This window comes from Lontra canadensis, unplaced genomic scaffold, assembly GCF_010015895.1.
Source record: "Lontra canadensis isolate GAN:19392208 unplaced genomic scaffold, GSC_riverotter_1.0 scaffold160, whole genome shotgun sequence".
In the NCBI taxonomy this organism is placed as follows: Eukaryota; Metazoa; Chordata; class Mammalia; order Carnivora; family Mustelidae; genus Lontra; species Lontra canadensis.
Window position 1 is genome coordinate 1,093,314 of NW_022631154.1, and position 121,896 is coordinate 1,215,209.

General features: G+C 62.1%; 13 protein-coding genes across 24 annotated transcripts in view; 8 read left to right on the forward strand and 5 right to left on the reverse strand.

Moving 5' to 3' along the window:
- Positions 1–205, forward strand: part of DCST1 (DC-STAMP domain containing 1) — a 12,625-nt gene extending 12,420 nt beyond the window's left edge. The window contains 1 exon segment of the mRNA XM_032845203.1: positions 1–205. This exon segment is cut by the window's left edge and continues 140 nt beyond it. Within this exon segment, the coding sequence (XP_032701094.1) occupies positions 1–112 (112 nt within the window). The 3' untranslated portion in view covers positions 113–205.
- Positions 206–483: 278 nt separating this feature from the next.
- ADAM15 (ADAM metallopeptidase domain 15) lies at positions 484–10,363 on the forward strand. Its single transcript, XM_032845197.1, has 23 exons — positions 484–660; positions 1,797–1,894; positions 2,527–2,603; positions 2,972–3,050; positions 3,185–3,261; positions 3,350–3,548; positions 4,593–4,658; positions 4,743–4,811; positions 4,888–5,057; positions 5,169–5,253; positions 5,521–5,669; positions 5,760–5,934; positions 6,101–6,193; positions 6,326–6,630; positions 6,707–6,908; positions 7,152–7,229; positions 7,609–7,681; positions 7,846–7,984; positions 8,334–8,403; positions 9,025–9,096; positions 9,514–9,585; positions 9,833–9,951; positions 10,046–10,363. The coding sequence occupies exons 1-23, from the start codon at positions 582–584 to the stop codon at positions 10,086–10,088; spliced, it is 2,589 nt and encodes an 862-aa protein (XP_032701088.1). The 5' UTR covers positions 484–581; the 3' UTR covers positions 10,089–10,363.
- Positions 10,364–10,838: 475 nt separating this feature from the next.
- On the forward strand, positions 10,839–15,273 carry EFNA4 (ephrin A4). Its single transcript, XM_032845202.1, has 4 exons — positions 10,839–11,618; positions 13,553–13,848; positions 14,218–14,286; positions 14,600–15,273. Exons 1-4 carry the CDS (start codon positions 11,506–11,508, stop codon positions 14,734–14,736), a joined length of 615 nt encoding a protein of 204 aa, XP_032701093.1. The 5' UTR covers positions 10,839–11,505; the 3' UTR covers positions 14,737–15,273.
- A 10,074-nt stretch (positions 15,274–25,347) lies between these two features.
- On the forward strand, positions 25,348–34,126 carry EFNA3 (ephrin A3). 2 transcript variants are annotated; one of them, XM_032845199.1, is made up of 5 exons: positions 25,355–25,545; positions 31,357–31,670; positions 32,543–32,608; positions 32,789–32,866; positions 33,072–34,126. In XM_032845199.1, the coding sequence occupies exons 1-5, from the start codon at positions 25,418–25,420 to the stop codon at positions 33,200–33,202; spliced, it is 717 nt and encodes a 238-aa protein (XP_032701090.1). In that variant the 5' UTR covers positions 25,355–25,417; the 3' UTR covers positions 33,203–34,126. The 2 variants fall into 2 exon arrangements, with proteins under 2 accessions (XP_032701091.1, XP_032701090.1); XM_032845200.1 differs by lacking the exon at positions 32,789–32,866 and having other exon boundaries at positions 25,348–25,545.
- Positions 34,127–62,685: 28,559 nt separating this feature from the next.
- On the forward strand, positions 62,686–68,343 carry EFNA1 (ephrin A1). Its single transcript, XM_032845113.1, has 5 exons — positions 62,686–62,888; positions 65,971–66,266; positions 67,120–67,185; positions 67,322–67,372; positions 67,526–68,343. The coding sequence occupies exons 1-5, from the start codon at positions 62,797–62,799 to the stop codon at positions 67,636–67,638; spliced, it is 618 nt and encodes a 205-aa protein (XP_032701004.1). The 5' UTR covers positions 62,686–62,796; the 3' UTR covers positions 67,639–68,343.
- An 869-nt stretch (positions 68,344–69,212) lies between these two features.
- Positions 69,213–71,243, forward strand: SLC50A1 (solute carrier family 50 member 1). 2 transcript variants are annotated; one of them, XM_032845095.1, is made up of 6 exons: positions 69,213–69,345; positions 69,641–69,718; positions 69,836–69,959; positions 70,471–70,632; positions 70,889–71,008; positions 71,093–71,243. In XM_032845095.1, the coding sequence occupies exons 1-6, from the start codon at positions 69,266–69,268 to the stop codon at positions 71,192–71,194; spliced, it is 666 nt and encodes a 221-aa protein (XP_032700986.1). In that variant the 5' UTR covers positions 69,213–69,265; the 3' UTR covers positions 71,195–71,243. The 2 variants fall into 2 exon arrangements, with proteins under 2 accessions (XP_032700986.1, XP_032700987.1); XM_032845096.1 differs by having other exon boundaries at positions 69,336–69,411.
- Positions 71,244–71,894: 651 nt separating this feature from the next.
- DPM3 (dolichyl-phosphate mannosyltransferase subunit 3, regulatory) lies at positions 71,895–72,481 on the reverse strand. The gene is made up of 2 exons (XM_032845098.1): positions 72,416–72,481; positions 71,895–72,243 (listed from the first exon to the last, which is right to left on the reverse strand). Exon 2 carries the CDS (start codon positions 72,236–72,238, stop codon positions 71,960–71,962), a length of 279 nt encoding a protein of 92 aa, XP_032700989.1. The 5' UTR covers positions 72,239–72,243; positions 72,416–72,481; the 3' UTR covers positions 71,895–71,959.
- A 10,429-nt stretch (positions 72,482–82,910) lies between these two features.
- On the reverse strand, positions 82,911–85,935 carry KRTCAP2 (keratinocyte associated protein 2). 2 transcript variants are annotated; one of them, XM_032845032.1, is made up of 5 exons: positions 85,896–85,935; positions 85,137–85,291; positions 84,992–85,055; positions 83,203–83,269; positions 82,911–83,071 (listed from the first exon to the last, which is right to left on the reverse strand). In XM_032845032.1, the coding sequence occupies exons 1-5, from the start codon at positions 85,918–85,920 to the stop codon at positions 82,951–82,953; spliced, it is 432 nt and encodes a 143-aa protein (XP_032700923.1). In that variant the 5' UTR covers positions 85,921–85,935; the 3' UTR covers positions 82,911–82,950. The 2 variants fall into 2 exon arrangements, with proteins under 2 accessions (XP_032700923.1, XP_032700924.1); XM_032845033.1 differs by lacking the exon at positions 85,896–85,935 and adding an exon at positions 85,550–85,678.
- A 225-nt stretch (positions 85,936–86,160) lies between these two features.
- On the forward strand, positions 86,161–95,312 carry TRIM46 (tripartite motif containing 46). 7 transcript variants are annotated; one of them, XM_032845024.1, is made up of 10 exons: positions 86,161–86,360; positions 87,755–88,016; positions 88,199–88,542; positions 89,172–89,315; positions 89,435–89,530; positions 90,192–90,445; positions 90,702–90,823; positions 91,817–92,119; positions 93,007–93,304; positions 94,160–95,312. In XM_032845024.1, the coding sequence occupies exons 1-10, from the start codon at positions 86,178–86,180 to the stop codon at positions 94,551–94,553; spliced, it is 2,400 nt and encodes a 799-aa protein (XP_032700915.1). In that variant the 5' UTR covers positions 86,161–86,177; the 3' UTR covers positions 94,554–95,312. The 7 variants fall into 7 exon arrangements, with proteins under 7 accessions (XP_032700915.1, XP_032700916.1, XP_032700921.1 ...); XM_032845025.1 differs by having other exon boundaries at positions 86,162–86,360; positions 87,682–88,016; XM_032845030.1 differs by having other exon boundaries at positions 86,348–86,370.
- A 1,068-nt stretch (positions 95,313–96,380) lies between these two features.
- Positions 96,381–99,945, reverse strand: MUC1 (mucin 1, cell surface associated). The gene is made up of 7 exons (XM_032845034.1): positions 99,245–99,945; positions 98,168–98,769; positions 98,005–98,060; positions 97,759–97,892; positions 97,492–97,613; positions 97,260–97,406; positions 96,381–96,455 (listed from the first exon to the last, which is right to left on the reverse strand). The coding sequence occupies exons 1-7, from the start codon at positions 99,303–99,305 to the stop codon at positions 96,381–96,383; spliced, it is 1,197 nt and encodes a 398-aa protein (XP_032700925.1). The 5' UTR covers positions 99,306–99,945.
- Positions 99,946–101,545: 1,600 nt separating this feature from the next.
- Positions 101,546–111,844, reverse strand: THBS3 (thrombospondin 3). Of its 2 annotated transcripts, XM_032845061.1 has the most exons (23): positions 111,268–111,844; positions 110,023–110,229; positions 109,221–109,477; positions 109,005–109,107; positions 108,225–108,251; positions 107,924–108,006; positions 107,788–107,839; positions 107,515–107,663; positions 107,135–107,275; positions 106,886–106,963; positions 106,353–106,505; positions 106,042–106,152; positions 105,670–105,777; positions 105,250–105,409; positions 104,899–105,017; positions 104,725–104,777; positions 104,274–104,467; positions 103,947–104,125; positions 103,789–103,837; positions 103,423–103,619; positions 103,021–103,193; positions 101,953–102,092; positions 101,546–101,864 (listed from the first exon to the last, which is right to left on the reverse strand). In XM_032845061.1, the coding sequence occupies exons 1-23, from the start codon at positions 111,344–111,346 to the stop codon at positions 101,806–101,808; spliced, it is 2,871 nt and encodes a 956-aa protein (XP_032700952.1). In that variant the 5' UTR covers positions 111,347–111,844; the 3' UTR covers positions 101,546–101,805. The 2 variants fall into 2 exon arrangements, with proteins under 2 accessions (XP_032700952.1, XP_032700953.1); XM_032845062.1 differs by lacking the exons at positions 107,924–108,006; positions 108,225–108,251; positions 109,005–109,107; ... (1 more) ...; positions 110,023–110,229; positions 111,268–111,844 and having other exon boundaries at positions 107,795–107,837.
- A 731-nt stretch (positions 111,845–112,575) lies between these two features.
- MTX1 (metaxin 1) lies at positions 112,576–117,095 on the forward strand. Its single transcript, XM_032845094.1, has 8 exons — positions 112,576–112,709; positions 113,700–113,769; positions 113,888–113,967; positions 115,427–115,519; positions 115,693–115,875; positions 116,005–116,081; positions 116,513–116,667; positions 116,754–117,095. Exons 1-8 carry the CDS (start codon positions 112,629–112,631, stop codon positions 116,966–116,968), a joined length of 954 nt encoding a protein of 317 aa, XP_032700985.1. The 5' UTR covers positions 112,576–112,628; the 3' UTR covers positions 116,969–117,095.
- A 343-nt stretch (positions 117,096–117,438) lies between these two features.
- GBA (glucosylceramidase beta) lies at positions 117,439–121,544 on the reverse strand. Of its 2 annotated transcripts, none has more exons than XM_032845106.1 (11): positions 121,464–121,544; positions 120,962–121,049; positions 120,544–120,735; positions 120,293–120,439; positions 119,888–120,021; positions 119,500–119,672; positions 119,026–119,263; positions 118,497–118,721; positions 117,961–118,124; positions 117,677–117,793; positions 117,439–117,585 (listed from the first exon to the last, which is right to left on the reverse strand). In XM_032845106.1, exons 1-11 carry the CDS (start codon positions 121,488–121,490, stop codon positions 117,480–117,482), a joined length of 1,611 nt encoding a protein of 536 aa, XP_032700997.1. In that variant the 5' UTR covers positions 121,491–121,544; the 3' UTR covers positions 117,439–117,479. The 2 variants fall into 2 exon arrangements, with proteins under 2 accessions (XP_032700997.1, XP_032700996.1); XM_032845105.1 differs by having other exon boundaries at positions 120,544–120,768.
- Positions 121,545–121,896: the final 352 nt, after the last annotated feature.

The following is a 121,896-nucleotide window of genomic DNA, read 5'->3' on the forward strand; positions in this document are numbered from 1 at the left end:
CCGGCCGTGCTGGGACGACGTGCGGCGCCGGTGCCCGGCCTGCACCCCGCGCGAGGAGCTCTCGTCCTCCGCCTACAGCGACAGCAACGACGACGCCACCTACGCCGAGTGAAGGCGCGTCCTGTCCACCCGCCCCTGCGCGATGAATAAAGGCCCGCACGCCCCCGACGCCCGCGCTTCCCAGGGCTCTGACCCGCAGTCCGGAGACCCGGGCCGCCGACGTGACGCGGGAGGGCGGCGGGGCCGCGAGGACCGGTCCGGCCCCGGGAGACACGCGGCGCGAGCGGGTCGGACCCGGCCTCGGCTGCCTCGGTGCGCCGCAGCCGGGAGGCGGCGGGGGCGAGCGACGCGGGCTGTCCGCGGGCGGGGCCGGGCCCTCCGGGGGCGGGGCCGAGGCCTCCCTGGGGGCGGGGCCTGGCCCGGAGCCCCGGGGCGGGGGCGGGGGCGGGGGCGGGGCGGGGCGGGGCGGGGCCTGGTGGCGGCGCGGCGCGGTGGGGTGCGCCAGGCAGACCCGGCGGCCGCGGCTCCTCGGCGCGCGGCCCAGCACCTGCTGCCCTCGGCCGGCCCGGGGCGCCGCTGCCATGCGGCTGGCGCTGCTCTGGGCCCTGGGGCTCCTGGGCGCTGGCAGCCCTCTGTCCTCCCGGCCGCTCCCCGATGTCGGTGAGTGCCCGGCCCGCCCTGGGCGGGGGCGACGGAATGGGAGGAGGTGCAGGGAGGTCGGGAGGCTCTGGGGTCCGCTGGAGACGTGGGGGAGACCCCGGAGCGGAGCGCAGCCCGCCCTCTTCGCTGTCCGGGCCTGAGCGCCCTGCGACTGGGCGACTGGGCGGGGGAGTGGAGAGAGGAGGAGGGGGATGCCGGGGCCCCTGCTGCGCGGCCATCCTCTGCTCAGTCCCCGCGGACACTTCCAGGCTCCGGTGCCGGGCTCCGAAGGCTCTGGCCCAGCGCCCCCTCAGGATGGTGGGACAGGGTCGCGGCTCCCCAGGACTGACGCCTTCGCTCCTCTGGGGCCTAGCGGGCCATTGCACCCGGTGCCAGAGCGCCGAGTGGGGAGAGGATTCTTCCTGGGCCCCCATCCCTGGGCCTGAGCAGCCAACGCACCCCTCACTCGGATGCTGATGCCACCAGAAACCCGGCGGAGCGAGCGGGCGGGAGCGCGGGAGGAGCCAGGGGAGGGGAGACTTGGCCGGGAAAGAGGCTGACACCAACTCCTCCTCGGGACTTTCACTTCCCGCCGCTGTCTCGGGCCAGGGGCTGGGAGGGCAGGGGCTGGGAGGGCAGGCGCGGTGGGCTGGCCGGAGGAGAGAGAGGGCCATTGTGGGGACGGGGGTGCTGGGGAGGAGGCTGGGCTGTGGTGAGCGGGTGTGCCTGACCGTGTGGGGGGGTGTTTGGGGAGGGGTGTTTGCACTGCGCACCCAGAAATGGGCGTTCCCGACAGCTCCGCTGTGAGGACAGGGGAGGGCAAGTGGGCACCGGGCCACAAGGCTTTGCCCAGGCCTGAGTGGGGGCGCTCCTGGGGGGGATTGCGAGGGACTAGGAATGGGGGCTCCCCCGAGAACCTGAGATTGCTCTGGGGGGGCCAGGGAGGGGCCACAGGCAGGCCGTGCAAGGTGGGGTGCTGGGATGAAAGTTGGGAGCCTAAGTGAAGACCCTTCCCTTCAGAATTCTTTAAGTCCCAGCATGCACCGCAGGCGTCCTCCAAGCAGAGAAGGGCCTGGATGCCCAGGGGGCACCAGCTGTGCCCAGCAGTGGGGTGGCCTCTCTCAGCGTCCCCTCGGGGTTTTCTGGGGGCCCTGCAGGTGACATTGAGAAGGAGCGGGCAAGGTCAGAGAAAGCCCTGGGTGGACCCTTGGAGCCCCAGATCCCTCTGGATACCCCCAAACTCAGCCTTGCAGAGGTGAGCCTCCCTCTCCCCTCAAATGAAGATGTACACCCCCGTCACCCACAGAGCAAAGTGCGGCTGAGGACAGGTGAGAGGATGCCCTGGGCAGCGGGGCCATCCTGGGCCGGGCCGCCCCTCCTGCCGCACGCCAGCACCTGGCTTCACCCATGCCCTCCACATCTGCCCCCACATCTGCCAGCCTCTGCCCCCACCCAGCCACCCGTCTCCGTGGGGACGTCCTGAGGCCAGGCTTGCCTTCTTGATCTCATTCTGTCCTTTTTCTCCCCGGGGGAGTCGGGGGGGGGGGTGCTTGGACAAGGTCAGGGCCTCACCAAATACCCCCCTTCCCCAATTCCAGAGCTGAGTCAGAGGAAGGGCTGGGGCCCATGCCGGGTCTTCCATGATGCTTCCTCTCTGGGCAGGAAGCCGAGAAGGGGCGGCTCAGATACCTTCCTTGACCTCCCCACACAACCCCCCAGAACAATGCCCCAAGCCGGGCAGGGCTTCCTGGCCCCTCCCTCGGGACTCCCCCACCCCCACCCATGATCTAATAGTTGGTGCTCTCCGAAGGACCTGAAGGCTTCTGGGTAGAGAGGATAGGAGTTTGGGACAGGGCCGGGAGGTGACTGGCCCTGTATGGCCCACAGACCCAGCTGCCTGAGGCCTTGCAGATCCCGCTGGAACTGGATGGGGAGAAGCACGTTCTGGAGCTCCTACGGGACAGGTAAACATGCTGGTGCGACGTTACGGATGCGGGTAGCATAGCCGCTGGCCGTAGAGCACCAGCATGCACTTGAACTCATCCCACGCTCGCGACAGCCCACGGGGCAGGCACCGTTCAGTACTGTCCTCGCGTTATATATGCAGACACCAAGGCCCAGAGAGGCTAAGTAGTTTGCCCAAGGTCACACGGCTCAGATGAGGTCAAAACCAGATTAGAACCCAATAGCCGGGCAGTTTGGGACCCAACCACAACAGTCTGCTGCCTCTGGGGGAACCTGGCTCCCCTCCACCACTCTACCACGTCCAGGCCTCAGGCCGTTACCATGCCCACAGGAAGGCAACAGTCACCTCCCTGCTTTCTCTTCCCAGAGAGCTAGTCCCAGGCCGCCCGAGCCTGACATGGTACCAGCCTGACGGCACCCGTGTGGTCAGTGTGGGCCACAGTCTGGTGAGTCCTGTGCCCTGTTTGTGGCCTGCAGGAGGAAGGCAGGGGCCACCCGAGGGTGCCATCCCTAGAGGACAGCCTGTCGTCACCAACAGGCCAGCCTCCTGGCCTTCAGCACTGCTGTCTCTCTGCTGTAGGGAAACTGCTGCTACCAGGGGGCCGTGAGGGGCCACAAGGGCTCCTGGGTCTCTGTCTGCACCTGCTCTGGGCTCAGGTACTGAGGGCACGTCCTGTGGGGGTGGGGACAGTGAGGGCACGAGGCTGGCAGTTGGGAGGCCGTCTGACTTGCTGGATCTTCCCAGGGGTTTGGTGATCCTGTCCCCGGAGAGAAGCTACACCCTAGACCTGGGGCCTGGGGACCTTCGGGTGTCCCTGAATACGTCCCGGATCCAAGACCTCTTCCTGCCAGGCCGCACTTGTCCCCTGAGCCGGCGAGCGCCCGCGCCCACGCAGGTTCCCCCGGAGCGGCTCTGGGGACAAAGCCACAGCCACACTCACCGGGTGAGGATAATCTGCTGGGCTTTTGCTGTCCCCGGGGACCAGGCCCCAGACCCTCAGCCCTGTGTTTCCAGGACCTTCTAGGCAGCCACCATCCACACCCCTAATCCTTTCCTCTTCCCGGCAATGCTGGGAGGTATGGGCTATACCCGCGGCTCTGTGGAGGTAGAAAGCAAGCCTGGAGAGGTCAGTAACTTGCCCAGGGTCATCCGACTACGAGTGATAGCGCCGCCACTCACGTGCCGGTCCTTGCCCCAAACTCACTCCCCCAGTCTTGAGATCCCCAAGGCAGGGGCTCTCACTCGGCCACACACGATACAGTTACCAGTCATTGAGCAACACGAATCCAATCTCCTGACTTATAAAACGGGGACAACAGGGGCGCCCAGGGGGTTCAGTCAGGGAAGCATCCGCCTTCGGCTCAGGTCCTGATCTGAGGGTCCTGGGATCGAGCCCTGGCGGGGAGCCTGCTTCTCCCTCTCCCTCTGTCCCCTCCCCTGCTTGTGCTCTCTTGCTCTCTGTCTCTGTCTCAAATAAATAAAATCTTATAAAAAAAAAAAAAACCCACCACCACCCAGGGATAATAAAACGCCTTCCTCTCAGGGTTATGGTGACGATTAGCTGAATTAGCTGCCTCTGCGTACAGTGCTTGGAACCGGGCCTGGGGCCTGACACATGCATGATGGCGTTGCCCGTGATTTATTCTTTTATTTTTTAATAATCTCTACAGCCACTGTGGGGCTCGGACTCATGACCCCGAGACCAAGAGTCACAGGTTCCACTGACTAAGCTAGCCAGGCGCCCCTATTATTTTCTTTTTAATTTGGAAAAGGCATGTGGAACCAGAAGAGCAGGGCTCTGCTCCCAGCTGCGTGACCTACTTGTGGGTCCACCTTGGGCGCGTCCCCGGCCTTGCAGGCACCCCGTGGTGCATCTGTGCAATGGGCTCTTTGCTCTCCTCCGTTTGGCCGCCCAGGGTGGGAGCGGGCCCTGTGGGCTGCTGGCCGAGAGCCGCGGTGAGCCCGCTGCCCCCGTTCTTGCCCACAGCGGAGGCGGGATGTGGTGACAGAGACCAAGACCATCGAGCTGGTGATTGTGGCCGATCATTCGGAGGTGAGCGCGTGGCCCCGGCACGTCCTCCCCACCCCACCACCACCACCTGCTGCGGCTTTTCCTGCTCACGTCTCTGGCCCACAGGTCCAGAGGTACCCAGACCCCCAGCACCTGCTGGACCGCATGCTGAAAGTGACCCTCCTCCTGGACACCGTGAGTGCTGGGCGGGGCTGCACCCTGCCGGCCCTCTGGCCGTCGGAGCCCCTCTCCTGAGCCCCAGGTCTTTCAGTTCTTCCGGCCCCTGAACGTGCGGGTGGTGCTCGTGGGCCTGGAGGCCTGGACCCAGCGCGACCTGGTGGAGATAAGCCGGGACCCGGGGCTCACACTACACAGGTTCCTCAGGTGGCGCCGGAGAGACCTGCTCCCTCGACTGCCCCATGATAGCGCCCAGCTGGTGACGTAAGCCCCCGCGGGCCCTGCCCTGGCCAGTGTCACACCCACTCCCTGTCTGCGGCACTGAGGCTCTGGCCCCTGGCCTGGGGCCTGACCTCTGACCTCATGACCCCGCAGCGCTGCTTCGTTCTCCGGGCCCACGGTGGGCATGGCCGTTCAGAACTCCATCTGTTCTCCTGCCGCCTCTGGGGGGGTGAACTTGGTGAGCTCTCTCAGGTCTCCTCCCCACTTCCAAGTCAGGGCCACCCAGTTAGAGGGCCGCCGAGTCACTGAAGCCCCTATAGAGTGGCCAACCCCAGAGCTGGGGGGCATGGGGGCAGGGCTGGATGATGTGGCCACTGCTGTGGTGGCCCCTCCCATGGCCAGCAGGTGAGGAGGGCGCAGTGCTGAGGGCCCGGAGGTCAGATGAGGAGAGAACAGGAGCACTCAGGCTGCTTCTGGACCGGGGGTATCCCCTCCCCAATGCCAGGACCACTCCACCAGCGTCCTGGGGGTCGCCTCCTCTATAGCGCACGAGTTGGGCCACAGCCTGGGCCTGGACCACGACTTGCCGGGGAGCAGCTGCCCCTGCCCGGGGCCGGCCCCTGCCAAGAGCTGCATCATGGAGGCCTCCACGGAGTGAGTCCCTGCAGGAGTGGGGGCGGGGCGGGGGAGGGCCAGGGCCTGAGGCCACCCTGCAGCCCCAACCTTTCTGGCCACCCTCCCCAGCTTCCTGCCAGGCTTGAACTTCAGCAACTGCAGCCGGCAGGCCCTGGAGAAGGCCCTTCTGGAAGGGACGGGCAGCTGCCTCCTTGAACGGCTGCCCAGCCTGCCCTCTCTGGCCACCATCTGCGGGAACAAGCTCGTGGAGCCCGGCGAGCAGTGTGACTGTGGCTTCCCGGATGTGAGCGCCTCCCCCAAAGCCTGAGCCCTCACCTGGCTCGCTGCCCCTCTGTCCCGTCTCCACAGGGACAGCATTGTCAGCCTCCAGCAGCAGCCCGTGTGTGTCCTCAGAGGGCAGGGGTGGGCTCTCGCCCGGTCTGCTCTGACAGTGGTTCCGCCGCCCTCAGGACTGCAGCGACCCCTGCTGTGACCACTTCACCTGCCAGCTGAGGCCCGGGGCACAGTGCGCATCCGACGGGCTCTGCTGTCACAACTGCCGGGTAGGCGCAGATGGGACCCGCCCTCCACCCACAGCCCACCTGCCCCGGGGTCGGGATGGAAAGGGGGTCCCGGCTCCCGGGGACCTGGTGGGACCCACCGGCAGCCACACGCACACTCCCTCGCCCCTGCAGCTGCGCCCGGCTGGCTGGCAGTGCCGCCCTACCAGAGGGGACTGTGACTTACCGGAGTTCTGCGCGGGAGACAGTGCCCAGTGCCCTCCCGATGCCAGCCTGGGAGACGGCGAGCCATGTGCGGGGGGCGAGGCTGTGTGCGTGCAGGGCCGTTGTGCCTCCTATGCCCAGCAGTGCCAGGCTCTCTGGGGACCCAGAGCCCAGCCCGCCCCACTGCCTTGCCTCCTTGCTGCCAATACTCGGGGGGACGCCTTCGGGAGCTGTGGGCGCAGCGCTAATGGCAGCTACGTGTCCTGCGCCCCAAAGTAAGTGAGGCCCCTGGGTTCCCCTCTGGGGGCAGGGGAGCCTTGACCTGACCCGGTACCCTCTGCCCTACCTCAGAGACGCCGTCTGTGGGCAGCTCCAGTGCCAGGGGGGGCGGGCCCGGCCTCTGCTGGGCACCGCTCGGGATCTGCGCTGGGAGGTGCTGGAAGCCAGCGGGACCCAGCCGAGAGTGAACTGCTGCTGGGTCCACCTGGACCTGGGTGACGACGTGGCCCAGCCCCTTCTGAGTCTGCCCGGCACCGCCTGTGGGCCTGGCCTGGTGAGCGGTCCCGGTGGGCGTGACCAGCGGGGAGGGCCGTCTACACGAGCCGTGCCCAGGCCCCGGGGCCCACCGGTGTGCGAGGCTCGGGCTCTCGGGGGTCGGCCGCGCGCTGCTGACCGGGTGGCGGCCTGTCCTGCCCAAGCCGCGGTGTCTCAGTCTGTAAGAGTAGTTGTGGCCTCCCAGGGCTGGCAGCGCTCTGTGAGGCTCTGACCTTGGCTTTCCCCCTGCACCCCTGGGCAGGTGTGCATGGACAGCCGATGCCAACCCGTGGATGTCCTGCGAGCCCAGGAATGTCGAGGCAAATGCCACGGACACGGGGTGAGCGGGCACGGCGGGCACGGAAGGGGGCAGACGGTGCCAGGCTTGGCACACACACCCCTAATCCGTCCTGCTTCCTCCCAGCTGTGCAACCTGAGGCCCGTTATTAACCCCTCTGAGCTCAGTTCCCTCGGCCACCCAGTGGGGCGTCCTGGGGTCCGGTAGATGAGTGTGAGAGGGTCTAGCCCAGTGCCTGGTGAAGGCGCTGGCGGCTGGGTACGAGGTCATGTCCTCGGGCAAGGCCACAGGCTCCCTGTCTCCGCCCCGTCAGCCGGCATACCTTCCAACCTTGGACAGAGAAGAGATCCTGAAAGGCTAAGGACAGGGAAACACGGCCCCAGCAAGTAGGGTCCCTCATTGCTCAACCTCTAACCCCCAGGTCTGTGACAGCAGAGGACATTGCCACTGTGAGGAGGGCTGGGCTCCCCCTGACTGCGCCAACCACATCAGAGGTAGCGGGGGGCAGCAGACCGGGGCCACGCAGTGGGCAGCGTGGCTTACCCTTCTCTGACCCCTTCCGGTCCTCTGAGCGCCCTACCTTCGTCCCCCCCCCACCCCTTCCTGCGTGGGGGGGTTCTTCACCTGGCCCGCACTCACACCTGCCCTCGCCCCGCAGCAACCAGCTCCCTGACCGTGGGGCTGCCTCTCAGCCTCCTGCTGCTTGCGGTCCTGACGCTGCTGGGGGCCGGCTACTGGCACCGCGCCCGCCTGCGACAGCGGCTGTGTCAGCTCAAAGGGCCCAGCTGCCAGTACAGGTACCGGCCTCCTTGACCCCAGGCCCTCCGCAGCGCCTGGTGCCGGGCCTTGACCCCTGGCATGCACACCTCGCTCCCCTCTGTGGGCCCCGTTACACCTCACCTCGCACCCAGACCCGCGGAGAGCAGCGGGAGGCCGGGTCCACGTCTGCCCAGCAGCCCTGTGTCGAGTAGATGGGGCGCTCCCCCAGGCTCATGAGCTGCCCCCCAACTTCTGATTGGGCCTCAGCTACCCTCAAGCTGCTCTGCCCGGGCCTGCCAAGGGTCAGCCCCACTCAAGGGCCATGTGGGGAGGGAGAGCGTGGTCTGAGTCTGGGCCCTCTCCCTCCTTGCCTTTCTCCATGCTCAGGGCAGCCCAGTCTGGTCCCCCCGAATGCCCAGGGCCCCCGCAGAGGGTCCTGCTGATGCCAGGGGCCAAGGTAAGTATGGACGCCAGAGGAGAGCAGCCCCACCTCCCCAGGCACCCACCGTGGGCCCTGGGGTGGGGGTATGGAAGGCCCTAGACTCAGAGAAAGGCTCCCCTTGCCCGAGAGTCAGTCCACGGAGCCGGCCCTCCCCTGCACTCCCCAGGCTGCAGGCCCAGCAGCGTTCGGCCTGCCGTGGGGAGGAACAGTCACCTAGAGAAGGGGCTACTGAGCTTTTTGAGCTGTGGCCACGCTGGTGGCCATGAGAGGTGGGTTCCTGGCGCTCCCAGCAGGAGACCCTGGAGGACAACCGGGGTGGTGCCCAGAAATGGCCTCCAAGGGGCCACGACCTGATGAGGCCTCGGTCAGCACGTGTGGCAGGGCCGGCGAGTACCCCATGAGCCCCTGGAGCTGATGACAGGGGTGCAAGTGCAGGTGGCCCGCATGCTCCCTCCACCACTAGTCACCCCTTCTCTGTGCATGCAACTGAGTAACCGCTCACACGCACACCCCCGCCCCCCCACCCCCAGCCGGCTGCCCCTCCCGGCACTAACTGCTCTCTGCCCGCACCTGTCTCTGTGCTCCCCCCGCCCCCCACCCCGTCCCGCCTGTCTGCTCCTCCCGCTCTCTCCGCAGCCTAGTGCTCTTGGCTTCCCGGCACCCCCTTCCAGGCCGCTGCCTCCTGACCCTGTGCCCAAGAGACTCCAGGTAAATCCAGGCCAGGCCCCGCCCTGGCCCAGTGGAGGTGGGAGGCTTGGTGCCCCGCTGCAGTTCTCACCCCTGTTCCCTGCCAGTGGCGCTCTTCCGTCGGGGCCGGGGCGCCCCTCCGCCTTCTGACACTCTGAGCCCCGCCCTGCGGCAGCAAAGGGTGAGCCTCCTGCCTTGGTTTCTACCACCACCTGGTGGTCAGTGGCAGGACTGCAGCCGGCCAGGGACGCCACTGTGACCCCCGCCTTCCTGCGCTGGGGCTTCTGCGGGCAGTCTCCCGAGCCCTTTGCGCATGTCCCCATCTTCGCCTGCCCCCTTGCTGACTTTGCATGTTGAACTAAACCCCCCGGAGAAAACCAGTGCACGCCCCTGTGCCCCCGGCTGTGCTCCCACAGCGCTGCCCCTCTCTCTGTCCAGGCTGAGCTGGCTGACCGGCCCAATCCCCCTACCCGCCCTCTGCCCGCTGACCCGGCGGTGAGGCGCCCGAAGGTAACAGTGTGGGGCGAGAAGGGCGCAGCCTCTCCCCCACTCAGGGCTGTGCTGCTAATAGTGAGATGGTGAGATGCCCCCTCTGAGCCTGAGGGCCCCTACCCTGGTGTCCGTTAAAGGTGACAGGTTGGTTCGGAACAAAGGTGACCTCTGGGGCCAGCCCCACAGACTGGTGCTCCCCAGCAACAGGGGTGGGCAACATGACACCCCCTCCCAAGCCAGATCGCGTGTTCTCTCTCATTCTCAGGGGCCTGCCAAGCCCCCACCCCCGAGGAAGCCACTGCCTGCCAACCCCCAGGGCCGGCGCCCTTCCGGTGACCTGTCCGGCCCAGGAGCTGGAGTCCCGCCCCTAGTGCTACCGTCCAGGTAGGCGAGGAGGGGTGCGGGGGACGCCTGCTCAGCGCCGGTGGTCTGGGGAAAGGGGACCTCTGAACTTTTTCCTCGATTTCCCGCACCCCAGGCCGGCGCCGCCGCCCCCAGCAGCGTCCTCGCTCTACCTCTGACCTCTGCTGAGGTTGCCCGCCACCCGGACTTAGGACTTCGAGAGGCGAACTGGCCGCTGGAGTCCCCCGCGATGACGGAAGGAGCCAGAGGCTGGACACGGCGGAGCAGGCACCTGAAGACCCCGGGCACCCCCACGCGCCGCGGGGCAGTTCGCTCGGGACCCGCGCGCGCAGCTGGAGCTGGGGGCGGGGGAAGCGGGCGCCGGACGGAGCCGACGGAGGTGCGCACAGCCTGTCCCTGTTCGGGTGCAATAAACGCGACGTCTGGGGAGCGCGCTTGGACTTTGTCCGCTCCGGGCGGGCCGCGTCGCCCCGCTGCGGTTCCAGGTGTGGCCGCCAGGAGGCGCTGCCGCCTCGGACGAGGGTCCCAGGCCGCGTCCGCGCGTGTGTCCGCGGGATGCTCGCGGCCGGTTTCTGCCCCGTCCGGGACGACTGCGCGACCCAGTACCCCAGGGCGCTGTAAAGCCCCGGGCCACCCCCCGGTCGCCAAGTCCTCGCCCCCGTGTGCGCGGCCCCCAGAGGAGGCCCCCCGCAGCCGGCCCAGCTGCCGGACGCGCCGTCCCCACCCTCCGGCCGGTGGCTGGGAAAGTGGATCGGGCTGCTGTTCTCGGAGCCCCGGAGCCGGGGCGGAGCGGGGCGGCGGCTCCCACGATCCCAAGGCCGTGCACCTGCCTCCTCCTCCTCCTCCTCCCCTGCCCCACCTGAGGGCTTGGGAACAAAGGCGCTTTGTACCGGCCGCAACCACCTCATCACTTGGACTTGGGGAATGGGGCCGCGTGGGCTTCCAGCCGGGAGAGAAGGTGCGGGGCGGAAAGGGGCAGGCGCCGGCCCCCAGGTGGGCACGAGCTCACCACTGAGGCTCAGTAAGGGGTGGGGGGATCCCAGGAGGCGATCTGTCCCTTCCACTCGCGCTATCCCTGGGTGGGCAAAAGGGGCGATAAGCTACGGTGGCGCGGGACGGGCTCCGCGGACCCCCGCCGCGCCGCACCTCTTCCTCTTTCTGGCCGAAGGCCGTGAGCCCCGGTTTCAATCTTCCAGTCTAAAGCAATAAGGCTTCCTACCTGCCCGGTACTAGCGCAGACGCGAAAGACGCGACCTCCCCCGAGACGGACTCCCAGATAGTGGACTGCGCCGCCCGTGCCGCCCCCTCGCGACGCCGTGCAGCCCCGGGGGTAGCGTGGCGAGCCTGACGTGCGCCTCGGCGCACAGCGGGTTAACAGGAGTCGGCTCTGAGTGGGGAGGCGGGGGCGCGCCCCCATTGGTGGAAAGTTACCGGGGGCGTGGCCTGCGAGTCTCGGCGCCCCACCCCCAGTTCCGCACCCCCCCCACCCCCCCACCTCCACTTTGTACCTTTCTCGCCGCGGCAGCGAAGCGGGCCGGGACCGGCCGGACCAGACCAGAGCGGACCCCGGGGGCGATGCGGCTGCTGCCCCTGCTGCGGACTGTCCTCTGGGCCGCGCTCCTCAGCTCCCCGCTGCGAGGGGGCTCCGGCCTCCGCCACGCCGTCTACTGGAACTCCAGTAACCCCAGGTAGTCGGGCCGAACCCGGCGACTGCGGCCCGGGCCTGCGCGCTCCCGCGCCGGGCGCGCGCCCCACTCTCGCTCTCTGCGCGGCGCCGCCTGCGCCCGGCCGCGCGCCGGGGCTCCTTTGTTTGAGCCGGCGGGGGAGGGGGAGGGGAGGGGCGAGGCGCGCCCGGGGCTCCCCCCGCCCGCATGTGTTGGGGGACGGGCGGAAGACCCCAGCTCCGGAGGCAGGCGGTGGGATCTCGGAGCCGGGTGCAGGGGGGCCCCCAGGCCGGCGCTCCGAGCCCCGCCCCCTCGCTTCTCCCTTTCTGGCGGCTGTGCCCCCCCACCTCTGGCCCGAGCTGGGGCGGGCGTTCTGGAGAGCGAGGGAGGGGGCTTCGCTCCGGCGAAAGAGCGAGGTTTGCTCTCCTGCTCCCTTGGCCTCCTGCGCTCATTTACTATCTCTGCGTTCATCTCCGTCATTCTGGGCCCTTCTATTTCTGTCCAGTCTCAGCCCTGCCCTTCCAGCGGAATCACCTTCGGGCAAGTCGTTTGACTCCCTAACCTCAGTTATCTCATCTGTAAAATGGGCTAATAACACTTGGCACCCTGGGAAATCAGGCGGGCTAACCGAGGTCACGTGTGCGAAAGGAGTGCAGGCTGTGCAGATACAAATTATTATTTCTTTCTCCCCAGCCTTTGAACCTCAGTATTTTTTGACTGTTTTCATTTTCCTCCCCAGTTCTCCCTGTCTGCTTTCTCCATCTGTTTGCCTTTCTGATTTTCTACTTGAGACAATCTGTGACTCTGTTCATTTGTTCACTCCCCAACAGTTGTTACGCAGGACGTGTGCTAGGATTCTGGCTACAGACAGATAAGACCTCTGCTCCAGCCTCTGGGAGCCCAGAGACCCCCGGGGAGGGCGGGCATCAAGACAGGTCCTTGGGATGCCGGCACCACGTGATAAGAGCTATTGTCCTCCCAGTTCCGGAGCCCCCTCTCTGTTCCAGACCAGTGCCTCTGAATCACTCAGAGAACTTGTTAGAAATTCAGCTTCCTAGCCCCCAACCCTGAGGTTTCTGGCTCGGCCGTCCAGTCTGCAGGTATCTGTTGAGCCTGCAAGCAGGACACTTTCCCAGGCGTGGAAGATGCTGTGCAGCAAATCACAGTGAGGCCCAGCTTGGGTTCATTCGGTCTCAGCTGAGCCCAGGAATCAGCATTTCTGACCAGCCCCCAGACGCAGCTGGTCCTTAGACCACTCAATGAGGGATAGTTAGAGGCCTTTCATCCGATGTAGAGTGCTGTCCGGCCGCCTGCCCCCGGCCCTCTCTCCTGTCCCAGCCCCCACAGGCAGCTCCCAAGAGGTAGGGAAGGGAGTCCAGAGTGGGCCAAAGGTGAGCTGATATCTGGAGGGGCCTCCCCCCATCTACTCCCTACCCCTTCCTTCCTTCCTACCGTGGCCTTCTCCGTATCGCACTGAGATCCGGAAGGCAGTCTTCCTCTCTCGGCCTGTCTGACACGGATTCTGTTGCTGGCGGCCGTCTCTGCGGCCGAGACTGCGCTGCGGGCCCAGATATGTACCCTCACCTCTATGCCCCAGCGTCTTCCCAGCAGCCACACACCTGACATTCACCGAGTCCACGGGGCTGGGCCAGGCCCTGCGTCGGGCCGGGGCTGGAGCGAGGGCTGCAGCTCCAGCCTGCGCTTAGGCGCGGAGTGGCCGACGCAGACTTGAGCCGCGCGGTCGTGGGCCCTGGGGTCAGTTCAGCCCCCTTCCCTCTCCCACCCATTTCCTGACTCTGTCTCGCCTCTTCGGAGCTGTCAGGCCGAGAGACTCGGGCCTCGCCAAGCTGCTCCCTCCCCAGTGGCTGGGGAAGAGGCCAGCCCCGGCCCCTGGGACCCTCAGGGCCCTGGTGATCGGTACCACGTGCCTTCGGCCCACTCTGGCCTTCCGCCCGCAGGCTTCTTGGAGGAGACGCCGTGGTGGAGCTGGACCTCAACGATTACCTAGACATCTTCTGCCCGCACTACGAGGGGCCAGGGCCCCCTGACGGCCCCGAGACCTTCGCTTTATACATGGTGGACCGCCCAGGCTATGAGGCCTGCCAGGCCCAGGGCCCTGGCGCCTTCAAGCGCTGGGAGTGCGCCCTCCCCTTCGCTCCCTTTGGCCCCGTTCGGTTCTCTGAGAAGATTCAGCGCTTTACACCCTTCTCCCTTGGCTTCGAGTTCCTGCCCGGAGAAACCTACTATTACGTCTGTGAGTGAGGGGGGCTCCCCGGCTGTCTGGGGGGCGGCGGGGGAGGAGGGGGTGTCCTACCCCTGCCGCAGGTCCAGGCCAAGAGCCTGAAGTTGGGGGAAAGGAGGGGCCTGGGAGGGAAGGTGGGGGGACCCAAGTGTAATACTGAGTAGGGGGCCATCTGGGGGAGTGTGCAGAGAGGAGGAGATAGCAAGAGGAGCCAGGGGACATGATGTGGGGCACGGCCGAGGCCTGGCACCAGGGTGTGGCCCAAAAGGAAGGGGAGGCTTTCCAGGGAAGCAGAGAAGAGGAATTGGAGGGGTCCGGAGGGGTCTGCGGCGAGGGAACCAGCCGGTGCTGACTTCTTCCTCCCGACCCCCCACCACCCAGCGGTTCCGGCTCCAGACAGTTCTGGCAAGTGCTTGAGGCTCCAGGTGTCCGTCTGCTGCAGGGAGAGCAGTAAGTGGCTTGGGGTGCGGGGAGCAGCCCTTCGGGCGTGTGTGGGGCCCCTGGAGTGAGGGAGGCCGCGGGGAGAGACTGGGAGCATCAGACCCTGAGGGGTCCAAGAGGGGCCTTAAGCTATGGCCTCGGCTCCCCCTGTATCTGTTTGGGAGCTTCCACTCCAGCCCTGTATGCTGGGCCAAGGAAAGGGCATCTCCAGCGCAGTATCCTTCAAGGCTTCCGCCGAACCGGTCCGGGCGTGAAGAGTCCAGGGCAGGGCCCGAAGGGGCTGCTGAGGCGGGGGTCCCTCAGCGCTGCCCCTCCCTCACAGAGTCGGAGTCCGCCCACCCTGTCGGAAGCCCTGGAGAGAGCGGCACCTCAGGGTGGCAAGGAGGAGGCGCTCTCAGCCCCCTCTGTCTCTTGCTGCTGTTGCTGCTTCCGATTCTGCGTCTCCTGCGAGTTCTCTGAGCCAAGCAGACCCCTCCTGCTACACCCCTGCCGCTGGAGCATCACACCAGCCAGACCAATGGAAGAGTGATAGGGAGGTCGGAGGGTCTGTGGTGACCCTTCCAGGGGCTGGCCCCTTCCCAGAGGCTGAAGAGTTGCCGCAGGGGTGCTGCACACGGCCCCAGGTGCCCTGGAGCCCAGGCAGGACAAATGCGGGGTCTCTGTCAGCTGCTTTGACATTCTCATCCTGTCCCCCCAGAAAGACTGGGATTTGGTGGGGCTGAATCCTTGAGTCTTTTGGGGCCAAGACCGAAGACCTGGGGACAGGTGGATTGCCAGACCAGGGCAAGGAGGAGGTCCTGGCCATCCCGCCTGTCGTCTGTGCCCAGCACCCTGGGGGCCTCTTCCCTGGGGCAGCGTTCTCCCCTCCCCAGGTGGTCACTCACTTGTCTTCTATGAAGACGGACTTGCTATGAGGTTGAATATCATGCCAGTTTGTATTTTTATAAGTGTCTGGACCGAACCCTCAATAAACCACCCGACTTTCGGTTGCTGTCACCCCCCCCCACCCTCGGGCTCCTTCCTTGACACAAGGACTCCCTGCGGCCTCTGCTCTGGCTTCACTTGGCCGGCCTTCCGTGCCAGCTGCACGCAGGCCGTGGTCCACTCCAGGCCGCCGGGGGCGACCCTCTGGGCACTGTGACGTAGGTGCCAGTGGCAGCTGTGGCGCTTGGACCCTCTCCCACCTCCCTAGCCGGCTTCCTCTGCCGCCAGGGGGGCACAGGCTCCTGACAGCCCACCCACTTGGGGCACGGCCCAAGCCCCGTAGCACCAAGCAGGGCGCTGGGGCAAACGCTGGGGCTTCTAGAGAGAGGGCACGCGAGTTTCAGAATGCCCGGGTCCCTGAGCTGGGCATCCCTCTCCCTCCCCAAGGGCAGTCTGGGCCACGCCTGGCCTAGAACTGGGAAGGTGGGGTCAGATCAAAGCCTCCTTCCCCAGCGGCTTCTTTGTTCTCCGCTTTTATAAAGAGGAGGGGGGTGGGGCCGAGAAGGGAGGGCCCCCTCCGCTCTCAGCCCCACACTCTCTCCCACCTCTGGCAGGCGAGCCTCTGATCCCCCCCACCCCAAGCCCAACCAGGGCCCTCTTTCCGAACGGTGTCCTGGGTGGAGCCAGGGCGAGGGGGTGCCCCTTCCCCCGCAGCTGGGCTCCGCCCGCCCCAGTGCCCCGCACCCTCCCTTGGCTCCGAGCCGGCCCGCCTGGCACCGGGCCAGCGATCGATAGGTGGATGTTGTGATTAGCTCGGCCAGGCTGCGGCAGCGAGAGGCGGCGTGTGAACACGCGGGGGGCGGGCCGGGCGGGGGGCGCCGGGGGGGGCGGGGGCGGGAGACTGACAGACGCCGGAACTCCGGGCGTCGCGGGCCCCTCCCCCAGCCCTTCACACCCCGCTCCGACCCTGCTCGCGGGAGGGCTGGAGGGCGGCGCCGCGGGCGGGGCAGACGCCGGTCGCCCCCTCCCCCCATTCGAGGCAGCGTCCCGGGAACGCCACGTCTGGAGGGGCACGTGCCTGCGGCTGGGCTCGTCCGCGCCCTCGGCGTCGCCCAGACCCCCCACCGCCGCTGCTTAGCGCACGGGCGGGGGCGTCCGTGCTGGAGGAGGAGCTCCGGCCCGGCTTCAGGACCTGGGTTCGAGTCGCGTCTCTCCTGACATCCAGGAGGGGGCTCGGTCTGTCGCCGTGGAAACGGGGCCCCGCAGGCTTCTGCACCGTTCCCCTCCCCCAGCCGTCGGCGGGGCGCGCGGGGGCGACGGGCGACTAGCCCCTGCCCTCCACTGACGACGGTGCAGGTGTCACCCCGCGGCCAGCGGCCCCACACCCCCCTCGGCCCCCCAGCCGGTCGTCGCTGCCCAGTGTGCGGAGCAGGCGGGGACGGGCACTCGGAGGGGGCCCTCGCCGGCCGCCCGCTCCCGGCAGGTGTCTGCGCGGACGCCTGGGCGGCTGGACTTTGACGACCCGCCCGCCCGCCCTTTTCTCATGCCGGGCCCTGCGCGTTCAGCCCGGCCAATCCCGGGGCGCGCCCTGTAGAGGGCCAGGTCTGCTCCCCGGGACCGAGGCAGGCTGAAGGTGCCGGGCGGCCTTCCGCGACTGGGCCCGACCCATGAGAAGGCCTCCAGGCGCGTTCCGGGGCGCGGTTCCAGGAGGCTGGGCAGGTCTATGAGTTTTGGGGCGGCACCGATCTCCCCTAAACTCGGCGCTAGACGGCCCAGGGTGGGGCTCTCAATTCGCTGGGCCCGCCCTAGTCTCTCCCCAGCAGATGCGAAAACTGGTCATCTTTGTCGCACTCTGTCTCGTCGTCCCAAGAGCCTGACAGACTGTGCCGGTGACCCAGGTCCTGCCCCACACTTTGCACAGTTGCAAATCACCCTTTCCCTAGAAGCTAAACCCTGAAGCTTTGGTCTTTCTATGTGACCTCTCCCTCTTTTCTTCTCTTTCCTTCCTTTGCTTATTCATTCATTCATCAACTCGTGAGCTCCAGATCGGCCTGCTCTTAGCAGGCTACCGCAGCTGGGGTCGTTGGGGGATTCCCAGCAGTGACGCACTTGGACAGGGCCGCTCAGGCTTCCAAACAGCCAGTTGAGCCCCGGGCCTGGGGCATGAGGTCATAATTGGTGGTGCCCATTGGTTCAGGCCTGGAGGTGGGGAGGGGTCCCCATAGCAACGCAAAGGAAGGGTGCCACGGGAGTAACCTGGAGAGGAGAGTGGTCCTGCTTGAAGCTCCAGTGGCAGCTGGGGGAGGTGGGCGCAGGTTGGGTTGGGGGTGGGGAAGCTGGGGTGGAGCTCAGTATCCCAGGTCCCCGAAGCCCTAGCCCAACCAAGCTCTTGTCATTCTCGAGGTCCTTTTCTCACTCTGAGTAATGGTCAGTGCCACTTACCCCAGGAAGGCTAGGGGAGGAGTCCTGGCAACAGCCATGGGGTCCCGGGTGCCAAGCGGAATGCTAATTCTGACATCCTCCTGGTCTTCTGCATATCGTCTGCATCTCATTTGCATTCTCTTCATTTAAGGTCAAATTGAGCAGACATCTCCACATCCCCAGCCCTGTCGCTTGTCTGTATCCCGACTTTATCCTTTAGCAGCTCCGTAATTTATCTCTCCTTTCCCCATTCCTTACCCCACCCCTCTTCTAGCCCCCAGTGTCTCCTCCAGTGGGAGGGGGCGCAGCCTTGCTGAAGCAGAAAGGAGAGGTCTGCCTCTCCCTCTGGATGTTTGTTGACAGATGGGGAGGGCTGGCCTGTACTGTCTAGAGATGAAATTGGCAAAGCACATGGTGGGGGGCGGTGCCCCTGGCGGGGTTGAGGGTCTCCAGGGCCAAATCACCCACATGCCTAGCAGGGTGCTGGAACGGAGGGATGCCTGCCCACCTGTCTGGTGCCAGGCCAGCTTCCTTCCTCCAATTAAATACTAATGAGGTGTCATTAACCCTTAGCTTGCCTGCCAGCCCTCAGGGGAAGCTCAGATTCGTGGTCTCCCACCCAACCAAGAGGGAGGCCCTTTGAAGAAGCTGAGAGGTAGTGGGGCCCTAGGGGTGGGAGCAGCAGGCCCTGGTCGTCCTGTGTGCTTCAAGGGTCTCTAGACATGGGTGTCCCCCCCTGCCCCGTCTGAGAGCACCTCTTCCTCTGTGTATCAATCCAGCAATTATTTGAATCAGCTTACGTATTCCTACTAACTCACACCAGGCTGCGTACAGGGTAAGCACTTGCATCAGACAAGATCCTTTCCCCTAAGGAATCTATAGATTACTCGGGAAGGCAGAGTGGCCAGCAAATGATTATAATGCCAAGTGCAAAGGCTACTCTAGAGCTACGTAGAAAGTTCTGTGGGGGCACACGCTGTCGGAGGAGACTTGTGCTTGAAGGACAAAGTTGAGGGCAGGGAGGGGGTGCGCGGACTGGGTAGTGCCTGTGCGTGTGGCTCAGTGTGGGCCTGTGGTCGGGCTGTGTTTGCGCCCCCGTCTGTATGTATGTGTGAGTGTGTATGGGTGCTGTCTGGATCTCGCTTTGTCTGGAGTCCCTTCTCCTGAACACACACTGTGGTTTTATTACAGATCAATGTTTGCCGTGAGGCTCTGTGCAGATTAGCCTGGACCTGCCCAGCCCAGGGGAGGGGAGGAGAGAGAACGGCTCTCTGGGAAGGGGTGGGCAGGCACCGGCTCCACTTGGGGGCCCAGACTCTTGGCTCCCCAGTTGGCAGCGGCTGGCCAAGGGAGGCAAAGAGCTGGGCCCCCGGCTGTGGCAGGGTGTGCCCAAGCCATAGTCCCCTCTGGCCCTGGCTCCCCGGAGGAGACAATAAGGGGGTTTAGAGTCACCACTCCCCCCCCCCCAACTGGCCCCTTCCCCCAACCTGTTCTGTCTGCGGAGGAGCAGGCCAGCTCAGACCTGTCTGCTGGCTCTCTCCTGCAGGGAGCAGATCCCTTCCAGAGGACTCCGGAGGGCTGGGGAATGCCGGAGCCTACGAGGGAGGAGACCCACCCCGTATTCCACACTGGCCTTTGGAGGCTCCCTCCAGGGGAGGGTTCCCCCCACCCACTCTAGGGAGCCACTTCTCTGGGTTTCGCCCAGACATAGCAATTGTGGCCAGGGAGCCTCTTAACCGTTAGGCAGAAAGTGGGGGCTAGAGTCCTGGCTATGAGGTGGGGCGGGGCAGGGGTAGCTACTCAGACCTCTGCCCGTCCCCTCTCCTTGAAGCCACTGGCTTGAAAGCTCAATCTTGGTGTCTTGGTGGCGGGAAAGGCAAGAGAGTCTGGATGCAGGCGAAGTATTAGGGGTTAGGAGACTGTGCAATCTGCGGTCAGAGACCCCGCCGTCCACACTGTCAAGGATGAGGACTTCCTGGTTGGGGCTGAAACTGCCCCTTCCCTGAGTCCATCTAACTGTTTCCTGCCCCATCCCACTCCCCAGACAGTGGCTCTGCTGCGGTGACAGCTGTATGGAGAAGCTTCGCGAGCAGGAGAAGGAATGGAAGAGCCAGTCCAGGGCTAGTCTCAGTGGGCAGACCTCAGGAGAGGACCCCTTCATAATAATGGTGTTGGGGACGCCCTGCTGGCTCTGCCAGGGGAGGTGGAGGTAGGGCCTGTGACTCTCATGGTTGTGAGTTCAAGCCCCATGCTGGGTTTGGAGATTACTCAAAAATAAAGTCTTTTGAAAAAATAAATAAATGGGGGGCGCCTGGGTGGCTCAGTTGTTAAGTGTCTGCCATCAGCTCAGGTCATGATCTCAGGGTCCTAGGATTTGAGCCCCGCATCGGGCTCCCTGCTCAGCGGGAGTCTGCGTCTCCCTCCCCCACTCCTCTTGTTTGTGTTCCCTCTCTCGCTGTCTCTGCCAAATAAACATAATCTTATAAATAAATAAATAAATAAATAAATAAATGGGGCGCCTAGGTGGCTCAGTGGGTTGGGCGTCTGTCTTCAGCAGGGGTCAGCAAGGGTCATGGTCCGGGGATCCTGAGATGGAGCCTCGCAGCATCCACTGGGCTCCCTGCTCAGCAGGGAGCCTGTTTCTCTCTCTCCCTCTGCCCCTCCCCCCCCACTGTATTCTGTCTCTCTCTCAAATAAATAAAATCCTTAAAAATAAATAAATAAATAGGGGCGCCTTGTGGCTCAGTGGGTTAAGCCTCTGCCTTCAGGTCAGGTCATGATCTCAGGGTCCTGGGATCGAGCCCCACATCAGACTCTCTGCTCAGCGGGGAGCCTGCTTCCCCCTCTCTCTCTCTCTCTGCCTGCCTCTCTGCCTGCTTGTGATCTCTGTCTGTCGAATAAATGAATAAATAAATAAATAGCTAAAAGTAATGGTGAGGCCCGCATGAAATCATGGGTCCCAAGCACTGTGCCAAGTGCTTCCGGACACGGGTCCTAATCTCATCACAGGCAGCTCCTGGAGAAGGTGCTGTTCTCCCTGCTTTACAGATGAGGAAGCAGTCACAAGTGCAGTGACCCAAAGAGCCAATGAGTGGTAGAACTAGAATTCAACCCCCAGCCCCTCCTGTCCCCACTAAGCCACACGACCTCCCTCTCGGCTTTTCAGGAAGCACGTTCAGAGGATCCACACGCACCTCTCACAGCAGCCCGGAGATGCCCCCACACTTCAGGCCGGGAAGCAGGGCATGACCAGGACGGTGACAAGGGTCAGAGGCTCTCCCTGCCCCTCTGCCCCCAACCATCCCACTGAGCCTAGCATCCTGGTTTCCTGCGTCCTGGACACACAGTGGTGCATGTGTCCCAGGGCAGGCGCGTGTGCGTGTGTGTGTGTGTGTGTGAGTGTGTGTGGCTCCACGACAACTCAGGACACTGAGTGTCGCACAGCCCTGTGGACAACACCCTCGGGACTGTCGGCAGACACACGGATCGCCCTGGTCCTCAGCACTCGGGTCTACACACCAGGACCCTCCCGACCACCAGCCCGCTGTGGGCCACTCGCATGGGCCCCGGGGCAAGGTGCAGAGCCTGGGAACGGTTCCCGTGTGGAGCAGGTGGCTGCCTCCTCCGCGCACACGCGTGCCCAGACCTCCCTCTCGAAGGCCCCTTGTTTGTTTGTTCAATGAATTGTTTATCCGCGGCCCCCCTTCGCTGCTGGACTCCCCTCCCCCAGGCCCCAGCCTCCATGATTTATTGAATACATCTCAGCTCTGTGCTTGCCACCCCATGTCCCGGGAGCCGCCTTGGGCCACAGGGCCTGAGTACTCCCTCTGTCCCCTACCTGGTCCGCTCCCTGCTTCCGCGGCCCCGAGACGGGTGGGCCTGTGGCACCATGTTACAGGGCTCCCAAGGGTCTGAATTCTGTGTCCCTGGAGAAAGCATGGCAACTAGAGGAGCACTGGAGAGACTGAGGGCCAGAGGGAGAGGCAGGCAGAACCCGCAGGTAAGAGAGAAGAGGCCTGAGGCCCTAGAGGGAGGGCCGGCCCCATGGAGAGGACCCCCCCGCCCCGCCACCAGAGGCCCTCGATCTACAGACAGGTGTCCATCCAGGCCCAGGCCTTAGATGCCACTGTCAAACCACGACTTGTGAGCCTATGGGGTGGTGAAATCAAGAATACATTTTATGGGTCTCAGCCACCTTCTTATTTTAAAGAAATTTTAAGACTAGAAGAGAAGAAAAATCTCAGAGTGCGTCCTCTGTAGTAAGGGTATTGTTTCATGACCATTACTGTTCTGGGTACATGTGAGCGTGTGTGTGCGCACACGTGTGTGTTCTCTGGGGAAATACACATCTTGGAGCACCTGGTTGGCTCTGGTTAAGTGTCCGACTCTTTTATTTATTTATTTATTTATTTCACACAGAGAGAGGCACACAAAGGGGGAGCGGCAGGCAGAGGGAGAGGGAGAAGCAGCTCCCCACCGAGCAGGGAGCCCAATGTGGGGCTCAATCCCAGGACCCTGAGATCATGACCTGAGCCGAAGGCTGATACCCAACCCATGGAGCCCCCCAGGGTCTGACTCTTGCTTTCAGCTCAGGTCATGACCTCAGGGTTGTGGGATCAAGCTCCAAATTGGGGTCTCTGCTCAGTGGGGGTCTGCTGGAGACTCTCTCTCCCTCTCCCTTTCACCTCCCCCGCTCGTGCTTGTTCTCACTCTCTCATAAAATGAATAAATAAACCTTTTTAAAAAATATATACATCTTGGGGCACCTGGATGGCTGAGTGTTTAAGCGTCTGCCTTCGGCTCAGGTCATGGTCTCAGGGTCCTGGGATTGAGCCCCGCATCGGGCTCCCTGCTCAGAAGGGAGCCTGATCCCCCTCTCTCTCTACCTGTCTCTGCCTGCTTGTGACCTCTGCCTGTTAAATAAACAAATACAATCTTTTAAATAAATAAATACATATGAACAAACAAACATCTAACTGTGGGTCACGGTTGAGAAAAATTTGAGTGACAGTTCTACACAGAGGCCTAGAACCCACTGAGGACCCAGATGCCACAAAAAGAGGCCTAGGCTTCAGATCAGATCCCAAGTGTGTAGACAGTGGCCGTGATCATACACCCAGAGACCCAGCTGCTTCTCCCTCTCCCTCTGCCTGCCGCTCCCCCTTTGTGTGCCTCTCTCTGTGTGAAATAGATAAATAAATAAATAAAAGAGTCGGACACTTAACCAGAGCCAACCAGGTGCTCCAAGATGTGTATTTCCCCAGAGAACACACACGTGTGCGCACACACACGCTCACATGTACCCAGAACAGTAATGGTCATGAAACAATACCCTTACTACAGAGCCCATGACTGGAGGCCTCCAGGCAGGCCTGCACACCACAGCTGTACTGGAGGGCCATACCCCATGTCACCCCACTGAGTCGAGCAGCTTGTGTGTGGCACAAAGGAGTCACCCGCAGAGCAGGGAAAGGGTGCCATCACCTTGAACTCCTTCACCAAGGTAGGGAGACACACAGGGCTACCTCCTGCTGAAGGAAACAGCACAGAAGCACTACTTACAAAGAGAAGCACCCTAAAGACTGGGTCCACATAGAGGGTACTTATCCTAAAACATACAGAAGCCCACATCAGTCAGAGACTGATTTGGCCAGAGGTCCGCACAGAGCACCGGATCCCATGGACAGGCCCTGGGCTCTATAGAGAGTGTCTCAGAGCTTAAAAACCCAACAGACCTGCTTAAATCCTAGGGAAAGGGCTCCAGAATCTAAGGAGAAGGGGTCAGTTATGGGGAGTGGGTATGGGGCTTCTTGTTTCTAGACAGGAGTATCTGAGTCCTGTAGAAAAAGACTCACATCCATAAGTGGGACCCAGATTCTACAAAGAGGGATTTAAGGCTTCTAAAATGAAATCTGTGGGTGCCTGGGTGGCTCAGTGGGTTGAGCCTTTGCCTTTGGCTCAGGTCATGATCTCAGGGTGCTGGGATCGAGCCCCACGTCGGGCTCTCTGCTTGGCGGGAAGCCTGCTTCCCCCTCTCTCTCTGCCTGCCTCTCTGCCTACTTGTGAGCTCTGTCAAATAAATAAATAAAATCTTAAAAAAATAAGTAAAATGAAATCTGAACTCCTAGACCAAACCAGCAAGCTTCCATCCATACATAAATGGGCAGCCTCTCTGCCCACTTCGGGCCCTACAAAGAGAAGCCTCCCTTGGCCCCACAGGGAGCGTGGGGGGCGGAGGGGGATGCTGGGACCTGGGGTACCTGAAGTAGGCATGTTAGCATCATTCGGGAGAAACAAATCTCCCTGGGGGTGCAGAGTCTGGGGAAAGAGAGAGCTGTTTGCAAAGTCCCCCATTCCCACCCCAAGGGGCCTAATTTATTTTCTGGCTCCCAAGAAGGGAGAGGAGATCTCCTGGGGGTGGAGGGGAGCTGAGGGAGGATGGAGACTGCTTTTGCCTGGCAGAAGCTAGGCATGAGGCCCATGCCGGATGGCACTGTCCCCCCACCCCCACCGCAGCCCCTGAGGTTGACTTGTGTGGGGACCCCTGCCCCGCCAAGAACCAGCAGATGGTGGGGATCTGCCTGTCTTCCCTCCTGAAGTAAAGGAGAAAAGAGCATCACAACAGTCTCCCCAGGCGCAGGTCGCTGGGGTGCGGACTGTGGGAACCTGGTCTGAGACCCTGTCACTCTCCGTCTGAGCCTCTCCAAGAGAGAAGAGATGACGGCTGGGCACCCCCTATGTCTGGATCCCAGACCCTTTCCCTCAACATTTACTTCCTGGGCAAAGAAGGGACCTGAGGAGAGCAAGGAACTGTGGTTTTCTGGGTGCCCGTGGGCCTGTGCGCGCATCCCTGCATGGGCACGGTCTGGGCTGTGCTCCCACGTGTCTGTGTGTCTGCGGATCTCTGGTGGTGTGAGTGTCCGCCAGGGCATGTGTGTGTGTAAACGTCCGTGTCCAGGGCTGTATCTCTCTGTTCCCTCTGTTCTGGCGAATGTGTGTGTGCGACGTCTGTGCTTGGGCGTCACTGTGGGGACAATGTCAGAGAAAGCGTCCAGCAGTGAGCAAGCTGAGGGACGCCACTGTGGGCCCTTCCAGAACATGCACTAGGGACATTCTCAGGCCCAAGCCCCTCTCCCTCCTCCAAGACAAACAAGCTTCGTGTGGCACTGGGGGCTTCGGGTCATGGCTGTCACGCCCTTGGTGCCCACTGCGGCTTCTCCGCCCTGCAGCCCAGCGGCCTCCTCGTTCACTCGGGAAGAAGGCCATGGACCCAGCGGAGGGCGGACTGCTCAGAAGGAAGGGTGGGAAGGGGCCTAGTTCTCCTTATGAAGCCGTCCTGGACCCCCAGTTCCTTTTCGAATCTCCCTCACCCCATCCCCAGGATGGATGTGCTCCCAGAAGATGGAGACCCCGGTCTGGGCCCCCCTAGTCCTTCTCCAGGGAGCTCTGGGCAGCAGAAGGCCGGGGACCCGCGCAAAAAGTAAACCTAAGAAGGAGAGAGGAGGCGCGCGCCGGTCGTTTCCGACGGGGCAGCACGGTCCCCATCTCCCCAGCGCCGCGCGCTCCGGGCCCGAGCGGGGCGGGGCCCGGCCAGGCGGGAGCGCGCCTGGGGCGGGGCTTCGGGGGCGCGCCCGGAGGGCGGAGGGAAGGGCTGGGGGCGTGGCTTAAGGCTTGGGGGCCGGCGGTGGCGGCGGCGGCGGCGGCGGCGGCGGCGGCGGCAGGGAGCTGGGAGGCGAGAAGCCGGGAGCGCGGGGCTCAGTCGGGGGGGCGGGCGGCGGCGGCGGCGGCTCCGGGGATGGCGGCGGCTCCGCTGCTGCTGCTGCTGCTGCTCGTGCCCGTGCCGCTGCTGCCGCTGCTGGCCCAGGGGCCCGGGGGGGCGCTGGGAAACCGGCATGCGGTATACTGGAACAGCTCCAACCAGCAGTGAGTCGGGGGCCCGGGGAGCCCAGGGCGTCCCGCGTCTGCGAGGGCACCGGGGGTGGGGGTCCTGGGAGGCACGGCTGGGGGCTGGGAACGAGGGAGAGGGGCACACTCTGTGGGCGGCTGTGAAACTCGCGGGGGGGTGGTCTGAAAGGGGCTGTTAAGGTCTTGGAAGGAGGACTTGGGCCGTGCGGAGGAGGCTGGACGGGGACACCGCACCCCGCCTTGCCCTCTCTCCGCGCCCGCCGCTGGAAGAGCGCCCCTCGCACAGTCCCCCATCTTCGCCCCCTTCAGCCGTGCTGGGCCATCGCACCGGGCGGGGGGGGCGGCCAGGGATGACCTGTTTTCAGCGCTGAGGCTTTCGAGGGGTTCTGTCTAGGACTCCCGCTTTTAAAAGTGGGGTCCGGGGCAAGGCAGGGAGTCCGGCCCGGCGCCTCCTCAGAACGTAGCCGAATGGCCTGCCCTGGTTGTGGGGAAACGCCAGGCGGGGGTGAGCCGGGGCTGGGTCGCTGCGGCTGGGGTCCTGGAGGTGCAGCTAGGTGGGGATGGGAACGTGGGCCACCGGCGAACCGGAGAGAGGCAGGCAGATGTCGGCGTGTCACACACGCACACACACGCCCGGCCTGGGGACGGCGTGTGGCTCCAAGTGTGAGCGGGCGTGCGCGGCTGTCAGTGTGCGTGTGTGTCTGAGTGTGTGATTTGTGTGTCTGCGTCGGCGATCGTCTGGGGGTGGGAGCGGGCGGCGGGGCGGGGAGGGGGCTGCGGTCGCTGTCCGCGTGGCCGGCCGCGTCTGGGCTGGGGTGGCTGCCGGCGCCGCCGCGGTCTGGGCGGGTGTCAGGGCGGCCGTGTGGTTTCCCGGGGTGTGTGGCGCGGCGGCTGGGTGCCGGCTGCGGGGCCGGGTCCTCAATCTGCTCAGTCCTCGCTGCCCTTGTCTTCTCCTCCCCGCCGTGCCTCCGTGTGTGTCTGTGTGCTGGGGGCATCCCTAGGGACGCGGGGGTCACTGTCACACCTGCCCAGGCGGCGGCGGTGGCACTGCCTCTGGCTCCCCACCCTGGGGGGCGACTCGGGAGCAACTGGAGAGGGACCAGGGGAGGGGGGCCGGGAGGGCCGGGCGGCCGCGACCCCCAACCTCCCGGGGGAGGGGCTGCCGCTCGCCGCTCCGTTCTTTGTTGTTTGGGGCTCCGCGCCTCCCCCTCTCTCCCTGCTCGCGCCGGAGTGTCAGACTGGGGGTGGGGATGAGCCAACGACGCCCCCCTCTCGCTTCCCATGGAAACCTCGGGGGTGGGGATGAGGCCCCTCCCCCCACCCTGGGAGCGGGACTCGAAGAACTCCGGGGGTGCTGGGGGCTGACTCCCCGTTCTATCTAGCTCGTCCATCTCCCCCCGCCCCGCTAGAGTCTGGCGGGGAGTGGAGAGTACGCAGGTGAGGGGTCCCAGGTTCCCACCGCCCTCTGGGCAACCCCGCGTTCTTAGGGGACGCGGGAGCCAGGGGTATGCGGGAACGGCCTGGGGGTGGGGGCGGATGTTGTTGATCAGGTTCCCCTCCCCCGCATACACCTGGGCTCAGGTGAAAGCCCTGGGAGGGGGTGGCGGGGCCCGGTTCCGGGAGCCTCCTTTCTGTCTTCCCCGCTCCCTCGCAGGTCTAGACCGGCAGAGGTGGGAGGGGACGCGCACCCGGCTGCGAGGACGCCGCCGCCCCCGCCTCGCTTCCTCGGCCTTTGTTGCCGCTGCGCCCGGGCTCCCCGGCTCCCTCACTGCGGCAGCCGCGGCCCCATAAATCGTGAGAGCGACGTGCTCCGGAGCCGGGAGTGGAGAGGGCCAGGGAGCTGGGGGCGGGGCCGGGCCGAGCCACAGGCTCCCGCGCCCCCTCCCCCCGTCACGTGAGCTGGGCGCCGGGCTCCCACCCCCTGTCACGTGGAGAGGGTCTCTGCCCCTTGGGGTCACGTGGAGAGGGTCTTGCGACCCCGCCTCCTGGGGTCACGTGGGAGGGTGCTGTTGGGACACGTGCAGAGGCCTCCTTTGACAGACCTGGGGGCAGTGCCCCGCACAGCGGTCGTGATCTCGCCCCTCGTCCCCCCCCCCCACCGACTCGGGCCCTCCGTCTGATCCGCTGTAATTGGAGAGACCAGTTCCCAACCTGGCCAGGACGTGGGATGGGGGGTACTATCCTGGAGGAAAGGAGGAAAATATGAGGTCGATGGAGGGGTCCCCTGAGCCCGGAATTGAATTTGGGGTGGGGGTGAGAGGACCGGCTGATGGCCACACGCATGCCCCCCGGCCCTGTGCTTCCTTGCGTTGCAGAAGGGCGCAAGGCGCTGTTATTCACCCCTAACTCAGGAAGCGTCGGCAGCTTCTTCTCCAGCCGGCGCCCTACCTCTTTCTCTCGGAAATGTTTCTGCGGCTGGTCTCGCTCTCATTCACGCGTTCATTCAGCAGAGGTTTATTGAGGCTGTACTAGGTCCCGCTGGTCTTTCCCCCTGCGCGCGTTCTCCCAGCCGCCGAGCCTCTGCCCGCACCCCCTTGCCCGCCCCTGACAGCCGTCTCCGGCTCCGCTGTCTGGGGGCCTCCGCGATCGGCCCCTCCTCTCTCCCTTTCTCCCCGCCTCCCTCCGTTCCCATTCCGGTCCTCTTTCTCTCCGATTCTGGGCCCCCCTCTTTCGCTGTCTCGCCCTGTCCCCTCTCGGGGACCCGGGTCTGGGAGTCTCCCCTCTGGCCGCGCGCGTCTGCTCTCACTCCGCTTGGGTCTCGCTTTCGGCGGGTCTCTCGCTCCTCGCCGCCGCTGCAGATCAATAAACCGCCGCCGCCGCCCGCCGCTGTCGCAGGGAGGGGGCGGGGACGTGGGGCGCGCTGCCTCTCCCCCACGCGACGCCGGCGGGAGAAGCCCGGGCCCGGGCCGCGGCCGGCGAGACCCAGCGGGCCGGGGCGCCGGGAGCGCCCCGAGAGGTGCGGGGGTGTCAGCGTGCACGCGCCGCCCCGCGAACGTTCCCGCCACCCACCCACCGCCAGCCGGGCGCGCGGGCCCCACGCCGCGCGCACGTGGTCCGGCCTCGCCTGCTGGAGCGAGCGGCGCGCCGCCTCGGGGCCGCGCGCTAGAGGGGAGGGAGCCCGGGTCGGTGTCTTGCCATCGCTCCTCCTCGCCTTTAGCTCCGCATCCCGGCTTCCAGGGGTGGGGGCAGGGATTAAGCAAGTTCAGGGCCTCTCGGGATGCCTTCCCTACTCCCTGGTCTTGTTAGGCACCCTGTTTACCTGCCCCTAATTGCCCCGCGGGGAGAGGTTTGCTCCTTCCCTGCTCCCCCGCACCCCCCCCAGGCGCGAGCCGGCGGGGCACTGAAGGAGTGACGGGGAAGAGTCGGAATGCGCCCCGGAGGCGGTGAGAGCCGGAGTGAGGTATAACGGGGTGAGGGGGCACCCCCTCCAGGTGGGGTGTGTCAACACTTGCCTTTCTGCGAGAGACTTGGAGGCCAGGAGGGGATGAAGGGAGGAAGAAAAGAGAACCGTTCCGAAGGGCAGGCGCACCCCAGCCCCCAGGCGCCTCCCACACCCCCCGCGGATGAGGAGCTGCAGCCCTAGACGGGGAGTGAGCCGCAGGCCATTGCGCGGCCTAGTGGCACTGCTGGGGCGGGGAGGATGACAGATTCATTGACAGTGCCCGAGCCTAGGAGACACCTCACTGGGGTCTCCCAGGAGTTGTGACTGGGGACACCCAGCCCCCTGCCCGCCAGACTCCAGCTGCCCACAGCCACGCCACCAGCCGCACTTCCTCCCACATGCCCAGCTTGGGGGGCATTTCAGGGACTCCTCCTGCCCCCCAGCCCATGGAGAGGTAGAAGATGGCTTCTCTTCACTGGTGCTCACCCACAGGCCTCTCTGTAAGGCCAGTCCCCGCCCTGTTGAGGAAACTGAGGTCACCTGTCCCAGTGACCCTGGCTGTGTTGTAGGGGGAGCTGGGCAGTGTCCCAGGGAAGGGTCCTTTCACAGCAGGGCTGGAAACCTAGGTGAGGCTCAAGGACAGAGGTCCCAGGGTGGCTGGGCTGTGGCTTTGGGCCCAGCCCCCTATCACTGGTGGCCCCCTCCTCAAAGCCTATGGGGGAGGAACAGTAGACTTGGAAGCTGGGGATAGAGACGCAAACCCAGGTGGCGCCAGGAACCAGGCCTGGTCTAACCCGTTTTCCTGCTCCCAGTGCCCCAGGCCGAGACTCCTGCCCACCTGAGTGCCAGAGCCAGGGAGGGGCCTAAGTGACCCATCACTCCCGTGGGAACCAAGTGGGACTGGTGGCATTCCTGATGACTCAAGAAGGCTGTGCCCATTCCCACTGAGGTGCCCAGGCACCAGCTCTCACCTCTCTGCTCCCTGCCAGGCTTGGAGGGGAGCGCTTGGGGAGGGGGTGGCACAGGCCAGGCCAAGCAAGTCTGGTTGGGTGGGGAGGGACCCTCAAAGCTCCACCCGATTCAGAGGCCTCCAAGCTTGTTTCCCTAATGGATCTAATGACTATTTGTGGAACTGGGAGGTGCTTGGTGACATGAGGAGCCAGTCCCTCCCTTCAGGGAGTTCCCAGGGTTGAGAGACCCCAGTGGTATGACATTACCGCCAAGGGCCCCAGGCCCTCTGTGTCCGCCATGTTCTCCTCTCCCTGGCGGGATGTGTGGATTCCTACCCATAAAGAAATTGGGGGAAACTCCCCCCTACTTCTCTCGAGTTTCTTTCTCCATTCAAATGTTTTTCCCATCCCCACACCACCACTCAGCACCACCATCCAGGCATTAAGACCAACACTTTGATGACGGCTGGCAAGGCAGGTGGGGATTACGAGGGACCCAGCATCTGCTTCTGTGTCCCCATAGAAGAATCAAGGAAGGAGGAGGCTCAGCCATCTTGCCCGGGCTCTCTGCCCACTTCTCTGCCGAGCACCACTCAGGGCCAGTGGTTGAGGAGGACGGTGTATAGAGATGGAAGTTTGGGCCTGTGGACATGCTACCACGTGGGGCCTTGCTGTTGAGTCCCTGCTCCCGGCTCTGTTGTCTCAGTTACTGAGGACCTTGATTGCCAGGAATAGCGCAGAGAGGGCATGTGCCCGCGTGCACGCCTGTGTGTGTATGTGTGTGTGTGTGTCTGGGGGGGGACGCAGGGGTGGGGAGAGTGGGCACAGTAAGAGAGCTTGAGATGTCTGGGGTCAACCAGTCCTGCGTGCGAGTCCAACAAACAGGCAGCCTGGCTCCCCCAGGTGTGTGCCGCCCGCGCGGACGGTGCGCGTGTCTGTGTGTGCGCCACGGCACTTACGCGTGTATATGCGCGAAGCGTCCACACCTGCGTCTGTGAGGTCAGGTCCTGGCCGACTGGCCTCGGGGGTGCGCTGGCCACGGCAGGGAAGCATGCGGGAGAGGGGCGCATCTCTGGGAAGGGATCCCCCCCCCCCCCCCCTTCCCTTGCAGCCCCCCCCCCCCCCCCCCCCCAGTGGAGGATTGTGGGGGATGGGCGGAGGAAATCCGGGCCCGGGTCTGGGAGTCGCTGAGGCCTGCGCCGTTTCTGTGGCAACCAAAGCGCACGTCCCCCTTCGCCGTTGGAGGCAGGCCGGGCTTCCCTGCGCCGTTGCTGCCCTCTGGCGGCCGCCGGGAGGACAGCACGGGGCGTGGGCGTGGGCGGCTGGCGTGGGCCTGGTGGCGCTAGGGCCCTGGGAACGGGGACGGGGACAGGCGCTGAGCAGAGAGGCGGCTCCGGAGAAACGCCGGTAGGCTGCGAAGGCCCTAGGGAAGCTGCGGCGTGGGACGGGGGTTGGCGTGGGGTTTCTTCTCTCTTACCCGCTTCCTCTCCCCCGCAGCCTGCGGCGAGAGGGCTACACGGTGCAGGTGAACGTGAACGATTATCTGGATATTTACTGTCCCCACTACAACAGCTCGGGGGTGGGCCCCGGGGCGGGCCCGGGCCCCGGGGGCGGGGCGGAGCAGTACGTGCTGTACATGGTGAGCCGCGCCGGCTACCGCACCTGCAACGCCAGCCAAGGCTTCAAGCGCTGGGAGTGCAACCGCCCGCACGCCCCGCACAGCCCCATCAAGTTCTCGGAGAAGTTCCAGCGCTACAGCGCCTTCTCGCTGGGCTACGAGTTCCACGCCGGCCAGGAGTACTACTACATCTGTGAGTGACGGCCGGGGCGGGGCCGGGGGCGGGGCCGGAGGGCCGGGGCGGGGCCGGAGGGCGGGCGACGGGTGGGGCCCCGCGGGGCCGGGGCGGGGCCTAAGGGTGTCGGGGAGGGCCAGGGGGTGGGGCCAGGGCGGGGCCTAAAGAGCGGACCTGGATCACGACCAGGGGGTGGGGCCAGGGCGGGGCCTAGAGAGCGGACCAGGGAGCGGCCAAGGGGTGGAGTCCCGGGGAGGGGCCTAAGGAATGTATCTGGGAGACGGCCAGGGGGTGGGGCCCCGGGGCTGCGGGCTCGGGGGGCCCGGGGGGCCCGGAGGGGCCTCAGGGAGCTGGGCAGGGCGGGAAAAAGTGCGTGAGGACCTTGGAATGAGGTCCCCAGGGGCCAGGTATGTGGGGGTGTGGGCCTAACGGCGAGTGTCAGTCCGGCCAGGGGTGGGGGGTCGGCAGGGCCCGGGATTAGGGCGGTGGGGTGGGCCTAAAGGCGAGAGTCAGAGTCCGGCCAGGGCGTGGGGTCCGCAGGGGCTGGGGCGGGCCACGTGGCTGCCACGTGGTCCGCGTCGCGGGGCGCGAGACTCCCCGGGACGCCGCGTGGGGCGGGCCGGCTGCAGGCTGCGGCTCCTGAGGCGTCTGAGACGCGTGGAGGGTTGGGGGGCGGCCCTTAGTTTGGGTCGCGGTGTCACCGCGTCCCCGAGGGACGTCGCGGAACTGAGACCTCAGGGTCGGGGCTTCTCGAGGGCTGGGACTGCGGGGGCTGCCCGGGCCGGCGGCGGAGCCACGCGACCCGCGTCCGCGGGCCCGGGAGCCGGGCAGGGGGCGGCGCGGAGGGGCGGGACGCGGCGGACGCAGCTGAGGCCCCGTCTTGCCCGCAGCCACGCCCGCGCACGGCCCGCACTGGAAGTGCCTGAGGATGAAGGTGTTCGTCTGCTGCGCCGCCAGTGAGTGCCGCCCCCGGCCGCCAGCGCGCCCTCGCCTCCCGCTTCGGGGCTCCCCGGGCTCCCGGGGGCGGGGCGGGGGGGCCCCCGGAGCGGGGACTCGCTCCCCAGCTGTAGCGGCGGGGTGGGGGGTCCTGGCCCTGACGCTCCCCTCCTCTCTCCCACCCGCACCCCGCCCCGCAGCACCGCACTCCGGGCAGAAGCCGGCCCCCACCCTCCCCCCGTTCACCATGGGCCCCCATGTGAGGATCAACGTGCTGGGTGAGTCTGCGCAGCGCCCTCTGGTGGCCGCTGCTGGGACCGCAGCCCCCGTGCCTGCTCGCCCCGCATGCCTTCTCGGGGCGCAGCCCGCCCGCTCGCCCCGGCCAGCCCCGTGGGCGGCCACGTCCCGCCGCCGCCGCCGCCGCGTGCCCTGCCCGCGCGCGCAGCCCGGCCCTCACCGCGCTCTCTGTCCGTCTGCCCACAGAAGACTTTGAGGGAGAGAGTCCGCAGGTGCCCAAGCTGGAGAAGAGCATCAGCGGGACCAGCCCCAAGCGGGAGCACCTGCCCCTGGCGGTGGGCATCGCCTTCTTCCTCATGACGCTCTTGGCTTCCTAGCTCTGCCCCCTCCCTTGGCGGGGACACGCGGGGCTGGGGAAGGGCAGGGAGACTTTGGCCTCTCCCAGGGAAGCCTCGCTGTGGGGCCTCGACCCCTCCTCCGATGGCTGGCAGTGCGGTCTGCGCCACACATCTGGGCCCGCCCCTTTGCCCCCTCTCTCCCAACGTAGGGCCCTGTAGTGGACCAGACGCAGGGACAGCCACGGGTCCCGAGTGGCCTTGTGGCTCTGGTACCTTTCTCCGACCCCTGGTACCCTCCCCTGTTGTCACCACCAGAGATAAATTTGCCCCAGAGAGAGCAGACCCCAGCGTGGGAGGCACCCCCGTCATTCTCTTCTAGGGGCGGAGCACAGGGAGGGGACTAGATGGGCGAGGGGGTGGCCCACTGCCCCGCTCCCCTGTTTACAGCAATAAGCACGTCCTCTTCCTCCCACTACCGCGCCCAGGACTGTGGTTTGGATTGAATCCAAGTTTACAAGTAGACACCCCTGGGGGTGTGGGCGGTGGACAAGGGTGACACGGGGTGGGCACCAGGGTTCCAGCAGGCATGTACAGACGCTATATCTCTATATATAATGTACAGACGGACAGACTCTCTCCCCCTCCTTAACTCCCTGACCTTCCTGGACGTCTCCTTCCAGCTTCAGACCCCTTCCCCACCAGGCTGGGCCCCCACAGGGGGACCCCCTGGCCCCTCTTGTGTCTTCTGTGAAGACAAGACCTATGCAACGCACAGACACTTTTGGAGACCGTGTGACAACAACGCCCCCTTCCGTCCAGCCCTGAGCCGGGACCCAAACCCCATGACTTTGCCCTGCCCACCCTCTGTGGCCCTACCCATCCTCCGGGCCTTTTTCAAGTGCTTTGGCTGTGACTTTCATACTCTGCTCTTAGTCTAAAAAAATAAACTGGAGATAAAAATAACGAACTGTGTGTCATTTCAGGGACCATCGCCGGTCTGGACTCTGGTTAAACCCCTAGGTCACAGGGGCGGGGATGGGGGGGTCGGACTCGGGGGCCAAAGGGTGGAGTGAGCACCTTCTTCTGTGGCACGGTCTCCTTTAGGAGGCAGTGCTGGGTGGAGGGAGCCCCCTGGGGCTGAGAGCCCGGCCTGGCTGCCTTTGGGCAAATCACTGACCCTCCGAGAGGCCCGCATTTCTCCACAGAAACTTGAATTGGGCCCCATGTCTCTCAGGGCCGCCCTAAGTGTGGACTAGCAGGAGCGCTCACCTCAGGACAGCTTCCTCTTGCTTCCCATTCCGCTCTGCACTCAGGGTCTTGATAGGGGTCTGTGGGTTTCAGGGAGGTTGCGAACCTAGATAGGGGAAAAAAAATCACATTGTTGTTTTCACTCACTTGTAACCGGAATGAAGCATTCTCTTCTGTACTTGGGCAACCAGCCAAAACAGTTAGCAGGGGACCTGTGCGTCTGTCACCAGCAGAAACCACCGCCGCTTTCTGGCTGCATTACAGTTTCTGAAGCTCAAAACACCATTTGTTCCCATCACTACTTTGGACAGACCCTCGTTGTTAGACCATCCCCGTTCTTAATGTGTTAGTACAGAAGCATCTATGTTACTATTCCAAAAAATGGAAATGTTTTAATAACTGTGTTTCCGCGTCGTTGGTTTCCTTTATAATCCTTGGTAATTGTGTTTTATTCGTTTAAACCCTCAAGGCCCAAGGGCTGAGAGTGTGCTGGCACGGGGCGGGGGGGTCCCCACCTGACTCCAGCACCCTGTGCCTGTCAGGAGAGGAGAAGAGGCAGAAGGCACCAGACAGCAGGGGATGGCCACACAGCCCCTCCGGGCTGGGTGAGGCAGGGCTGTACAGGGGGCAGGGTAGGCGGGCGGTGACCACAGGTGCCAAAACCTGCCAGGGAGGACATGCCTTATTGTCAGGCTGTGCACCCTTGGGGGTCCATCCCAGCCGGGTTCTCTAGCTGTGTGGGCAGCCTGGGTCCCTGCTGAGGGCCCCTCCTCACCCCTGTGTCTCCTGCCAGCCACATCCTAAGAATGAGCCCCCACGTTGGGGAGTCTGCTTCTCCCTTGGTCTCAGCCCCTCTCCCACACTCATGTTCTCCGCCCCCATAAATAAAATATCTTTTAAAGATTTTATTTATTTATTTATTTATTTGACAGAGACCACAAGTAGGCAGAGAGCCCCTGATGGGCAGACGGGCTGCGGCCTGGACGTGCACAGCCTCAGGGCTGGGGCTTTGGGGTGGCAACGGCCCAGCCTCCCCTGAGTGGACAGTAAGGGCAGCCCAGGTGCAGGGGGTGGCAGAGAGAGGAGGTGGCTCCACCTGCTCCCCACCCCCGTCTGTGGTCCTGTTACCTCTGCCCCCTCCCCAGTAGCCCAAATTGTCTTGCTCAGTCCCAGATCCCATATATTTTTTTAAGATTTTATTTATTTATTTGACACAGAGAAATCACAAGTAGGCAGAGAGGCAGACAGAGAGAGAGGGAGGAAGCAGGCTCCCTGCTGAGCAGAGAGCCCAATGCAGGGCTCGGTCCCAGGACCCCAAGATCATGACCCGAGCTGAAGGCAGAGGCTTAACCCACTGAGTCACCCAGGCGCCCCAAATAAAATATTTTGGTAAAGATTTCATTTATCCATCAGAGAGAGAGCGAGAGCAAACACAAGCAGAGGGAGGAGAGGGAGAGGGAGAAGCAAGCTCTCCGCTGAGTAATAAGCCCTCCAGGGGGGCTCCATCCCAGGACCCCAGGATCATGACCCAAGTCGAAGGCAGATGCCGAACCAAGTGAGCCACCCAGGAGACCCAATAAATAAAATCTTAAGAAAGAAAAAAACAGTAATCCAGACAGGGGGCCAGGCATGGGGAGGGGACCTCGAGCGAGCCGCCCCCCCATTCACTGACCCCCCCCCAGTGTGCCAGGCGCCGTACCCCGTGCTTGCCAGTGCTGGGAGCACCGCGCCCTTGGAAGGTTCACTATCCCTGAAGCCCAGAGGGGAAGCCTGAGGGTCTAAGAGGCTACGTCCCCAGGTTAGGGTCCTGGGGCCTGGCACATGGGACAGGGCCTGGCAAGTGACTGTCACCGCACTCCACTCTGCCCATTGGCAGCTCTACTGCCACATGCAACAGCTTGGCACATGTCGTAGTGGCTTCCTGCCGCCCTTCTGCCAAAGTCACGCTGAGTCTGTGCAGAAAGACATCAAAGGACCCCCAATCTGGATTGAGGGAGTCAGTCCGAGCCCCACATTCTAAGAGCAGGAAAACTAGGGGCACCTGGCTGGCTCAGTCAGAGGAGCGCGCGACTCTTGATTTTGGGATGGTGAGTTCGAGCCCCATGCTGGGTTTAGAGAGGACTTAAATAAACTGAGGAAAGAAAAAAAAACAGGACAGGCAAATCAAAGTCCAGAGCGGCAAGTGAGTTGCCCGGCCATGCGGACTGGGGACGCAGCAGAGCTGCCCTGGGACTCAGGTGTCCTGCGCTCCCGTCCCCTCCATCGTGCTGCCAGGTCCCCGAAGAGACTGAGAGCTGCCAGGGGATCCAAGGCTGATACTCGAAACCCCTTAAACCACCCCAAGCAGGGGCTAAAGAGAAAGGACTATCTCCACTGTAGCTGGGGCTGCAACCCAGGGGTCCTGTGGGGACCTCCCCTTGGGCAAGCCTCCTCTGGTTCCCGGAGCCTGTAAGCGGGAGAGAGAGGTCAATACGCAGATAGACAGACACCAGTGACCCTGAGCCTGCCTGGCACAAGGTCCCTGCGTTGTGGCATCAAGGTGGACCGGGCCCAGGGGGTCCTGGCCAAGGCAATGGTAAGGTGACACCAGGGATAGGGCCTGAGGGCAGGAGGGGGCAGGTGGGATGGAAGGGGACACACCGTCCAGACTCAACACCTGCCGATGGATGGGACAGGGTGGAACAGGACAGGACAGAATATGGGGGGCTCAGTGGGTTGAGCCTCTGCCTTCAGCTCAGGTCATGGTCTCAGGGTCCTGGGATCGAGCCCCGCATCAGGCTCTCTGCTCAGCGGGAAGCCCCCCCCCCCCACTGCCTGCCTCTCTACCTACTTGTGATCTCTATCTGTGTCAAATAAATAAATGAAATCCTTAAATTAAAAAAAAAGAATATGGGATCTGGGACTGAGCAAGTCATTTGGGCTACTGGGGAGGGGGCAGAGGTAACAGGAGCACTGGAGGGGGGGCGGGGAGGGGGTGGAGCCACCTCCTCTCTCTGCCACCCTCCCCACACCTGGGCTGCCCTTACTGTCCGCTCAGGGGAGGCTGGGCCGTCACCACCCCAAAGCCCCAGCCCATCTGCCCATCAGGGGCTCCTGGGTCCTTGTCTGTGTCCCCCCAGGGCCTCATCAAGGACCTCGACAGGGGCCATAGCAAAACACAGGCGGGAATTCTGAGCGTTGTCCCAGGGGCTCCTCAGGACACAGCTAGTCGCAGGAACAGACAAGGACTTGGGTGGGAGGGGGTGAGATTCAGAGCGGCCGCGCCCTCTGCCCCTGGGCACCCGTCACCCTAACCCAGCCGTGGAGAGGGAAGAGGGGCAGGACCATTTGCCTTCCAGGCTGGGCTCATCCCCCCAGGCTTGGGGGCCTGAAAGAGTGGGTGTTGACCCCTGAGGGGCGCAGTGAGCTTCACCGCGGGATGATCAGGGCTCAGCCCTACCTTTGTGCTCTGGCCTAGGGCAGAAGGAGTGAGGTCCCGGCCCACCTGGCATTCTAGGGCTTCTCCAACCCCTTCCAGCCATCTCTCCTTCCCTCCCATTTTAGCGGCTAGCGGACCTGTCTTGTCTGGCCAGCGCACTCAGCCCCAAAGCCTCACATGGGCTCCCTCACCCTCTCTGTTCTGCTCAGGTGGCAAGCCTGGGGTCAGGGACTGAGCTCGACTGCAGGGGACATCGGCTCGGATAGGAGACATGGGCTGGGAGGGGGGGATGAAGGACCTGAGGTGGGTAGAGGGCACAGCTGGCATGAGGGACACGCAGGAAGGGGTGGGGACATACAGGCTGGGGAGCTCAGCCCCTGGACAGACTGGGGACAGACTGGGTACAGACTGGGGACCCAGGCAGGCCCAGGGACAGGCACGGAGGTGCTGGGGTCAGGCCAGCCAGGGCAGCAAGAGCAGCGTCAGGCAGAAACCCAAGGACCAGCCGGGGACCGGACCCTGGGGAGGTCTAGCTTCCTGTGGCTGGGCCCTAGGTGGGGACAGATACGGCCCCTCCCCCAGAGGGTCAGCGCCCAGCTCTTGGCTCTCCACATGGCGTCTGGCTGGGGGTGACCCCTGGACTGTCCCCGGCCTGAGCTATAAGAGGGGGTATGAGCCAGCCCAGGGACCCGAGCGAGGCTTCAGTGGCCTGGGGCCCCCCCAAGCTGCTCCTGAGGGCTGGAGCCTGACCCTTCAGTCCACACACCCGCTCATCTTCTTCACAACCTTGCGACCCACACGTCAATCACACTCACTGCTCTGGGAAGGGGCTGGGGCAACCGACCATGAGGGCCTCAGAGCGGAAGGCAGGGACTTTGTTGACACAGCTGAAGTGGAAGGGGCCTCCCTGGGCCAGAGGGAGTGGCCCCCTCCCCCACGCGCCGAGCAGGAGTGCCAATACACACCGCTTCACGCTCGTGCACACACTCGTGCATGCGGGACCCGCTCCAGAGCCACACTGACCCCGGCAAACACAAGCCACACGTGGGCTCCAGGAGCCACACTTGTATCCAGGGTCACACAGCGGGATGCACTTGAGGGCTGGCGTCCAACGCTACCGACCAGCCAGACAAACAGGGTTCAGTGCGGGCCAGAGCTCAGGCCAAACCTGCGGGACAAAGTCTAGAGTCTGGGAAAAAACAGGGAAGGGAGGAGGTGGGCTTGTGGGGTCAAGTGATGCCGCATTCACACTCTCTGGAAACCTACACGTAGACACAAACTCGAGCCCTGGAGCCCTGAGCATCCGTGGGAGTCCGCGCGCACACACACCGCAAGACTCAGACCCAGACCCCCCACAGCCCCTCCCGGGAACCCCCAGCTCCCCTCCCACACCCATCCTACGCTGGTGAGGGAGGTGACAGTAACGAAAGAGAGGCGAGCTTGGGACCAGAGAAACCCCTGTCGCCATATGGCAGACTCACGTGCACACATGGGTGCCCACGCACACACAGACACCAGCCCCCGAGCCTGGTGGACAGACCCAGGGAGAGACCAACAGAACCTGCCTCATCCCCTCTGGGGCCACGTCTGGGCGCAAGCACTGCCCGCTCTGGACACAGACCCCCTCCTCCCCGGCCCAGCTCTGAGCTCGCACACACCCCCCGGCCCAGCTCTGAGCCTGGAGGATGGTCCTCCTCTGAGTCTCGAGGCCTGCACTCTGGGTGCCCTTCCTGGCCTCCGAGTACCTGGTCTGGCCGCGGGAAAGGGGCGCCCGGTGAGCCGCTAGAAAGGCCCTTAAAACCGGCCTTGGGAGCCTTCCTCCCTCCTGAGGGCTGCTCCGCGCCCAGGAAGGAAGGGCCGGTTGGCTGGGCGCACTGGCAGGGCTGTGAGGCAAAGCCGTGAGGCAAGGCCTTGGGAGAGAAGAGGGGCCCGACGGCGGGCAGGGCCGCGGGGAGAGAAGGGGCTGGAGGAGGGGCGCGCGCACGACGGGCAGAGGCCGGCGTGTCCGCGGCCCGTGAAGAGCTCGCGCAGCCACAAACGACCTGCTCCACGCAGGGCGCCTTTCGCGCGCACGCTCGCCAGCGCGCGTCTGCGGTGCCCTCGCCGTCCCGGCAAGCCTGCGGGCACTGCGCGCGGGGCGGGTGCGCGCGGGGCGGGTGCGCGCGGGGCGGGTGCGCGCGGGGCGGGTGCGCGCGCGGGGGGGTCTCTGGCCCGCGGCCCGCACAGGTGGCGGGGAAACGGGCGTCTAAGCAGTGCGGCCTCCGCGGCGCGTTCTCTCTCCGCCAGAGGCGCTGAACCGGAGACTTGGGTGCGAAGTGCGCGGCGCTTCCCGCCGCAGGGCGGCAGGAGGGCAGCGCTTCCTCGGCCGCGAACCCCCGGGGGCCCGGGGAGCCCAGCCCCGGCTCCGTCTGCCGCCCCGCCGCCGCCCCAGCTTACCCCTTTGTTAGCTTCTGCCGCGAGGCCTTAGAAACTCTTCCCGGGGTGCCTCTAGGGTCTGCGACTCACATCGCGCTGCTTGCGGGGTAGGCGCCGCTCTGCTTCCCACCCGCCAGCCTCCTGCGTCCCGCGGGGTCAGGGGGGTCCACGCCCGCTGTCTTTGCTGGAATCCCTCAGCTGTCACTTAAAGAGAATTTTACTTTATTTTTAAAATTTTATGTATTTGACGGATAGAGACACAGCGAGAGAGGGAGCACCTGCAGGGGAGCGGGAGAGGGAGCAGCAGGCCTCCCGCCGAGCGCCCAGTGCGGGGCTGGATTCTCAAGACCCTGAGCTCACGACCTGAGCCAAAACCAAAAGTCAGACACTTAGCCAAATGAGCTCCACTTAAAATAAGGGAAAGGGGGCGCCTGGGTGGCTTGGTCGGTTAAGCGTCTGCCTTCCGCTCAGGTCATGATCCCAGGGTGCCGGGATCCAGTCCCGCATCCGTCTCGCTGCTCAGCGGGAAGCCTGCTTCTCCCTCTCCCACTCCCCCTGCTTGTGTTCCCTCTCTCGCTGTGTCCCTCTCTGTCAAATAAATAAATACAATCCTTAAAATTTTTTATAAAAAAATAAGAAAAAAGTCTTTTATATTTAGCCGCATATTTATCGGTGGCTAAATTTCTGGTGCTCTTTGTTCCTTTGTATGGATGGATGTTTCCATCTGGTATCATTTTTCTTCTGCTTGAAGAATTTAAGTTCTTTCTCATAGTGCAGGCCTGCTGGTGACGGTGTCATTCCGATTTTGAATGTCTGAACTCATCCTTACTTCAATTCATCTTCAGTTCTGAACGATATCTCCCCTGAATTGTAGGTTGACAGTGTTTACCTTTTATTGCTATAAAGTCAGTGTTCCACTGCCTTCTGGATTCTGCTGTTTTTATTTTGTTTTTATTATTTATAAAGACTTTATTTATAACTAATCTCTAGGGGCACCTAGGGAACTCTGTCCATTGGGCATCTGCCTTTGGCCCAGGGTCCTGGGATCCACATCGGGCTCCCTGCTCAGAAAGGCAGTCTGCTTCTCCCTCTCCCCCTGCTTGTGCTCTTTCTGTCAAATAAGTAAATAAAATCTTAAAAAAGATAACTAATCTCTATACCCAGTGAGGGGCTTGAACTCAAAACACCAAGAACAAGAGTCGCAGGCCCCATCCGCTGAACCAGCTGGGAGCCTCTGGGTTTCCATTGTTTCTGTGTCTCCCTTTCCTCTTTATATAATATGTTGTTTCCTTCTGGCTGCTCTTAAAATTCTCTCCTTATCACCACTCTGCAGCAGTGCCTAAGGCAGATTAGGACATCTCTTCTTGTGGTTTTCTTCATGTTCCTCGTGCTTAAGGTCTGTGGGCCTTCTTGGATGTATGGGTTTACAGTTCCCATCAAAACTGGAAAGTCTTCTGACCGTTATTTCATCAAATGTTTTCCTGTCAGCCCTCTCCCCATATTTCTGGGTCTCCAAACACACTCCACAGCTCACTGATTTTTTCCCTTCTCCTTCTTCCCTCTTCCTCCTCCTCTTCCTCCCTCCCCCTTCCCCTCTCCCTGCTTTTTCTCCTCCTTCTCCTTATCTTTTCCAGTGTTTCCTTTTACATAGTTTCTCTTGCTGTCTTCAAGCTCACCGATCTTTTCTGCAGTGTCTGCTTTTAAGTGCATCAACCACACTTTTCACTCCAGACCTCGGGGTGCTTGTCCCCAGAAGTTCAGTTGGGGTGTCATGTGTTTCTTTATCTTCTTGAACATACAGAATATATTTAATGATAGCTATTTTATTTTTTAAGATTTATTTATTTACTCATTTGTTTATTTAGTCTACAGAGAAAGAAAGAGCACAAGCCAGGGAAGCGGCAGGCAGAGGGAGAGGGAGAGGCAGGCTCCCCGCTGAGCAGAGAGCCCAGTGCAGGACTCCATCCCAGGACCCCGGGATCATGACCTGAACCAAAGGCAGACGCTTAACGATTGAGCCACCCAACTGCCCCAATAATAGCTATTTTATTTCTTTTTTAGATGTTATTTATTTATTTGACAGAGAGAGAGCACAAGCAGGCAGAGAGGCAGGCAGAAGGAGAGGGAGAAGCAGGCTGTCCACTGAGCAGAGAGCCCGATGCGGGGCTCAATCCCAGGACCCTGAGATCATGACCCAAGTGAAGGCAGTCACTTAGCTGACTGAGCCACCCAGGCACCCAAAAATAGCTACTTTGAAGGAGTCTTTCTGCTCTGACTGGTGGCAGCACAGAGTATCCCCAATCCTGTCTGAGCTGAAGACTCTTGCCTCTGGTTCTTCCCCTCTGGGCAATCATGGCCGGCCACAGCTGGGGCCCCAGGGAGGGGATTCTGCAGACCTCCAGAGCCCTCTCTGGGCAGTCTGCTCCTTTCCAGGGCTCTGCCTGCCCACTGCCCACCTTAGCCCCCAGGATCCCTACTCTACCTCCTCCAGCTGGGAGGTACCTGGGCTCAGCCAGCCTGGAAATTCTCTCCAGGAAGTAAGTGTGGGCAATTTTAGGGCCCGATTCATTTATTTCTTCTCTCTCAGGGATCACTGTCCCGCTCTGCCCCTTGTCCAGTGTCTGAACACCACTGCTTCTTATAGTTGGTGTGGGTTTTCCGTTCTTTGACGCAAGAAGGTAGAGGGAGGGTGGTCCGTATTACTCCACCATGGCCAGAATCGGAGTCCACCTATGACTTCAGAAGAGGCTTTTTGGGGGCGCCTGGGTGGCTCAGTGGGTTAATCCTCTGTCTTTGGCTCAGGTTATGACCTCAGGGTCCTAGGATCGAGCCCTGCATCAGGCTCTCTGCTCAGCGGAGAGCCTGATTCCCCCTCTCTGCCTGCCTCTCTGCCTCCTTGTGATCTCTCTCTCTGTGTCAAATAAATAAATAAAATCTTTAAAAAAAAAAAGAAGAAGAAGAAAGAAAGAAAAGACAGAGAAGATAGTGTCTGCACAGTATTTGTATCCTATCAAGTCTCTGAAACGCAACAACGTGAAGGTAGTTAACATCCCTGAAATGTGTACTTGAAAATGGTTGCAAATTTCATGTCAGGCGTTTTGGACCACAATTAAATACAGACGCATCTAACGCAGGGAGTATCCGTGAGAAACTGACAAAAAATGGCTGCGCGCTTGGGGAGGAGCCGGTGCACAGAATCGGTTATTGGCCGTTTATCTCATTGTGAGTCTTCAACCATGTGAGTGCGTTACCTATTCAAAGATGGACTTAAATTTAAAATACTGCCTGGATTGGAGCGTCCGGTTGGCTCAGCTGGTCAAGCTTCCAACCCTTCGTTTCCCACTCAGGTCATCATCTCCGGGGTCCTGGGGTGGAGCCTCCGGGCTCCACGCTTGTCATCAGGGGAGACTGTTGAAGATTCTCTCCCTCGGTCTCGCTGCCCTACTGGCTCTCCAGCGTGCATACTCTCTCCCAAGTAAGTAGATCTGTAAACAATAACATAAAATGTTGCCTGGATTATTTTATTTCTTTATTTTCATTTTCTTCTCCTGATTATAAATTCATCCCTAAACTCCTCATCCCTAAGCTCTTTGGCCCATCCTCTCCATGTGATCAAACTCATCAAATAGTTGGGCAGTGCTTTTTTTTAAAAGATTTTATTTTTAAGTGACCTCTACCCCCCACCCCCAAGATCAAGAGCCAGGGGCTCTGCCCACAGAGCCAGCCGGGCATCCCTTTTCTTGAAGACGCAACTTCTGCAGCCAATTGTCCTGCCATCAAGGGGGTCGGCTGGTCATTAGCTCTGGTGCACGGCTGCCCTGTGTACCGTCCCCTCATCGGCCGTCTGGGAATGCGTGCCCTTCCCCTCTTTCCTGCAGGAGCCACAACCCGCACGCCTGTCTCGTTCCCCTCCTCACCCTCTCATCTCACACAACACACTTCAGGGGCTTACTGGGACATGGCGCGTGGGAGAGAAATGGTGTGTGTCATGGGCCGGCATGCTCTTTCCCTAGCCCTGTTCCTTCTTACTGTTTGGCCAGGGGTAGCATTTTGGGTTGGGAAACATTTTGCTCCAGATTCCAAGACCCCCTGGCTTCCCGTGCTGCTCGTGACAAGTCAGACATGCCACGGATTCTTGACCCCTCACACAGACGTGAATCTTTACCGCTGGCTCAGAAAAGGTCTGAGAGGTGTCTCACACTAGTTCTTTGAGAACTTCCGCACCCTTTCTCCTATCAGTTGTGTGCCCAGTCTCCTGAGAGTTTTCTCTCATTTTTATATTTTTCTCCTTTATCCCTCAATGTTGTCTATTAAATCTGCTTTCTTGGGGATTTCTACCAGACTTCCCAATCCTTTGATTGTTTTTACTAACCTATATTTCATTTCTGAGCAATTAAATTTCTAATTTTTTTTTAGATTTTATTTATTTATTTGACAGGCAGAGATCACAAGCAAGCAGAGAGGCAGGCAGAGAGAGAGAGAGAGGAGGAAGCAGGCTCCCTGCTGAGCAGAGAGCCCGATGCGGGGCTCGATCCCAGGACCCTGGGATCATGACCTGAGCCGAAGGCAGAGGCTTTAACCCACCGAGCCACCCAGGCACCCCAAATTTCTAATTTTTAAAAAGACTTATTTATTTATCTGAGAGAGAGAATGTGTGTGAGAGAGAGAGCACAAGACGTGGGAGGGTTAGAGAGAGAAGCAGACTCCCCACTGAGCAGGGAGCCCAATGTGGGATTTGATCTCTGGACCCCAGGATCATGACCTGAGCTAAAGAGAGCTGCTTAACCAACTGAGCCACCCAGGAGCCCTACTTTATTTTTAATCTTATTATTTCACAAATCCTCTCTTACCTCTAAAAATATCAGTTACTTGGGTGCCTGGGTGGCTCCGTCAGTTAGAGCACCTGACTCTTGGTCTTGGGGTGGTGAGTTCAAGTCCCACAGTGGCATACAGATTACTTAAAAAAAAAAAAAACTTAAAAAATGATTTTTTAAAAGAAGATTTTATTTATTTATTTGACAGAGACAGGGCACAAGCAGGGGGAGCAGCAGAGGGAGAGGGAGAAGCAGGCTTCCCGCTGATCAGGGAGCCCAACACAAGGCTCAATCCCAGGACCCTGGGATCATGACCTGAGCTGAAGGCAGATACTCCATGGACTGAGTCTCCCAGGTGTCCCAGTTGCCATTTCCTAGGGATTCTTCTACTTCCCACACTATTTCCTTTTCTCCCTTTGTGTGCTGTGATCCCTGCTTCCTCAGGTGCCCGCTGGTCCTCGGCTTCCCTTCATAGGTCAGCAGGGGGCACAAATACTGTTGGGTAAGTGCGGGCAGGACCCGGTTTATAGTCATTCCCAGAAGATGGGCTCCTCGTGGCAGAGATCTGTGTGAGTGCGGTTCACAGCCACAGTCCCAGCTCCTGGAATACCTACCGTTTGGCACATAGTAGGTGCTCAATAAATATTTGCAGGTGGGCATCAGGAATAAGCAAACAGCTAGTGACTTCCTCATCTTTCATTGTTGACCTTTTCTCTGGGACCAGCCTCTGCGGCGTTTTCTAGAAAAGAGTCCTCTGGTCTCATTCCTGAAAATGCAGTCCTGGCTTTCAGGAAGTAGGTGGGGAAGGGGCGGGGTCTCCCACTCAGCCTAAGGATTGTTGTTTCTATCCATTTGCTCTTTTCACCTGTTTTGCTTGGTGTTCCCGAGGCTAGAGCCATGCCCTTCCTATGTTTTCAAATCTTTCCATGTGCCTGGGACTGCTCTCTGCTTCAGGAGCAAAGTCTCTGCCCCCATGGAGCTTAGACCTCCTGGGAGAACCAGACAGAAATAGCAAAGGAAATCTACAAACACACATAGAAGTCAGGCAGTGACAGGTACTATGAGAAAAAATAAAGCAGCAAAGGAGGGTGAAGAGGAACAGGAATGTGTGTGAGCTTGCTCACTGTGTGTGTGTGTGTGTGTGTGTGTGTCAGAGAGAGAGAGAGAGAGAGAGAGAGAGAGAGACAGTCCTCAGGAAGATCTCCCCACAGAGATGACATCCGCACCAGCCAAGTCTGTATCTTGGGGAAAGTCTTCCAGCCTGAGGTTTGAGGCAAAATGCCCCATGGCTGGAGAGTGAGGACAAGGGGAAAAAATGGTTTGAACCCCTGGGGAAGGGAGCCAGGGCCAGACAGCCGAGGCCTGGGGAGACCACAGTAAGCACCTGAATGTCACTGTAGGTGTAACTGGGGCCACTGGAGGGTTTGGCCAGGGGAGCCCGGATAAACTCTACATCTCAAAGTTTCTGGGCATGACTCTTGATAAGGGGTTGCTATCGAGTAGCCCCACGCTGGGCGTAGAGATTATTTAAAAACAAGATCTTTTTTTTTTTAATTTATTTATTTGACAGAGAGAGACACAGCGAGAGAGGGAACACAAGCAGGGGGAGTGGGAGAGGGAGAAGCAGGCCTCGCATGGAGCAGAAAGCCCGATGCGGGGCTCGATCCCAGGACTCTGAGCAGAAGGCAGACGCTTGCTTAACGACTGAGCCACCCAGGCTCCCCTAAAAATAAAATCTTAAAAAAAAAACGTCTCGGGGTGTCTGGGTGGCTCAGTGGGTTGAAGCCTCTGCCTTCGGCTCGGGTCATGATCTCAGGATCCTGGGATCGAGCCCCGCATGGGGCTCTGTGCTCCGCGGGGAGCCTGCTTCCCCCTCTCTCTGCCTGCCTCTCTGCCTGCTTGTGATCTGTGTCTGTCAAATAAATAAATAAATCTTTAAAATAAAAAAAAAAAGTCTCTCTGAGCTGTTGTGTACAGAATGGAACCAGGGGCGAGAGCGGGACTGGGAGCCTGCAGGGTAGAGCTGGGGCGGGTTCAGAACCTGCAGGAAGGTAGATCTGACACGATTTGCAGAGGATTGGGTGGCCGGTGAGGGAGAGGAGGTCAAGGATGGCTCCTGTGCTGTTTCCTGTGGGTTTGGGGAATTCAGCTATGCCAACCCCCAGGTGGGAGGCAGGGTGGAGGCTCCGGGTGGAAATGAACAGGGCGCTGGGCCGCGTGACATGCAGGGCGCTGGCCAGACATCCTGGTGGACCAGTAAGCCCTACAGGCTAGATACAAATTCCTCCGCTTAGAGACGGTGTATACAGCAGGGAGCCTGCTGTGACCTCTCAGTGGCTCAGGGCCTCAGGGCAGGGGGGAGGCCTCCTCTGGGGGGAGGTTTGCAGGGGTGCAGGAAAGATCTGGGGGCTTTTCTGCCCTACGCTGCCCTTTCCCAAGCCCTCCCCGTTTCACACCTGGGTTACCACCAGCATGGGGGTGCTTCATGCTTCTGAAGGCTGAGAGCACCCTGGGACGCGGAGCGTACTCGCCTCACAGGCACCCACCTTCAAGCCGCTTCCTCTTCCAGCGATGAGCCCCACTGCCCCCCTCTATTGATGTGTTCCCTCCTCGTGTCCTGGGGAAGCCATGCTACTATCACACCACGATTCTCACTAATTGTACTATGGTTCTGAGAAACAGGTATGTACGATTCACCCCTTCCATTCCCCCAAGTCCCCTGAAGGACAGGGTCTGAGTGTCTCCGTGGGAAGAGCAGAGGGTCAAAGTCGAACAGCCCCACTGCAAGTCCCAGCTCTCCCGCCTACTGCGTTTCAAGCCGGGAAAGGCTCCCAAGCCCCTTCCGAGGTCCCTCCAGGGTGGAGGGGACCCCCCAGTCCTCAGTTCCTGAACGAAGAGCCTGGTTCTCTCTTCCTCTCCCACCTCCTTCTAAACCCAAGTTCTGGGGCACCTGAGTGGTGCTCAGTGGGTTAAGCCTGTGCCTTCGGCTCAGGTTCAGGTCATGATCTCAAGGTCCTGGGATGGAGCCCCACATCGGGCTCTCTGCTCAGTGGGGAGCCTGCTTCCCCCATCACTCTCTGCCTGCCTCTCTGCCTACTTGTGATCTCTCTCTGTCAAATAAATAAAATCGTCAAAACAAAACAAAACCAAGTCCCCAGAACACATAGAAATTCAGATGGGGATAAAAGTAGACAACGGGGGCTAAAAAAAAAAAAGGCAGCTAGCCTCTCAGGGCTGGAGGCCCACCCCATAGCTCAGGCAGACAGACAGCTTGAGGCTTCCTGCTCATTAGCCCCCTCTGCCCTGGGAACCCATATGCTCCGCCCAGAGCGCATTTGTCAAACTTCCCAGCTGAGGAGGCACCTGGCCGCTGAGGCCCAGACTAGAGCCAGGCTCCATATCTACTTGGCGGCCGTGACCCCGTCCCCCAACCAGGCCGGGAGCCACGGTGTCTGCCTGAGGAACAGCCCCGGAGACGACCTATCAGAAACCACTGCTTAGTGACTGACACCTTCCCCGAAAAAGGGCTACGGCTTCCTTCAGGTGCTTCCCAAACTCAAACGCTGGGAAGACCAAAGTTCAGGCGGCCCCAGCTCCCTGCCGCGGGCCACGTCCACCTGGGTGTCCCACACCCTCTCCCAGGCCGCGTCAGAGAGGACTTTGCTCAGGGACGAGTTTCACAACACTTCCAACGGCAGTGCCAGAATTATCCACATATTAAAGCAAACAGCGTTTTAGACGTTTCTAGAAGTTTAGAAACTTCACTGTTCTGGTCCCAAAGCACCAGTCTTTGCCATGTCGTCTAGGGCTCAGGAAACGAAACTCAGCCCCAAATCAATCCGATACTACTCCTTCCAAACATCACTCTTCTTGGGGCGCCTGGGTGCTCCGTCCTGCGGCTCAGGTCATGATCTCAGGGTCCTGGGATCCAGTCCTGCGGGGGCTCCCTGTTCAGCGGAGTGGGGGCGGGGGGCTGCTTCCCCCTCTCCCTCTGCTCCTGCGCGCTCGCTCTCTCTCTCAAACAAACAAATAAATAAAATCTTAGGAAAAGAAGAACATCTCTTAACAAAAACGTGAGCAAATGCCACAGTCAGCCGGGCCCTGGCCGAAACTGCCCACGGGGAGCCGCAGCGGCGGTGGCCCGAAGCCTGGTGCTCCCGGCTGCCAGCTGGGGGCACTGACCAGCCCCGGGTCCCCATGAGGACGCGATTCCCGGGTCCAGGGCTGTGCACGGCCGCTCCGCCCAGCAGCTCCCCGGGGCCCGGGTCACTCCGCGCGGAGGCCGACAGGCGGGGGCCCGGGTCCTGAAGGGCCGCGGGGTCGGAGAGCAGAGCCACCCCCGCCCGCCGGCGAGGCCCGCGCAGGGTGGGACTCCGCAGCCGAGGACCGCAGTCCCAGCGGACGGGAACCTTCCGCGTGTCGCGGCGGCGGACGTACCCGCACTGAGCGCGTCATCACCGCTTGTCCGAGGCGCAGTGTCACCGGGTGTGCCCCGAGCTCATCCGCGAAGTCCTAAGCCTCAGCCGGAGGGGAGTGTAGCCTCCGTGCGCGGGCAGGCGCGGGAACGAGGGGGCCTGCCAGGTGGGGTTGGGGGGCAAGGCGCATGCGCCCTTTACACCTGCCACACATGCGCCCTTTACACCCGCTCGCGCATGCACCTTTACACCTTCCCGCGCATGCGCCCTTTACACCTGCCACGCGTACGCACTTACAGCTGCCCGGCCTTTTACTAAAATATCTTCCTCACTTCTCGCAGGTGAGAACACGGAGACTCCAGACCGCTGCTCCTTAGCATTTCAGCTCCCAGCCCTCCTGGCTCCTCAGCCCCTGTTTCTTCCCAGGCGCCAGGCCCTCCCCAGGGCAGCAGGGAAGCCAGGGAAAGGGCATGAGGACCGCCGCCCTGTAAAGGTCCGCGCCTCCGCCCCAGCTCTGCCCCAAGGCGGCCTCACCACTGCACGCCAGGGAGCTAACAACTGTCGTTGTTGTCCTTCCTTCCAGGGAGCGGAACAAACCTAGACGTCTAGATCGCCGCTGCCTTCAACCTCGGCGCCTGAGCAGGCTGCAGCCTGAGGTCCTGCGAATGTTCCTTCCGCGCTCGGTTTTGGGTTCCACGAGATCCATCCCCCAAAGAATAGTGCTCCGAAGCCAGAACGTTCCATCCTCCGCCGTCAGGCAGCTGCAGAAGTCCTAACGAAGACAGACTCACCATGGGTCATCTTTCCCCCCACAAGTGCTGTCCCCCAACAGAGGAGTTCCTAACAAGAGAGACGTTAGAACTACAGAGGTCAAAACTATAATAAAATAAAACTACATTTTCTTCAAATTACATCTCAAAGTCCACTAATTCTAAATTCAGCACAATGATAGGTACCTTCCAGCGAGGCTTCGGACAATGAATTAAACAAAATTCTGAAGTGTGAGGACCTCCCAGGTTAGGTCTGCGCCCGTGCACTGAGCCGGTGCGGGGGCTTCCTGCTCACTCAGGATTGTCTGCACAGTCGTCCTCTTAGAAAGCCCACTGGTTTAGTCCCACGAAGCTGAGCAGGAGCCGGCTCTGAGCACAGAGCAGTCGAGGCGGCGCTGACGGCCGGCACCGGGCTCTGGTCCCCAAAGCGCGTGCTCCAGGAGCCCACACAAACTCAGACACATTCAGCGGAACTTCGAAAGGGAAGGGACCAAGTAAACGTTGTAAAATACAGAAGGTCGCGGGGCCCCAGAAGAGGGAGGGACAGATGCATGGTGAAGGCCCCAGAAGGAAGGAAGAAGCCAGGAAGGGGGGGGGGGACGTGATCCACCTCATCATCTAATGTATCCAAATGTAGCCGCTGCTTTCTAACGATGACGTCTTGTCAAATCCTATCACGCCCACTCGCTTCAGAAGTAAAAATCACACACCTGCATTAGTGCCCCTACAGGCCTTTAACTAATGATTTATAAGTATATTCATTTTTAAAAAGATGCTAATTTCCCAGAAGAAACCACCCTCCCCAGTCCTGAGGCCCTTCCCGCACATTCCAAAACTAGGAACACACACCCTGACCAACAACGGGCTCCTTCTCTCGGCCGTGCTGCCCGCCAGCCCCTCCACATCACCACCTCCAAACTCCCTCGTTAACCTGAGCTCTGGGCCACACACACACGTGTTCCCAGGTCCCCATACACAGTGCCAGACAGGAAACACATTGGAGGATTTTAAACAATTTTAAAATGTGCCTTCAAATTTTACAACTTACTTTACTTGCCCGAGGGAGGAACCAAGCCCCCTATATAAATATCACCCGCTCCACATCCCACCCAGCTTGGCTGGTTTTTCGGTGTGAGGCTTGGGGTGAGTTGGGGGTGTGTGTGTTTGTTTATTTATTTATTTTCATTTCATCTGTGTCTTCTACGGTCACTGGCCCTCTAGGTCATATTTATTTTATAGGTGCTCTAGTGAGGGTGGAAGAGGACAGACTCTAGCTGGCTCTGGGCAGCCGCGAGCGGGAGCTCCTCAAAGCCAAGAGCCTCCTCGTCGGAGGCCGGTGGTCCCCAGAGTCAGGGCGGCTGTGGGCAGAGAGAAAAGGCCCCTCTCCTCCCAGCAGGGGCTGGGGGTGCCCACCCGGAGGGAGCCGGGGGAGAGGGGCCCTTCTCAGGGCCCCAGCCCCGTCCACAGTGGCTTGCTTCTCGCCAGCCTCTCCTCCACTCACAAACACGAGTCTCCTGGCGACCAGGGCTGTGGCGGTGGTGTTCTTTGTTTTCTGTCACCTTCAGTGAAGTGGAACTTGCGTGTGGTACTATTCACACATTTTATTTTATTTTTATTTTATTTGAAAGTGAGAGAGCACAAGCAGGGGGAGCAGCAGAGGGAGAGGGAGAAGCAGGCTCCCTGCCGAGCAGGGGGCCCGATGTGGGACTCAGTCCCAGGACCCTGAGATCGTGACCTGAGCTGAAGGCAGACGCTTCACCAACAGAGCCCCTCAGGCGCCCTGTATTGACACGTTTCCAAGCGTGTGGGTGCTGATGACCCTCAGCAAGTGTATTCACACGACACCCACCACCCGGTGAAGATGAAGACATTTCCATCTCCCAAGAGAGCTGCCTCCGCCCTCCAGTCGGACCCCCAGCCGCTCCCCACGCCCACCCCCCTCTCCCAGTCAACCGCTCATCTGCTACCGGTCACCGTCCATTAGATTTGCCTGTTCTAGAAGGGCACAGGGGTCCACAGTAGGGTCAGACACTACTGCTTGCCAGCCCTCGCCTCCTCCGACCCCCACAGGGTACCCAGGTTCATCCACTGACCCACCGTGTTGTGCAGCTGCCCTCTACGTCAAGAGAGTTGTGCAAACACAGGCCGCTGGGGAGGGGCGGGCCCAGCAGGGGGAGGTCTCGGGAATGTCCTCAGCCTTCTACATGGTGGGGACAGAAGGCAGATCAGTGATGACAAGGGCCTTGGGGCCTCATGGCCATTCTGGGCCTTTGTGATAGAGTATGGGCAGGTGACGTGTCCCCCACCTGGTGCTCTTGGCTCCGCCCCCTGCCCTGGTTGTGTCCTTGGCCAACCGCGCCTGGGGCAGGGCCAGCCTCATGCTTTCTGCCAAGAGCCTTGGCTGGGCCACTGTCCCAGGACAGACTGTGGCAGGACACAGTACTGTTGGGCAAGTGTGTGCCAGGGTGGAAAATCTCCAAGCAGCCAGGAGGGGACCCCTCCTCACAGGAGAGTCCTCACTGGAGGGGCTGAGGGAGCTCCCCCAGGGCTCCACGGCAAAGCCCTCACCCGAGAGAGGACCGGAAGACCTGGAGGGACAGCTTGGCAACCGAGGTGCAAGCCCATCGTCGGTCCAGCCGCAGAGCAGCTGTGTGCAGCCCAGACCCGCCAGAGGACCCCGCAGCAGCAACAGGGGAGAGAACAGGGAGCTCCCTGCTGCCCACTCCCCAGCTGGCAGGCAGCGATAGCTGGGACCCCAGAGTAGGCCATGTGACCTGCCCGGGGGGGGGGGAACCATCAGCAATGTTTGAGGGGGACTTGGTAGGGGTGTGGCGGTAGCATGAGGTCCTGGGTCAGGAAATAAGAGCAGGAGCCTGGGACTGGAATCTGTGACTGTCACTGTGCAGTAAAAGCCCCCAGAATTCCTATCATAATCGCTAACCCCATGGTCTTCTCACACTGCAGACCCACCTGCTTTCTGAGTGCCGAGCCTGCATCGTCTCGCTCACCACCAACCGTGATCCTCTGGAGGTGTCATAAAGGAGAAAACTGAAGCCCCATGTGCTTTGCCCAGGGTCACATCCCAGGCAGTGACCTAGCGAAGCAAAGCCCCTTCTCCAGCCTGGGGGAGGCCTGGAAGCAGCTGATCCGGGAACGGGTGCCTCCTGCCAACCCCTCCCTCCCAGCCCCGTCCCACCTCCACTCTGAAACCCAGCTGTGCCCCTAACCAACCTGGACTCCCAGCCTCTACCCTATGCCCCACCCTCACACTTTCCTCCTGGGACCGACTTCCTCAGGTCCCTTATGCATCTCCAGGCTCCCTGCACCAGCTCTTCCCTCTTTATCTACACCTGGGCCCACATTTCTCCATCCAGATTCCTCTTCCGATCCCTGCCTGGTCCCTGCGGGCACCGGTTGCAAGCTGCCCTCTCTCACATGGGTTCCAGGGCCTCCAACCCCTTTCCCTGCTCCATCTGCCCGCTGCTCGCTCAGAGCGCTGTCCCAGGCCCAGTCCCAAATAGGCAACGTCTCAACCCATTCCCTGAGCACTTCACAACGAGCCTTAACCTGCCCCAGGAGAGCTCCCGCCCTTCCGTGAAGAAACGTCTGCAGCTGACATGTCCGGCCTCCTGGGTCTGGACCTTCCCGTCATCACCGACCCTCCGCCGGCGAGTCCCTGGCCTCCAGTGACAGAAACGGACTCTGAGCCACTTGAAACAGAAAAGGGTTTATTGGAAGGAAATTCAGTGTTTCTCACAGTAGGTGGAAAGGCCGGGAACAGGGGGACAAGCAGGGATCAGGTGCATGGGCCACAGAGCTAGAGCCAAGACCACGGGATGATCCTGGTAGGAAATGAGCACTGGAGTCCCCCCGGCTCTGAATCCCTCTTGTGCCTTAGGAGCCCCAGGGGAGCACCTCACTGGCGGTGCTCTGAGCTCCAGCGGGAAAGGCCTGGGGAAGGGAGGACTTTATCTGTAGGCTTCCGCAGCTCTCACTCCTGCCCGGGCTTCTCAGGCTGAAGGGACAGCCCCGCTGCCCCCCACATTCGAACCGTTGCTGCGCCTGTAGAGGTGATTTCCAGGATGGCCTTCCATCTCCGTGTCCCCAGGGGCCTGCACCGAGGCCCGTTCTCACTGCCCCTTTCCAGGAGCGGCTGGCAGACTGCTGGCCAGTGCAGTGCCCCGATGGGCTGCCAAGCCACCTTGTTTCCACAGCTGGCATCACCACTGACCAGCTGTGTGGCCTCAGGGAAATTAGGAACATCTCTGTACTTGGAGTTAGCCCATCTGTGAAACGAGGCCACTGGAACTGCCTGTCCTGGACGGTGGCTGTGCCAATGAGGACCCTCATGTACACTGAGTGCTTCCGAGGAGCCCGGGCCCCGGAAGGTTCTGTGACGCAAGCTATGACTCCCGGGCCACCTTGCCCACCGTCCATACTGGAGTCCCCAAAGCTTCTCTCGCACTCTGCCTTCCCACAGCTGATGGTTCCCCAGTGACACACAGCCCACTCGGTTTGTCTCTGAGGCCCAATCTGAATGGCCTTGGCCCATCCAAAGCCATTCTCCCTCCAGGACACGGGGACAGGACATGGGACTCGTGCCTGAGAGGAGCTTTTCCAGCGGAGTCCCACACACTCCACACACCAGCCTTGCCCTCCAGCTGTTTGTACACTCCTGCCCCTCCTTCCACACATGTGCACCCCTCCCCCACCTCCTCTTCACCGCCACCCCACCCCCACGCCTGGGTCAGACCCAGCTTCCCAAGACCCCTGGGCTAGTGATGGCGCCAAGACCAGGGTAGGGGGTGAGGGAGGAGCTGGGGGCAGTTAGGAACCCAGGGGAGAAGAGTAGGCTCCGAGGGACAGACCCCGCCCAAGTCCTTCCCCGCCCCCCAGCTCTACCCCACTGAACCTCAGGGCTCTGGGTGGCCACGTTTATCCGGTTCCGCCCAGTGGAAGCAACGCTGGCGCTCCTGGGGATCCCGGGACAGTCACTGCGGGCTCAGAGAGGGTAAGGGGTTTTCTGGAGTCCCCTCTGCAGGGGCACAACCACCTCTGTTAGCTCCCTCCCTGCTCCCGGTGCACCTCATCTGGCTTGCCCTGCGACACTGGCACAGCGCCTGATGCTCGAACCGACCTCAATAAATGCTCCTGAAGGGCGCCCTGAGCTCCCGGAGGACACCTACTGGCTGCAGGAACAGGCCAGGGTGGGCAGAAGCCCTGGAGGTCTGCACCTCATTGACCTGTCCCACACACCCCCTCCAGTCCCTTCCAGAACCTCCTGCCTCCATGCCCCCCCTCTCCCCCCCCCCCCCCCGGGGTCTATAAACACTCCCTCCTCCCCCACCCCCCAGCAGCCCCCGTCTGCCCACAGCTGATCAGCCGGCTCAGGCTCAGGCCTCTGCTGTCCACCCAGGCCAGTAAGGCGGCCGTGTGGATGGAGGAGCGCAGCCCAGATCCAAGCCCCACACACAGCAACCGTCTGAATTCTGGAGACCTCCACCCTCCAGCCTGTTTCCTGCCCTAGTTGGGGGCAGGGGGGTCCAGTTCCTGCCTTTGCCCACCTCACAATGTGTGGGAGTCTGTAAAGATGAAATAGTACGCGATAAAATGCGCAGCTGAACATGCTGGGAGGTCGTAAAGTGTTACACAAATGTGCGGGGTTCTGAGCCGGCCGTCACGTGGGCACTAAACCAGGGCCTCGCCAAGATGGTCACCATAGGGGCGCCTGGGTGGCTCAGTGGGTTAAAGCCTCTGCCTTCGGCTCAGGTCATGATCTCAGGGTCCTGGGATCGAGCCCCGCATCGGGCTCTCTGCTCAGCGGGGAGCCTGCTTCCTCCTCTCTCTCTCTCCGCCTGCCTCTCTGCCTACTTGTGATCTCTGTCCAATAAATAAATAAAATCTTAAAAAAAAAAAAAAAAGAAAGAAAGAAAAGATGGTCACCATAAACCCTCCAGAGCCTCGAGGAGGGTCCGGGGCTCAGGACGGGGGGTCCTGAGATTTCTGCCGCTTCTGTGCGTGACCTTCTCCTCTTCACCGCGTGTTCTGCATGGATCATATACTCCTTCCGTCATCAGAAAAAAAGGTTATAGGGGTGGGGACGCCCGGGTGGCTCAGTTGTTAAGCCTCTGCCTTCAGCTCAGGTCATGATCCCAGAGTCCTGGGATCATGACCTGAGCCAAAGGCAGAGGCTTTAACCCACTGAAGCACCCAGGCGCCCCATAAAATTAAAAAAATTTTTTTTAATTAAAAAAAAAGGGAATACTTCTGAAATAAGTATCTAAACTCTTGGTCTTCTACCATGTCACCGGGAAGATTCTAGCCAGTGGTGGAAAAGAGGTTTACAGGCAGCACTGAGAGTGGCCTTTCTCCTGCCTGCCTTCATAGGCTTTTCCCCCCCAGGAGACCTGGAGCTGGGAGCTGAAAAGGGGAAGCAACAGGCAGACGACGCGGGCCGACTGGGTCTGCGGATATGGGACCCAGCGAGAGGCCCCTTGGCTTCATGCTGAACGGAAACCAAACCGGAGCCATGAGGAGAAGCCAGCAGAGGTCACCAAGGACACGGACCGAGTAGATAGGAAGAGAGCCTCAGAAAGGAAAGGAGAGGACAGCGAGCCTTATCTTTGCTTGGGACCTGGGGTGTTTATTGAGGGTGGTAGAGCACATGTGTTCCCAGTAACCCAAGAACAAAAACCGGTGTCTAGCTGTCCCCCATCAGTCACCAGTACCCTGGAGCCTGGGCTCTCGATGAGTCAGTTGTCTTGGGAAACCTGGTGATGACCTGCCCCTTCCCTCCATAGTTATTTGCGGGAAGGTATCTTTGGAAGACTGCAAAGAAGTCACTAACTCCTTGACCTTCTCAAGGACTGTACTATCTGTTCTAGAAGGCGTGTGTAAGGCGGGGGTGTAGGTCCTAGCGAATAGAAGCAAGAAAAGAAGTGGTTTTTTGTGGGGTTCCCTTAGCTCCAAGGAATTCCCAGCCCTCCATACAGCGGGCTTTCCTTCCCCACCTGGAGACTCAAGGCTCGGCACGGACCCCAAGTACTCTGAGCTCCCCACCCTCCTGAGCTCCAGGCGCCCACCTCCGGCTGCCCCCCGGGGCACTGCCCCCAGAGTCGCACTGGCTCTTTACATGCCACCCACCTCCAGTGGGCGCAGCTGGGTGCCCACCCTTCTCCCCAGCTAAGAGACTCAGTTTCTCCAGGGAGCAGAGAAGGTCCCAGCTGGGGGACGTGGGCCCCAGGCTGAGTCCAAGCGGCCCCTTCTCCTTCCAACATGCAGGTGTAGCCATGGACACTGGGCCAGGTCTTTCCCCAGAGAGTAGATTGTCTAGGCAGCTGCTAGGAAAGATTTCCTTACCAGATAAAAAGAGATCTTTACAAGGACAAGACCTTCTGCTCCCACCCCTTTCTCCTGCGGCTCCCATAGCAGGGACGTCGCTCTGTGGCTGAAGCCACCATCTTCTGACCACTATTGTGAGGGCAGCAAAGAGGGGACAGGCAGGAGGGACTGGATCCTTGACGACACCAATGAGCAGCTTTCAGATGCTTCCAGAGTGCTTTGTCATGGCGGGCAACAAAACCTCTTGTTTAAACCACTATTTCTGGGGTTGGCGAAGTATATGCCTTTGGCTCAGGCTCAGGTCATGATCTCAGGGTCCTGGGATGGAGTCCTGCATGGGGGGGTGCTCTCTGCTCCCTGGGGAGTCTGCTTCTCTCTCTCCCTCTGCGCTCTGCCCCTCCTCCACCCGGCTCCTACCCCTCCAGTGGAACTAGCCAGCCCCCCCTACCTCTGAGCTCCCTCCTTGACCCACATGCTAATTGCCCAAGTGATTTTTCTACACACCAGTCTGCTTGTTTCCTGCTCAAGGATCTGGGAGCTACAGAACAATGTGTGAGATCCTGAGCATAGGTTCAAGGCCATTGGCAACATGACCCTTGCCAACCACCTTCTGCTCTCATCTCCTCCCCCAGACCCATTCTGTACTGGTGGCTCCCCCAGAGGAATGGGGCACAGACTCCCAGCCCTCCCACACTCATCTCAGAATGTGAAGGCCTACTTATCCTCCAAAACCCATTTCAAATATCCCCTCCTCCATGAAGCCCTCCTCACCCAAATAAACATTCCATCCTCTGTGAGTCCACAGCCTATTGTCTCACTTATGTCTCTATTACATTCTTAGCCTATATTCTAACCACGTATTTGCCAGGAGGACTCAATTCCTTGAGGGCGAAGACGTACTTCAGAGCCCCCAGCGCGCCTCCCGGCACAGTGTTCCGCGTGAGTGATTAGTCAGTTCTCGGTGGAAAAGGCAGCAGTGCAAAACACCTTCTGGTGCTTTCTGTGCAGAAACCACAGTCCCATCCTCCTCAGCACTCCCTGTTCCATCTCCCTCCCACTCCCCATCCTGCCCAGCCTCCCCCCCAACACCACAGTGGGCTGGGGCGGGGGAAGACCTCTGACTTCTCTCCCTTCTCTCTGAGTCTACCCCACCCTCTCCAACTCTGGAGTCAGATTTGAGGGAGGGACAGATCCATGAGGTTCTGGTCACCTTGGCCCTCAGTGAGAGAACTGGACCTGTAGTCAAAGGAATCTGACTTCCGTTTGGCAACATCAAAAACATTTTCTCACATCTGTGAGATCCTCCAAAATCTAAGAAAGCAGATGTCCAGGTTTCATGTAAAATGTAAGCTCCACGAGAGCAGGGCCCTTACCTGTTGTCCTCCACCAAGCCCCCGGGGCCCCACCCAGAGCCCCCGTCTGGAGTGGGCACACCATAAACGCTTGTTGAATGGGAGTCAATCTCAGGGTCATCTGTAAGTTCTTTTCTTTCTTTTTTTAAGATTTTACTTATTAATTTGAGAGAGAGAGAGAGAGAGAGAGAGCACAAGTAGAGGCAGAGGGAGAAGCAGACTCCCTGCTGAGCTGGGAGCCAGACACAGGGCTCGATCCCAGGACCTGGAGATCATGACCTGAGCAGAAGGCAGACCCAACCATCTGAGCCCCTCCCCCAATCGGGCGCCCCTGTTAAGAACTAAGATGCAATCAGCTGTGCTCAGCAGCGGAGGAGAGCCCGAGTGTGTGTGGGGCTCTGATTTATGTCCACGCAGCCTCATTTCCCCCAGCCTCATGAAATGTTATGTTGCCATTAACAATATTGTTTACAAAGGGTTTATAACATGGAAACTGTCTTCTGTTGCAAAGCTAAGAGGGAAACAAAGAAGTAACAATAGAAATGAGTCATATTTATCACACTATCTAAAATCGAACAAAGTTTCAAGCAAGGGCTGGCAGTGAAGAAACAAAATGCTAACAGTGACTGGCCCTTCCCTGCCCCTCATTTTCCTGTTCTCTTTTTTCCAACTTTTGAGAAACATACACACATTACTAATAAGGTGGGAAACAGCCTTTATTTTTCAGAAGAACAGGGACAGAGCTCCAGGCTCAGGACTCACCCTGACAGTGCCTGTCCCACCTCATCCCGCCTCACCCCATCGCCCAGAGATGCCCTCAGGGCGCCCTGGGACAAGGTGGCCCTGGCCTTCCCCACCTCAAACCACAGAGCACTCAGCAAGGGAGTGGCAATCAAGCAGCTCTGTCTATTCCAGACTGGAAAGGGCCCTCCAGGAGGGAGTGCCCCCACCCCCCCAGGTGGACAGCCCCCTCTCTGCAGAGGCCAGGCTTGCCCTGGAGCCCTCAGAGGGCTAATCCTGTACCTCAGGAATTCCCAAGAAGGACTCACAAGGGAATTTCCCAGACAGGCAGACAGACAGACAGCCACCTCAGACATGTCCCGTCACTGAGCACAGATGTTTGCCTGGGGGTAGCAGAGCTGAGAGTGAACTACCGCGCACCACTCAGCGGGGACAGGCTGTCTGCTTCTGCTTCGAGAGCCAGACAAGAGACGCCTGGGCAGGCAGGGGCTGGGACAGGAAGGGAAAGGAGGGGGTGGCCGAGCGTCAGACCGGAAGTGCCCCGTGAGGTCTCCTCCTGGATCGCGGGGTGCCTGCAGCCCTCCTCTAGGTCCAGCAGGCGTCGCCGAGGCTCTAGGCGCAGCAGGGCGAGCCAGGGGGGCGGTGGACAGCACCCAAGCCAGTGGTTGTCTCTCCTGTCCCCTACTGGCCTTAGACTCCCCCTTACCCCCGGTGCCCTTAACACCTGCACCTGAGGTGCCCCATCGAGTCTGACAAACGACCCCCGATGCACGAATACAAGGATCGAAGGGACCAAAAAGGGACCAAAGCCTCAAGCGAGAAAACTGGGGACAGCGCCAAGCTGGGAGAGGCCCCCCAGCTCCTCCCCACCCGGCTGGCCCCAGCCCTGCCCCAGCCCTATACGCAGGCAGAGCGGGAACCGACGTGGCCCCGCCGGGCTGGGCGGAGCGCGCCCAAACCTGCCCGGCCGAGCGGCGCAGCCCAGGGACCCCACACGTTCCCGCCTCCAGGCCCGGCAGTCGGGAAACGGGGGATGTGCCCCAAGCCGTCTCCTGCGGCGGCGGGCAACCCAGGGCCACCCCCTCTGAAGAGCTGCCACCAGCCCTCCCCTCCGTAACCCTCTCCCGGCTTCTTTTCAGAGCAGTGAGTCCCGCAGGAGCTGGGCCCCTTCTGTCGGCAGGGATTTCCCTCCCTCCACGAACACGGACTGACCAACTACCACGTGCGCCAGGTGCCGGGCAGGCGCCGCGGTGGACTAACAGACCCTGCGCTCGCGGAGCGGCGATCCCCGGACACCCGAGCAGGGATCGGGTGATCTCGCCAGGGGTACGTAGGAAGCCCACACCCAGGTGTCCTCCCAGGTGAGCCTGGCGCGCGCGAGGCGCCGCCCTGGGGTGGTGGGCGGCGGACTTCGGACCCGCGGGAGCCTCGCGCCGCACGTCTGCAACCGCCGGGAGGGGCGCGCCACGGGGGGCGGGTGCGGAGACGGCCCCGCGGAGCCAGGCGGGACGCAGACACTCGGTTACGCTCGGAGATGTTTACAGTCCGCGGGGCCGATCTCGCCTCCCGCCGCCCGCGGCCCTCGGAGGCCAGCCCCCGGCCCTCCTCGCCCCGGGCTCCTCCCCCGAGGGACCTCCGCGCCCGACTGGCAGCGGCGTCGCGGCCGCATGTAATTACAGGCGCTGTCGCCAGGCCCGGCCGTAAAAGAAGAGGATGAAACGGCCTGGGCTGCAGGGAGCTGGGCCCGAGCCGGCCGGGAGCCCCGGGTATGCAGCTTCCGGCGAGGTGCAGCGGCGGGGAAGGGCCCGCCAGGAAGGCGCACACGCTCGCCACGCCGGCCGGGCGCGCGGACAGCCACGCAGTGACACACACGAGCCACCGAACGCCCGCAGGCACACGGCCTCGGGCCTCCCGCTCCAGACGCACACGCGAGCCTCGGCCAACACCTGTCCTCCCTCGGGCCGAGCCTGCTCCGGACGCCTGCAGATCCCGGCGGGGAGCGGGGCTCGGGGAGGCCAAGTCCAGCGGGTGGGAGCGCCTGGCGAGGGGGAGGGTCCCGCCGGCCCGGAGCCTCCGCCGCCCGGCCCGGGGGCCGCCGTGCGAGTCCCCGCCGCTCCCCACAGGCCCCGCTGGCCGGTGCACGTTTCCCCTGTGTAGACACGCCATTCACTAACACGAGCACAGGCGTGGTCCCAGTTAGTCACCTTCGGTGAAGGCCCGGACTCTCACACTCCGTTTTCAAAGCCCCTTCGCTCGGTACCCACGAGTGTCGGCGCACACGCGCGCGCACACCCAGGCACGTCACTAGCGCCCTTTGGCGCACTGGAAACGAGAGAGAACGCCCAGGAGCCCGAATGTCCCTCGCTCGCGCTGTTAATGACGGGCAGAGGCGCCCTTAGCTCCAGCCGCACGCGTGACACACTCGATCACACAGGGTCGCACTTTATTCCCGGCATCCAGGCGATGACACAATCTCCCGAACAAAGACAACAGTGACAAACCCAACAAAAACAAACAGCGCGTGTGGGGAAGGGCAGCCGAGCGGAGCCCGGGAAAGACGGGTGGGAGGAGAGTGCGCACGCGGGCGCCCGAGCCTGGGCGTGCCAGGCTCGGGAAAGGTGCGCGGCCTGTGGACGACCTTGCAGCCCGCCAGACCCGCGCGGGCAGCACCACCGGGTCCCGCGCCGCGCGTTCGCACACCTGCCCGTGCAGCTCGTTCCCTTCTCCCGCACGCCACGGAGCCGGGGGACACAGACCCAGCGCCCCGCACAGGCCCACGGGGTCGCCTGCAGAGACGCAAGAGAGCGAAGCCGCGGCGCGGAGCACCTGGGTCGCGGCGGGCGCTCAGAGCAAGCTCGGCTCCGCGGCCCTCCCCTCCCCCACCTCCTCCACCTCCTCCACCTCCCAGCCCCCAAGCTCGGCGGCCGCCGCGCTCCGGGCGGGGTGGGGCGGGGCCGGGGGCGGGCCGGGGTGGCGGGCGGCGCCGGCCCAAAAGGCGGAGTCGCCCGGCGGAGGGGCCAGAGCCGTGCGCGGTGCAGAGGGCGCCGCCGAGACAGCCCGCGGGAGCCCGGACCCGGAGGATCCCCTCGTCCTCGCCCGGCCGGGCCAGGCCCAGCGCTATGGAGTTCCTCTGGGCCCCGCTCTTGGGTCTGTGCTGCAGTCTGGCCGCTGCTGACCGCCACACCGTCTTCTGGAACAGTTCAAACCCCAAGTAAGCCCCGAGTCTCCGGCCGGCAGCCCTGGTGGCACTGCCCACCCCGAGCCCCCTGGCCCCGGTAACTGTCCCGGCCAGACCCTGACCAGGGGCGGGAGGGACTCCGTAGACTTTTTTCCTCTCCCTTCTCCGGGGGGAGCACCCCACCCCTGGGCAGGAACCTTCCCGTGACTACTTGCACAGGGATCTTTCTGCCCTTCCTTTCCTTCTCTCGGGCACCTCTGTTACCCTGAAGTGAGGGCCGCTTGCTGAACAGTTCCTGCCGGCCAGGGCTCTTGTTTTAGGCCCTTCTGCCACAAGCTTCTGTGTGTCACTTGGACATCTGCCCACATGGACAGGTACCTGATGTGACATCAGGCGTAAGCAGAATGGTCACTGCAATCCTGGAAGGACCCCTCAGCGGGCCCCTCAGGCCCCCTCAGGACCTGGCCTTCCCACTTTTGGCGTCTGTGTTCTGTGTTTGAGATGATCCTGGGGAGCCCCCCCCACACAAGGCGTCTTCCCAATCGGCATAACAGGGGCACATGCGGTGTGTACATAGGCTGAGGGAGTCACCTGTTTATGAGATGGGGGGCAGAGGGAGGGCAGGGGAAAGGCTCAGAAGGAGTGGAATGGGTTAAAAGGGTGACAGAGGGCTCTGGGAAGGAAGGAGTTAATTTCTCCCGGGCAGGTTTAGAGCTGGGAGGCAAGTGGTCTTGGGAGGAAGAAGCCCCTTTGGACCCTTTGTTCTTGCCCTTGAGTTTTCTGAAGTTAAGGGAACAATATCTGTGGGAAGAGGGGAGAGGGGGGCAGGGTGGAGCAGGGAAGGGGGCTGGGCTGCTTGGGGTCAGGAAAAACACTCCACTCAGCTTGGCCACCCCCAGCCCTAGCACGCCTGCCCCCGCCTTGAGAAAAATGTTGTGCCAGCCTCCTCTGACCCTGCGGCCACACTGCCTGGTGGGGGTCTGTGGGCTGGGGCTTGTGGGTCTGGGAGGGAACAGCCAGCTGCCAACCCCGGAGGCCAGTGCCCTTTTGCCCACTGGCCACAGGGGCAGCCGGGTCAGCCCTCTCCACCGTCGGCTTCCTGTTCTTCAGCTCCTCGCTCCGATCTTGTCCTAGTGGGAGAGAGCGAAGTCCCTGTTTATGCCCATGCCAGGTGCTGGCTGGAAGAGGAGGAGGGGCAGGAAGCCATGAGTAGGGAGGGGGGAACCTGGCCTTTTCCGTTCCCAAGCTCCCAGATTTCCTCTCTTTCAGGAAGGAGCCTCTTCCTTGCCCCCCTCCCGGCCTTCCCTGACGCCGCTGCTGCCCCCCTTTCCCAGACGGGGAGCCAGAGTCAGAGGAGCGCTGAGTGGAACAGACTGTACTCCCAAGAGGGCAGTCATGGGTGCCCCCAGCAAGCACAGCTTCTGCCCTGTCCATCTGGCCTCACGTGTGCACACACACACACACACACACACACTCCTCCAGCCCCAGGACTGAAGAGAAGCCAGGCAGAGTGCCGCGCACAGGCGGCCAGGCCGGCTCAGCTTGCAGCACTGATGAGGGGGCGAGGAGCTGGTTGGGGGTGAGGCCGGCCAGGGTGACTCAGGGCAGTGGGCATCAGCGGGATCTCCAGGCCCCAGGCCCCAGGCCCGGGCGCGGGGGGGGGGGGGGGGGGGGTGGTGCGCAGCTGGGGCAGGAGGGCAGGGCTGCCGGGAGCCGCGCCCCGGGCTCCTCGGTGCTCCGCCCACTCAGACCTGCCAGCTGCTTGGGCCTGCAGGATCGAACCCGGCACAGGGCAGGTCGTGGCCCCGGGGTCGGCGGGGGGGGGGGGGGGAGGCCCGCGGGGGGAGGGAGATGCTCCCAGGTTCTCATGAGTGCTGGGGCGGGTGGCAGGGGTGGATGAGGAATGAGTCAGTGCCCGTCACGGGAATGGGGGAAAGACGCCAGGCCCAGAGCTGAAATACCTGTTCTGAAATGGCTTCTCTGTTTATCTCTCCAGAGAGGAATTTTAAAAGCCTCTCCCTCACTCGCGCGCCTCCTCCCCTCCTCCTCCGCCACCGCGACTCCCCCCTCGCCGCGTCCCCGTGGGGGAGGAGCCCGGGGTAGCCGGGCGAGCGCTGGCACGCTGCCCCCAGGCCCGGCGCGGTGGGGGAAGCGGGGGGGGGGCCGCGGCCGGGACAAGGGGTGCCCACCCCAGAGGCCTCCCGCCGAACTCCTGCCCTCCCCCCAGCCGGGCCGCCGCGTCGGTTGGCAGCCAACAGTGCTGAGTCCCGCTGGCAGCGCCGGGGAGTTCAGAGCCAATGACCCGCTCGGAGGGGGGCGGGGGAGGCCCCTCGCCCGGCGGGATACCGCCCGGCCCCGCTGGAGCCAGGTGTCGGGGCCGCCCGGCTGGAGCCCGAGGGGCCTGCGGGAGGGAGCTGGCTGCCCCAGGGCTGGCGGGTGGAAGAGGAGGCCTCCCACCGAGGCCTCCAGGCGCTCTTCCTCGGAGGGGGCAGCGTGGCTCTGGAAGTAAAGGGACTGGGAGGTCTGGGGTGCTTTGGGAGAAGCGGACAAGGAGGCCTGAGCCCAAAGCCGAGGAGCCGGCAGGGGATTTGCTGTGGGCCCGACGTGCTGGGGATGGCGGTTCAGTTGACCCTTGTGAATGCACCCAGGGGCTCGGGCTGGGGGGTGGGGGCGACGGCCAGGAGTGGGGGACCCCAAAGCCGCAGGTGCTGCAAGAGCCGGGGTTCCTTGGCCCCGATTGCCCGGAAGGGTCTCAGACTGAGGGCTGACAGCATTTTAAAGAGCCACTGGGAGAACAGTTTTGGGGAAGTGCTTCCCGGAGAAGAGCAGGACACCGCCAGGGGCCCTTCCGTGGGCGACGACGTGGAGGCCAAGTGCAGTGCTTTGGTACCCGAAGGGCACTAAAGCAGACACTACTTAGAGGGTGAGCAAGAGGTAGTGCTGGGGGCAGGCGTGTTTGAAGATGGTGTAAAGATCCCGAAGAGGTCAAGAGCCATAAATATGGAGAGCTGGGATTCTGGAAAAATCTTCACGGGGCCCAGGGAACATTTGGAAGCGCGCAGCCCCAGCCGGGCCCCCGAGTGACCGCCGGCTCTCTCCCGCCGCGCCCCCGCAGGTTCCGGAGTGAGGGCTACACGGTCCACGTGCAGCTAAATGACTACCTGGACATCATCTGCCCGCATTACGAGGACCACACGGTGGCCGAGGCTGCCATGGAGCAGTACACCCTCTACCTGGTGGAGCTCGAGCAGTACCGGCTGTGCCAGCCCCTGTCCAAAGACCAGGTCCGCTGGCAGTGCGACCAGCCCAGTGCCAGGCACGGCCCAGAAAAGCTGTCGGAGAAATTCCAGCGCTTCACGCCCTTCACGCTGGGCAAGGAGTTCAAGGAGGGACACAGCTACTACTATATCTGTGAGTCCTCGGTTCGCGTGCCGGCCGCCTGGGGCCAGGCCAGCGGGAGGCACGTGCTCGGCACAGCCGCACATGGCTCCTTCCCATCCCGAACTGTTTTCATGCATTCGTGGGACAGCGTGGCATGAGCTGCTGTGTATGAGGCGCTCCACTCTGCACAGCAGGCACAGAGATGAAACACTGTAGGGTCCCTGTCCTCCAGAAAGCTGGAAAGTGACACACACGGGGCACTGACCATTAGAACAGCGGGCTACGAGGATTCATAGCCTTGGGGAAGTGACGTGGGTCCTGCTGGGCTCTGGAGGCTCAGGGACGTGTTCCTGGGGCAGATGACCCAAGAGCTTAGGACAAGCAGGGACTCTGGCTAGGCACAAGGGGACATGTGCAGAGGGACCATGACGTCTTCAGGGAACTCCACATGGCTCGGTCTGGCTGCAGCAGGAGGGACCCTGGCAGTGGGAAGAAGTGGACAGGGCTCATCACGGGGGCCTGGGAAGTGCGAAGGAGTTTGGACTCGGTCCTAAGACCAGTGGAGAGGCCCTGGTGGCTTCAGGAGTTAGAAGATCTGCTCAGTGGGGCCTGGCTAAGGGAAGCATCGTGCGAAGGCATCCGCCAACTTCAGGGTGGGGCGAGTGAAGGATGGACTGTGGCAAGAGGACAGGGTCTGTGTGCTTTTTAGCGCCACCTCCAAATCCAAGAGTCATTGCAAAGAGTGGGAGCTTAAACAGGAGGCAGAAAGGGGGCAAACAAGGAAGGTGAGACTCACAGATGAGCGGGAAGAGGGGCATTTGCACTTGTGTTTCCTCCCAAAGACGTTTCCTCCCTTAATGCTCTGCCTGGGTCTGTCTTGCAGCCAAACCCATCCACCTCCAGGAAGACCAGTGCTTGAGGCTGAAGGTGACCGTCAATGGCAAAATCAGTGAGTGTCAGAGCCCTGTGCGCCTCCTTCCTCCAGCTGTGTGCGGGGCCTGGGCTAGCGACCTGGGGTGGCAGGGTAGTCCCGCCCACTCACCTCCCCCGGACAGGCCCTGATCAGCCACCACTCCTCCTTTCAGCTCACAGTCCTCAGGCCCACGTCAACCCCCAGGAGAAGAGACTTCTGGCAGGTAGGTAGCTGGAGCAGACTGGGCCTGGGGTCTGCTCACGGAGGCATAGAAGGCGGCTCCCTTGCCAGGCGGGGGCTGGGGGAACCACGTGGAGCCGGGGGCCAGGGCCGCAGTAGGGCTGCTCACCTTGGGCACTGGCCGCTCACCTTGCAGATGATCCAGATGCACAGGTTCTCCACAGCATCGGTCACAGTGCTGCCCCCCGCCTCTTCCCACTGGCCTGGGCTGTGCTGCTTCTGCCACTGCTGCTGCTGCAGGCCCCGTGAGAGGGTGTGCCACATCTGACCTGATGATCGAACGGGGCTAGGAGGCAGGACAGAGGCGTCCCTCACCTGTCCTGGGAACCGTTCCCGCCACAAGCACAAGCTGCCACTCAGCAGCCTCAAAATGGGTATTAAGGGTTTGACCCAAAGGAGCTCATCAAAGCTGCCAGTGCCTTCCCTGGCTCCACCCCCAGGGACAGACAAAGAAGTGGGGACAGTCCTTTCCCCACCATTCCTGACCTCAAGCCAAAGAAACGAGCCATGCGGACATGGCCTCTTAAGAAGAGCACTGTAGGGGCCGAGCTGGAAGGGGCCTGGGGCCACGAAGGCGGACACTGAACTTGGCAGAGATGCCCCTCCAGAGAGAGCCGGGATGCCCAGATGAACTGACCGACAGAAAAGCACAAGACGGTTCCATGCTTGGGAGCCAGAGAGCAGAGAGGCAGCGTGCTTGGGCTGACCCAGCGTCTCTCCCGAGGCTTCAGGAAGTCTTTGGAGCTGCCATGGAGAGGTCTGTAACCAGGCACTGCATCCAGTCCCAGCTGGGGGCAGCACTGCCCAGAGCGGTGCCCGCAGGGGGGCTGTGCCACCCCATGCCTAGAGTGTAGCTGCAAGGGCAGGGCCCACGCGTACAGGATCTGTACATAAACTTAATATGTGTCTGTGATTTCTACAACTGGAGTTTTTTTATACAGAAAAATAAAGCAATCTTGTTTCTTTATTTGGACATGCTTGTCTGCTCCCCCACCCCCTCCTAATTTAGGACCACTGAGTCCCCGCCATGTGCTAGGCTCTGTGGGACACCAGGTAGCAACTCGGCTTCAATTTTCTTCCTTCCCTCTGGAAAGAATACATGTGCCCGGCCAGCACCGAAGGCTGGGGTGCTTCCTCCTCTGTGCGCCACGCGGCAGTCTCTGGGGCTCCAGGCTGCACCCCACTCCGGCAGCGCTGGGCTTTGGCAAACTGTTAGGGGCTCCTGCTGTTGAATGCGTCAGGGGGACGCCGGCTGAGGCACGGCCGGCCGCCTGGTCCCACAGCCGCAGCAACCGGGGCGAGTGGGCCGTGGGCGGCTGCAGGGAGAGCGGTCAGCAGCGGGTCCTGCCGGCTGGACTGGGGGGGTCAGCGGCAGTGCTCCAGCCCACCGGCCCAGTCACCCGAAGTTGGCAGTGTGCGGAAGGCAGAGGGCCTGACAGACTGTGATTCCCAGCAAGCCCCCTTATTTAGGGGAGACGCTGGGAAGAGGCTTCAACAAACCAGGGGAGAGCCTGGGCAGGTGAGGTTGCCATCTGGGCTCCGGGCGGAACAGGTCCGGCAACTGAGGTCGGCCACGACGGCTCACGCGCCAGAGACTTGAGGATGGGGTCCGGGTGAGTCGGGGGGTGAGCGGAGAGCGAGGGGCGGCGGCTGTCCGTCCTCTCGAGGGCGCGGACCGCAGGGGCGGGGCCTGGCGGCGGGGGCGGGGCCTGGTTCCGGCGGGACGTCCTGTGGGCGGAGCTGCGGGTCCATTTCCGGCGGACGGCGGCGCGCGGGGGGAGGGGCCCCGACGCAGGGGCGGGGCCCCTCCGGCGGCGCGGGCTCCTGCCCCGTAAGCGGACGCGGCCGCGGGGCCCAGGATCCGACGCAGGGGGAGATGGAGGCCGGCGGCGCGGCCGACTCGCTCCTCTCCGGAGCCTGCGTGCTCTTCACCCTCGCCATGTACTCCACCGGCCTGTGAGAGCGCGGCCGGGCGAGGCTGGGCAGGACTGGAAGTCAGGAAGGGAGAGCGGGGACAGAGAGGTGGCCGCAGCTCCGGGCTGCATCCGAAACCTCGGTCAAAGTGGCTTCGGGTCGAGGGATCCAGGGCACATGGTTGAGGCTGGGCACTTGAGGGAGAAGCCAGAGAGCTGCGGGCGGGGGCGGGACCTGCAGTTGTCCGAGGACGACCACAGGCATCGGGGATCTCGACTCCCCAGCAGCTCGGTTCTCCCTTCCCATCTCTCACCTCTGCTTTCGGCGCCCGTTACAGCTCGGACCTCAGGCAAATGCGGACGACCCGGAGCGTGGACAGTGTCCAGTTCCTGCCCTTTCTCACCACCGACATCAAGTGAGACGGGCGACGTTTGCGGCGGGAAAGGTTGGGGGGGGACGCTGAAGAGGCCCCTTGGGGTCCCCCTCCCATCCTCATCCCCGTGGCGAAACGACCCTCCTGTCCACCCTGCAGCAACCTGAGCTGGATGAGTTACGGGGCCTTGAAGGGTGACGGAACCCTAATCTTCGTCAACGCCACGGGCGCCGTGCTTCAGACCGCGTATATCTTGGTGTACCTGCACTACTGCCCTCGGAAGGTAGAGCCCTCCCGCGGACCCGCCTCTCTGCCCCGCGCCCTGCCGGGCTTCCCAGAATGGTAGGAGAGGCCGGCACTGCCACCTTTTCCTGGAAGGCCCTGCAGCCTGGCAGTCCTCCTTCCTCCGTGGAGCCGCCGTCTGACACTCACAGAGCACCGCGCCCCGCGTTTCTGGCAGGCTGGTAGCTCTGCCCGGCCTGATGGTGCCTTGCCGCCCAGCTAGCTGAGGGACTGTGCATGTCTCTGATAGTTCCTTCAGTCAGGCCCAGTGGCTGAGAAATGAGCTGATTAGCTATGCTTCCCCAATCATACCAGCATTTATTAAGTTACTACTGTGTGTACCAAATTCACACGGAAAACAAAAACAAACCTCTTCTCTCCTAGAAGCCGCTAGCGCTGTGGGGGATGGGACATGTGTTTGTCACTGGTGGGAAAGAGGCTTAGCCCAAGGTCAGTGGGTCCAAGAGGGCTGCTGGAAACATCTAGAAGGAAGGCTACTGTCTCCCCTGCAGCGACCGGTGCTCCTCCAGACTGCGACCCTGCTGGGGGTCCTTCTCCTGGGTTTTGGATACTTTGGGCTCCTGGTGCCCAACCTGGAGGCCCGGCTCCGGCAGCTTGGCCTTTTCTGCAGCATCTTCACCATCAGCATGTACCTCTCACCACTGGCTGACTTGGTGAGTGGGCGCTGTCCGGGGAAGTGGGGGCAATGAGGAGGGTCAGGGTCCCTTAGCCGGAGGCTGTAGCTTACCCTCCGGAGGAGGGAAGATCCTGGAAGACAGGGCAGTAGTGGTAGGTGAGTGGGAGGCAAGAGGGAAAGGCGAGGTAGCAGAAGATCAGAGAGGAGTTTGACCCTTTTTCTGAGGAAATTCGTAGACAAGTGGGAGCTCTACGGTGTGTCTGGAATAGGGGTCTTCCAACCTCGTTCCACAGGCCAAGATCATTCAGACAAGATCAACCCAGCGTCTCTCCTTCCCACTCACCATTGCTACCCTCCTCACCTCCGCCTCCTGGACCCTCTATGGGTTTCGGCTAGGCGATCCCTACATCATGGTAAGCTGAGCAGAGCGGGACGGGTGACAGGTGTGCACCGTGGAGAATCAGCCCCTCTCCTCACAGCAGCCCTTGTGACCTCAGGTGCCCAACCTACCAGGGGTCCTCACCAGCGTCATTCGCCTCTGGCTTTTCTGGAAGTATTCCCGGGAGCAGGACAGGAGCCACCCGCTCTTGCAGACCTGAGGGAGTTCACCCGACCCCTGGGCACCTTAAGGCCAACCTGCTACCAAAGAGGGCTTGTTGCAGCTGTTTCTGCTGACTGGCTCCATGAGCACAGCGGGTTGTGGAAAGGAAAAAGACGGCTCTGAGAACCGAGGGACCAAAGAAAGTGTTTTGCTTGGAAGATTGGCTGGGACTTGGGAGATGAATCACTTATTTTTTATAGATTATATTTTTAAATTGTGGACCTTGAGGTGAAATCCTTAGAATGTGCCTTAAAATAAATCATTCCCACCCCTGCCCATCAAAGCGTAGTCTCTGTTTGGTGATTCTCAACCTGTCTGCTCTGGTGACGGGCAGAAGGTGCACTGCCCAATCCACAGTTGTTCCACGGGCTGGGGTCGGCTCAGAAGACGAATCTGAAGGAACCAGGATGGCGAAGAGCCCTAGGAAGGCCTTCACAGATCGGAGCCTGGGCATAATGAACAGAATTAGGACTTCCAGAAGTCCTTCCTGTCGGGGTCAAAAGGACCAAGAAAGTGAGATGACAGTTCCCTCTCGAGAGGTCTTGAGTCGGGGCCTTTGCCTCCTTCGGAACAAGGAAGGAGGCGGGACACAGACAAGGATGCTTAGATAAAAGCGGAGGTGACCCCAGGAAGGCGCCCCCTCCCCCACGGCTGGGACACGGAATCCCCAGCTCCCGCTCCCCATAAACGAGACGGAGTTAGAAAATAAGCTGCTCTTTAATGGGCGGCGGGAGAGAGGCTGCGGGGGAACAAGGCCGGGGTGTCAGAAGCGCAAGCCCCTGCGCGCCAAGTCGGCCCGGGCCTCCTGGATCTGGCTCTGCAGCTCGCGAGCGGCGTCCTCACAGTCATGGAAAGTGGCCACGCGGTAGCCCACAGTGCCCAGGGCGTAGCAGCCGGCGGACACCAGCAAGTAGGCCGGCAGCGGCCACAGCACCTCCCGGCATGACGAGGGCAGCTCCAGGCCCAGGGCTCCCGTGGTCAGAGCCGCCCAGGTGGAGCCCAGGAGCGCCAGTCCCCAAAGCCACTGCGCTAACTTCGTCATGGGCACTGCGGGGAGAGAAAGCGGGGCTCGCGGTCCCTTCCGCCCCGCCACCCCTCTCTGCCTGAGATCAGTTCTCTGTCCCCCTCACCCACCCTCCGTAACAGCTGCCCCCAGGACCGCTCCGCTGCGGCTCGCACCCAGCTAGCGCCCCGCTTTCGGGCCTCACCCCGCACTCACCTCCGCCGCTGTCCTCCCAGCCCCGCGCGGCTCCGACGTCAGCGTCCGGAAGGCCTCTCGGCTCGCGCGGCCTTCTGGGAGTTGTAGTCCGCGCGGAGGCGGCTCTCGCGCCCCCTGCGCGCGGCCTTCTGGGAGCTGTAGTCCGTGCGGTGGTTCCTGGGGGAGGGGCGGCCGCCGCGTGAGTGGCCGCTGCGTTGGGCGAGCGGCGGATTGCGGCCCGAGGGCCCGGGGGCTCCGGTGTCGCTTCTGTCCCTCGGGGCCCCGCCTCCCGCTGGCTGGCGTCCTGCCGAGGACAGCCTCAAACTTTGCAAGGAGATGGGCATGTAATCCGGTGCACGTCTTCTTCCCTTCGCTGGACGTTCCGTGGTCACCGGGCTGGACCTCGGAGAAACGGAGCCGCGCGCGCCCCCTGCCCGGAGCAGAGGCCTGGACCACTGACCGCGGCGCCTCGAGAGCGCTCTTAGGACGGGGTCGTCGCACCTGTGAAGAGACGCGGGGAGCCGCGGTGCCGCCCGCAGCCCGGGGTGCGGGGGCTCCCAGGAAAGACGCGCGTGGGGCCGGGGGCCACCTGCGGAGTCGCGGGTGTGGATCCGGCGGGGTTCGGGGTGGGTTCGCGGCGGGCGCGCTGGCAGGGCCCGGCGACGCTGGGCCTCAGGGGAAGGGCACGGACGACAGCTGCCCACGGGGGACCCCCCCGCCCCGCGCCCCGGGCCGCCCCTGCGGCTGACCGGAGCACACCCGGGAGGCGCGGGCCGCTCAGCAGACCGGGGAACCGGCCAGAACGGGGTGTGGGGAAGGACCGAGCTCAGCGCGGAGTTAAAGGCGGGTTCAAGCCGAGCGTGAGTTCGGCGACGGCATCGGCAAGCCTGGGCCGAGCCGGGGCCGAGGGTCCACCTGGTAACTACGAAATTAAGGTAATTAATTTAGAGAATTATGTAATAGATAACTACGTAATTAAGATAAACACAGAGCGTCGCGTCCAGACGCCCCCACTTGAGGCTTTGCGCGGAGGGAGGAGACGGAGGCCGCCGCCGGCCGAGCGACCCGCCGCTCAGAGCTGGCCGCCCTGGGGGCTCCAGATTTCGGCGACCCGCGCCTCTCAGCCGCCCGCACCTGATGTTAACTGACAAAAGCAGTTTGTGCGGAGGCGCAGTCTCGGTAGGGGCGGGGTAGCTCCGCTGGAGACTGCTTTCCCCGCCCTGATCTGCAAGCGCCGAGCACGGAGGGGAGGAAACTCGGGGATGTACTTGAATTGAGTGGGTGGGGGAGGGGAAGGTATGAGGGGGTCATGGGTAAAGAGAGGATTAAAAACCATTTGCATTGGCAGGCGGTCAGTTCTGTCTAAAATGGAAGAGAGGAAATAAACGTATGAGCACTTGACTAAGAAATATGATGTGTACCCAGGGAGGCCGCCAAGAACCCCGGGCGGGGCTTACGGAGCAGTGCGCAGGAGAACTGGAGAGCAGGGGCCGGGGTTTTTCATTAAGTGCCTTCGGAAAACGAGTTTGCTTTTTACACTATGCAAATTCTGTTGTTAAAGCAAAAAGACAAAAACCTTTTCTAAAAATTTGCTGTAAGGGGGGCGCCTGGGTGGCTCAGTGGGTTAAGCCTCTGCCTTCGGCTCAGGTCATGATCTCAGGGTCCTGGGATCGAGTGCCGCATCGGGCTCTCTGCTCAGCTGGCAGCCTGCTCCCCGCTCTCTCTGCCTGCTGCTCATCTTAAAAAAAACCCTTTCAGATTAAAAAAAATTTTTTTGTTATAAGAGGGGCACCAGGGTGTCTCAGTGGGTTGAGCATCTGCTAAGGGTCTGCCTTCCGCTCAGGTCATGATCTCAGGGTGCTGGGATCAAGCCCCACGTTGGAGTCTCTCTCCTCACCTCTCCCTCTGTCTGCAGCTCCCCTTGTTTGTGCGCTTTCTCTGTCAAAAAAGTAAATAAAACCTTTAAAAAAATTTTTTTTTTTTTGCTATCTGAACTTCAAAGCCCCCCTCCACCCACTTCCTTTTCCATCTGAAATGCTCCTAGTTGTTCACTCAAGACCTCCCTGGTCATAATCCCTTCCAGAGCCGTTCAGCGGTGAGCTGTCAGCTCTGTAGATCCAGAAATTCTGTTCGTCCATCCCCAGTAGACCTGCCCAGAAAGACTGCCACTCCCAAGAACAGTTTTTTGGGGAAAGATAATGAGGAGGAGTTTGCCCTACAACACATAAAGACAGATAATAAATTACAGCATTATAATAATAATCAGAAAAATAAACATTCATTGAAGGGCTATGATATGTTGTGCCCTATGGGACATTGTCGTGTTTAATTTTCACAGAATGTTGCAGTAGATCCTTTCTATGACCATATATAAATGAAGAAGCTGAAACAGATGGTGAATGGTAACTTGCCCAAGGTCCGGCAGATAGTGAGTAGAAGAACCATGCCATCCTTCTCGAGGCTCGGTGCTTAGTGGTTTCAACCTCCTGGTTCCTGGTCCAGGAGGGGGCAGAGAGGGGTCATCACTGCAACTGACATTCGCAGACTGAGTGCTGTCGTGCATTGTCTCATTCAGTTTTCACAGGCCCATATGGAGTGGGGACTGTATCTCCATGTCACAAATGAGACCATGACACAAACCCCACATAACGTGACCTCTGAGCTTGCCGACTCTGCCACCCCAGTATAGCGCTTCTCTCCCTAGATCAGTGCATCACAATAAAAAGTGAAGAAATAGATTTTTGAAAATGTACCAATTTGCATATAATAGAGATGGCAGCTCTAGCAAGTAAGGGAAGACTAAGGATTTAAAAACCATTTGCAACTAGCTTACCATTTGAAAAAGAAAGTTGAAAAAAAAGCCACCCAGCTCCTGGGTGGCTCAGTGGGTTAAGCCTCTGCCTTCCACTCAGGTTATGATCTCAGGGTCCTGGGATTGAGCCCCACATCGAGCATCAGGCTCTCTGCTCAGCAGGGAGCTTGCTTCCCTTCTCTCTCTCTCTGCCTGCCTCTCTGCCTACTTATGATCTCTGTCTGTCAAATAAATAAATAAAATCTTAAAAAAAATTAGGGACGCCTGGGTGGCTCAGTTGGTTAAGCAGCTGCCTTCGGCTCAGGTCATGATCCCAGCGTCCTGGGATCGAGTCCCGCATCAGGCTCCTTGCTCGGCGGGGAGCCTGCTTCTCCCTCTGCCTCTGTCTGCCTGTGCTCGCTCTCTCTCCCTCTCTCTCTGACAAATAAATAAAATCTTTAAAAAAAAATTAAAAAAAAAAGAAAAGAAAACGGGGGTCCCTATTTCTCTGTGTTCCACTCAAGCTTCATGTCCTTCAAGGTTGCAGGGTTGGCCACCATCTTCCTCCTCTGAGCACCCGGGCTCTTTCCACAGCTCGCACTAAGCGTGATCAGTTTTTCTTCCCTGCGCGGCTCGCCCAGGGACAGTGTGGCTCCAGGACCCAGCACTGTGTGAGAAACCTAACAACGCTTCTCTAAAAGTAAAGCCGAAGGGACAGAGGGAAGGACAGGTTCCCATCTCATGGTCTCCAGGGAGACCGGCCCAGCTCTCCTGGTCCCAGGAACTAGAACTACTACTCCAGAGACTCCCACCTGTTGCACACAGCGTCCTTGGCCATGGATAGTGCTCAGCAGAAGCCGGCAGATTCTTACCGTCCAACTCCTTCCCCTTCAGTCTTTTTGCAGACCATCCCTCTTCTGGAGCCATAGGACATGCTACACGTGATTATAGTAGCGTATGAGAAGCACTATGTCTCAGTAGATAAAAGTTTGGGCTTTTAGGGGTGCCTGGGGGGCTCAGTTGGTTAAGCTCCGAGGCTTGATCTCAACTCAGTTCCTGATCTCGGTGTCATGAGTTGAAGCCCCAAATCGGGCTCCATGTTGGGTGTGGAGCCTATTAAAAAAAAATACATACATGTATATATTTGGGGGCTTGTGGGGTTTAGAGTCTGGTTGTCCTGAGGCTGGGTCTCTGCTCTTTCTTTTCTTTAGCCATATGAACCTGAGCCTCAGTTTTTCCACCTAAATAGTGGAGCCGATAGTTGGTCCTCCCTCCTGGGGTTGCCCTGGAGAGGAAAGGAGCTGATGTAGGTAGGATGCTGACGACAGTGTGTGCACGCGGGAAGTCTGCATTGGGAGCTGGTCCCCTTTCAGGGCTGAGGGCACCCCTCCCAGCCTCCCTTCCATCTTCAGAGGTAAGTTACTCCTGTGGATTGCTCAGCTCGTTTGTGTGGGTTTTCGGCTTTTGCTGGCTTTGGTAAGAGAAAGACATGCTCTAAATCTGGGAGCCCTTATTCCACAGTCTACTGGGGGGGGAGCTATGCAAAATGAGACCCATGCAGAGGAGGCCTGACTTCCAGAGGCCCAGAAGCCCCGGCTGATACTGGAAAGGTGAGTGAGAGTTGTTCATGTGGGGAGGGCACGCATGGCCCAGAGAACCCTGAACAAAGCCCAGATTCGGGGTGTAATTCTCTGTGGCTGTCTCTTGGACGAAGACTGCTTCGAGGGGGAGTGGCAGGAGATGGGGCTGGAAAGGCAGCTGGGGTGGGCTGCTAGAGGCCCTCGAAAGGATGTGTGTTGTGGGGCGGGGTGTTGGTCCCTGAGGTCGGGCGCCTTCAGCCCTAGAAGAGTGTGTGACCCCCATGTGTGCCTGAGTGTCTGATGGGAGGCGGTTGAGCGTTCTGGGCACCCACAGGGGCCAAGCTGATTACTGAGTCCTTGGGGGAGGCCCCAGTTAGTCAGGCTGCATGGCCTCCAACCCTGTCCCAAGGGCTCCCATAGCTCCACAGAGGCAACAGGACAGACACACGTGTAATTAACAGGGACACTCCCCACATTATAGCCAGGCTGGAGGGGCCAGGGGAGATCAGAGATGGCACTGCTGCTTGGGTGGGGCAGAGGGGCTGGGTGAGTCAGGGCTTCCCAGAGGTGAGCTGGAGGAGATGCTAGCCTGAGGGAGGAAGGCCCCTGTCATAGGCCTGGCCGCAGAGAGACAGACTGGCTGATTCTAGTCTTTGGGCCGGTTTGGAACTGATGCAGGGGGAAGGTGAGTTCCCGTGAAGAGCTCACAATGTGACCCGACTGTGCTGTGCTGCTCGAGGAGCCCTGAGTCTATTTAACACACGCGTGCCAAGCACCTGTCCTCCCTGGAGCCGTGTTCCAGGGAATGGACCAGACGAAGCACCGGCTTTCAGTGAGGCATTCGGTGAAAACCGACGTTTCCTGCTTCGGTGAAGTAGATGGTGGCAGACAGACAAACATCAGTATTTAATGTGCCAAGTAATGAGTGGTGTTAGGAGGGGAAGGAGAGTCAGGTAAGGGGCAGAGGGGGACGGAGGGCACCGTGCACACAGCGCGGCCTGGGCACCGGGAGCGGCAGAGGCCAAGCTGGGACGGGCGAGCATAGGACGTGGGGGGAGCTGGGGCCAGGGGCTGGGCCGTGCCTGCCCACACTGGCTCAAGAAACTTGAGGGTCTGAAGTTCAGCCGCAGCCCTTCCTTCACGTACCAAATTGTTTTTTCTTTCTTTCTTTCTCTCTTTTTTTTTTTTAACTTTCAGATAATCTCTACACCCAATGTGGGGCTTGAACCCACAACCCCAAGATCAAGGGTCACACAGTCTCCTAATTGAGCCAGCCAGACACGCCTTCATTATAATCTTGAGCAGCTTGTTTTAACTTCTTCACCTTCCTGCATGTCATTTCACGAAAATGGTATATCCGTCAGGGTTCCCTAGAGAAACAGAGCTCATAGGATGGACATGTTATGCAGAAAGAAATTTATTTTAAGGAACCGGCTCATGCAATTGCAGTGACTGGCAAATCCAAAGCCCACAGGGTCTCACTCTGTCAAAATTTGACTTCCAGGGTGCAGGGGGGCTCAGTCGGTGGAGGCTCTGGCTCTTGGTTTTGGCTCAGACCATGATCTCAGGGGCATGGGATCAAGACCCTCGTTGGGCTCCATGCTCAGGGCTGAGTCTGCTCCAGACTCTCTCTCTCTCTCTCCCTCTCTCAAATAGATAAAGACAATCTTTAAAAACAAAACCAAAAACCCCTGACTTCCTCCTGACCTTGGTGGGGAGCAGGGGGCAGAGGGCCAGGCCGCAGGGGTGAGCACGGATGCCCCCAGGCACCCCGCACACTGGAGACCGGGGCAGCACCAGGGCTGCGGGGCAAGGGTACGTCCTCGTGGGAACGCTTGTCCGATGCCCGGCACCGCTCAGCCCCTCCTCCCAGGCCTGACTCTCTTTGCTGCCAGTGCTCGCCATCCACACGGCAGTGAGGGAACTGAACTCGCTCTGGTCGGGGTTCAGGCTGAGCTCACCCGGCTTGCTGTAGGACCTCCACCGGCTAAGTGTTCAAAGACCAAACCAGAAGGCAGGTCCTCCCGAGTTCAAGCCCCAAGTACCACCGTCCGGAGTCCTGTTTGGAACCTGGAACTCTCTACAGAGGCTGGAAGTGGGGGCTGGAGGCTGAGGCAGGAAGAGAGGGGCTCGGGGTAAGCTCCCCCTAGACCCTCACACACCAGCGCGTGCCTCTGTCCTACGAACGACCCGCGAAGCAGCCTGAGGTCAGCCCCAGCAGCCCCGGGGGCCCAGCAAAGCCCAGTAGAGGGCAGGGGTCTTCCTGCCCCCCCACTCCTATGGTGCAGGTTCACCCTAAAATGGGCAGGGCCCCCTAGTCTTCCAGCCTGAGGGCAGGGCCGTTTTCAGAGAAGAGCTCCTCACACCCGAGGCCATTGGTCTGAGGCCTGCTCTCTCCGCCTGCACCCAGCACACCACAGCCCTCTGCGGGACAGAAGGAGCCCCCATACGAGGGACCCGACCTGCTGTTTCGGGATCTCCAAATACATACAGACAGAATCACATGAACCTGAGATGCCCATGATCACAGGACCTTATATTGTAAAAAGAGGGCTTGCAGCTCCCCGTGAAGGAAAACTTCCTAAAAATCCTGTAATAGTCTTGTTACTAGCATGATTGTATGATATTGTAATTTTGTGTCAGAAAGTGTTCATTTGGGACGTCTGGGTGGCTCAGTCGGTGAAGGGTCTGCCTTTAGCTCAGGTCATGATTCCAGGGTCCCAGAATCCAGTCCGCACAAGCTCCCTGCTGGGCGGGGAGCCGGCCTCTCCCTCGGCCGCCGCTCCCCCTGCACCTGCTTGGGCTCACGCTCTCGCTCTCTCCCTCTCTGACAAATAAATAAAATAAATAAAAAAAAAATAAACAGAAAACTGAAAGTTAAAAAAAAAGTAGAAGCATTTGTTCGTTAAACGTGAACACTTCAAACATGTTTCCATTGTTCATCCTGAGGCTTATCTGGAGCCTCACCAGACACCAGGACTGTGTGCCAGGGGCAGCTGTGTCGCCCAGGTAGAAGAGACTCGGTTGGAGGGAAGGGCGCCCACCCCACCCCAAGCACTGGGTTGCAAAGGCTGGGGGGAGGGACAGGGCAGAGGGGGCTGAGGGGAGGGGGGCAGGGCAGAGTGGGCAGGGGAGAGGGGCTGGGGGAGGGCCTGGGGCACTTCCTGCCAGCCTCTGGCTGTCACTGCAGGTGATGTCAGGGCCTCCCTCCAGGGCCACCAGGGGCCTCCCTCCCTGTCTCTCTAGGAACTGGAGCAAATATTCTGCACAAGCTCTGTGTGGCCAGCTTACTCGCAGCCCCAGGGGCCTGGGGAGGCAAGGTTAGGGAGCAGGATCCTGGCCTGCCCCCGAGGAACTTCCACTCTGCTGGGAGAGGCGAAAAAAGCTACCTGAAGCCGAACAGTTAAGTGCCCCCACTGGCGTCTGTACCAGGGTTCCGGCCATTGTCCACCTAAGAGGTGGCTCTGTGACCGACCCTAAGTCAAGAAGGAGTGTCGGGGCAGGCCCTCCCGGGGGCCCCCCAAGGGGCAGGGCCTCCGGCTGGCTTCCCATTCTTCTGTGGTTCCCACAGCGCCCAGGCCTTCTCAGCTCACAAAGAACTTCAGTGCTGGCTTTTGACTGAACCTTTCCCCTTTGTATCTGTCTCTGCGTCTCTCAGCATCTCTGTCTCTATTAGTCTCTGGCTCTCTCTTGTTTCCCAACATCCTTCCCGAGCCCCTGGGGAGCAGAGCTTGGGGGCCGGGCAGTGGGAACCAGACTGTGTCCTGTTCTCACCAAGGACAATAAGGGCCGGAAAGGGCTGGAGCCAAGGCCTGGCGCGGACTCTGTCGCTCCCCGCCTGTCCTGGGCACCCCCCACCCCCCGTCCGACCCTGCGGTGTCCCATCCCTCCAGTGCCAGTCCAGAAGGGGTCCAGCCTCTGCCAGGGATTAAGGAGCTCTCTTACCTCCCCTTCCCACTGCCCTTCTCTCTGGTGGCACCACCTCCGGCCCCCAGACCCGTGCCTCCAGGCCAGGAGCAGCTGGAGTGGCCTCCTCTGCCGGGCTCCCCACACACCCAAGGCCCCGTCTCCCTGTATTATTTACTCCTGTTTCCGGAGCTGGTGGCGGTGCTGGCGGGCAGGCGGGTGTCAGGGCCACGTGTGAGGGAGCAGGAGGAAGCATCTGGCTTCCCCCTGTCCTCCAGGGGCCCGCTGCCTCCCTGTCCCCAGGGCCTCCGGCCGCCAGGGTGGAGTGGAGCCCACGAGAGCAGAAAGCGCCTTCTCTCCCAGGAGAGAGAAGCGCCTTTGCCTTCCCACCTTCAGGCCTCCAGAAGCCATGACAACCTCACGCCCCCTTACTTAATGATGCTTATTAGTGGGTAGGATACCCCTGTCAGGGTTAATTGGTAGGTTAAGCCTGTAACCTACAACTAGGAACCCCAAGATAAGCTGGGTGGAGGGCTGAGGCTGTCCCCAATCGGCCTTGTAAATGCACCTGTTCGCTGAAGGGGATCATTATCCCTGAGCCACTTGTTGGCCCTGGTGCCTACACAGTGGGTGACAGCAGGTGCCCCAATCGCTTGGCATGTTCCTGGCCCTGCTCTCGACTCTTCCCCACCCTTCCTGAGTCTGGCCCTATACCCAAACTCTCATCCTGGAGTCAGGGTGCCCTCAGGTGGCCAGATCCCTGCCCCCCATGTCTATGTTCCCTTGGCTGAGATCTAGCTCTCTGCTGGTCCGTTAGGAGGACGTCAGGGTTTCATAGAGGGCGCCCTAGAACCAACTCAGCTTCCCCTTAGATCCAGGGTCTGTTTTTGACAACCTGTCATCCTCCCCAAGAAGGTGCCACATACCACAGCCCCCTAACCATCACTAGTTCAGTTAAGAGCCTAGAGCTGCCATTCCCTTGCATGGAGGCTCTGCTGGCCCTTGAATGCTCTTTGCCTCTGCTCCCAGGGACATGTGCTTCAGGGGCCATCAGTCTGATGGCCATCAGACTCCAGCCTCCAAGACGCCAGTGCTTCAGGGCCTGCCTGGGAGGCTGGACAGACTTGGGCCAGAACCCTGAGACCCAGCCGCAACCTTCCCCTGCCCTCTGGGCAGGCTTGACCAGCAGGTTCGAGCTCCTGGCGCCCTCTGCAGGGACCCTGGGCACACTGCAAGCCACTCCCCTAAGCCAGAGACTGAGGAGCATGGCGGCTGGTGCGGTGACCTCTCATTAGAGGGCGGGGCTCTAATCCTTGACCAGGACCCCCCTCCATTCACTTCTTCGCCTCCACTGGGACTCCATCCCTACTCAGACACATCTCATTTACAGTGTTTTCTTGCCAGAAGGGCAGCTTCTGCCCACCAACCCACGTCTTCACTACCCATGACCAAGCACTGAGCAGGACACGAAGCTGTGGACACTGAAGCCCATGTTATCCAGCAGGGGAGACGCTGCGCCATGGCCTCAGAGGACAGGCACTCTGGACGGAGAGGCACCCCTCAGGGCAGAGCACAGAGCTGGATCTGAGAAGCCACATCCTTATTCCCATCATGGTTGGCTCCCAGGCCGATGGCTTGGTCCCTATCATTTTATACACTTTGCTAAAGTGTAGCAAGTTCCTGATCTCTTGGCTACAAGACAGAGAAGAGAAACGGAGGCACCTGAACAAAGATGGGGCAGTGATCAACCTTGGAGTCTTTCAAAACACAACCATCTGTCTGTGCTGGAGGTGAACGGATGGGTCCAGGAGGGCAACATCAGTGGGCACTCCCCCACCCCCCACAAGGCCTTGGAGCAGAAGGGGCAGGAGGCTTGTTTACTCCGGGTGAGAAGTCAGAGTAACAAGGCCCCAGAGGTGTAAAGGAACTCCCGGGGGGAGCTGCAGGGGTAACAGTTCTGCTCCAGGATCTACTCCCCCTGATGGTAAAGGAAGGCTTCCTGCACTACAGCCTTGACCCCTTTTCTGAAAGGTCAAGATGGCAGGTCACCCACGCGCTTTTCTTCCACCTTGAGACTTTCACACTCATGGCACGGACAGCCGTCCATAAACATCTACTAGAAATGAACCTAGGAGGAAGGCAAGCCCCCCATCCCCGAGGTCTGAAACCAGCAGGTATCCGACTGCCACAACCTTCGGCACACCCCTGCAGGCCTGGGCAAAAGATAGCACATCGCAAGTCCTGGGACTACAAAGATCAACTTTATTGGACATTCAGGGTCAATTTCTCTTCTTGCCCTTCCCCGTGACCCTGGCTGGGGTGAGGACGGGAGCCGCTGCCTGGTACAGCGTGGAGGAGATCTTGTTGATGTAGTACAGGCCGACCATGGAGAAGATGAAGCTACACCGTGAAGACAGAAAGGTCACGGTACCGGCACACGCCAGCCCGGCACCCTCTCGGCACACGGCAGTGGCCGGGGAGGCAGCTGGCTCCGGCTGAGGAAACCCCTTCCCCAGCTGTGAGGCCCTTACCAGGTGGTGACGCAGACTCGGTGAATGAGGCCAGATGCAAGGAGAGCCAGCAGGAGGCAGAGAAGAGCTGGGAAGGCAAGAGGGGACAAGGGGGGTGGGGGTCAGAAGTGGTAACAACAGGCACTCACATGTGGAGGCTAGGGGACATCGGGGGCCTCTGAAGCTGGGGGAACCTGTGTCGGGGAATGTGGCACGACATCCGCAGGAGGACTGCAGATGCCCTGAACGATGGCCAGGATATGGAGGAGGGGGGACACGTGCTCACTACCAGCTCTGTCCCAAATATCACCTCCCTATCCTGGCTCTCTTCCAACATAAAGGAAAAAGATAGTGATACAGAGTCTGAAAGGCAAGGTTTGCTCCCATTTGGGAAGGGGAGGCAAGGCCTTTCCGACAAAAACCAGCCACTAAGGACCAACTCGTGAAACTGGCTGGCCAGGGGCGGAAGCTGAGGGCCTCGCTCCCTGGATGCAGGCTGGAGAGCTGGGTGTCTGCAAGCGCATGCCCATGGAGGCAGGAAAGGGTCTCCAGGTACCTAGCAGAGGACGGGAGAGAAAGTGGGAGGTGGTCGGCAGGGCAGACACCACCTGCCTGGCTGGGGAGGGTGAAGGGGGTCAAGAATCTGGCCTCACAACAAAGGTTTCTTTCCGTAGCACAGGAAGACAACACATGGGGAAACAAAATCTCAGAGGTCTGGAGGCTGCCGGCTGGGAGGAGCTCTGGAAAGCTGCCCCAGAGCTAGGTGGAGGGTGCAGACCTACAGACCTACAGGAGCCAGGAGTGCAAAGACACGAGGGCCACGAGGGCAGGGCAGGCCTATGTTCTACCCGATGAAGGCTCCTCATGAGGCAGCGTTCGCTGCCCTCTGTAAGCTTGTGACATTCCTTGGGCGAGCCGGCCTTGATGCCTCAGCTGGTTTATGAACTTAATTCTGCATAAATAACTAAATCATCTATTCTCCATTACATGAGCAACAACGAGCATTGTGTCAAAGAGAAAAGAACCTAACATTTATTCTAACTTGGTCAGGGTTCCTGCTGACATAGAAATCCGGTGACTCCAATGCTGAAGCCCAGGCGCCTGGGGGGCTCAGGTGGTGCCTGCCTTCAGCTCAGGTCAGGATCCTGGCATCCTGGGATCGAGCCCCGCATCCCTGCTTCTCCCTCTACCCTTCTCCCCTGCTTCTGCTCTAATGAACAAATAAAATCTTTCTTTAAAAAATTTATTTGACAGAGAGAGACACATCAAGAGAGGAAATACAAGCAAGGGGAGTGGCAGAGGGAGAGGGAGAAGCAGGCTTCCCCGTGAGCAGAGAGCCTGATGTGGAACTCCAACCCAGAACCCTGGGATCATGACCTGAGACGAAGGCAGCCACTTAACACTGAGCCTGCCAGGCGCCCCATAAATAAATAAAATCTTCTAAAAAATCCAATACTGAAGCCCTTCACGATCCTCTCAAAAAAACAGAACCCACTAACACTGGCTCAACCTCACATCAGAATCCCTCAATGAACTCAGTCCTGTTTCCTCCCCACACCTCCCAAGGACTGGGCAAAGCCAGCCTGCAGGGCCAGGTCTCCTCAGAGCCCCCTGGGAACTAGGCTTCCGGCTCCAAGGCCTCAGAGCTCCGGGAGGTGCATCCGAGGCCCGCGCCGCCTCCGCGCGGTCTTAGGAAGCCTGTTCCCTCCTGAGCCACCTTCACCGACCGACCGGGCACCTGACCACTCCGGACCGTGCTGGGAGCGGCTAGGGCGGAAGGCTGAAGCGCCCGACCCCCATCTTCACTTACTCTCAGGGAAGATCTTTGCTTGGAATCCTTTGCCAAAAACCAGATTCTCCAGATTATTGAAGGCCTGGTCGAGGGAGTTAAGGGCAGGCCGAGCGACGGGGCCGCGCCCCCCGCCCCCCCCGCCCCCGCAGCGCAGGAAGGATACGGTGAGCGAGAAGACGAACAGGCCGGAGCCCAGCAGGCCCCCCTGGATGGTGAGCCACTCGGTGGACGCCAGCTGCCGGCTGTACATCTGCATCCCGGCGAAGAGCAGCAGCGACAGGAGGGAGGACAGCGCCAGCGAGGTGCCCGTGCCCACGGCTGCAGGGGAGGCGAGGACGCGGGCCGCGCGGTCGGGCCGGGCCCTCCCTCCCGCCAGCCGCAGGCCGAGCCGGCCCCCCGCGTCCCCGGGGCTGCGCAACCCCGCCGCGACCCCCCGCTGCCCCCGGGCGCCCGCTCCCTGCCGTCCCCCGGGGTCCCGGACACGTCAGCTCTGCGGGCAGAGGACCGGGACAGCCGGTCCGCCCCAACCCCACCCCACCCCACTTGTCCGTCGGGGAATCCCGCCAGTCCCGTTACCCATCGCGTGCTGCCCCCGGCTCAGTGGGCGCCGCAGGCCAAGACACAGAGGAACCGAACCGGGGCGGTCGGCCGTGCGCACGCGTCAGCCCCACTCGCGGACTCGCTTCCCCCGGGGCTGCTCGCGCTCCCTCTAGGCGCCTGGCCGCAGCGGCCCCTGCCGGCAGGGAGGAGACACTGCGTCCGAGAGCGGTCTCGGCCACCGCCCTGGTCCCCTGCCCTTCCCCGCTCCCCGAGCGTCTGCTGCCCTCAGCGCAAGCCGCTGGGCCCACGGCCCGTTGCCTCTAGCCCAGCCCTGTCTCCTTCGCCGTACGTGTCATCTCTAGTGCCTGTTCCTCACACGTCCCTCCCGCATGAGCCCTGCCTCGCATCTCCCGTGGACTCTTGCCCAAGCCAAAACCTAGTCCTCGCATTCTGGAGCCCATCCTTATCCGAAACTATCCTCCCGTTTCATCGCAGTAAGACTAGGGAGCCAATGAAGGATGCGCACATTAGAAATGGCTCCCCCCATACCGTTCCATGTTACCCAACCCCCCCTCCCCCCGCCACCGTCTTCCGAAAACCACGTGGGGAGAACTATTTCCCACCTCCTACCTCGACGGGCGCTGTGCGAGGCTGTCCCTGGAGCATGCGCAGTGACATCTCACCCCCACCCCTCCGCACACCCCCACGGGCTCCTGCATTAAGCCGGGGGTTCGCAGCCGCAGCCCGGATCAGGCACCCGGGGGCGGGCGGGCATGGTAGGGCCATGGCTGAGGGTGAGGATATGCAGACCTTCACTTCCATCATGGACGCACTGGTCCGCATCAGTGTGAGTTAAGGTGGGGTCGAGGGGAAGGGGGGGAGTAGAGGGGTCCAGGGCAGGCCGGGACCTCGGACAGGTGGACATGAGGCAAGATGCTGGGATGTAGTCAGGCGGCTGGGGATGGCAGAAAGGACTGGGGGAGGGGTTCGGGGTGCAGGTTGGAGAGGGTAATCCCGGGGCAGCCTGGAGGTGAGCCCCGTGGAGGCGTCCAGCTGCTGGGGTGCAAGGAACCGGGAGCTGCCCGGATGCAGCGGGTGGGCTGGGGTGGCCGCCAGCAGTGCACCAGGGCTGGGGCTGCAGGGCCAGGGGGCTATGCTCTGAGGAGGGGGCATGCGTGAGCTTGGATATTTTCCAAGAAAACTGAGGATAGGTGAGGGGCGATGAAGGAGCCGCCCCCAGGGTGCAGTTCCAAATTTGGACCCTTCGGCGAGACCCCACCCCACCGCGCCCCCACTCGGGGCTGCCTCCGAGCCCGGGGTTGTCATGGCAACCCGTGCCCGGCTCTCCCAGGGGCGGTGCCAACCCTGCTCCCCCCCCACCACTTCCTTCCCCCTCCCTGCCTGTCCCTCCCTCCTTTGTGTCAGCTGCGCCCCTGACCGGGATGGCTGCGAAGAGAGGGACCAAGGTGAGGTGTGGGGGTGGGGCATAGCTTGAGGACCCCCTCCACCAAAAAAGGGAGGGGTACTTCCGGTGGGGAGGGGGTAAGTAGGCGGGCGCTCTTTTCCCCCTCGCTTGGGGAGGGGATTCTGGCTAGTCGGGTCGTGCGGGGTGAAGGAGCGGGAGGGCCGGACGGTGGGGGGTGCAAACGGGAATGGGTTCGTGTTGGGGCCCCGAGGAGACGTCCGGGGAAGTGAGGGATGGAGAATGGAGGCTGGAGCGGCCGCCGCCGGCTGAGCCGCGGCAGGATGACAGACGCGGTGAGCAGGAGGACGGAGAGCGCGCGGCGCTGGCTGTAGGGAGGAGTCACGCCGGGAAAGGGGGTGCTGCCAGAAAAGGGGGCGGGGGTCTGCACCAAGCTGCAGAATGGGCGGTGTCCTTGAGAGAAGCTGGTGGCCCGGAGGTGGGGGGATGGGAGCAACGGCCAGGTGAGAGGGGCTGCAGGCCCAGCGCCCGCCCCGGGAGTGGAAGGGGTGGGGCTTGAGGCCAGGGGAGGCAGGTGCTCGGGCCGCGAGCCCCGACCGCCCCTCGGAGGCTCTGGCTCTCCGCGGAAGGGAGACCGGCAGCAGCCGGAGCCGGGAAGGTCTGTGCATCAGGCCCCGGGCGGGTGCTGGGGAAGAGCCCCAGGTAGCTTGCCCTGCCCCCACCTGAGACCCCTTGGGTTTCTCAGGGCACCTGAGAGGCCGGCTGCGGTGTGCCCCGGGGGTTCCTTGCTCCCACCCGACCTCCTGCTCCCTCCACAGACGAGCATGAAGAACATGGAGAAGGAGCTGCTGTGCCCAGTGTGTCAAGAGATGTACAAGCAGCCTCTGGTGCTGCCCTGTACCCACAATGTGTGCCAGGCCTGTGCCCGGGAGGTGCTGGGCCAGCAAGGCTACATGGGCCACGGCGGGGACCCCAGCTCCGAGCCCACCTCCCCCGCCTCCACCCCTTCCACCCGAAGCCCCCGCCTCTCCCGCCGTACTCTCCCCAAGCCAGACCGCCTGGATCGGCTGCTTAAGTCAGGTGGGCCTGGCTCCTGTGGGCCGCGGGCAGGGATGCTGGGACATCCGCTCGGGTCTGGGGCCTCTGAAGACCCAGAGCCGAGCTCTGGCACGACAAAATTTACTGTTTTAATTGAACAGATCTCCCCCTCCCCCCCAGCCAGCTGTAACTTTCAGCCCCCTCCCTCTCTGGCCCTGCCACAGGCTTTGGGACGTATCCTGGGCGGAAGCGAGGGGCTCTGCACCCCCAGGTGGTCATGTTCCCATGCCCGGCCTGCCAGGGCGATGTGGAACTGGGGGAGCGGGGCCTGGCGGGGCTGTTCCGGAACCTGACCCTGGAGCGCGTGGTGGAGCGCTACCGCCAGAGCGTGAGTGTGGGTGGCGCCATCCTGTGCCAGCTGTGCAAGCCACCACCGCTAGAGGCCACCAAGGGCTGCACCGAGTGCCGGGCCACCTTCTGCAATGAGTGTTTCAAGCTCTTCCACCCCTGGGGCACCCAGAAGGCCCAGCACGAGCCCACCCTGCCCACCCTCTCCTTCCGCCCCAAGGTGAGCCAGCGGGGAGAGGGGTCTGGCGGTGCTGGGTGGCTGGGGGAGCTGGGTCGGTGGACTTCCCAAGGGAGGCGGGCAGAGGTGGCCCCTGCCAGGCTCCATTTTCCATAACAAGGACAGAAAGGGACTGGGTCAATCTTTAAACTTCTTGGAGCCCCATCTTGTCTGCTGAGTGAGGATAAGACCCTGGGGGTTGTTGGGGGGGGTCCCAGGAGGTGGTTTGTGAGAGTCACCCCTAGGCTAAAAAGGTCTGTCCGCATTCATTCATTCACTGAGCAAATATTTATCCAGCATCCATGTGCCTGGGGCTATTCTCGGCATTGGGAATAGGCAGTGAGCAAGGTGGACGAGGTTAATTATTAGCCACAAGGTGGACATTAATAATCATTACTCTTGCTGTTACCGCACATGTGGAGGTGGGAGGGAGCAAGGATGCCAGCGACGCTCCCGTCGATGCCGCAGCGCGCCACCAGGTGGCACTGCGGAGCACCCCCCCGCTGGACTCTCAGGCCTCTTACCTTCTCCCCTCTCAGGCCCGCTGCCCAGGCTGCACACTGCTTCTGCCCCAGGTCAGCAGCCTTAAAACCACCGTTTGCTGATGATGTCATTGCTCCTTCTGCCCCTAGGGCCTGATGTGCCCGGACCACAAGGAAGAGGTGACCCATTACTGCAAGACATGCCAACGGCTGGTGTGCCAACTCTGCCGGGTGAGGCGTACCCACGGTGGGCACAAGATCACACCTGTTCTCAGCGCCTACCAGGCCCTCAAGGTGAGGACCCTGCCTCACTCCACCGTGCACCAACCCGCACTCACGCCCTCTCCCACCTCCTCCTGACTGCTGGCTTCCACCAAGCGAGGCACGATGCCCACCTCTCTCTTCCCCCTCAGGACAAGCTGACAAAGAGCGTGACATACATCCTGGGAAACCAGGACACAGTGCAGACCCAGATCTGTGAGCTGGAGGAGGCTGCGAGGCACACTGAGGTGAGGGAGGGCATGGCGGTGGGCTCTGGGCCCCGCCCACGACTGGAAGCAGGAAGGCATGTGGGGGGGGGCACAGCCCAGTCCCCTGCTTGGCAGCTCAGAGTTCGTGGGTGTGTCGAGGTTCTGGTTAAACCAGGCTGGCAGGAACATCAGTGCCCCAGACCAGGCTGTCCCCGGGGTTATGATGGGAACAGTGTGGCTGTCACCCAGGACCAGGACAGTTTGGAAAGCCCTCAGGGACATGGCTCAGATGCCCTCGGGCTCAGCTGCCCACTTAGGACACCATACATCCTTGGAGCTAGGGCGAGGCTCTGTCTCTGGTACCTTCTGCCAGTTTGCTTGAATTTGCTGACAAGGGGACAGACAGGAAGGATGGCCCGGAGGCAGGGGACATCGGTGTGGTTCGAGTGGGCGTTAGTGCAGTCACATTCTCTTTTGTTTGGGGGAGTCCTTATGGGGTCAGGATGGTGGTGTGGGGCTCCAGGAAGGGTGGCACAAAGTGTCAGGCGTTGAGCCCCTCTGGGTGGACAGGTGCCTTTGGAGCTGTGGGCCTGGCCCTGGTGGCCTGGCTGGGAAGGATTTCCCTGGATCTTTGGTGATCCGAGGGAGGCTGGCACAAGTGCTGCCTTCAAGAAGATAGTGAGTGTTGCTCTCTGGGCAGGTGAGCGGTCAGCAGGCCAAGGAGGAGGTGTCCCAGCTGGTGCGGGGACTGGGGGCTGTGCTGGAGGAGAAGCGGGTGTCCCTGCTCCAGGCCATTGAGGAGTGCCAGCAGGAGCGCCTGGCCCGTCTCAGCGCCCAGATCCAGGAGCACCGGAGCCTGCTGGATGGCTCAGGTCTGGTGGGCTATGCCCAGGAGGTTCTTAAGGAAACAGACCAGCCTTGCTTTGTGCAAGCAGCCAAGCAGCTGCACAACAGGTAGGCAGGGGCACAGGCTCCAGGGGGCCCGGGTGTCACAGGTGTAGCCGGCGGCTAAGCTGGTGTCTGCACCGCTGCCCCATGGAGACATGGGTCCTGAGGACCGTCACCAGGCCACACTGATAGCCAGCTTGTTGGAGGGACCAGGAGGTGACCCAAAGCAGGTGCCCAGGCTCTAGGGACAGGCAAAGCAGCATCAAGGGGAAGGGCGGCTGTCCAGCTAGGGGTGCCTGACCCTTGCCTGCCCCCATGCCAGGATCTCCCGAGCTACGGAGGCCCTCCAGACATTTCGGCCAGCTGCCAGCTCCTCCTTCCGCCACTGTCAGCTGGATGTAGGGCGTGAGATGAAGCTACTGACGGAGCTTAACTTCCTGCAAGGTAAGGAGGTGGCCGGGGTGGCCCCGCACCCGATTACAGCCTCCCTCCCTTCTTCCCCAGCAGCGGGCCCGGGGGGCAGCGCCCACCAGGGACCTCCCTGGCCTCCTGCCCAGCCTGGCCAGCCGCCCCTCCACCTCGCCCACCCGGCCACACCGCCCCACCGCGCTCAGCGCTGCTTCTCCCTCTCTTTGTTTGTAGGCTGTGGCCACCGCGGACTCTGCTCAGGAGCACCCCAGGCAAGTCAGCGGCCCTGCCCCGGGGGCCCTGCCCTGCCGCCCCCACACAGCTCGCCCCCCCCCCATTCACTGCTTCTTTCTGTCCTGCCTTCACCAGACTCTTGGTCCTCCCTCACCCACCCCCCAACAGTGCCCTCTGTCTCTCTGCCTGTCCTAAGCTCCTGCCTAATCCTTGCCCTTCTCACCTTTTGTCCTTGGGCTTCTTGCCCTCCGGACTTGCCTTCTCTTCCCACTGACCTTCGTCTCCTCCCGTTGTCAAGCTTTGCTTGTCCTCTGTTGTCCCCCGTTTTCTGCCTTGCTGGCTCTCGCGTCTGTCTCCCTCCCACTCGGCCCCTCCTTCCTGTCCAGTGCTCTTTCCCCGGGTTCCAGTGGTCTCTGCCTGCCTTTCCCTGGGGCTCCTCTTTATTCATAGAATTAAAAAGATCCTAGAAAGAAGCGTCCCCATCTGGTCTAAGACCATTTTTGACAGAGGAGGAAACTGAGGCCCAGACTTTGGAAGCAACGGCCCTAAGGCTGGAGGTGGGAGAATGGCAGGCCAGGACCCGCGCAAGGCTTCCCGCCCCCTGCGCGCCTGCGGCTCCCCTGCTCCCTTGGGCTCTGCCCTGCAGCTCCCCGCCCGGCCCCCCTATGGCCTCGCCCCCAGCTCCCTCTCACCCACACTCACCCCCCCGGCCCCCGCTGCTTTCCCTCTTCCTGCCTGCCCTCCGTGCTAGGCCCGCGGCCAGGCCCCGACTGACGCCACTGTCTCTTCCCACAGTGCCCGAGGCGCCCGTCATCGACACGCAGCGCACCTTCGCCTACGACCAGATATTCCTGTGCTGGCGCCTGCCGCCCCACTCGCCACCTGCCTGGCACTACACCGTGGAGTTCCGGCGCACCGACGCGCCCGCCCAGCCGGGCCCCGCACGCTGGCAGCGGCGAGAGGAGGTGAGGGGCACCAGCGCCCTGCTGGAGAACCCTGACACCGGCTCTGTGTACGTGCTGCGCGTCCGGGGCTGCAACAAGGCCGGCTACGGCGAGTACAGCGAAGACGTGCACCTGCACACGCCCCCGGCACCCGGTGAGCGGGCGGGCGGGCACGGGGCAGGCAGGGACACCCCCCCAAACCACCCCCCCACCCGGTGAGCGGGCGGGCAGGCGGGCGCGCCGGGATATCCCCCACCCCGGGCACCCGGGGAGCAGGCGGGCGGGCACGGGGCAGGCAGGGACCAGGGCACCGGCTCACTGCGCTAACAGCCGGGGCTGCGGGGGCCCTGCGGAGGAACACAGTGGGCCGCACTCACCAGCCCCGGAGCTAGACACTTAGGATCAAATCCCCACTCTGCTTCAGCCGTGGCTCTGGGCAAGTCGTTTGCCCTCTCTGAGCCCCAAGTCCCTCTTCGGTAGCGGTAATAACAATGTCATTGCAGTGAGAGTGAAGCCAGTGAGTTCCCAGCTCATAGTAAGGACTCGGTCAGGATCAGGATGGGGACTCTCCAGAAAGTAGTCTGGCCTCAGGGACACAGGCAGAATATTGGAGCGTCACTGCCCAAGGGGGGTGTGCCGGCGTGCGAGCGCCAGGGTGTGCACTGGAAGGTGTAGGTCAGTGGTGGGGGACGTCACCAGTTGGGACAGGGCCCCAGCGAGGACTCTCTGGGGGACCAGCCATCAGAGAGGGGTGGGAGGAATCGCAGCAGGTCAGCTGGTCTGGGCCCACTAATCCCCGCTAAAACTCTCCCTGGGGTCCCGTGCCCGTTTGGGGAGTCCCGTGCCCGTTTGGGGAGTCCCCTTTTCTCCTCATGCCCCCACTGCAGTTCTCCAGGCCCTGGTCCCTGGAGCCCCCCCCCCCAATCCCTCGCAGCTTATTTCACATTCTTGAATCTGCCAGCGTCCTTGGCTGACACCTCATGGCCTCCACGGCCTGGGTTTGTCCCTCAAGTCCTTCCTCTGTCCCTTACCCCACGGCAGTCCTGCACTTCTTCCTCGATGGCCGCTGGGGCACGAGCCGAGAGCGGCTGGCCATCAGCAAGGACCAGAGGGCGGTGCGGAGCGTCCCAGGGCTGCCCCTGCTGTTGGCTGCTGAACGGCTCCTCACCGGCTGCCACCTGAGCGTGGACGTGGTGCTGGGAGACGTGGCCGTGACCCAGGGCCGCAGCTACTGGGCCTGTGCTGTCGACCCAGCCTCCTACTTGGTCAAGGTGGGCGTCGGGCTGGAGAGCAAGCTGCAGGAAAGCTTCCAGGGTGCCCCAGATGTGATCAGCCCCAGGTCAGGCTTCTCTGGAGGGGGTGGGGCATGGGGGTGGGGGAGCTGGGGACTGGATGGGGGTGGCAGGGGGAGCTCACGCTGGTTGGGGTGGAGCAGGGGAGTTCTGGAGCATGGAAGCCAGGCAGGAGCCTATGGCCAGGGCAACCTTGGGCTTAGCCCAAGGGCTTGAAGAACTGGTTTTCAGAGGAGCAAGCGGCTGGGGAGGGGGTTGCGGGGGGGGCATCCACCTGCTCCCACCTGTCCTCAGGACAACCACACCACCTCTCCGAGAGCCTCTGCATCTCCCAACCCCTCGCTTCCAGGGCGCTTTCCCTGCATCACCACATCTGGCCTCAACATCCTGAGACCCTTCCCTCTCAGTGTCCACTTTCATCCCCTCCATTGCCCATGTGCTGTCCAACAGCCCCAACATGCGTGCCTCCCTGGACCTTCCCTCCCGGCATTCTATCCCTGAACACCCCATTTTTTAGTGCTCTCCCGCCAACACCAGTGCCCCCACCCCAACAGTCTCGAACCCTTCCCAAGACCCTCCCCAGCACCATGTCCCCACGTAGGTCTCCTCCCCACCTTGTCTCCTGTTTCCTCCTAGCGCTCCAGCTCACCTCCGTCCCTCCTTCTCCCCTGCCTCTCCTGCCAATGTGCCTGCTCTCAACACCCTTCTCCCACGGCTCTCAGAGCCCGGATACTCTAACCCTCGGGTTGGCGACACGTCCTCTCCGTACCCCAAATGGACCCTTGCAAACGCTTGCTCCCCAACATCCCTTGCTCCCAACATCTCAGCCTTCTGCCCCTGACCCCCGCTGAGCCCCACTCCCATGCCCCTTCCCCAACACCCCCCCAACTCCGTCCCTGCAGGTACGATCCGGACAGCGGGCACGACAGCGGCGCTGAGGATGCCACAGTGGAGGCGTCCCCGCCCTTCGCCTTCCTGACCATCGGCATGGGCAAGATCCTTCTGGGGTCCGGGGCCAGCTCCAACGCGGGGCTGACAGGCCGGGACGGCCCCGCGGCGAGCTGCACCGTGCCGCTGCCGCCCCGCCTGGGCATCTGCCTGGACTATGAGCGGGGCCGCGTGTCCTTCCTGGACGCCGTGTCCTTCCGCGGGCTCCTGGAGTGCCCCCTGGACTGCTCGGGGCCCGTGTGCCCTGCCTTCTGCTTCATCGGGGGCGGGGCGGTGCAGCTCCAGGAGCCTGTGGGCACTAAGCCTGAGAGGAAGGTCACCATCGGGGGCTTTGCCAAGCTGGACTGACCCTTTCTGGCCCTGCACCCTCCAGGCCTGCTGGAGTGGGTTAGTCTTTCGACGGCTCCTCCCTAGACTCTTCCTGCCATGTCGTCCTGTCCCTTCCCCTATGTCTTTGTATTCCTGGGCCTTCTCTTGACCGAGGGACTCTCCTCTGCTCACCTTTCTAGACGTCCCCCATTCTCTTCATTGCCTGTTAAGCCAGGCCCCAGCCCCCATCAAGTCTCGCCCATGTCCTGCCTTTGGCATCCCACCCGAGTCACGGAGAGAGCCCCTTCCCCATCGCTGTCCCATGCCCCCCCTCAGGCTGATTGGGAGGGAAGGCACCTGGAACACAGGGCATGACCCCCAGCTCTGCGCTCTGCTCTCCGCCCTGCCAAGCTCCCCGCCCCACCGATGCGGAACCACAGTCAGGGCGGGCTTTTTGGCCGGACACTGCCCAGGCCCTCCCTGGTGAGGAGAAGAGGGCCCTGCCATCCTGCTTGAGTTGTTGGGGTCCCCACAGCCCTTGGCTGCATGCCTGTATCTCTCCTCCTTCCTTCTGCATGCTTCACCCTGTCCTGTGCCCCCATGCCAACGTGCCAAGTCTCCCCGGGGGCCCCAGCGGAGGGCAGGTGTCCCCGATGGGTTGGGCGAGGCAAGGCCTCTGGGGCCCCGCTGCTGTCCCCTGCAGTGGGCACTGCCAGGCCTGAGCCGAGCAACAGCTGGTATTTTCATGGTTTCTAAACAATAAACTAGGTTTCCAGGCACATCTGTGCCTTCCCTGAACCCGACCGTCCCTTTGCATTTCTGCCCCAGGCGCGACAGGTGTGAAGGATCCTGGGGCCCCGCTGCTCAGAGCAGGGGAAGGAGATCCCAAGCAGGTGCCCAGAGCCTCTGGCTCAAGTCCCAGCCAACCAACAGGGGGCCTACTGGGGGTGCACCACGCCAGTGGCTGCTGGCCGCGCCCAGGGCCCAAGCCCCCAGGGCATGTGGTAAGCGGGGCGGGCACTGTGCCTGGGCCCAAAAGGGTCAGGGAACCAGAACCACTTCCCCATTCCCAGGGTGCCTAGACAAGACCCCGCCAGCCAGAGAGGGGGCCGGGCCAGGTGCCAGCGTCCGGATCTTGACACTGTGCTTATCACGGCAGTGTTGACTCTGACTGTTATCACTGCCCACACTTACTTCACACCCTGGCAGCTAAGAATAGAGCCGCTGGGGGCACTGGGCCAAGGGGAGGTGAGGGCGTGGTCGCCCCTAGCCCCGAGAGTGGGAGCCCTCCCTCCGGGGCAGGTGGAGCTGGGTCACACTGGCCTCCGGTCACGGGTCACACAGGCCTCCAAACCAACTCAGTTTCGCTTCCTCCTTCCTCTTGTGCCACCAGGGACAGGAAGAAGTGACCTGTGCCCCAATGTCATCTCTCCACGTCTCCTGCTTTCCAAACAAACCCTACTCTTGCCTTTCCCTCCATCTCCCGCAAAGACCCCTTTGAAGCCCCATACACACATATTTGCTCTCCCCGTCCCAGTCTAGGGGTCACAGTGACAGATCTGAAGGTGGCAGTCAGCACAGAAGAGGTTCCCCTTTTATTCAGCCCCAGTCCAGTTCACATTTCCATCCCGGGGCTTTCTGGGCCGGTCCTCCTGGGAGCCCCTGCGCCAGGCCTGTCCCCAAGGGGCTCGCATGGGCTTCAGCGGGGCTGACATGGGTTAGGGGACCTGGTGGGGCCTGTGAGCAGCCCGCCTGAACTCCCAGCTCACCAGCGAGGCACAGACCTGAGCGGAGAGGACTCTGGCAGTGAGGGGCCTGGGGGAGGCACGTGGCACGGGCATCTGGACCTTCGGGGGCAACGCGCTCCTACAGGTTGCCGGAAGTGGCTGATGTGCTCGGGTTCACATACGAGAAGCCACTGCCCCCGTTGCCTGCAGAGACCTAGGTGGGGAGACCAGACCCAGATCAGACCGCAGCCTGGGGTAATAAGTCGGGGAGTCTAACTCTCAAAGAGTTAATTCAGAGAGCACTTGCTGGGCACCACACCACACCTCGGCAGCCAGGTGACTGTAAACAGGGCCCAGGGCCGCAGCTCCCCCCCTGCTCCCCTTTCCTCCTCCTCTTGGCTCTCATCAGCCTCCTTATCCCCGCCCCCCCCCTTTCTCCTTCCTCCAGCCCGAGCAGGAGTGTGCCTGTCTCTACAGAGCTGGGAGCAGGAAGTCCCTGGGCGAAGGAAAACGGGGTCAAGAAAAGGAAACTCCCCTCCCCCACCAGAGTGGCGCTCCAGCCCCAGGTGGCCCAAGTAATTATTTACTAGGTCCTGGAGAGAAAGGCCAGGTGAGGAAAGGAGGAGGCTCCTTGCTTCCCTGAGACTCCCAAAAAGCCCCTGGCACCAAGCTCACCGGGCAGGGTGAGGCTTCCTCCCCATGAGACAACCCCCCCCTTCCTGCAGGCCTTTCTAAATCGACCCTCCCTCGGGAGTCCTGCATGAAGGGCCCCCCTGTGCCCAGCGCCCCACCTGCCGCACCCCCGGCCCAGCCAGCAGCTGCAGTGCGGTTCTGGAAATGCTGGTGGTGGGGACACTCTCTTGAGATCCCCTTCCTCCCAAGGTCCCTCCCCCAGGCCTCCCCCACCCCAGCCCCTCTGACCCCACCCCATTGTCCTCCCCAGCCTCTCACCTCTTCTCCCCCTTCTCCACTCCCAGTCCCAGCCTCGGGCTCCCCATGGGGTGGGGCCCCTCCTCACCTCCTCATAGGGGCTGGGTCTGCTGCCTGGAGGCACGTAGCGCCCATGGGTGTGGTAGGTGGGGTACTCGCTCATAGGGTGATAGGCGTCGCGGGCTGGAAAGATGTCCAGCTGCCCACAGTTCTTTCGGCAGCACTGACACACCGTCTGAGAAAACAAGAGGTAATAGAGGGAGCCACGGGGTTGTCTCCAGCAAGGGGCCTCTGCACAGGCCTGGAGACCCAACACTTACCAGAGCAATGACACAGATGATGGCGAGTGCCACCAGGACACAGACCAGCACCAGCAGAGCAATGCCCCAGCCAGGTACCCCAGACCCGGACTGGCCGGAGGAAAGGAGCGACACATCTTGTGCTAAACGGAAACACAGTGGTCAGAATACTCTCCCGAAGGAGGGTGCCCCCTCCCAGCACCCCGGGGGAGAGCAGGAACCCAGGTGCTGGAGGGAAGGGCCCTGCAGGCATGGGTGCTGGGCGGCAGCTGGGGACAGTGGCCTCACCCCTGACATTCGAGATGGACAGGTGATATGCGGCAAATTCTTTTTTGTTCTCTTCCAACTGTGTCTGCACGCTGCGGGCATCAGTGGCGCCCTTTCGGAAGGCCAGGTTCGATTCGACCACCACCGATCCTGCTCTGGTGGGAAACTGGTGACTCAGCCGCAGGTCCCAGCTTCCGGCCGGCCTCCCCCAACGGCACCAGTCCTCCCCACGGCCTCCCTCCACACGCTCCACACCCAGAACAGTACCTGAATTTGATATTAGAGAGGCCCAGAAAACCTTCCTTTTTATAAATCTGCCAAAACTGTGGTGAGAAGAGAAAGAATTAGGCTTGAGGCAAATAGGTCGGGCAGCCTGGAGGCTGCTGCCCGGAAGAGCACGGAGCCTAGGAAAGAAAGGGCACCCACTCACCAACTCAGAAATGTTCCTCTGCAGCTCCTGGTAGTAGCTGGAACTGGGATCTTCCAGAGAAGAGTTAAACTGACGGTTCTCAATGGAAAAGGACAGCAAGAAGAAGGAGATCCTGAGAGATTGGGGAGAAGTGCTGCGATTGGAGGACGTGGGAGGTTCCGAGCCACGGTGAGTGGTGCTGGCAGCGGTGCTGGCGCTGTGGCCAGGCGGGACGTGGGTTGGGGATGTGCCACCGTGGTGTCCGGGGGTGGTGGTCAAGGACGAGCTGCTGTGGTGTCGGCGGGCGGTGGTCGAGCTCGAGGCTAAGCTGGGGGTCGAGGTCGGGCCCCCATGGTGTCTGGGGGTGGTGGTCGAGCTCGAGGCTGAGCTGGGGGTCGAGGTCGGGCCCCCATGGTGTCTGGGGGTGGTGGTCGAGGATGAGCTGCTGTGGTGTCCGGGGGCGGTGGTCGAGCTCGAGGCTGAGCTGGGGGTCAAGGTCGGGCCCCCATCGTGTCTGGGGGTGGTGGTCGAGGACGAGCTGCTGTGTTGTCCGCGGGCGGTGGTCGAGCTCGAGGCTGAGCTGGGGGTCCAGGATGAGGTATCAGTAGACTGTGCAGTGCCAGCTGTAAGAAGTCGAGGTCACAGGGTTGGGTAGGTGAGAAACCAGAATGAAGAGAAAATCCACCGTCTGGCTTCTTGAGCAGTAATGGGCAGGAAGATCTGGACAGTGGGCCAAAGCCTGCGTAGGCCGTCCTCCTCCTTCCTGGCTGACGGCCTCCTGGTCTCTTCCCACAGCTGTCTGCTCCTAGCTGTCCATCTCTCCGCTCCTGAAACCTAACCTCTCCCGCCCCAACCCCGGTCCCCGAAGGCTTTGCTGCAGGTCACTGTGCTGCCCGGGACACCAGCTTTCCCGAGGGGCTGCCTCCCCTAATGTCCTCAGCCTCTCTCCTCTCTTCTGGCACAGACGATGCACCCCTGGCTGCAATGTCTGGCTGCAATCTGCCCCTTGGGGTACCGTCTGCTAGCAAAGGAAACCCACAGGGAGGCTGGGAAGAGCCCATGAGCAAGGTAGCCCCCTCCCCACCTTGTGCCCCTCACCTGGAAGCTGCAGGGATGCCAGGAGCAGGAGGAGGAGAGGGGCCTGGAAGCCCGGTGTCATGGTGGAGGCCAGCAGGGTGGGGAGGGGGCGGAACAGTCCCGGGAAGGAGCCGGGCCGGAGGTGGGGCAGTCGCAGGCGCCCGCTGCTTTATACCGGTCCCTGGCCCGCCCCAGGCTCAGCCAAAGCAGGTGACAGGTGACAAAACCCCGCCCCCTCCCCCTTTCCCTACCTCCAACTTCTTCCTTCTCCTCCCCACCCGATCGTGACCCCTCAGGTGGGGTACCTGAGCTCCAATCACTCAACCCTCTGGCCATCTGTTTGCTCTCCAAACGGTCTCCTCCTTTCCCCGACCAGTCTCTGGCTCCAGAAGGCCCTGGGTCTCCCGGGCTCTAGTTTTAGCCTCAGGGCGACAACCAAGGTGAGAAAAGGGACAGAAGAAGGGGCCAGATCGGGGTCCCGGGCAGCAGACCAAGGAAGCGCCCCCTCACGTCCCTCGTCCCGCTCCCCATTTTCACTGCGCCCCTTTAAGCCCCGCCGTGCGGAGTGGGGAGGAGCGGGAAGCCTTGAGAAAGGGTGGACCGGGTGCCCCTTTCGGACCACCTCCCCCCCGCCGCTTCCCGGAATCGCCGCTCCTCGCGCGGCCCCAGCCGCTCCCTGTCCCGTTCCGCACGCAGAGCACCGAAACCAACGGTCCCCTCCGCTGCCGGACTTTCCAGCGGCCCGCGTTCCCGCCCGGGCTTGTCCCAAGGAGGGGGTAGGGGAAGAAAGTTCCACTTCACGCGCCGCGGGACCCCGGGGTCTTTCCTGCTCCTCCGCCGGCCCCGGGCCGGGCTCTCCCGCCCCCTGGCGGCCCCCGGGAGCCGGGCGGCCGCGCGCGAACACTGGGGGCGCCCGGGTCGCGGGGGGAGCCGAGCGCCCCAGTGCGGCCGGAGGGGCGGGGCCGGGGTCTTGCGGGCCGCGGAGCCCCGGTGCGCAGCTCAGGGGCTCGGACGCAGAGCGCAGGGAAGCGCCGCTCGGTCGGCGGAGGAGCTGGCCACGCTGGGGGGACCCCGGGGCGCGTGCGGGCGGGGGCGGGAGGTACGTGCCAGGGGCGCGGAGGTATGTGGGAGAGGACGGCGGAATGTGGGAGGGGCTGTGGGCCGGGGCAATGACGCACTTGGGCAGCAGCGACTAGGTGGGGCGACGGAATAGGATTTGGGGGCCCCGAGCTGTCATGGGGAGCAGAGGGCAGCTGGGGTTGGGTAGGCACATGGTGGCGACCAGGGGACTGTATGTGAGGGGGCGTGCTGGGGGGGGAAGTACGAAGGGCAGACACGTTTGCGGCACAGCGCACGTGGGGCCTGGGGGTCCGGCCCCTCTGGAGGCCCTTTCCCCCCACTTGCGTCCGCCTTGGGAACGGTTCTCGGTCGCGGCGAGTGCAGACAGGACAAGGGGCGTTCAGGACGCCTCGGAGCCGCGGGGCTGGAGGGCGGCCGGGCGGAGGCGAGGGGGGCGCGGCTTCGAGCGGGGCGCGCGGGTCCGAGGGGCGCCGAAGCCCCCCACCCGCCCGCGGGAGAAAGCGCGAGCATCGAAGTGGGCGGCCCCAAAACTTCGGCCCCGGCGTTGCCAGGCAACAGCCATTCAGTCGCGTTGCTGGGACACGCGTCACCATGGCGACGGCTCCGCGCCGCGCGCTCCGAGTATTTAAAGAGCCCGCGCGCGCCGCGGCTGGGTGTCGGAAAGCGGCTTTCCCGGCCCGCGCGGCCTCCCCTCCGGCCACCACCCTCCCCACCGCCCCCTCCCCCCTCGCCCAGGCGCCAAGTCTCTGGCCTCCAGCTGGACCCAGCTCCCTGGCGCGACCCCGGTTCTGGGGCTGGCCCGGCAGCAGGCGATGCGGAGCGGGATCCCGGGCCCCGGGCGGGCGGGAGGGACGGGACGCGGTGCAGTGTTGTTCTTTCCCCCGCCAATATTGCACTCGTCCCGGCCTCCGGCCCCCTCGGCCCCCCGGCCTCCCTCTCGCCCCGAGCGGGCCAGCTCCAGCCCTCCTGGCTGTCGATCCGGACGACCTAAGATGGACTGGAGTGTCGCCGCCGCCGCCGCCGTGAGTGAGTAAGTGGGTCTGGGAAGACTTAGCCATTTTCCGGGCCGGCCCCTCATCCTTCACCTGCCCCAATCCAGCGCCTTCCTCCTCCACCCGCCCGCGCGCAGCCAAACTTCTGTAGAGCTCCAGCTTTCATCCTACCAGCCCCCTTTCTCACCCGCTCGGTTCCTTCCTGCTCCCCACACTGCTGTGGAAAACCCCTAAAAGAAACAACAAGCACTAGCTTAGAAAACCACCGGACCTTTATGGCAACGTGCTGTTCTCTTTCCTGGGGTTAGTGCCTGAGAAGAAGAGCCCTTGAAAATGTCCCAACTCCTGAACCGTGGGGTCACCACCTTTCTGGGGCGGAACTCCTGTGGGTGCTGGAGGAGGGTCTGTGTTTGCTTGAGTGGCTGTAAGTTAGACCCCAGGGTCTCCAGGATGGACCCCAAGGCCAGAGGGTCTAAAATCAGGATTCGGAATCCCGCGGGGGCCGCCTCTTCACACCCTTCCCTGGAGCAGCTGCCTCCGGAACGGCTCAAAGTCCTCGGGCACCGTGTCTGAGGTGGAGAAATGACTGAGGTCAGAAGATAGGACCCTCCCACCGGGGCACATGGAAGGTCAGGCCGATGGGGTCTGGAGCCTCACCATTGCATCGATACTGGAGATTGGACCAAATGATGTTTTCTTGAGAGAAGCAGAATACGCCCAGACGGCCTCCCCGCATGGCTGTGTCAATGACCACCCCAGAGTCCGCCACCAGCTGAGGACCCTCATAGAGCTTCACCCTGCCCAGGACAGGGGTGTCCGTGGGTGCTAGGAGGCCAGTGGGCACTGGGCCATCAAGCCCAGGCCCCTACTCATCCCCAACCCCCCTGAAGCTCACTGGGCCAGAGAGAGAACGGAAGGAGGGAGAGGGAGGAAGGGAAGGGAAGGGGAGGGACAGGGTGCTTTCTCAGGCCTGGGGCCCCTGCCTCTTTGTCAGCCCCCTTTGCATCTCAAAGCACCAGCCGCATTCCAGGCGAGGATTGGGTTGCCATGACAATGAGCACAATGGGCTGGGGGGTGAAGTCACCCGCTTCCCAGGCTCTAGTCCCCCCTCCCTCACCCCCTGCCCTGGCACCCTGCAGCCCCAGGCACCTTAAAGGGAAACCAGCCCAAGTCCCTGGACCCCGGGCTCTTGCCATTTCCCCTCCCTTCCGTCATCCCTGCTGACTAGGAAGCGCGCAGGGGTGACCACAGCGCCCGACTGAGAAGTCCTAGCCCTACTGCTCAGAGGTGTGCAGTCTGGGCCTCGGTTTACTCTTGGGCAAATGATGACCCCTTCAGGGTCAGACATGGTGATGGGGTGGCTTCTGGGATGTACCACGGAAGGGGCCAGAGGGGAGGGCCTCTCCATGGCCTGTCCTGTGGTTTGCAGGCTCCCAAACACGCCCTCACCTTACAGAAGGGAAATCGGCCCTACACCGCCTGTGGGTCCTGGGGAGCACGAGCCCTAGGGCCCAGAGCAGGGCTGAGGCGGGACATCCGTGGTGGAGGGCAGAGAGGGAAGCGGCCCCAGTCCCAGTCCAGGGCCCAGGGCACTGAGGAGCAGAGTGCAGGGGCAGCCCGTGGGGAGTCCCAGCTGAAGGCCAAGCCAGGCCAAAGCAAGCCAGACCGGGCCTGGGGTCCATCCCCCCCACCCCACCCCCCGCAGGGCTCAGCCCCTCCCCTCACCGGATGTAGCCCACTTGAGGCCTGTGCAATAGCTGCCAGCGGTAGGAAGTCTTGTCCCGCCAGCCCACGTTTCGGGGGTCAGTCCACAGCAGCCGGACCTGATCGGGGGTGTGGCCAGTATGCCACAGGGCATTCCGGAGGTGCTCACCCGGGCCTGATACAGACGTCACCGCCTGGAGAGTATTGGCAAAGACAGAGGGTCAACCATGGGACCCAATCAGCAGGCTGGTAAGCACAGATGGAAAAGGAAGTCAAGGGGGGCAGGAGCACGTTCTGGAGTCCCCTGGAAGCCAGCCTCCAGGCCAGATGTCTGAGAAAGAGGGTTCCCACTCAGGCAGTGGGGGAAGCTCGGGGAGGCTTGGGGTGAGGGCCCTGGGCTGGGGGCTCTGGACGGCTGCCCACCTTGAGCTGCAGCCCTGGCTGCGCGACAGCCCGGAAGGGTGTGGCCTGCCAGTAGGTCTGCTCCGTCTGCTTCCACATGACCACGTAGAAGCGGCCGCTGTCCTGATAGCTGAAGAGGAAGCCTGCGTAGTCGTCATCAGTCACTGTGTTCACGTGAAAGGTGCCTTCAAAGTCCACACCGTTGAAGGCCGTGTAGCCTGGGGGTGGGTGGGATCTGAGTCAGGGGTGGCCAAGCCACTAGTGGCCCACGGGGCAGTCGGGGTGGGAAGCAATGCCTGTGAGATGTGTGCTCAGCTTGGCCCCTGCCCCCTGCCCCTGTAGGGTTCCTCCAGGTGGAAGTGTTGGAACCGGGTGCCCCGTACATACCCACCGCCAAGCCAGGGTCACTGTTCATGGTCTGAACGATTTCCATGCCCTGGGGGAGTGCAGGAAAGAAGAAAACCCTGTTCCGGGGACACAGCCCCACCAGGGCCCCACCTGGTGGCCTGGCCTGACAGCCCCTGCCCAGCCCATGGCTGCAGTACCTGGTTGAGCACGACCCAGTTTGGGTCAATCTGAGCATCTCCCTCAGGGTCCAAGACGACAGTCTGATAGGCCCGGAAATCCGTTAAGGTCACCTCTGCACTCTCAGGGCACACATCCAGGGGGTCGGCCACTGCGTCATTGTCGAAGTCCTCCTCACACACATCGCCAACGCCATTGCCTGGGCAGAGCGAGGCCAAGGGCTCAGGAAGGCCTGGCAGTGGGCTCTGGACACCACCACACCGCCCATCGGGCCTTGCCTTCCTGGCTTAGCCCCAGTGGCACCTGCCACCCCACCAGTGCAGGCCTCTGTGGGACCCCGGCCTTACCATCTGAGTCCTTTTGATTGGGGTTGGGTACAAGGCGACAGTTGTCAGGACCTGGAGGCACGTAGTCTGGGACCCCGTCATTGTCGTCGTCCCCATCACACTCGTCTCCGAGTCCATCGTTGTCTGAGTCTAGCTGGGAGCTGTTTGGCAGTTCTGGGCAGTTGTCCTTGGTGTCCTGATGTCCATCCCCATCGCTGCCCAGAACAGGCACCAAATAAAGGCTCTAAAAGTACCACGTCCATCCCCCATCTTCTCAGAAGTCAGGGGTGTGCCCCACAGCCAGCCAGGTGAGGAGAATGTCCGTCCAGCAGCAGGAGTGGAGGCTAGACTTGGGGGAGGGGCTTCCTGCTCAACAGGAGTGGAGAATCAAGGCTAAACCATGCAGGAAACAACGTACCACAAGAAAGTAAAGGAACCCGGGGAGGACCGTCTGTGTCTTGGCCTGCCCTACCTGTCCTCGTTGGTGTCACAGACGTCCCCCACCAGGTCACTGTCGGCATCTGTCTGAGAGAGAGAGATGCCTGTTGTCTCCACCTCCTGATAACTCCGCAGACGGGGCCGGACCACTTCCCACGGGAAGGGCCATGGCCTCACCCCAGGGCCCTCCCCTCCCCAGCCCCAGTACCTGGGTAGGATTGCTCATTTCAGGGCAGCTGTCACAGGCATCTCCCACCCCGTCCTCATCCCTGTCTGTCTGCAGTGGGTTAGGGACCTTAGGGCAATTGTCCAGTCCGTTGGGGATGCCTATGAGACATGCAGGGGACACAAGCCTGTCGCTACAACAGGTCATGCTGTCTTCTGGAGCTGGCGTCCCATGCAGAGGACACCCCCTAGCCCTCTCCTGCCTCGCCCTGCCCCCCTTCCTCCCATTCCCAGGGCGCTTGGCCCACCCGGGCCACCCCTGTGGTGCTTAGACCGCCCAGCCGTGCCTCCTTCCCACTGCTAGGGCCTCCCAGTCCCCCAGCCCCAGTGGCACCATCTCCATCCACATCATTGTCACATGCGTCCCCTTCCCCGTTGCCATCCGTGTCCTTCTGGTCATTGTTGGGGACGTTGGGGCAGTTGTCACAGGCATCCCCGAAAGAGTCTGTGTCAGAGTTTTGCTGGTCCTTGTTGGGGAACAGTCGGCAGTTGTCCTGGGGTGAGAGGAAGAGTCAGGCCACCCTTACGCCCCTGGGAACCTACCCACACCCCGTCCCTGTGTCCACGTCTGTAGTCATGCTGTGCCCACCCAGCCTCCACAGAATCCATCTCATCTTGGCACAGGGTCTACGCCCAAATGGGAGCCCTGGGACCCTTTCTGCAGCGCCGCCAGAGACCAAGAGGGGACAGGGTTATGGGACAAGGCATAGAGAGGAGCAGAGGAGCCGCAAGGGACAGGGCCACCAGGAGCCACCTCCACGTTCTTGATCCCGTCCCCATCAGCGTCATCATCACACTGGTCCCCCACGCCGTCGTTGTCGGCGTCTTCCTGCCCAGAGTTGGGTGTCAAAAGGCAATTGTCCTAAAGGTTGGGGAGGAACCCAGATGGGGTTGTGGCCTGCCCCAGCCTGGGCGGCTCAACCCTGCCCATCTGCTCCACCCCTGCCCCAGCCTGGATGCCCACCCTTGCCTGCCTGCTCTACCCCTGCCCGCCTGCCCCAGCCTGGGCACCCACCCCTGCCTGCATGTTCCACCCCTGCCCCAGCCTGCTCACACCTGCCTGCCTGCCTCACCCTGGGTGCGCATGACTGCCCACCGGCCCCACCCCTACCCACTGGCCGCACACCTGCTTGCAGTGCTTATTGTTGTCCATGCACGGCAGGGCCTGGTCCGGGTAGCCATCGATGTCCGTGTCGGTCCCACATACGTTCCCGTTCCCAGCCCAGCCCACATTACACTGGGCCACAGGAAGAGTAGGAATGAGGGCCAGGCCTGTTTCCTCAAACCGGCCTTTTCCTGCTCCAGCCCTTGTTTTCCCCAAGTGGTTCCTGGGCCCCTTCCCACACAGGCCCCCATCCCAGGCCCCATGCAGGCTCACAGCCTGACCCCCATTTTCCAAACCTTCCCTCTCCCTCCCAAGCCCCAGGCCCAGCTCACCGCGCAGGACACTGCTCCGTTGCGCTCAAAGAGACAGTGCGCGTGGATGTGGCAGGGGCTGTGGGCTGGGCTGTGGCAGGTGCGGGCTGGGAGGCAGCCCTGGCTCTGGTTCCCCAGGAAGCCAAGGCGACAGGGGCCACACTTGAAAGAGCCCTGAGAACCAGGAAGCGGCATGTCAGGGAGGAGAGTCAGCCTGCTGGGTACCCAGGACCCGGGGCTGTCCTGCCCAAGGGGTGTGGGATGGGCGCTCCTGGCCTGACGCCGACTAGGGCAGTCATGGCCCCTGGCCTCTCCTGGCAGCCTTGCGGGTGTCTCATAGCCCCAGCTTCCAGGTGGTGACACTAAACCCCAGGAGACCTGCTACCAGCCACCATAAGAAGCAGAACCCAGGTTCGGAGCCAGTATGAGCCACGTCAGGGTGGCCTGCCCTGAGGACGAAGGCGGTGTGGCAGGAACTCCGCAGTGGCGCGTGCGCCTGTGTGTGTGTGGCCGCACGCCCCACTCTCCGGACACACTCCAGGCGTGCGGCTCACCACGGTGTTGGTGCAGATGGAGTTCGGGTCACAGCCACCGTTGTTCCCGTCGCTGCATTCATCCACATCATTGCAGACCTGAAGGGGCAGACTCTGGGTGAAACCAGACCCACAGCCGGGCCCCTCCCACAAAGCCAGCGCACCAGCTGGTAGCCCCGTCCCGTTTCTCACAAGGACCCCGTACCCAGCCCAGAAGCCCCTGGTCCCCGCAAGCCCCAGACCTCATCTTCACGCTCTGGCCGAGCTAACCTGTTTGCTGGCACGGGCGTAGTCGATGCCCACACCGGACACCCGAGTGCCCTTATAGCCGCGAGGACAGGCTTCACAGTGGAAGCCAGGCACAGTGTTGATGCAGCTGGCCCCAGGGAAGCAGGGGTCAGCGTGAGCACACTGTGGGAGAGACAAGGGGGCGCTCAGGACCCTGTCCATGCTCCCACCGCCTAGCCTCCCTGTGCTCTGACCCCCACCCCCGGGCCCCCCGGCCCCCCAAGTGGCCCTCCCCATGCGGCCCCCCGCTCTTTGCACGGGCTTTGTGCCCCCCTCCTCATTTCTTTCCCTGTCTCCAAGCATCCGCCCCGCATCCTTGGGCCTCTCTCAACTCTGCGCCCTTCCAGGCGGCCCTCCCCCACCTCATCGATGTCCGCACAGTGAGTGCCGTTGCCCTGCAGGCCTGGGGGGCAGGGCCCGCAGCGGTAGCCGGGGTACTCGTACACTTCCATGCAGTCCACGCCTCGGAAGCAGGGGTTGGGGCTGCAGTGGGAACGCTGCTCGTGGAAGCCTGAGAGGTGGGCATGGTCAGAGCCAGCCACAGCGGGCTGTGCCCCTCCGCAGAAGGGGAGGCCAAGGCCGTGAGGTGGGGAGCACAGGGTGCCATCCGGAGCCCACCCCACACGCCCACTCACCGCACACCTGACACTCCATGATGGCGTTTCGGATCAGAGACATCTCCTTCACCTGGCGGATAGACAGATGGGGCGGTCGGCTCCTCGCACCGCCCCACGCCCCAGCCCCGTGCCAGCCCCACCGGCGAGCTCGAACCTGGTCTCGGATGTCATCGCGCAGCCCCACCAGGATCTGGTTGAACAGGGCGAGCTGGGTGACCAGCGCCTTGGTCTGCTCCCCTGTCGGGGCCCCAGGTGCAGAGAGGCTCAGAACCGGGCCCCAGCTCTCGTCCCTTCTTGGGGTCCTGAGTCCGCTCCTGCCCATGCTCCCCACCGGCCTTCAAACAAACCCCAGGCCTCTCCTGGCTAAAGGGGCCTTTGTCTCCTGCGGCTCCTGCCCAAGCCCCGAAGCAGCTGCCCCGGGCTCCTCCCCACCCGCCTCCCAGGGGCCTGCTCACCTAGGATGGAGTGGAGTGCGCTGGTCACTGGAGAGGAGAAAACACAGAGGGTAGAGATGTGAAGAGGACCAGGCCAGTGAGAAGGAGGAAGGAAAAGAGAGGCAGGAACAAAGGCCTAGAGGAGTCCTGGAAGAGGGACAGGCAGTTGGATGGTGGGAGGGCAGAGGCGACAGGCAGGCAGCGACAGCTCTCCCCACGGGTGACCGACCCTGAAAGCGGGTTGCCTCACAATCAGAAGCCAGATGCCCCTGGGTCCCAGGCCTGGGAGCAGCAGAAGGGATCCAAGTCTGTCCGCTCCATTTCTGCGCCCCCTCCCCCACCCAGCTTCTGGGAGAAGTGGGCGTCTTCTGTCGGTAAGGACCTCTGAGCATCCCCGTCAGAGACACCAGGCACATGGACCATGCTCAGAGAGGCCGCTGGTAGGTGACAGTCGCGGATGACAGCTAAGAAAGACCCAAAGACCCTTCTCTGGGTCGCCAAGAGCAAGCAGTGAGCTGTCTGGCCCCCACACAGAGCGCTCGGGAGTTCCTTTCTTCTCCAGTCGCTCTACTTTCCCAGCTACCCGGGCAGGTGGGGGCCCCTGAACAGGGAGACTTTTCTGACCCAGGCCTCCTGGGATGGCCTGTAACCACAGGCGAAGGAGATTGGGGGTAACAGCGTCTGAAGCCCCAGGAATCAGTGAGCCGAAGGAATGAATGTTAAGGGGGAAGCCAAGGAGATGAGGGTCAACAAAGGCCACAGGAAGTGATTCTGGGGTCTAGAACACCAGCTCTGTGTTACCTGCACTGTGGATGGACTCGTCCCCCTGGAATGGACACTCACTCAGGGCCCCCACCCGGGCCATGGACCCGCCCAGAATCATTTTCATAGATTCCACGAAGCCCTGGTGGGGGGAGGGCGGACAGGAGCAGAGTGGGGTGGGAAAACCCGCCGGGTCCTCCTCCCACTGCTGTGAAGGCCGTGCGAGGAACTCAGGGGCCCGTCCTCCCAGCTCACCTGCATCCTCAAATATGCCTTCTGTCCAGTCCGAACCTCCAGCCCGTCAACCTCGGCAGGAGGAATGGGGGCCAATGCAGGGAGCCCAGAGTGCTGGTCTCCCAGTTTGCAGTCCACGTAGAGCTGCAGGGCAGGGCTGGGTCGGGCGGGACCGCGGAGCCGCAGGAGAGCCGTGTGCGTGCGCCCGTCGGCCAGGCCCGCCTGCTGCAGGTTCACGGCGTGGACTCTGCCATCCTCCCGCTGGTACCGCACCAGCACTGCCCAGGAGGGGAGGTCAGTATGGGTCCTGTCCCTCATCCCGTCTCCCAACTAGGGTTCGGATCAACCCTTCTGGATCTCACTCCCGTTGGCCCCTTGCCTGCGGTGTATCTCTCCCCACCTTGTATGTGACAGGCACACAACAAATACTTTTCAAACTGCTTCGGAGACTAGGATGTCCTTAGTTTTCCATCACCCTGTCCCTTGCTAGGGTGCCAGCTGGTTCTGTACCCACTGGACTGTGCCGGGGAACTGAGGGACTGCCGTACACCCTCGCTGGGACACAGAGACCTCCCTCCCCCTCCCTCAGGCAGCCCCGAGTACAACACCCTCTCCCTGCAAGTATTAGGCCTTGCTCTATGGTTTGGCCTCCCGGTGCACGTCCTAAGCACCCCATTCCAGGTGCCCCTAGTGCCTGTGCACAGCTGGATGGGCCCATGAGCCCCCACAGAGGCCGAGGAGAATTAAGAGAGATATGGAAGTGGGAACGAGAGAGAGTGCTCAGGGGGTCATCAGTGCAGGAAAGGAGATGCCCACCAGTCACCTTTGTTAATTTTGCCCACAACTGAGGCCTCCAGCCATCGTGTGTTGTCCTGGCGAGAGTAGAGGCCAAAGAGGACACCACCCTGCTTGGGGGGCAGGCGGAAGGTGGACAAGAGGTAGATGTCAGCAGCAGTGAGCAGGGCTGCCCGGATCTTCTCCGCCACAGCGGTCATCTGCCGAGACTCGCCCACAGTCAGCAGGTCAATCACTGGCCAGGCGAGGATTATCAAGGTCAGAGAGCGGGGTCAAATGCTCAGTCTGCCCTTTCCCCTGAGTCCTGGGGCGGGCCGTGGAGCGGGGAGCATCCTTCATCACTTCCCCCACCCCCGCCCCTAGGGGGCAGCGCTAGTCACCTTCCTGAAATTCAACCCTGGTCGCTATCAGAAGACAAGGCGCTGCGCCTCCTTTCCCTCAACATTGCTGAGGGCCACCCTCTGGGAACCCGAAGGGCCGGAGGCTCTCTTGGAAACAGAACCAGCGCCCGGCCCACTCGAGATGCGCCCACCAGGTGGCGCAAGGGAGCCACTGTGCTGATCGCACGCCGAAGCCGCACCTGGTGCCCGCAGCGCACAAATGGAAAAGCAGTTTCTCTTGAGGCGGCTGGGTTTGGCTCATCCCACACCCAAACGCCCCTCCTCCCCGCCCCCGGGGCTCCGTGCACGCACGCTGGACGAGGAGAGCTGCCCACTGAGGGCTCTGACCCTCTTGCTGTCTGCCTCTCCCCCACGGGAATGTGGGACCCGGCTCCTCTGCCTCCTGTGTCCTGGCCAATCTGTGGTTTCCCTTCCAGCCAGTGATGAATCTGTGCTTCTGTCATCTGCTCCAGCTACCTCTCCCACACCCGCAGGCCCATCCCACAGCCAGACCTCCGGGAGAGCCCAGACCTCTCGGTCCCCACCCCCACCCTGTCTTGGGGCAGCCGGCAGCCCCGGGGATGGAGAAGCCCACCTTTGCCCTGGTCTCCTGGACCCTGGGGTCCCTGCGGAAGCTCAGACACCAACCCAGCCCGGGCAGCCCTAGCATGCAGCTCCTGAGCTCTCTGCCCTGGCCTCAGGCTGACTCTGGCCAGTTCCTGCTCACCCACTACCCTCTGGTGTTCACCGCTTCCCTGATGGCCACAATTTCACGGACTCTTCCCTCCTGTTCCATTTCGGGACTCTCCCCTTGCCCACATGTTTCCTGCTACTAGGCTGAGGGCAAACAAGGGGAGGCCGAGAGGGGTGGAAGAGGATGGAGACAGGCTTACCCTGCAGGTCCTGACTGGCAGATGCGAAAGTGCAGAGGAGGAGAAGAGCCAGGGCCCCCCGAAGTTTCTGCGTCTCCATGCCGCTCAGCTGGCTCACTACCCCTGGCAGGCAGGCGGCTGGGAGGGGAAAAGGCTAGGCGGAGAGAGCAGGAGCGGGGGGCGGAGGGACTGGAAGGGGGAGTTGAAGGGGGGGGCCAGCAGGCGGGTGAGGGGGGGCTGAAACAAAGAGCCGCCAATCAGCCTGGAGGCATCCCCAGCTCCGTGATCCAGGGCACTGGGGAAGAGTCTGAAGGCCTTCCTGCCCCCTGCCTCTCCCTAACGGTCCTCTCTCCCAGGTGCCTCGCTCCCTCCTGCCCTCTCGCTGCGGGGGGCCACTACCGAATGCTACTGTTTTCTGTACGTCGCGGTCGCAGAAGGCAGGAACCCCTGGCAGGGGCAGGGCCAGGCAGTGCGCATTATCCCACAGCTTGGCAGGAAGGGATGCCAAGGGAGGGGTGGAAACTAGCTCGCTGTTGTGCCCAGGGGATGCCCACATGGCCTGAACTTTGCTGCCCCGACGAAGCAAGTGCTCTTTAGTGTTGGGGGTCCCCTGACACGTGCCTCCGTCCTGGGAACGTGAAGGCCTCCGCTGGGAGCTGGAGGGCCGTCCGACATAGCGGTCAGAGAACGGGTCGGAGGGAAGGAATCAGGAACGAGCAAAGAGCCAGCGGGGCCAGGAGTAAACCAGGGGACAGGCCAGGGGCCGGGGCCAGACTGGGAAGACTGGGGGGGGGGGGCGACGGGTACTGGCGGGCAGGCCGTGACCCGGACGAAGCGGAGGGGCGCCTCCGTTCCCGTTACCACGGCAACGGCCCGCGAGCCCCACCCCCTCCCAGGCCCCAGCCCGACCCGGCTCCGGCCGCCGCCGCCCCTGTTTTGTTTCCATGGCGACAGGCGGCGCGGGGCCGGCTCCAAACATAACGCGCTGTGGAAAACATGCGGCTCGGGGGACCCCCCCCGCCCGCGGCCCCTGCTCCGGGCCGAGCCCCGCGGGGCCCTGGCAGAGCCCGGGCCGCGTGCACGGCTGCGAGAAAGCTCGGAGCCGGCGCCCAAGACCCGCGCCGCCAGGACCCGCCGCGCCGTCGGGGGTCCGGGACTCCCCGCAGCCAGGCCGCCCAGCCTCCGCGCGGGCCCGCCGAGAACCCCTCCCCCCTTCGGGTCCCGCCTCTGGAGCCCGCGGCGGCCGCCCTCCCCCGAAGCCCTCGGCCCCGCCCCGCCCCGCCTCGCCGCGCAGCTCGCTCGGGCCCCCGCCTCGGGCGGCCCGAGGGGAGGGGCGGGCGGAAGCGCGGGGGGAGGTGCTTCCGGGACAGAGGGCGGGCAAGATGGCGGCGCCCATGGAGCTGTTCTGCTGGTCGGGGGGCTGGGGGCTGCCCTCAGTAGACCTGGACAGCCTGGCCGTGCTGGTGAGGGGTGGCGCCGTTGCTCTCTGTTGCGCTCTGGAGCACTGGGGCGGGAGCCGAACTGGCCGATCGTCCGAATTTCGCTAGGCGCCTCCGCCCGGGAGCACTGGGAGAAACTGAGGCAATTTAAGATTTGTGTGTGTGTGTGTGTGTGTGTGTGTGTGTGTGTGTGTGTGTGTGCCTGGCGCACATGGGCTCAGTGCCCTATGGCCTGACAGCCTAGGTTTTGTGCAGCCACAGCAAGAGGCTTGATCGGGGGTTCAGGAAATGGGTGTTAGTCCTTGCACACCCATTTACAGGCTGTGTGACCTTGGGGCGATCCCTTCTCGTCTCTGAGCGCTGTTTCTTCATCGGGAGGTTTACTGAGCCTGGACGACCTCAGGGCTCTCAGGCTCGGTATTCCTGTCCCCTCCCCCTCCCCCTCCTGCTCACTAAACAGCATTTCCTGGTTTGTGTATTGCCGCCAAGCTCTGTGGAAAGAGCTTTCCGGTCAGAAAGACTCGTTCGCCTCATTCACTCACCCCTTCCTTTAATAAGCAGGATCAGGCCGCTTCCAAAACCACCCATTGGCATGCAAAGATGAATACGACTTGGTTCCTCCCGTGTGGTTGTTCAGAGAAAGGCAGACACGTTTGCAAGTAAAGCCAACGTGTTCAGGTACTAAGGCTTAAGGAGGAGCAGGCCACAGAGACTCCTAGAGAAGGACATGGTCAGTGCTTCCAAGGAAAGGAATACACGGTTAGGAAGAACTTAGGAGGCTCTGTGTACATCAAGCAGATGGCAGGAGAGGAGACGGGGGAGGCTTTGACTGGCAGACCTGTTCACCATCTCTCTCAGCCCTGTGTTGCCCATTGTGAAAAGGGCAGCTGTAACGTCCACCTCTTCTTTTGTGAGGCAAGTACAAAGCCTAGCATGCAAGGAACTCAATAAATGTTCTCTGTCTTCCTGATTCCCCTGTTGGGGCCTCTCTGCCTTCTGCTTCCTTCCCTGCAGACCTATGCCAGATTCACGGGTGCCCCACTCAAGGTGCACAAGATCACCAACCCCTGGCAGAGCCCTTCAGGTACCCCGTGTTCCTGGGGGTGAGGAAGGGTGGAGCAGGAGGCGGACAGGAATGTGGTGCAAGTCCGTATGGAAAGGCAGCTAAGAGTTTGGTGGGTGTCCTTTTTTTTCAACGTCAGGAACTCTGCCTGCCCTGCGGACCAGTCATGGAGAGGTCATCTCGGTACCACACAAGATCATCACCCACCTTCGGAAAGAGGTAGGTGGCTCAGGTAGGGGGGCTGCCAGTGAGAGCAGCTCAGTCATTTCAGTGCAACACACCTTTATTGATAAGTGCCAGGCTAGAGGCAGGGGACCCAAAGCTTCAAGGAGCACGTTGTCCAATGGGGGAGACACACCCAGAGCGGCTGAGCGCAGTAAAGCACTAGGCCGGGCATGAAGCAGGGGCGCTGGGGATGCATCCCAAGGCACAGTGCCTTTTGCCTGCTGGGCAGGGAGGGAGAGGCAAACAGGCTGATGACACAGGGAAGAGAAAGGCGGGTGGCTCAGATGAGGCCCTGAGAGGTGGCTCCTGTCCTTCTCACAGGACCAGGTTGGGCTGGATATGGGGCTTGGGATGGACAAGACTTCAAGCCAGCACGGGGAAGTTGAGGGAGTATTACAAGAGGAATAGAGATACCTTGAGTGTGCTTTTTCCTCTGTCCTTGACTGTGTGACCTTGGGCAAGTTCCTTCCTCTTTCACGTCTATAAGTTCTTTGTTCATAAAGGAGGGGGCTTAGGCAGAATGTTTTCCAGTGGCTCCTCTACACTTGTCAGAAGTAGTGCGAAGTAGCGCCCTCCTCTTCATTTCTGCTTTCCCAAAGGTGAAGGAGCTGGGGAATTCCCTGGAGGCTTGGGAGGCAATGGAGAGAGGGGAACCAGGTAGAAGGCAAAGTTCCGGGCAGGGACTGGACCACCACCCTGAGTCCTTATGAATGAACACAGCTTTTCCGGTTTCCAGAGTGTTCTCCTAACACAGCCACATTGAGAGAAGAGTCTACAAGGGAGAAACTGAGGCTCAGAGAAGTTTGGGGGTATTTTTTTGAGGATCATGTTCCAGAGGTTATGTGGGGACAAAACTTGCTCAGGATGTGGAAGGTGTTGCTGAGGACCAGACACTGGAGCCTGCAGCAGTGTGTGCCAGGCTGAGTACACATGGGGTGTTGTTAGAACATGTGTGGTGGCGCCCAGGCCACAGAATGAGATAGAAGAAATAGCCCCGGGCACTGAGAGAACAAGCTAGGGGGCCTGGGGCTGAAGATAGCATCCCCTAGTTCCTGAGGCATGGACGGAGGCCCACACGGCCTCTGAGCTCTGCTGTTCCAGCCCTGCGGTACCTGGACTGGGGAAGTTCCTGTCCGAAAGCTGCCGTCAGCAGGCAAGCTGCCAGCTTTCCATGGAGGCTCCGGGAGCTGCTCCTGGTTTGTGGCTGGGCCTGCCTTTCTCCCCGCAGTGGGCGCCCGACCTTGATGGCCAGCAGGCTTTGAGGCCCAGGCTTTCCGCCAACAGCAACAGGCTCCTGGCCAGGCCGGGCAAGGGGGCCTCAGCGGGAAAAGCTGCTTGCTCTAGCTCTACTCCACTCAGAGGCCATGAGGGTGGTCCCAGGCAGGATGCCTCACTCCTTGGGGACGTGCCCTGGAGCCTCCTGGTGTCCAGCTCACGGGCATCTCATCCGCAGAAGTACAACGCTGATTATGACCTGTCGGCCCGGCAAGGGGCGGACACCTTGGCCTTCATGTCTCTGCTGGAGGAGAAGCTGCTCCCGGTGCTGGTGAGTGCGCCCAGACCTCCCAGCATCTGTGGCCAGTAAGGTGGGGGGTGCTGGGGGGGTGTCAGGGACACGCACGCAGGCACACGGAGCCCGGGGGCAGCCCAGAAGCCCACCGTAAGTCAGGCAGCTGCACTGGCTCAGACCAGCTTCATCCTTCTGCCTCCCCAACCCAGATACACACTTTCTGGGTGGACACCAAGAACTACGTGGAGGTGACCCGGAAGTGGTACGCGGAGGCCACACCCTTTCCCCTGAACTTCTTCCTTCCCGGCCGCATGCAGCGGCAGTTCATGGAGCGGCTGCAGCTGCTGTGCGGGGAGCACCGGCCCGAGAGCGAGGAAGAGCTGGAGAAGGAGGTACGTCTGGGGCGGGGGGCTGCTGCCGGCCAGGAGCCCCAAAGACGATGGTCAAGAAGGTGGGGGGCAGCCCAGCACGGGTGGCGGCTCCGTCCCGCGGCCACGAGCCCGCCCGTGTGCCCCCTCCAGCTGTACCACGAGGCCCGGGAGTGCCTGACCCTGCTCTCGCAACGCCTGGGCTCCCAGAAGTTCTTCTTTGGAGACGCGTGAGTCTGTCCCCGGGGGAAGGGAGAGGGTTTGGGAGGGGATACGGGTTCCGATGTCGCCACAGGGACTGGGGTGGCTCAGGCGCCCGACAGGAGGTCCTAGGGACAGACACTGGGCCTGGTGACAGTGGGGCTGTGTGTGAGGTGGGAGGGCTGCCAGGCCTGGCGGGGAGGGGCCCTCAGGGCTGCGGGGTGCTCAATGTGCCCTTTATGCAGCCCCGGGATAGAGTCCCATTCAGGGCCGGGCTGGCGCCACCCAGGGAACCCTCCCCAAGCCAGGTCCGGAGCCAGCCCCAGAACCGGGTGTCCGCTCCTCCCCTGGGGGCCCTCTGCTACCAGAGCCCACGTCCAGGGGCCTGCTGTCCCCCGCCCCGTCTGTCCCCGCCCCTTCTGCCTCAGTCTCTCTCCTCCGGCCCTTCTCTCGGCTCCAGCCCTGCCTCCCTGGACGCCTTTGTGTTTGGCTACTTGGCGCTGCTGCTCCAGGCTAAGCTGCCCAGTGGAAAGCTGCAGGCCCACCTGCGGGGGCTGCAGAACCTCTGTGCCTACTGCACCCACATCCTCAGCCTCTACTTCCCCTGGGATGGAGGTGAGGGGCACGCAGCGGCCTCCCCGGGAAGGTGGGCAGGGGTCTAGGACGAGCCCCTGTGCCCATCTTCCTTCCCCGGTCCTCAGCTGAGGTGCCGCTCCCCCGCCCGACGCCCGCGGGCCCGGACACGGAGGAGGAGCCCAACCGGCGGCGGAACCAGATCCTGTCCGTGCTGGCGGGCCTGGCGGCCATGGCGGGCTACGCCCTGCTCAGTGGCATCGTCTCCATCCAGCGGGCGACACCTGCTCGGGCCCCGGGCACGCGGTCCCTGAGCATGGCTGAGGAGGATGAGGAGGAGTGACCTGTCCTCACACCTGCCCCCCGACCCCGGGACTGACTTTTCTACTGTTGTACATTCCAGAGGCCCCCGTCCTCGGCAGGGCTAGAAGTGGGAGTGCCCCTCCCAAAATAAACCACACTGACCGGAATCAGACCCTCTCTTGGTGACGGGGCCACTGTCTTCCCTAGCTGGTATGTAGGCGGTGGCGTGGGGCCCGGCCCTCCTCACCTCCTCCCCTCCCCAGCCGCCCCCCCAGTCCCAGCCTGTGTTTGCACAGACGGTGAGCTCACTCTGGGCCCCGGCCCAGTTTCCGTGGAGCCGGCACACAGTGCATGGCGGGAGTGGAGGGCGCTGGGGCTTCCCTTTCCTCCCTGAGGGGCCTCCCCAAGCATCGGCCAGGGGGAGAGTGAGTCACCCAAACCACTGCTCCGGGCTTACGTCACCTATGCTCAGCCCAGCCCGCCTAGGTCCTCTCAGCCACCGACAGTGTGTGAGCTGGCTGTACCCCTTTAATGCCCACACCCAGGCTCCGTCATGGGCGGCTCCACAGGTAGGTGTGGATGGAGTGGCCCGGGGACAGCGTCTCCACGAAGCCCACGCCAGGGTCCTCGATGGTGAGAGGCACATCCTTCGGGGAGCTGGCAAAGGAAGGGCAGAGAAGCTGAGCCCTCAGCCTGCCAAGGCCACCGTCTGGCCCCCCGCCCCCGGCCCCGGCCCCGCTGCTCTCACCGGTTCAGCACCACCACAACCGCAGAGCCATCGGGACGGGTCAGCGCCACTACATCCAGGCTGTTCTTCTGGCTGGCCAGCAGCCCCACTCTCCGGGAGCCCTCGGGAATGAACTTGCTGAGGTGGGAGCAGGCATCGTCAGGTGGGGCCCCTCCCCCTTGCTGAGAAGTCACCCCCCCCCCGCACACCCCCAGAGCCAGGGCTGAAGCTGCGCGCTCACTTCCCGCCCTGCTCCCTTCCTGCCTGGGGTGGCGGCGTGGGACATGGGGCCGCCCTCCCCTCACCTAAAGTGCCCGAGATGATAGAACATGGGCTGTTTGTAAAACGTGTCCTTGGCGATGTCGACGATGATGGGACTGTCCACAAAGTTGCGCACCCAGTTGGGCCCCCCTTCTGGGTTCAGGGCCAGGTTCCAGTCGGTCCAGCCGGCCACGTGGTACAGGAGGTTCTGGGTGGGAGTGGGGCAGAAACAAAGGCTCCACATGGGGTCCCCAGACCATGTCCTGAAGGGTCGCATGAGGAAGACAGATGGGGGTGTCCCAGGCCAAGGAGGGGTGCTCTGCACCCTCACAGCGTGGGAGGGCAGGGTGCTGGGGACGGAGGCATGGGATGAAAAGCTGAGAAACCGAGGCAGGTAGGACCACCCGAGACCCCGGCGTGAGGAGGAGGGGTAACGGAGTGTGCCTGTCTGGGAGGGAGGGCACGACAGGGAATGACGAGAACCCAAAATTTGCCCCAAAGAGCAAGCCAGCGGGGGATGGTTGGCTCAGAGGCCAAGAGGGCCTGCGGAGGTGTGCCCGGCAGGGTCCTGGGGGCTCACCGTGATGATGCTGTGACTGTATTGTACTCCCCGGTCCCAAGAGCCCAGGCGCACACTCTGCTCCCAGAACTTGGAGCCCACACAGGCCTCCGAGGCGAAAAGCATGATGTCGGGGAAGAGGCGGTGTGTCTCCCCCAGGGTGGCCTTGGCTGGGGCCAGGAAGTCCAGGTACCAGTGCACGGCCACACCGTGCACGTACTTAGCTGCCTCTGGGTCTGCCAGCACCTATGCCAGGAAGGGCAAAGACTCCTGGGGAGAGTGGCCACTGAATCTGGGCCCTGCGTGGAGGGTTCTGGAAGCAGCATCGGGGACCAGAGAAATGGGCAGTGGGATGCAGGCGACTAGAGGGGCTCCAGGTGACAACCCTGGGGCCCTGGGATCTAGGGGGTCAGCACCCCAGGGGAGCCTCTGGGGTGCCTGGCTCCAGCCCAGGGAATCGAGAGCTGGAACAGGGAAGACACTCGGCGCCAGCCACCTGGATGCTAGATTTGGGGACCACCGGGACACCGCGGGGGGCACTGGACCTTACCACCTGGGCCCAGTGCGGCAGGAGCAAGCGCTGGTCATCCAGAATGAGCAGACGGGTGTCGCGGTGCGTACTGTTGGCAAGGGCGGGACCCAGGTCCCGGGCAATGAAGTCTCGCTGGTGCTCAGGCGTGAAACCCAGGCACTGGAAGGGGTACCCACTGAGCAGCCCTGCCGAAGGCTCGTTTTCTGCCGTCACTGCCCAGAAGTGTAGCTTGTGCTCTGCATAGACATCCAGGAACCTGGCAGGGCAAAGGGCACGAGTGAGCCTGGCCAAGAAAGGGGACCAAGACCCTGGGGGATCAGGAGGCCCATCAAGACAGGGGAAACGGACAGGCCAAGTCTGAAAGGCCCAGGAGGTAGAAAAGTGATCTGAGCAGTCCGAGCTGGGGGTGACCCAGGTCCAGGAGTGGGGCAGAGATGAGGGTGTCCCAAGAGGGGAGCTGGTCCAGACCCTATGGCCTTGCGGCTTCCTTACTTCACAAAGTATCTGGCCCAGGTCTGGTGGTAGATATCCCCAGGCTGACCCTTGAGCGACCCCTTCCCATTCATGGCCCCATTGGTCTTCAGCCACGTGGGTGATGTCCAGGGACTGGCAAACAGTGACACGGGGCGCTGGGCCAGCGCCAGAGCTTGGTGAATCAGGGGTATCTGGAGACAGTGGAGGTGAGGAGAGAAACTGTGAGAGCTGGAATATGGACAGACTGGCCCGACCAGTGCATCAGGCCTTGCCATGGGCCCCCGCCCTGCCCCCCCACCCCAGGACACAGCACAGCAGGGGCCAGGCTCTGTGTCTCTCCGTGCCCTGCTCTGGCCTGCGGCTCCGCAGCCAGCAGGCATTGACCCCACCAGGTCCGGGAGCCCACCTTCAGCTTGAGGTCCTCCTCGGGGAGGCTGAAGTCTCGTAACTGGAAGTCATCAGGGGTGTCATCGTACGTGTAGGTGCGGACGGAGAAGTCACAGCTGGCCATGGGGACCCTGATGATGTTGTACTCGATGCCTGCACAAAGAAAAGGCCAAGACAGGAGGGTCCAGGTCGGCAGGAGAGTGTGTGACCCGGCCTACCCTCAGTCCTCAGTGACGTCCGAGGCAGGCCCAGGAGAGCCCGGGTTTCTGAGCCTCGGCATCCCTAAACACTCAAGGACAGGCAGGTCGGACACTTACTCCACGGGGCACTGAGGGAGGACCCACATGTGGAATGGGTGGAAGTCGTGGTCAATGGAAAGGTCGAAGGGTCCACCACATTCTCATCTCGTCCCCCTCCTGCTCACCTTCTTCAGAGAAATAAGATTTGAGCAGCAAGTTCCGGGCATCGGGGGACAGGGCGAGGATGTTGAGGGCAGCAGCATCTGTCATGGCCCCTCCAAACCCCTTCACCTTCTGGAACTTCTGGTCTGGCTGCAGGGTCAGCAGGAGCCCTGAGAACATGCACAGGGAACAAAGGGTCTCAGTGCCCAAGGAAGAAGGTCGTGGCTGTCACTAGCATGACAGCTCTGGGGGGACCCCAGCCTGTCCTGGTCACCTGTGCCCGTGCGGTTGGCCTGGATGGTCCCCAGACTCCGCTCCATCCGGCGTCCACTGCGCGTGCTCTCGTAGCGGCTGAAGGTGCCCGGGGCCGGCAGGGTCAGGGGGTCAAGAGAGTCACAGTACGTGGCGTTGCAGACACACACCACCGAGCTGTAGCCGAAGCTTTTAGGGCTGCAGGGCCGGGCACCTGGGTGGGAGGGAGCACAAGCGGAGGCCAGGGCTGCAGGACGAAGACCGAGAAGGGACACGCTGGTTTCAAAAGTCCTCTCGCTGTACCCCCACCCGTGCCTGGTCTCAGTCCCTCCAAAGTGGTTACTCGACACCTCCTGGTGCTCTGGTACGGCAGAAGGCGACCAAGGACCACCAGGCAGGAGGAGCCGGGGGGCTGCCTCCCGTCTCCGTGACTCGCTCACCTGATGCCCACGATATCACCTGAAGGAACAGCAGTCCCGTGAGGCGGGCAGCCCTGACACCCGCCCTGTCCAGAGGCCGGGAACATTCCTGAGAACAGAATGAGGAGCGGCTGGGAGGCAAGCCCCTCTCCACGCCCCGGCTCTCTCCTGTGGGCTGGATGCCCACGGTCTAGTCTCCCGCCGCCCTCCAACAGACACCTGGCTGCTGCCCACCCCAACCAGGACCCTTCTCTTCCCCTCTTCCCACCGCCTCTCCCCCCACCCCTCCCTCCCTCCCTCTCTCCCTCCCCCCACCCCTCCCTTCCTCCCTCTCTCCCTCCACCCCTCCCTCTCTCCCCCCACCCCTCCCTCCCTCCCTCTCTCCCTCTCTCTCTGCCCCTCCATCGAAGAGCCGTGATGGCCTGGGTCGGAGGAGACCATCATTCCCTGAATTCCAGGGTCCGGATGGCCAGGACTCCAGAAGTGGCGTGACAAGACCGATGGGGAGCTCGGGCCCACTCACTCCTCTGGGAGGACTTGAAAACTCCATCAGCAGGTGAGGGGCTGTGGGGTTCCAGCCTCGGAAGAATGCAGGATCCACTAGATGAGAACAGGGATGCAGGTCCCAGCCGCAGCTGCAGACCCGGAATTCGTCCTGCAGGTTTAAGTCGGGCAGAACGGGGCAAGTGGGTCATGTGACAACTATGGGCACATCACGTGACACAGGAAGTGAGGCAACTGCAACCATACTTGTGAAGGGCGGCTTGCTTCCTCCCGGCTGTCCGCGATTATTCACTGTGAAACTGCGGGAGCCACGTGTGGATGACAACCTCAGGAAGAATCTGGACCAGAGAGCGGAGTGCACGGTGGTGTCACGGCGCCCGAAGCCCAGAGGACGGGAGCCACAGCAGGCAACTGCTTCCTTGAGAAATAAAATTTAAAAAAATCCTTAAGGA

What these genes read in the sequence shown, in the direction of transcription:
- EFNA1 (XM_032845113.1), top strand. Translation starts at nt 62,797, where the DNA reads ATGGAGTTCCTCTGGGCCCCGCTCTTGGGTCTGTGCTGCAGTCTGGCC. An exon ending in TGGAACAGTTCAAACCCCAA is followed by an intron (nt 62,889 to 65,970) that starts GTAAGCCCCGAG and finishes GCGCCCCCGCAG; the next exon opens with GTTCCGGAGTGAGGGCTACA. An exon ending in GGAGAAGAGACTTCTGGCAG is followed by an intron (nt 67,373 to 67,525) that starts GTAGGTAGCTGG and finishes CTCACCTTGCAG; the next exon opens with ATGATCCAGATGCACAGGTT.
- MUC1 (XM_032845034.1), bottom strand. Translation starts at nt 99,305, where the DNA reads ATGACACCGGGCTTCCAGGCCCCTCTCCTCCTCCTGCTCCTGGCATCC. An exon ending in GGCATCCCTGCAGCTTCCAG is followed by an intron (nt 98,770 to 99,244) that starts GTGAGGGGCACA and finishes GACTTCTTACAG; the next exon opens with CTGGCACTGCACAGTCTACT. An exon ending in TCATCTGTGTCATTGCTCTG is followed by an intron (nt 97,407 to 97,491) that starts GTAAGTGTTGGG and finishes TTGTTTTCTCAG; the next exon opens with ACGGTGTGTCAGTGCTGCCG.
- THBS3 (XM_032845061.1), bottom strand. Translation starts at nt 111,346, where the DNA reads ATGGAGACGCAGAAACTTCGGGGGGCCCTGGCTCTTCTCCTCCTCTGC. An exon ending in ACAATAAGCACTGCAAGCAG is followed by an intron (nt 105,778 to 106,041) that starts GTGTGCGGCCAG and finishes CCCAACCTTTAG; the next exon opens with GACAATTGCCTTTTGACACC. An exon ending in AGCCAGGGCTGCAGCTCAAG is followed by an intron (nt 103,194 to 103,422) that starts GTGGGCAGCCGT and finishes AATACTCTCCAG; the next exon opens with GCGGTGACGTCTGTATCAGG.
- EFNA3 (XM_032845199.1), top strand. Translation starts at nt 25,418, where the DNA reads ATGGCGGCGGCTCCGCTGCTGCTGCTGCTGCTGCTCGTGCCCGTGCCG. An exon ending in TGGAACAGCTCCAACCAGCA is followed by an intron (nt 25,546 to 31,356) that starts GTGAGTCGGGGG and finishes TCTCCCCCGCAG; the next exon opens with CCTGCGGCGAGAGGGCTACA. An exon ending in GTTCGTCTGCTGCGCCGCCA is followed by an intron (nt 32,609 to 32,788) that starts GTGAGTGCCGCC and finishes CCCGCCCCGCAG; the next exon opens with CACCGCACTCCGGGCAGAAG.
- EFNA4 (XM_032845202.1), top strand. Translation starts at nt 11,506, where the DNA reads ATGCGGCTGCTGCCCCTGCTGCGGACTGTCCTCTGGGCCGCGCTCCTC. An exon ending in TGGAACTCCAGTAACCCCAG is followed by an intron (nt 11,619 to 13,552) that starts GTAGTCGGGCCG and finishes TTCCGCCCGCAG; the next exon opens with GCTTCTTGGAGGAGACGCCG. An exon ending in AGAAACCTACTATTACGTCT is followed by an intron (nt 13,849 to 14,217) that starts GTGAGTGAGGGG and finishes CCCACCACCCAG; the next exon opens with CGGTTCCGGCTCCAGACAGT.
- GBA (XM_032845105.1), bottom strand. Translation starts at nt 121,490, where the DNA reads ATGGAGTTTTCAAGTCCTCCCAGAGGA. An exon ending in TTTCAAGTCCTCCCAGAGGA is followed by an intron (nt 121,050 to 121,463) that starts GTGAGTGGGCCC and finishes TTCTGTTCTCAG; the next exon opens with GAATGTTCCCGGCCTCTGGA. An exon ending in TATCATCTCGGGCACTTTAG is followed by an intron (nt 117,794 to 117,960) that starts GTGAGGGGAGGG and finishes CTCCCACCTCAG; the next exon opens with CAAGTTCATTCCCGAGGGCT.
- SLC50A1 (XM_032845095.1), top strand. Translation starts at nt 69,266, where the DNA reads ATGGAGGCCGGCGGCGCGGCCGACTCGCTCCTCTCCGGAGCCTGCGTG. An exon ending in TTTCTCACCACCGACATCAA is followed by an intron (nt 69,719 to 69,835) that starts GTGAGACGGGCG and finishes TCCACCCTGCAG; the next exon opens with CAACCTGAGCTGGATGAGTT. An exon ending in TGCACTACTGCCCTCGGAAG is followed by an intron (nt 69,960 to 70,470) that starts GTAGAGCCCTCC and finishes TCTCCCCTGCAG; the next exon opens with CGACCGGTGCTCCTCCAGAC.
- DPM3 (XM_032845098.1), bottom strand. Translation starts at nt 72,238, where the DNA reads ATGACGAAGTTAGCGCAGTGGCTTTGGGGACTGGCGCTCCTGGGCTCC.
- MTX1 (XM_032845094.1), top strand. Translation starts at nt 112,629, where the DNA reads ATGGCGGCGCCCATGGAGCTGTTCTGCTGGTCGGGGGGCTGGGGGCTG. An exon ending in TCACCCACCTTCGGAAAGAG is followed by an intron (nt 113,968 to 115,426) that starts GTAGGTGGCTCA and finishes TCTCATCCGCAG; the next exon opens with AAGTACAACGCTGATTATGA. An exon ending in AGGAAGAGCTGGAGAAGGAG is followed by an intron (nt 115,876 to 116,004) that starts GTACGTCTGGGG and finishes TGCCCCCTCCAG; the next exon opens with CTGTACCACGAGGCCCGGGA.
- TRIM46 (XM_032845024.1), top strand. Translation starts at nt 86,178, where the DNA reads ATGCGCAGTGACATCTCACCCCCACCCCTCCGCACACCCCCACGGGCT. An exon ending in GCGCCTACCAGGCCCTCAAG is followed by an intron (nt 89,316 to 89,434) that starts GTGAGGACCCTG and finishes CTTCCCCCTCAG; the next exon opens with GACAAGCTGACAAAGAGCGT. An exon ending in GGAGCTTAACTTCCTGCAAG is followed by an intron (nt 90,824 to 91,816) that starts GTAAGGAGGTGG and finishes CTCTTCCCACAG; the next exon opens with TGCCCGAGGCGCCCGTCATC.
- ADAM15 (XM_032845197.1), top strand. Translation starts at nt 582, where the DNA reads ATGCGGCTGGCGCTGCTCTGGGCCCTGGGGCTCCTGGGCGCTGGCAGC. An exon ending in TCTGCTGTCACAACTGCCGG is followed by an intron (nt 6,194 to 6,325) that starts GTAGGCGCAGAT and finishes TCGCCCCTGCAG; the next exon opens with CTGCGCCCGGCTGGCTGGCA. An exon ending in CCCCTAGTGCTACCGTCCAG is followed by an intron (nt 9,952 to 10,045) that starts GTAGGCGAGGAG and finishes CCCGCACCCCAG; the next exon opens with GCCGGCGCCGCCGCCCCCAG.
- KRTCAP2 (XM_032845032.1), bottom strand. Translation starts at nt 85,920, where the DNA reads ATGCGAGGCAGGGCTCATGCGGGAG. An exon ending in AGCAAAGATCTTCCCTGAGA is followed by an intron (nt 83,270 to 84,991) that starts GTAAGTGAAGAT and finishes TTGCCTTCCCAG; the next exon opens with CTCTTCTCTGCCTCCTGCTG. An exon ending in CGAGTCTGCGTCACCACCTG is followed by an intron (nt 83,072 to 83,202) that starts GTAAGGGCCTCA and finishes TTCACGGTGTAG; the next exon opens with CTTCATCTTCTCCATGGTCG.